The sequence below is a fragment of the Saccoglossus kowalevskii genome, chromosome 3 (genome assembly GCF_978046115.1).
Source record: "Saccoglossus kowalevskii chromosome 3, keSacKowa6.1, whole genome shotgun sequence".
In the NCBI taxonomy this organism is placed as follows: Eukaryota; Metazoa; Hemichordata; class Enteropneusta; family Harrimaniidae; genus Saccoglossus; species Saccoglossus kowalevskii.
In genome coordinates, this window is record NC_140643.1 from 42,850,811 (window position 1) to 42,994,989 (window position 144,179).

At 37.8% G+C, this 144,179-nt stretch overlaps 1 protein-coding gene and 2 long non-coding RNA genes across 4 annotated transcripts; 2 read left to right on the forward strand and 1 right to left on the reverse strand.

The window, feature by feature from the left end:
- The first annotated feature begins 29,622 nt into the window (after positions 1 to 29,622).
- On the forward strand, positions 29,623 to 99,087 carry LOC100371336 (constitutive coactivator of PPAR-gamma-like protein 1 homolog). 2 transcript variants are annotated; one of them, XM_085497242.1, is made up of 16 exons: positions 29,623 to 30,374; positions 52,471 to 52,755; positions 54,452 to 54,534; positions 63,511 to 63,730; positions 64,677 to 64,768; positions 65,013 to 65,359; positions 65,540 to 65,687; positions 66,480 to 66,686; positions 66,845 to 66,995; positions 68,869 to 69,127; positions 69,612 to 69,723; positions 70,749 to 70,955; positions 74,780 to 74,966; positions 75,194 to 75,320; positions 75,740 to 75,890; positions 95,610 to 99,087. In XM_085497242.1, exons 1-16 carry the CDS (start codon positions 29,954 to 29,956, stop codon positions 96,150 to 96,152), a joined length of 3,540 nt encoding a protein of 1,179 aa, XP_085353368.1. In that variant the 5' UTR covers positions 29,623 to 29,953; the 3' UTR covers positions 96,153 to 99,087. The 2 variants fall into 2 exon arrangements, with proteins under 2 accessions (XP_085353368.1, XP_085353369.1); XM_085497243.1 differs by having other exon boundaries at positions 63,514 to 63,730.
- Positions 84,769 to 86,242, forward strand: LOC146747996 (uncharacterized). Its single transcript, XR_014928907.1, has 2 exons — positions 84,769 to 85,539; positions 86,170 to 86,242. It is a non-coding gene; the product is annotated as an uncharacterized LOC146747996 (long non-coding RNA).
- LOC144349268 (uncharacterized) lies at positions 89,642 to 90,423 on the reverse strand. Its single transcript, XR_014928908.1, has 2 exons — positions 90,299 to 90,423; positions 89,642 to 89,820 (listed from the first exon to the last, which is right to left on the reverse strand). It is a non-coding gene; the product is annotated as an uncharacterized LOC144349268 (long non-coding RNA).
- Positions 99,088 to 144,179: the final 45,092 nt, after the last annotated feature.

Consider the following 144,179-nt stretch of genomic DNA (forward strand, 5'->3'; position numbering starts at 1 on the left):
CATTCTTCAATCAACAATAATGTAACATATATAATGGTGACATCACCACATGTCATAGTGTCATGTCAGTATCACCATTCTTCAATCAACAATAATGTAACATATATAATGGTGACATCACCACATGTCATAGTGTCATGTCAGTATTACCATTCTTCAATCAACAATAATGTAACATATATGATGGTGACATCACTACATGTCATAGTGTCATATCAGTATCACCATTCTTCAATCAACAATAATGTAACATATATAATGGTGATATCACCACATGTCATAGTGTCATATCAGTATTACCATTCTTCAATCAACAATAATGTAACAGATATAATGGTGACATCACCACATGTCATAGTGTCATGTCAGTATTACCATTCTTCAATCAACAATAATGTAACATATATGATGGTGACATCACTACATGTCATAGTGTCATATCAGTATCACCATTCTTCAATCAACAATAATGTAACATATATAATGGTGATATCACCACATGTCATAGTGTCATATCAGTATTACCATTCTTCAATCAACAATAATGTAACAGATATAATGGTGACATCACCACATGTCATAGTGTCATGTCAGTATTACCATTCTTCAATCAACAATAATGTAACATATATGATGGTGACATCACCACATGTCATAGTGTCATATCAGTATCACCATTTTTCTAAAAATAAATGTAACAGATATAATGGTGACATCACCACATGTCATAGTGTCATATCAGTATTACCATTCTTCAATCAACAATAATGCAACATATATAATGGTGACATCACCACATGTCATAATGTGATGTCAGTATTACAATTCTTCAATCAACAATAATGTAACTGATATAACGGTGACATCACCACATGTCATAGTGTCATATCAGTATTACCATTCTTCAATCAACAATAATGTAACTGATATAACAGTGACATTACCACATGTCATAGTGTCATATCAGTATCACAATTCTTCAATCAACAATAATGTAACATATATAATGGTGACATCACCACATGTCATAGTGTCATGTCAGTATCACCATTCTTCAATCAACAATAATGTAACATATATAATGGTGACATCACCACATGTCATAGTGTCATGTCAGTATTACCATTCTTCAATCAACAAAAATGTAACAGATATAATGGTGACATCACCACATGTCATAGTGTCATATCAGTATCACCATTCTTCAATCAACAAAAAATGTAACAAATATAATGGTGACATCACCACATGTCACAGTGTCATATCAGTATTACCATTCTTCAAGCAACAATAATATAACGGATATAATGGTGACATCACCACATGTCATAGTGTCATATCAGTATCACCATTCTTCAATCAACAAAAAATGTAACAAATATAATGGTGACATCACCACATGTCATAGTGTCATATCAGTATCACCATTCTTCAATCAACAAAAAATGTAACAGATATAATGGTGACATCACCACATGTCATAGTGTCATGTCAGTATCACCATTCTCCAATTAACAATAATGTAACGGATATAATGGTGACATCACCACATGTCATAGTGTCATGTCAATATCACCATTCTCCAATTAACAATAATGTAACAGATATAATGGTGACATCACCACGTGTCATAGTGTCATATCAGTATTACCATTCTTCAATCAACAATAATGTATCAGATATAATGGTGACATCACCACATGTCATAGTGTCATATCAGTATTACCATTCTTCAATCAACAATTATGTAACAGAGTTAATGGTGACATCACCACATGTCACAGTGTCATGTCAGTATTACCATTCTTCAATCAACAATAATGTAACAGATATAATAGTGACATCACCACATGTCATAGTGTCATGTCAGTATTACAATTCTTCAATCAACAAAAATGCAACAGATATAATGGTGACATCACCACATGTCATAGTGTCATATCAGTATTACCATTCTTCAATCAACAATAATGTAACAGATATAATGGTGACATCACCACATGTCATAGTGTCATATCAGTATCACCATTTTTCTAAAAATAAATGTAACAGATATAATGGTGACATCACCACATGTCATAGTGTCATATCAGTATTACCATTCTTCAATCAACAATAATGCAACATATATAATGGTGACATCACCACATGTCATAATGTGATGTCAGTATTACAATTCTTCAATCAACAATAATGTAACTGATATAACGGTGACATCACCACATGTCATAGTGTCATATCAGTATTACCATTCTTCAATCAACAATAATGTAACTGATATAACAGTGACATCACCACATGTCATAGTGTCATATCAGTATCACCATTCTTCAATCAACAATAATGTAACATATATAATGGTGACATCACCACATGTCATAGTGTCATGTCAGTATCACCATTCTTCAATCAACAATAATGTAACATATATAATGGTGACATCACCACATGTCATAGTGTCATGTCAGTATTACCATTCTTCAATCAACAATAATGTAACATATATGATGGTGACATCACTACATGTCATAGTGTCATATCAGTATCACCATTCTTCAATCAACAATAATGTAACATATATAATGGTGATATCACCACATGTCATAGTGTCATATCAGTATTACCATTCTTCAATCAACAATAATGTAACAGATATAATGGTGACATCACCACATGTCATAGTGTCATGTCAGTATTACCATTCTTCAATCAACAAAAATTGTAACAGTTATAATGGTGACATCACCACATGTCATAGTGTCATATCAGTATTACCATTCTTCAATCAACAAAAATGCAACAGATATAATGGTGACATCACCACATGTCATAGTGTCATATCAGTATTACCATTCTTCAAGCAACAATAATGTAACAGATATAAAAACATGCCATAGTGTCATATCAGTATTACCATTCTTCAAGCAACAATAATGTAACAGATATAATGGTGACATCACCACATGTCATAGTGTCATATCAGTATCACCATTCTTCAATCAACAAATAATGTAACAGATATAATGGTGACATCACAACATGTCATAGTGTCATGTCAGTATCACCATTCTCCAATTAACAATAATGTAACGAATATAATGGTGACATCACCACATGTCATAGTGTCATATCAGTATCACCATTCTACAATCAACAAAAAATGTAACAGATATAATGGTGACATCACCACATGTCATAGTGTCATGTCAGTATCACCATTCTCCAATTAACAATAATGTAACGGATATAATGGTGACATCACCACATGTCATAGTGTCATATCAGTATCACCATTCTTCAATCAACAAAAATGCAACAGATATAATGGTGACATCACCACATGTCATAGTGTCATATCAGTATTACCATTCTTCAAGCAACAATAATGTAACAGATATAACGGTGACATCACCACATGTAATAGTGTCATATCAGTATTACCATTCTTCAAGCAACAATAATGTAACAGATATAATGGTGACATCACCACATGTCATAGTGTCATATCTGTATTACCATTCTTCAATCAACAATAATGTAACATATATAATTGTGACATCACCACATGTCATAGTGTCATGTCAGTATTACCATTCTTCAATCAACAATAATGTAACATATATGATGGTGACATCACCACATGTCATAGTGTCATATCAGTATTACCATTCTTCAATCAACAAAAATGTAACAGATATAATGGTGACATCACCACATGTCATAGTGTCATATCAGTATCACCATTCTTCAATCAACAATAATGTAACATATATAATGCTGACATCACCACATGTCATAGTGTGATGTCAGTATTAGCATTCTTCAATCAACAATAATGTAACAGATATAATGGTGACGTCACCACATGTCATAGTGTCATATCAGTATTACCATTCTTCAGTCAACAATAATGTAACATATATAATGGTGACATCACCACATGTCATAGTGTCATATCAGTATTACCATTCTTCAATCAACAAAAATGTAACAGTTATAATGGTGACATCACCACATGTCATAGTGTCATATCAGTATTACCATTCTTCAATCAACAAAAATGCAACAGATATAATGGTGACATCACCACATGTCATAGTGTCATATCAGTATTACCATTCTTCAAGCAACAATAATGTAACAGATATAATGGTGACATCACCACATGTCATAGTGTCATATCAGTATCACCATTCTTCAATCAAAAAAAAATGTAACGGATATAATGGTGACATCACCACATGTCATAGTGTCATATCAGTATTACCATTCTTCAATCAACAAAAAATGTAACGGATATAATGGTGACATCACCACATGTCATAGTGTCATGTCAGTATCACCATTCTCCAATTAACAATAATGTAACATATATAATGGTGACATCACCACATGTCATAGTGTCATATCAGTATTACCATTCTTCAATCAACAAAAATGTAACAGATATAATGGTGACATCACCACATGTCATAGTGTCATATCAGTATTACCATTCTTCAATCAACAATAATGTAACATATATAATGGTGACATCACCACATGTCATAGTTTCATATCAGTATTACCATTCTTCAATCAACAAAAATGTAACAGATATAATGGTGACATCACCACATGTCATAGTGTCATGTCAGTATCACCATTCTCCAAATAACAATAATGTAACAGATATAATGGTGACATCACCACATATCATAGTGTCATATCAGTATTACCATTCTTTAATCAACAATAATGTAACAGATATAATGGTGACATCACCACATGTCATAGTGTCATATCAGTATTACCTTTCTTCAATCAACAATAATGTAACATATATAATGGTGACATCACCACATGTCATAGTGTCATATCAGTATTACCATTCTTCAATCAACAAAAATGTAACAGATATAATGGTGACATCACCACAAGTAATAGTGTCATTTCAGTATTACCATTCGTCAATCAACAATAATGTAACAGAGTTAATGGTGACATCACCACATGTCATAGTGTCATATCAGTATTACCATTCTTCAATCAACAATAATGTAACAGATATAATAGTGACATCACCACATGCCATAGTGTGATGTCAGTATTACCATTCTTCAATCAACAATAATGTAACAGATATAATGGTGACGTCACCACATGTCATAGTGTCATATCAGTATTACCATTCTTCAGTCAACAATAATGTAACAGAGTTAATGGTGACATCACCACATGTCATAGTGTCATATCAGTATTACCATTCTTCAATCAACAATAATGTAACAGATATAATGGTGACATCACCACATGTCAGTGTCATGTCAGTATTACCATTCTTCAATCAACAAAAATGTAACAGTTATAATAGTGACATCACCACATGTCATAGTGTCATATCAGTATTACCATTCTTCAATCAACAAAAATGCAACAGATATAATGGTGACATCACCACATGTCATAGTGTCATATCAGTATTACCATTCTTCAAGCAACAATAATGTAACAGATATAATGGTGATATCACCACATGTCATAGTGTCATGTCAGTATCACCATTCTCCAATTAACAATAATGTAACACATATAATGGTGACATCACCACATATCATAGTGTCATATCAGTATTACCATTCTTTAATCAACAAAAAATGTAACAGATATAATGGTGACATCACCACATGTCATAGTGTCATGTCAGTATCACCATTCTCCAATTAACAATAATGTAACAGATATAATGGTGACATCACCACATGTCATAGTGTCATATCAGTATCACCATTCTTCAATCAACAAAAAATGTAACAGATATAATGGTGACATCACCACATGTCATAGTGTCATGTCTGTATCACCATTCTCCAATTAACAATAATGTAACGGATATAATGGTGACATCACCACATGTCATAGTGTCATATCAGTATCACCATTCTTCAATCAACAAAAAATGTAACAGATATAATGGTGACATCACCACATGTCATAGTGTCATGTCTGTATCACCATTCTCCAATTAACAATAATGTAACGGATATAATGGTGACATCACCACATGTCATAGTGTCATATCAGTATCACCATTCTTCAATCAACAAAAATGCAACAGATATAATGGTGACTCACCACATGTCATAGTGTCATGTCAGTATTACCATTCTTCAATCAACACAAATGTAACAGATATAATGTTGACTCACCACATGTCAGTGTCATGTCAGTATTACCATTCTTCAATCAACAATAATGTAACATATATAATGGTGACATCACCACATGTCATAATGTCATATCAGTATTACCATTCTTCAATCAACAAAAATGTAACAGATATAATGGTGACATTGCCACATGTCATAGTGTCATATCAGTATTACCATTCTTCAATCAACAATAATGTAACAGATATAATGGTGACATCACCACATGTCATAGTGTCATATCAGTATTACCATTCTTCAATCAACAAAAATGTAACAGATATAATGGTGACATCACCACATGTCATAGTGTCATGTCAGTATTACCATTCTTCAATCAACAACAATGTAACAGATATAATGGTGACATCACCACATGTCATAGTGTCATATCAGTATTACCATTCTTCAATCAACAATAATGTAACAGATATAATGGTGACATCACCACATGTCATAGTGTCATATCAGTATTACCATTCTTCAATCAACAAAAATGTAACAGATATAATGGTGACATCACCACATGTCATAGTGTCATGTCAGTATTACCATTCTTCAATCAACAACAATGTAACAGATATAATGGTGACATCACCACATGTCATAGTGTCATATCAGTATTACCATTCTTCAATCAACAAAAATGTAACAGATATAATGGTGATATCACCACATGTCATAGTGTCATGTCAGTATTATCATTCTTCAATCAACAACAATGTAACAGATATAATGGTGACATCACCACATGTCATAGTGTCATATCAGTATTACCATTCTTCAATCAACAATAATGTAACAGATATAATGGTGCCTCACCACATGTCACAGTGTCATGTCAGTATTACCATTCTTCAATCAACAATAATGTAACAGATATAATAGTGACATCACCACATGTCATAGTGTCATGTCAGTATTAAAATTCTTCAATCAACAAAAATGTAACAGATATAATAGTGACATCACCACATGTCATAGTGTCATATCAGTATTACCATTCTTCAATCAACAATAATGTAACACAGAGTTAATGGTGACATCACCGCATGTCAGTGTCATGTCATTACCATTCTTCAATCAACAATAATGTAACAGAGTTAATGGTGACATCACCACATGTCAGTGTCATATCAGTATTACCATTCTTCAATCAACAATAATGTAACATATATAATGGTGACATCACCACATGTCATAGTGTGATGTCAGTATTACCATTCTTCAATCAACAATAATGTAACAGATATAATGGTGACATCACCACATGTCATAGTGTCATATCAGTATTACCATTCTTCGATCAACAAAAATGTAACAGATATAATGGTGGCATCACCACATGTCATAGTGTTATGTCAGTATTATTACCATACTTGCACAATGTCTATATAATTTAATGGAATAGGATGGAATATTTGCAGTGTAACAAATTTATCTATCCCCTCCCTCCCCCTCCTTCCTACCTTCTTTCATCCACCCCCCTTCCAGTTTTTAAATGGGCATCCATTTAATTGCTAAATTTTGAATGTTAACATTATTTATAATTCCAGGGTGAATCAGGGCAAGGCACCACAGTGTTATCGTATTACTCAATATACACATGTCATTATTGTGTAGAGTATTTAATGATTTATTTGTCTTTTATATAGGTTTGGCTGAGCGGGATGAAGAGGTTATATTATATGCTGAGAGTGATGACACATGTACAAGTGAATAACTGGATCCACACATTGTATTGACCGACACGATATTCATCTTGAAAAACAATAAGTATTTGTATTACAATTAAATGACCCACATGGAACTGAAACATCAGATATGTATAAGATAATAAAAGTTTGTAAACTGAGGGAGAATATAAAGTGAAATGTATGGCCAATTAATAGCCTTATCTTCTTCAAACACTGGGGTCAAACAAGGTTGTAATTTGACTCCAACAGATCAATTTATTTATGAAAGAGTCAATGAGTTTACGACACACTCAGCCAGTGTACAGTGACTTTGGTCTCCCCAATGGATATGTGGCACACTTACCCGGTGTACAGTGAATATGGTATCCCCAATGGATATGCGACACATTCACCCAGTGTACAGTGACTTTGGTCTCCCCAATGGATATGTGGCACACTTACCCGGTGTACAGTGACTTTGGTCTCCCCAATGGATATGTGGCACACTTACCTGGTGAACAGGGACTATGGTCTCCCCAATGAGTCTGTGGCACACTCACCCAGTGTACAGTGAATATGGTCTCCCCAATGGATATGTGGCACACTTACCCGGTGTACAGTGACTTTGGTCTCCCCAATGGATATGTGGCACACTTACCCGGTGTACAGTGACTTTGGACTCCCCAATGGATATGTGGCACATTTACCCAGTGTACAGTGACTTTGGTCTCCCCAATGGATATGTGGCACACTTACCCAGTGTACAGTGACTTTGGTCTCCCCCAATGGATATGTGGCACATTCACCCAGTGTACAGTGACTTTGGTCTCCCCAATGGATCTGTGGCACACTTACCCGGTGTACAGGGACTATGGTCTCCTCGATGTATCTGTGGCACACTCACCCAGTGTACAGTGACTTTGGTCTCCCCAATGAGTCTGTGGTACACTCACCCAGTGTTTAGTAACTTTGGTCTCCCCAATGAGTCTGTGACACATTCACCCATTGTACAGGGAATATCGTCTCCCCAATGGATCTGTGGCACACTTACCCGGTGTACAGGGACTATGGTCTCCCCAATGAGTCTGTGGCACACTCTCCCAGTGTACAGTGAATATGGTCTCCCCAATGGATATGTGGCACACTCACCCAGTGTACAGTGACTTTGGTCTCCCCAATGGATATGTGGCACACACATTCAGTGAACAGTAACTTTGGTCTCTCCAATGAGTCTGTGGCAAACTGACCCAGTGTACAGTGAATATGGTCTCCCCAATGAGTCTGTGGCACACTCACCCAATGTACAGGGACTATGGTCTCCCAAATGAGTCTGTGGCACATGTGTCTACCCATGAGCCTTTGCGTTTTTAGCGTGTGTTGTTATCGTCGCTCGGGACTCGATTCTCGCTCGTGCGTAGGTGACGACCCTCTCGCTTTAATAGATAACATAAGTCTGTATATCACTACATGTACATACAGTGAACTCAGCATTGTAAAATCAGGGCTGCAGTTCCAAATTTAATACATCTACATAATCACCAACACACATCTTGTCAAATACAAGTTAAGTTTCACTTGCATTACAGAAGAGTATTATATCAACCCGAAGAATTACATGCAAGTAGTACATCCCCCCAACACTCAACAATGTCAACTTAAAAGTGGGCAGATTTGTTTTTGCCGCTAAATTGCAATTGCTACTATGGAACATTCTATTTTGAAAATAAGCGGTAATATCCTAGATATATTTAAAAAATAGACAGTGTCTTAAGTCATGTCTATACAAATGTAAATTTTATAAATACGTAAATTAACATAATATGCGCTAAATTGTCAGGAATATTAGTGAGTTGAAAAATAAATGATATCTTCTACAGAGTTTGACCTTTGAGACATGTTTTGTTTAAGTTATCGATACAGAAACATAATACTAGACATTTGTTCTTCTTTGAAAGTGTTTGTTGTTGAAAATTTTAATTTTTGACTTACCGGTGATTATTTGATTATTTTGACACTTAATTGTGTTTTTTATAAAAGAGTTATAATATAAACAGTGTCCTTGTTTTGTAACTTATATTATCACATTTTACAGACCACTGCCTGGCGCCGTGACAACAATTTGATGCCGCTATTGGTTAATACTAGAGAAATGGGAGACCCTGAGAAATGTGGTTCTGTCCCGTGATGTTGTGGTCAATAATGAATTCAGTTGTACATGTATTACCAGGAATGTTCTTTATTTCATTTCATGTAATAAATGTGTGAAACAATACATTAGTTCTACAGTTCGTTGACTAGAAGATCTGTTTGCTGAACATCAACGACAAACCACAGTCCCTCAACTTTTTTATCCGGTTTCACTTCTGAATCATTTTAATTCTAGTGGGCATAACATTACAGATATGTCTATTTCTGAAGTATGTATATCAGCTAAGGCGTTCCGAGGAGGAAACTAAAGAATTACATGGAATTAGCAAACTGTTTAACTCATTCCTACTTGACTCGTTCCTTGAAATTACTACCAAATGCATGGGGATTGGCACGAGAGGGCGCCGTCCGATCTGGACGTTTCGAAGTCCGCCGTCCGCATGGTCGTCCGTATGCCATTGTCACCCTCTGTTCTGGGCTCTCGTTACTCGGCTCATGTTACTATTATGTCGATGATTTATTTGGTAGAACAACTCAGCTTGGAAGTTCGGGTAAAACTAGAGGATTCTCATGCATCTATCACAAGGGATAAGTAACACGTCAGTTATATATAGTTTAAACGTAATTTAGTGATAACAAAGTCACGAGAAAAAGAGATTCGCCTGGAACTAAGAGTTTTAAGATATTTTGATTTGTGTCTGCATAATCTAAATTAGAAAGATCGCATGCGCAGTGATGTTAACACATGGCGCATGCGTGGTAACTTACATATTTTGAGAATGATGACACCGTCGTCGAGGCAACAGCGTCCTTTTTACAAACAGCTGAACAATTTCAGCGTTTTCTTTACAGATTAATCCTCGACAAAATTTAGAAACATCAAACATAGGTTCTAAAATTATGTCTGTTGCAAAATCAATTTAACGCCACAATTTTTTGCTAGAGCCCGAGTGATTTTATTTCGTTAAAAATTGTTCCATTTCAAACTGTGCGTGCACATACACAGTGGTCTCTCGAAACACATACTAATTAGGTACTTGTCACTGATAAAAGTCACTGAAAGATTTTAAGCAATTTTGAGCAATAGTACTAGTCCAGAGTGAAATATCAACGTGCCTCTATTCTTATTTTTTATGTTATTATACATTTAAACATTTTCTTCGACGCTATTGATAAAGAGCCATTCCTTGAATCGTCTATCTATTTTTATGGTAGAAGCCTACTCATAATTTTTCAGAAAGTTAGTCATAAATCGCATGACAATATTCATTGGTTTATTATGTGCAATCATGAAGCAATTGTCCATGGCAACATGAAATAGCATTCGTTTGTGTGTTACAGTTACGTATTTTGAGAAACTTGTCCTAATATTTTTCAAAAATAGCTATTTTTTGAACAATTCCATAAGTATAATGTTAAACTAAAATTGCATTTTGCAACACTTTTTAAAACCCAGATTTTAAAAATAATGTCCCCATCTTTTTTTCAGCCTATGGCACCAGCCTACAATTTGAGATATATCTCATAATATAATGTCTCTGCCATAGGAACCTATGGTAACCCCCCCCCCAATTTAATAGAAAATGGATAAATTCTGTGTATTCAAATTTATAAGTAGACTTCTACCTTAATAGTTACTTAGGAAAACGATCACCCAATATTATCCACTATATATCAACATTATTTCGGCAGTTGGGAGAATTCTAGTACTGGCCACTTGGGGGCGCTGGCACCCTTGGGTTGCTAGTTTTCCATCATTCTCGGTGATTGGTTTCAAAGCTTTTTGGTGAAGCTTTTTGAGTTTCATTCGGTAACTAAATATCGAATGCTGGTAGGGTAGGTAAGGTAGAGTGTAGTAAAATGTTTGCTTGCAATCACAAGAACGTGTTTATATCGTGGTAGTCAACAAAGTAACGTTCTCGTTGTATGTGGGAGGTCACAATCGTCCCTAATGGTTAACACAGTTATGTTCAAGTTGACCTGTTTCTTTAATCATTTTAATATTTTACGTCCCGGCTCTAGATAAAATGTTCGGTTAATTGGATTAAAATATACATGATTTGCGCTAGAAAAGTGCAGTCCTTACAAAGGTGTCAATACAGTAGATTATACAATAAATGACTAACTTTATAAACTGACTACAAGTTTTAAGTTACTCGTATAAGAATCGAATCCGTTCAATCCTGAAATAGTATAGAAATCAAGATGAACCAAGTAGTTATGGAATCTCTTTGAGTGAAATTATTTATAAACGTTTCTTTTTTGATTATATATGGGACCTCAAAATGGAAAGATGTCTGTGGCATAGGTACTATTGTAAAAACGCCCCCAGGATACGCATTTATGCCACTTTTTTACTTTATTAATGATAATTATTGAATGCTTCGTTTTTGTTTGTTTTACCATATTTTCAGTAATGAAAGTTTGTGGCCAAATAATAAATAATTTTAAGAAAATAACGACAAAAAACATGTTTTTAATCAAAATCCTTCTATAGACATAACAGTCTTGTTTAGCCGATCACATATGCCACCGTCTGTATTATTAATCAGGTTTCCCTAAAAATGAAATAACGCCGTTTACACAAATGCCCGATTTAAGTAGCAGGATAATGTTTTGTTTTGTGTGTATGTTAAAAAAATAGTTGCTCTACAGTACTCATTTCGCCGAACCTCCCGCCCGCTTCCGGATTTCGATCGCTTTTTTTTCGCTCGCTTTGTTCAATCCGACCGCGCAATTTCCGCTTTTTTTTCGACCGCGCAAATCTGGAAGTATCCGCTCGCGCAATCGCTCGCTCGCTCGCTCGCCTGACAGCACAACCGCCCGCATTTACAGTTCATTACCTACTGTTTCATGTACAAGTGTATCATTTTTGTTTTTATGATGTTAAAATAAGAATAAATACAATTAGAAATTTATAGAACGACCGTTGAAAAAAATACGGTGGATCACACGGCCATATAAAATTGGTGATAATAATGTACACCATAAACAAGATCGAACCAAACATGTGAAATCAAATACGACACTGACACAGACACAACTAATATGAAATAAAACCATTCTATTTTTGGTGGAGAGCGAAAAATGTCTACTGTAGAGTACGGTATTCGTTGAGTTAAACCGTGTGTAGGGTGACGGTTGTCATGCACGCATGGTTTGGGTTTAACACGGGTCAAGTTGTAGTTATGTTAAAATCCGTGGCACCTATAACAATTGAAGAATATCTGCAGGAATAGTAAGACTGTGAAAAAAACGACTGATCGATTGTTATAGAATGACCGTAGTGTACAATTTGTCAAACAAATACAATACTTGCAAATGTAATGTCGGCCAGCGCCCATCTTACTTGTCCGAAGTTGTCGACACCGACTTCACTGGAGATCGCGTTTTCTAACTAGGCGGCTGGCAAGCGGACTAACACGTTACATAAATCTGTTGAATTACAATTATGGTTTTTATGTTTGCGCCCAATGTCTCGTTATAAAATAAAGGATTCAAATTTTGCAGGGTATTCCGTTTTTTGCGAACTCTGGGCGAAATACTTTCATGAGCTGTACGTAGTTCACTTACAGCCAAAACAAAGTCAGCTTGGACATTAAGTTGTGAGACGCGAAAAAACAAACGCTGTCAGTGATAGATTACGTTCACTGAATAAAAGAACAAAATAAACGCAATCAAAGGCGCCGACCACACGCTTTGAAAATAAATAGAACGCGTTGCTAAGAGGAATCGCATCTGCATCTCGACGACGTCTCCGGTCATGAGCAGGGTTTGCCGCGTCTTAGAAAAATTTAAAGTTAAAAAGGAATCAGTGTTGGGGAACCATTCACAATGTTTGCATGAAAAATCCCATGCGAAAGCGTTTTTTTTTCTTCCTGTTACAAACACTATGATACCTGAATCCCGATTAATTCATAAATATGAATCGGTAAGGGTCAATTTCCTGCAATCCTTCAAGATTAAATTTGCCTCCTAAAATCTTTCTAACGATGAGCTGGAAGATTGCCATAATTGAGTGCCACCATTTCTGTTCTAAGATTTATTCAGTATAATAATACAAATGTTCACCCCAACAGAAGTGGACATACAGTTTTAGCGACCCGAAGAGCTCATTGTCAACCGAGGCGAAGCTCTACGATAAAGACTTTCCGTTCCCAAAAAATAATAAAAAGAAAAAAACTTCTCGTTCCCGACATTACGAAATTCTTTCGTTTTGGGGAAAAAACCTGGAAAAAAAACTGATTTTGACAAAATAATTTAGAAATTGATATTAAGAATATCTCATAACGAAATCTATTTCATGTGTACCCATAATTTTTTTTCATAATTACTGATTACACACGAATATTACAGAAACAAATAATTTGCTATATTATCTATATTTGTGCCTTTTATTTGTTTTGAATCATGACTGAAAGGAGCTAGATGAAATTACAAACTATGTAGTGTGTTCGACAACTCGTGTATGAACAACAATTTTAATAAATATGATTTTACTTGGTAAAATTACTGTATTTTTCTACATAAAAACAAAAGAATTTCACAATGTCTTTGTTATCATAGCGTTGTTGGTAATAGTTGAAAATGATACATCCACGTGAACCTGCTTATATGAGATCGAAGGAGTCTGTTTTCAACAGCCGTATACATCTAACTGCGTCATCGCTAAGTTTCCTTGTGGACCACGAGTTCTGTTCCTTGTTTGCACGTTTTCATGTTCACACAATCGCAGACATTATTTGTAAGGGTGCCCTTTGAAATGGCACATTTTCTCGATGTTTTAGCGAGTACTCCGCGAGTATATGGCTTGTTCTCACATCAGCATAATTTTCCTCGAGTTCACTCATCGCTTTCCCACATGCACTTCTCGTTCTTTGCTGCTAACTTTTTTTGCACTCTAATATGGTGTTGTTTTTGTCTTTCTAAACATCGAGTTTATTTTTGACATTCAACGAGATCGCTTGAATTTTGAATTTGATGACGGTTCGAATTTATCCACTTTTACAGTGATCAACATTGCGTTCGAGTAGTAATTACAAGCCTGATTTACATTTTTCTTGCGGTGTTTTTCGTCAATGTATTAAATATAAGTGCTTTGGGAAATAACATAATTATATTGCGCGAGTGAAAGAGTTTGGTGAGACTGTCACAACACGTTTTATTTATTTCCAACGCGCGTGGTCGGCGCCTCTGATTGCGATTATTTTGTATTTTTGTTTTCAAAATATATCACTGGCTGCGTTTGTTTTGTTTTCCTCAACAAATTAACTGTTCCGAGATCTCTTTCATTTTTCGTCCGGCTGCTGCCAATCCAATAATTCGTCGCCGCATGTACTCAGACAAGCGATTAATCGTCACAATCATTATACTAGTAGTTTAAGTCCAATTGATTTGTAGAAATTCAGCTATGCGATAATTATATGTGCAGTTTTGTTTTGCGCACCCAGACACGAGCAAAAGTTAACCAATAGATTTTCTGAACTACAGCATTCGTATAACTTATGCAAATTGAGTAAGGGTCATAGTGCGAGTTGCGTTCAAAAATAACAAAGTGTCAAATTATTTTGAGCGCCGTTCGGAATAAATTTAGTCAAAATCACACACAGAAACACACACACAACACACAAATACTAGTACTCAATACATATCGCGATTGACCAGTTATATAGCTGCTTGAACTACACACACAAGGACGTAAATATGTAAATACAGGTCACAGTTCGACTTGCGTAGCAAACGTTACAATGTGTCAAGTGATTTGAAGGCGTCTTTGTTCCAAAACAGAGAAGCAATAGGCGTTGTGTTTTGAATCGTCATTAAAACCTAAATTTATTACGAATAAAAACTTAAGTTTATACATACAATGTACGATCATTGTTACTCCAGCGGTCGGCTGGCAAGCGGACGATGTTTCTGAAGCCAGCCATAGCAGGAGTGAGCGAGCGAACAAAAGCGAGCGAGCAAGCGAACGAGCGAACAAAAGCGAGCGAGCGAGCGAACAAAAGCGAACGCGAGCGAGCGGAAAAAAAGCGGTCGGTTTCCGGTCGGAAAGCAGCGAGCGGTCGGAAATTAAGCGATAAGCGGTCGGAAAAAAAGCGATAAAAGCGGGAGGTTGGGCGGAATGAGTACTGTATGTACTGTCATATATTTTGATAAAAAATGTTTGTTTTCCTTATGAAACAAAAGCATGTTTTTCTTCTCATAACAAATGCATATGTTGTTTACTCGTAGCACACTGTAATTACTGTTTCGTTATTATTAATGATTGTCAAAAGTAACTACAACAAGATCAAATGGGGGTCGCTGCTCGTCCCACCTATTAACAGGAAATTATCTGCAATGCGTTTACGCGGTCGGGCCGAATGAGAGCTGAGATCCGGCGAGCTCAACCCAGTTAGTTCAGAGCCGAACGTTATAACTTATAAAAACATTACAATTATGGCGTCGTGCTTGTGTTGTTTCTTCACATGATATGTTTTAGAGTATTATTCTGTTGAGCTGAGAGCAAAAAAAGAAAAGAAACAGTCATGATGACTCCGAGTAAATGCAATGGTGTTATGATTTAGCTCAGACAACTAACCCTGGTTGGTGACCGCTTCTATGATTTTTATCTTTGGTGTCTTTCAAAGTTTCTTCAATTTCCAGTAGATCTGTTCAGTCGTCTTTTCAAGTTTTTGTCTCAAAATTTCGTACGTCATTTTTCTTTTTCCTGTTGAGCTATCAAACTATCGCAGTATTTCTGCACTCTGTCAAATATATTATTATTACTATTATTATATTGTTTCTGCTCAAATCGGTAAATTTTTGGGTTAGTTTACAGCCTTTTTAATATCTCCTGCCTTCGTCTACGGTATTTATGAATACATAACGAGCAAATTTATAGTAGTAATTCTCATTATTTTGACATTTCCCAGAATTAGTCAAACTTTTTCTACAAATGTATAATGGCGGCGATGGCATCGACAATGTTCCCGTGTGTGGACGCTTTGTAGTTTTTGTGGACAATGCATTAGCAAACTTTATATGCTCACACAACTAAGCGATTGAAGTCATTGAATATTCAGTAGGAAGCTGATATTTTAATGGAGCATAAATTTGAATTATCTCTATTCTCATTTTTTTCATAATCACAGAAACATGGAGAATCAACAGTTTAACCAAGAAAATAAAAGAAAATGAACTACGACTCAACTAATACTACTTCCAATGTATATCTCGCATTTGATGAGATAATAAAGGACATTGCGTTATTACGTTATAGTCGCGTTAATAGTTCGACCGGTTGCGGTTGTTTACTTGATTAAACAGTTAAGCCCCAAACAAATGTGGCATCTGACTAATAGAAAAACTGCGTTGCTAGTCTATAGTAGTCTGAGATATGTTTTACTGAAAGTAAGTAAAGATGACACAAACACTGTAATTTTATCAGGTATTTATGTTCAAAGTATTTATCAACTACACTAATATATACTATCATAATCATTAATTTGTCTCCGACGGCAACATCGATTCGGCCATGATTCAGTAAAGAATTTGTATATCATGTGACAAATATAAACATATCTATTTGGCTAATCGACGACCGAGCACCGCACATTTCACGATTCCAGTCGACGACCGCGCACCGCACACTTCACGATTCCAGTCGTCTGAGCACCGCACATTTCACGATTCCAGTCGACGACCGTGCACCGCACACTTCTAGTCGTCATCTGAGCACCGCACATTTCACAATTCCAGTCGACGACCGTGCATGGCACATTTCACGATTCCAGTCGACGGCCGTGCACCACACACTTCACGATTCCAGTCGTCTGTGCACCGCACATTTCACGATTCCAGTCGACAACCATGCACCGCACACTTCCAGTCGTTGTCTGAGCACCGCACATTTCACGATTCCAGTCGATGACCGTGCACGGCACATTTCACGATTCCAGTCGACGGCCGTGCACTGCACATTTCACGATTCCAGTCAACGACCGTGCACCGCACACTTCCAGTCATCGTCTGAGCACCGAACATTTCATGATTCCAGTCGACGACCATGCACCGCACACTTCACGATTCCAGTCGATGAACGTGCACGGCACATTTCACGATTCCAGTCGACGGCCATGCACTGCACACTTCACGATTCCAGTCGACGGCCGCACACCGCACACTTCACGATTCCAGTCGTCTGTGCACCGCACATTTCACGATTCCAGTCAACGACCGTGCACCGCACACTTCCAGTCGTCGGCTGAACACCGAACATTTCACGATTCCAGTTGACGACCATGTACCGCACACTTCACGATTCCAGTCGACGGCCATGCACCGCACACTTCATGATTCCAGTCGTCTGTGCACCGCACATTTCACGATTCCAGTCGACGACCGTGCACCGCACACTTCATGATTCCAGTCGACGGCCATGCACCGCACACTTCACGATTCCAGTCGTCTGTGCACCGCACATTTCACGATTCCAGTTGACGACCGTGCACCGCACACTTCCAGTCGTCGTCTGAGCACGGCACATTTCACGATTCCAGTCGTCTGTGCACCGCACATTTCACGATTCCAGTCGACGACCGTGCACCGCACACTTCCTGTCGTCGTTTGAGCACCGAACATTTCACGATTCCAGTCGACGACCGTGCACCGCACACTTCATGATTCCAGTCGACGAACATGCACCGCACATTTCACGATTCCAGTCGACGCCCATGCACCGCACACTTCCAGTCGTCGTCTGAGCACCGCACATTTCACGATTCCAGTCGTCTGAACACCGCACATTTCACAATTCCAGTCGTCGTCTGAGCACCGCACACTTCACGATTCCAGTCGATGACCATGCACCGCACATTTCACGATTCCAGTTGATGACTGTGCACCACACACTTCATGATTCCAGTCGACGTCTGAGCACCGCACATTTAACGATTCCATCACTGCCCGGCTTGGGCACACAATGAACTGTCACTGGCCAAATGGGGTACACTATAGACCGTCACCGCCTAGCTTGGGTACACAATGAACTGTCACTGGCCAAGTGGGGTACACTATAGACCGTCACCGCCAGGCTTGGGTACACAATGAACTGTCACTGGCCAAGTGGGGTACACTATAGACCGTCACCGCCCGCTTGGGTACACAATGAACTGTCACTGGCCAAATGGGGTACACTATAAACCGTCACCACCCCGCTTGGGTACACAACGAACTGTCACTGGCCAAGTGGAGTACACTATAGACCGTCACCGCCTGGCTTGGGTACACAATGAACTGTCACTGGCCAAGTGGGGTACACTATAGACTGTCACCGCCCTGCTTGGATACACAATGAACTGTCACTGGCCAAGTGGGGTACACTATAGACCGTCACCGCCCCGCTTGGGTACACAATGAACTGTCACTGGCCAAATGGGGTACACTATAGACCATCACCGCCCAGCTTGGGTACACAATGAACTGTCACTGGCCAAGTGGGGTACACTATAGACCGTCACCGCCCGGCTTGGGTACACAATGAACTGTCACTGGCCAAGTGGGGTACACTATAGACCGTCACCGCCCTGCTTTGATACACAATGAACTGTCACTGGCCAAGTGGGGTACACTATAGTCCGTCACCGCCTCGCTTGGGTACACAATGAACTGTCACTGGCCAAGTGGGGTACACTATAGACCGTCACCGCCAGGCTTGGGTACACAATGAACTGTCACTGGCGAAGTGGGGTACACTATAGACCGTCACCGCCCGCTTGGGTACACAATGAACTGTCACTGGCCAAATGGGGTACACTATAGACCATCACCGCCCTGCTTTGGTACACAATGAACTGTCACTGGCCAAGTGGGGTACACTATAGACTGTCACCGCCTCGCTTGGGTACACAATGAACTGTCACTGGCCAAGTGGGGTACACTATAGACCGTCACCACCACGCTTGGGTACACAACGAACTGTCACTGGCCAAGTGCAGTACACTATAGACCGTCACAGCCCGGCTTGGGTACACAATGAACTGTCACTGGCCAAGTGGGGTACACTATAGACTGTTACCGCCCTGCTTGGATACACAATGAACTGTCACTGGCCAAGTGGGGTACACTATAGACCATCACCGCCCCGCTTGGGTACACAATGAACTGTCACTGGCCAAATGGGGTACACTATAGACCGTCACCGCCCAGCTTGGGTCCACAATGAACTGTCACTGGCCAAGTGGGGTACACTATAGACCGTCACCGCCGGGCTTGGGTACACAATGAACTGTCACTGGCCAAGTGGGGTACACTATAGACCGTCACCGCCCGCTTGGGTACACAATGAACTGTCACTGGCCAAATGGGGTACACTATAGACCGTCACCGCCCTGCTTTGGTACACAATGAACTGTCACTGGCCAAGTGGGGTACACTATAGACCGTCACCACCTCGCTTGGGTACACAATGAACTGTCACTGGCCAAGTGGGGTACACTATAGACCGTCACCACCCCGCTTGGGTACACAACAAACTGTCACTGGCCAAGTGGAGTACACTATAGACCGTCACCGCCCCGCTTGGGTACACAATGAACTGTCACTGGCCAAATGGGGTACACTATAGACCGTCACCGCCCCGCTTGGGTACACAATGAACTGTCACTGACCAAGTGGGGTACACTATAGACCATCACCGCCCAGTTTGGGTACACAATGAACTGTCACTGGCCAAGTGGGGTACACTATAGACCGTCACTGCCCCGCTTGGGTACACAATGAACTGTCACTGGCCAAGTGGGGTACACTATAGACCGTCACCGCCCTGCTTGGGTACACAATGAACTGTCACTGGCCAAGTGGGGTACACTATAGACCGTCACCGCCCCGCTTGGGTACACAATGAACTGTCACTGGCCAAGTGGAGTACACTATAGACTGTCACCGCCCGGCTTGGGTTCACAATGAACTGTCACTGGCCAAGTGGAGTACACTATAGACCGTCACCGCTCGGCTTGGGCACACAATAAACTGTCACTGGCCAATTGGGGTACACTATTCACCATCACCGCCCGACTTGGGTACACAATGAACGGTCACTGGCCAAGTGGATACACTATAGATCATCACCGCCCGCCTTGGATACACAATGAACTGTCACTGGCCAAGTGGGGTACACTATAGACCGTCACCGCCCGGCTTGGGTTCACAATGAACTGTAACTGGCCAAGTGGGGTAAACTATTCACCATCACCACCCGACTTGGGTACACAATGAACTGTCACTGGCCAAGTGGGGTACACTATAGACCATCACTGCCCAGCTTGGGTACACAATGAACTGTCACTGGCCAAGTGGGGTACACTATAGACCGTCACCGCCCGGCTTGGGTACACAATGAACTGTCACTGGCCAAGTGGGGTACACTATAGACCGTCACCGCCCTGCTTTGATACACAATGAACTGTCACTGGCCAAGTGGGGTACACTATAGTCCGTCACCGCCTCGCTTGGGTACACAATGAACTGTCACTGGCCAAGTGGGGTACACTATAGACCGTCACCGCCAGGCTTGGGTACACAATGAACTGTCACTGGCGAAGTGGGGTACACTATAGACCGTCACCGCCCGCTTGGGTACACAATGAACTGTCACTGGCCAAATGGGGTACACTATAGACCATCACCGCCCTGCTTTGGTACACAATGAACTGTCACTGGCCAAGTGGGGTACACTATAGACTGTCACCGCCTCGCTTGGGTACACAATGAACTGTCACTGGCCAAGTGGGGTACACTATAGACCGTCACCACCACGCTTGGGTACACAACGAACTGTCACTGGCCAAGTGCAGTACACTATAGACCGTCACAGCCCGGCTTGGGTACACAATGAACTGTCACTGGCCAAGTGGGGTACACTATAGACTGTCACCGCCCTGCTTGGATACACAATGAACTGTCACTGGCCAAGTGGGGTACACTATAGACCATCACCGCCCCGCTTGGGTACACAATGAACTGTCACTGGCTAAATGGGGTACACTATAGACCGTCACCGCCCAGCTTGGGTCCACAATGAACTGTCACTGGCCAAGTGGGGTACACTATAGACCGTCACCGCCGGGCTTGGGTACACAATGAACTGTCACTGGCCAAGTGGGGTACACTATAGACCGTCATCGCCCTGCTTTGGTACACAATGAACTGTCACTGGCCAAGTGGGGTACACTATAGACCGTCACCACCTCGCTTGGGTACACAATGAACTGTCACTGGCCAAGTGGGGTACACTATAGACCGTCACCACCCCGCTTGGGTACACAACAAACTGTCACTGGCCAAGTGGAGTACACTATAGACCGTCACCGCCCCGCTTGGGTACACAATGAACTGTCACTGGCCAAATGGGGTACACTATAGACCGTCACCGCCCTGCTTTGGTACACAATGAACTGTCACTGGCCAAGTGGGGTACACTATAGACCGTCACCACCTCGCTTGGGTACACAATGAACTGTCACTGGCCAAGTGGGGTACACTATAGACCGTCACCGCCCCGCTTGGGTACACAATGAACTGTCACTGGCCAAGTGGGGTACACTATAGACCGTCACCGCCCGCTTGGGTACACAATGAACTGTCACTGGCCAAATGGGGTACACTATAGACCGTCACCGCCCTGCTTTGGTACACAATGAACTGTCACTGGCCAAGTGGGGTACACTATAGACCGTCACCACCTCGCTTGGGTACACAATGAACTGTCACTGGCCAAGTGGGGTACACTATAGACCGTCACCACCCCGCTTGGGTACACAACAAACTGTCACTGGCCAAGTGGAGTACACTATAGACCGTCACCGCCCCGCTTGGGTACACAATGAACTGTCACTGGCCAAATGGGGTACACTATAGACCGTCACCGCCCCGCTTGGGTACACAATGAACTGTCACTGACCAAGTGGGGTACACTATAGACCATCACCGCCCAGTTTGGGTACACAATGAACTGTCACTGGCCAAGTGGGGTACACTATAGACCGTCACTGCCCCGCTTGGGTACACAATGAACTGTCACTGGCCAAGTGGGGTACACTATAGACCGTCACCGCCCTGCTTGGGTACACAATGAACTGTCACTGGCCAAGTGGGGTACACTATAGACCGTCACCGCCCCGCTTGGGTACACAATGAACTGTCACTGGCCAAGTGGAGTACACTATAGACCGTCACCGCTCGGCTTGGGCACACAATAAACTGTCACTGGCCAATTGGGGTACACTATTCACCATCACCGCCCGACTTGGGTACACAATGAACGGTCACTGGCCAAGTGGATACACTATAGATCATCACCGCCCGCCTTGGATTCACAATGAACTGTAACTGGCCAAGTGGGGTAAACTATTCACCATCACCACCCGACTTGGGTACACAATGAACTGTCACTGGCCAAGTGGGGTACACTATAGACTGTCTCCACCCTGCTTGGGTACACAATGAACTGTCACTGGCCAAGTTGGGTACACTATAGGCCGTTACCACCTGGCTTGGATAGACAATGAACTGTCACTGGCCAAGTGGAGTACACTATAGACCGTCACCGCTCGGCTTGGGCACACAATGAACTGTCACTGGCCAAGTGGGGTACACTATTCACCATCACCGCCCGGCTTTGGTACACAATGAACTATCACTGGCCAAGTAGGGTACACTATAGACTGTCACTACCCGGCTTGGGTACACAATGAACTGTCACTGGCCAAGTAGGATACACTATAGACCGCCACTGCCCGGCGTGGGTACACAATGAACTGTCACTGGCCAAGTGGGCTACACTACAGACCATCACCGCCCCGCTTGGGTATACAATGAACTGTCACTGGCCAAGTGAGGTACACTATAGACCGTCACCACCCCACTTGGGTACACAATGAACTGTCACTGGCCAAGTGGGGTACACTATAGACTGTCACCGCCCCGCTTGGGTACACAATGAACTGTCACTGACCAAGTAGGGTACACTATAGACCATCACTGACCCGCTTGGGTACACAATGAACTGTCACTGGCCAAGTGGGGTACACTATAGACCATCACCGCCCTGCTTGGGTACACAATGAACTGTCACTGGCCAAGTGGGGTACACTATAGACCGTCACCGCCCCACTTGGGTACACAATGAACTGTCACTGGACAAATGGGGTACACTATAGACCGTCACCGCCCTGCTTGGGTACACAATGAACTGTCACTGGTCAAGTGGGGTACACTATTCACCATCACCGCCCTGCTTGGGTACACAATGAACTGTCACTGGCCAAGTGGATACACTATAGATCGTCACCGCCCGGCTTGGGTATACAATGAACTATCACTGGCCAAGTGGGGTACACTATAGACCGTCACCGCCCGGCTTGGGTTCACAATGAACTGTCACTGGCCAAGTGGAGTACACTATAGACCGTCACCGCTCGGCTTGGGCACACAATAAACTGTCACTGGCCAATTGGGGTACACTATTCACCATCACCGCCCGACTTGGGTACACAATGAACTGTCACTGGCCAAGTGGGGTACACTATAGGCTGTTACCGGACGACTTGGGTAGACAATGAACTGTCACTGGCCAAGTGGGGTACACTATAGACCGTCACCGCCCTGCTTGGGTACACAATGAACTGTCACTGGTCAAGTGGGGTACTCTATTCACCATCACCGCCCGACTTGGGTACACAATGAACGGTCACTGGCCAAGTGGATACACTATAGACCATCACCGCCCGCCTTGGATACACAATGAACTGTCACTGGCCAAGTGGGGTACACTATAGACCGTCACCGCCCGGCTTGGGTTCACAATGAACTGTAACTGGCCAAGTGGGGTAACCTATTCACCATCACCGCCCGACTTGGGTACACAATGAACTGTCACTGGCCAAGTGGGGTACACTATAGACTGTCTCCACCCTGCTTGGGTACATAATGAACTGTCACTGGCCAAGTTGGGTACACTATAGGCCGTTACCGCCCGGCTTGGGTTCACAATGAACTGTCACTGGCCAAGTGGAGTACACTATAGACCGTCACCGCTCGGCTTGGGCACACAATAAACTGTCACTGGCCAATTGGGGTACACTATTCACCATCACCGCCAGACTTGGGTACACAATGAACTGTCACTGGCCAAGTGGGGTACACTATAGGCTGTTACCGGACGACTTGGGTAGACAATGAACTGTCACTGGCCAAGTGGGGTACACTATAGACCGTCACCGCCCTGCTTGGGTACACAATGAACTGTCACTGGTCAAGTGGGGTACTCTATTCACCATCACCGCCCGACTTGGGTACACAATGAACGGTCACTGGCCAAGTGGATACACTATAGACCATCACCGCCCGCCTTGGATACACAATGAACTGTCACTGGCCAAGTGGGGTACACTATAGACCGTCACCGCCCGGCTTGGGTTCACAATGAACTGTAACTGGCCAAGTGGGGTAAACTATTCACCATGACCGCCCGACTTGGGTACACAATGAACTGTCACTGGCCGAGTGGGGTACACTATAGACTGTCTCCACCCTGCTTGGGTACATAATGAACTGTCACTGGCCAAGTTGGGTACACTATAGGCCGTTACCGCCCGGCTTGGGTAGACAATGAACTGTCACTGGCCAAGTGGAGTACACTATAGACCGTCACCGCTCGGCTTGGGCACACAATGAACTGTCACTGGCCAAGTGGGGTACACTATTCACCATCACCGCCTGGCTTTGGTACACAATGAACTATCACTGGCCAAGTAGGGTACACTATAGACTGTCACTACCCGGCTTGGGTACACAATGAACTGTCACTGGCCAAGTAGGATACACTATAGACCGTCACTGCCCGGCTTGGGTACACATTAAACTGTCACTGGCCAAGTGGGGTACACTATAGACCGTCACCGCCCGGCTTTAGCACTCAATGAACTGTCACTGGCCAAGTTGGGTACACTATAGACTGTCATCGCCCGGCATGGGTACACAATGAACTGTCACTGGCCAAGTTTGGTACACTATAGACCATCACCGCCCAGCTTGGGTGCACAATGAACTGTCACTGGCCAAGTAGGATACACTATATACCGTCACCGCCCGGCTTGGGTACACAATGAACTGTCACTGGCCAAGTAGGATACACTGTATACCGTCATCGCCCGGCATGGGTACACAATGAACTGTCACTGGCCAAGTAGGATACACTATAGACCGTCATCACCCGGCTTGGGTACACAATGAACTATCACTGTTCCTTTGGCACAGGTGTAACTAAGTGCTTAGGTTGTACATTTCAAGTCAATGAATTAATACTGTGAGTGGCGAGTATTAGGTGGTTTTTATCATCACGGAAAGCATACATTCAACATTGAAGAATATTGCTTTATACGGAAATCATTGCTGATTTATACTATTTTTATTTTAACAATGTTTTGATTATTGGGATATTATGGATTGTAACACCGTGACACATTCTGTAAGTGTACAAAGCAGCGCTCCATGGTCTAGACTCGTGGAGTAAATAAAACACCACCAAAACAAGCAAGTATAGGCAATTAGAATTTTGCTCTTTGCGCAAAAGAAGTCAGTTACACCAAGTCAACTTCGTACCAGATTGCATGTTAATGCATTTTGCAATGAATAACTAAATACCGAGCAAAATACCCACATTACTAGAGATCTTACGAACAATTACAGGGGCACCAATATTAAGTGTAGGTCTACTAGTCAATCGTTTACAAATAATATATCTTCACAGTCAGCCACAGTTTCAATTTATTTTATACAGCTTGTACCTAATTATTAATAAGTAAATTGCCTCAACTTGGTCCCTCGTATATACGCGTCTGTACTCTAATGTCGTTATGAAGCTTAATGAGGGTCTTTGGTCTATATATGAAACATGTTACGTGATGGTCTGTTTGTGCAAATCATTTCAGGACTAATATGTTCTGAATGTTCAGATTAGCGGCACATCGGACTATAGATGATGGACTCCATGCTATAACAGATAAAATTAGATTATTTTCAATATTCTATTTATATATATTAGTAAATAGTTTATATTCTATAACCTAAACTAGACCGAACTGATATTCTATAAATTAAACTAAACTAAACCGAACTGATATTCTATAAACTAAACTAAACCAAACTGATATCCTATAAATTAAACTAAACCAAACTGATATTCTATAAACTAAACTAAACTGAAATGATATTCTATAAACTAAACTAAAACGAACTGATATCCTATAAATTAAACCGAACTGATATTCTATAAACTAAACCGAACTCATATTCTATAAACTAAACTGAAATGATATTCTGTAATCTAAACTAAACAGAACTGATATTCTATAAACTAAACCAAACTGATATTCTATAAACTAAACTAAACCGAAATGATATTCTATAAACTAAACTAAAACGAACTGATATCCTATAAATTAAACTAAACCAAACTGATATTCTATAAACTAAACTAAACCGAAATGATATTCTATAAACTAAACTAGAATGAACTGATCTTCTATAAACTAAACCGAACTGATATTCTATAAACTAAACCGAACTAATATTCTATAAACTAAACTGAAATGATATTCTATAATCTAAACTAAACAGAACTGATATTCTATAAACTAAACTGAACTGATATTCTATAAATTAAACTAAATCAAACTGATATTCTATAAACCAAACTAAACTGAACTGATACTCTATAAACCAAACTAAACTGAAATGATATTCTATAAACTAAACTAAACTGATATTCTATAAATTAAACTAAACCAAACTGATATTCTATAAACCAAACTAAACAGAACTGATATTCTATAAACTAAACTGAAATGATATTCTATAAACTAAACTGAAATGATATTCTATAAACTAAACTGAAATGATAATCTATAAACTAAACTAAACTGAACTGATATTCTATAAATTAAACTAAACCAAACTGATATTCTATAAACCAAACTAAACAGAACTGATATTCTATAAATTAAACTAAACTTAACTGATATTTCATAAACTAAACCGAACTGATATTCTAAAACCAAACCAAACTAAACTGATATTCTATAAACTTAAACTAAACTGATATCCTTTCTAAAAGAAGCCACGGTCTTAGAACACAAATTATGCTGTTTTAAAACCATTCAAATCAAATCAGAGGTAGTATTTTAAAAAAAAAAAAAAAATTCTACAGGAGAAAAATACTGAAAAAATGTTTTTAGAAAAAAACATACATAGGCATAGCAATCTAGCTCAAAACAAAAGTGAAGGGAAAACTTAATTTGCTCACACAACCCCCCTCTCCCCCAATGTTTATAAACTACGCATCTTGTTCGATATGGGTACCATAACGACGTATACAATGCACACATAAAATACATTGTTTGTGTACACAAAATTCGAACACACTCTGCGCGACGACCGTGTCACTTTAAGGTAGAAGCCTACTCATAAATAAAATATACACAGAATTTATTCATTTTCCAAAAAAATGTACTTCTGGGCAATATAATTGACTAAAACAGGGTTGTGGGTCACCAGCTTACATGTAATTTTCATGAATATGATGGTTGTATTTTAGTGTAATGCTTTTATAATTTTTCGTTTACATTGTGCCCTATGGAATTGTTTTAAAAATAATGACTAGTTTTTCAAGATACGTAGAATGCTATTTCATGGTGCCATATGAGACCATATAGCTTCATGATGTCAAGTGATTTATGACCAACTTCTTAAAAGTTATGAGTAATTAAGCTTTGGCATTGTTTTGCTTCATATTTTTGGTTGTTATTTCCCTCTATCAAATGCATAGACTGTGGTTTCACTGATATAATATGTGAATATACAGTAGGATAAATACTATGCAAAATCAAAGTCAACATATACTGCATATTATTCTGCATCTACTAAATATTAATACGGTGCACATTACAACTCGGCCGCAAATGAACATGCTTAAAAATGGGCTTTTAGAAACTTTGGGGAGGGACAATGGCAGAATATTGAAAAAAATGTACTGGAAAAGTGCAGAAATCAAAATCTTAGAAAATAAATATTTCACACTGGGTAAAAATTACAGCAAATTGATCATGGAAAAAATAGCACTAAACCAAATCTTAAAAATTTGAAAATTAAGTGATCAGGGAAAAAAAAACTTTCACAATTACTAGGATTGGATTATTAAGTATTTATGCTATTTTCAAGAGTGTACAACAATAAAATTTGTATGCAATTCTATTCACCCAAAATGATCAAAAAACATTGTCACCCCCCCCCTCATTCAATGAATGATGTTGTAGTTCTAAAAAAAGATAGGTACTATATCTACTATATTTGGACCTTTGATCCAAAATGATTAATGATGACTCGAGAGCATTATCGTTCACGAGGTCTGAACTTCTTAATTATCATCTCTCCGAGAAGAATATTTTTTTTTGTTCTTGCTGAGTCATACTGTATTTCGTTGCTAACGCTTAATCATTTCTTTCAGTTATAAAACATTAAAAGTGAGGACTGATGCGTCACACTATGTCCCCGGCTGGTTAACATCACGCGGGAGGAGACTATATTTACCGTCCCGAGCTGTTAATGGCCTACGTCGCTCTACATCCTGTTACAACATTTTGGTCAATTCGGAACCAGGAATTCGGAGTTAATTTCGTGCGACTTCTGCTTCTTTTCCCCCATTACCCATAAACCTTTGCGCAGCACATGCGCAGTGAAGGGCTTTTGTTCATTTTCCAAAGCACATGGCGCGCTGTGAATGTGAGCTTTCCACAACAAATGCAGAAATTCAGTGAAAATTCCGGGTTATAACGACACTATAGTTCTTTTACAAGCCTCCATGGGTTACTGGGCTGTTCATACTGGTGCAAAAAGACAATAATGGGAATACAGGGCCTCATCGAGTTCATTGAACGCAACTGTCCTCAAGCTTGCGTTCCTGTTGATCTACAGAAAATTGGTCGAGGTCGCAAGAGGAGCAAGACAGGCGAAAATCCGTTCTATTTAGTAATCGACGCCGACAGTTGCCTCCACCGACTCTATGGAGGGAGTTTCTCTGACTGGGTATGTGGTGGCCAATGGAATTACATGTTCCAGTTTATCGACAACTTAGCTCGAGCCTGCCGAAGTTCAAACATACATCTCGTGGTGTACTTTAACGGGTGTTTGGAGAAGTCTCGTATGCAGGAATGGATCAAACAACAGAACAACTGCAGGCAAACTGTGCACCAAATTCTCTCACATGTTCACAGTAAAAATACTCCGCCGCCGCGAATGTGGTTTGTTCCGCCAGTAGCATTAGGTGAGGCGTTTATTTTCACTATGATATCGACTTAACGTGTTTTGCATGCATGTCTGTCTGTGTACTATTCGGATGATGTCATAGTTCTCGTGTATCAATCAAAATAGGTTTGGCTGTTTACCGTGGATGTTGTACTGAACAGTTATGTGCTAATGTCGTCGGTATCTCAATAAAAACATTCTTGCCTGTAAACTAAAACAAAGCATTTGGAACAAAGGCTTGAATTGATTTTCGCACCTTTTAAAATCCGAAACTCCATCATAATAAAAACAGACCTTATCCACATGTGTGGTTGTGTTACAGTGCACAAGGGGGTGGGGCTTTGTTTCTCTTACTTGACAAAGCGCCTTACCAGATTGCTCACTATGGTGGTAAAACAAAATCCAATATTATCAAATAAAAAATGTGTTCTTACCATACCTGTGGAGAAATGATGCTGGTATAGCATAGTATGTCATAACAGTACAGACATCTCCATATAAATTGTTTGGCATCAGTGTGCAGTGCAGGCTTCCATTGTTCCATGAAATCCTTTGTCCACTGACTCTGGGATACAGCTATAACAGCAAATTATTGCAAGTAATGTTTTATAAAACTAATAGTTAAGTGTGAATGTTAAATCATCTCAGGAACAAATTTTAAAAAGTTTATCGGCTTTTTTTTATTTGGCTGAAATTGTACTTGTATTTTAGATAACGTTCTTCACCCAGTTGCGTAGTAGTAGCTGAAGTGACGACTATACTGTTATTGCATGATTCACCTTGTCTTTGTCTACTCAAATTTGAATCATCTTTGCTATGACAAATTGCTAATTTTTGGCATGCTGCCAAATAACCCTGATGTGGTTGTGGGAAGCTGCAAGTTATAATGCTATTATAATGTATAATGCTACTATGTTGTGCTACTTGCAAAAAACAAAACAAAAAAAACTTTGATTGATACTGAAATCTGAATCACTGAATGAATCTAATCATTACCAAAAGTTCACCAAACATAGCCTTAAGGTAGCGAGAAGGGAAATTTTCACTTTTTTCTTGATTTTTCACAAATTGATAAAACGGTTACTTTAGACCTTGATACATCACCCCAGGTTTACAAAAGATCGAAATTGCGAAATAACGTTGCTCAAATTAGTGTTTTAAAACACTAGCAGAAAAGACTACAACTGGCGTTTCGTGGATGTTTGCATAATGTTTATCTTTGAAAGGGTTTAAATGATAACATCTTATCTGTATACTCTGTTGTTGACGATTCTGATATAACGGGTGATAAGCTTCCAGTTGCAAACAATGCGTGTTTATCTAACGTCCATTGTCAGCATTATTGTCAGTCGAGACTTCGACCGAGAAACATGGTCATACAGTACTCATTTCACCCAACCTTCCGCTTTTACATCGACCGCTTATCGCTTAATTTCCGACCACGCGGTCTTGTCCGACCGGAAACCGACCGCATTTTAATCGCGTTTTTTTTTTGCTCGCTGGCTCGCTCACTGAAAACATTGACCGCTCGCCCAAACACTGATCACTGGCACATGGGTGATCGAAATGGTGGTTTTGATAGTAAAGTGTGAACATACAACTAGTATTAACTATTATTACATTCTGAACGACACTTCAAATCTAATAGTTGTATTACACTTGTATCGTGAAAGCAACTGAACTGGGACCTCTTGTTACGTGTTTTGGGTGCTTGTTCTAGATGTAATATTTTTTTTAATGAGACAGTTACGTGAAAAAAGCCTAGGTAACTCCTTTTGAGAGAGCAGAGAAACGAGGAAATGTTAGTGAATAATTCCAAAAATAACGATACCGAATCCACATCGGTCCAAGTCTGGTAAAATTTGACATTGAATTTTTAAAATTAAGTCACGATCATTGAACGAGTTCGATCTATACTGTATACGTACCATAAAAGTGTTCCCACAACAAATATTTTCGACTAAAAACGGCCATATGCCCTGAAAGAATCGAACAGAGTTTGACATGTATGAATAATTTATTGGGCTTAAAAGAAAAACGTGTCAAATTTAGTTATAGCCATAACTTTTTAGCGCGGAAGTTGCCAACAACTGTAAACAAAAATCGTGAATTTCATAGATTCGAATAAAATAAAGCAAGCGATTGATAAGGATGACTATTAATATTTTCCCCGATGCTCTTCGAATTTTTATTTTTTTTATTTCAAGGTAAGAAATGGCTAGTTGAAGTTGCATTGTCTTCAATGCGGTTGTTTCACCGCGAACAACTCTAGCTCTGTTTTTGCATGGTTTAGTTTTGCGATGTAAAATAAAATATATATTAAAATAATAATACTTGTTTAATTATTTGGGGTTTCAGCCCACAAATTACGGACATGATCCCCATGAATTACGGTCAATGTTTGTCTTCTCTCGGCTGATTGTCACGGTGTTGATCGACGCTCTTTCTAAACTCAGCCTGAGTATGGAGAAACCAACGGGGATCGACATTCCAAACAAACAATCGAAATTATCAACGAAAGACGAGATTTTTCTAGATATTTACAAACATACTGTCATGACAAACATATGTAAAATTAACAAATACACAAAGAGGTGTAATATTAGGTTTTATTTTAGGCTTAGAAATATTTTCTTTCACTCAGCCCATGCATGTAACTGCCATTTAGATTTACGGTCCTTCAGCATCGGGGGAAACAACAATAGTTATGCAAAACACATTGCGAAGACTCAACAATCGGGAAAGAAACCTCAGACAACCATGTCGTACTTGTGTTGAAATTCATTTTGTATTTCACGTCAGAATATTGTTTAAAATAAAATATTCAGTCCAGGCCAAATCGAGGTCAAAGGGTCAGGTTGCGTGCATATAATTATAGATAGTTAAAACAAAAAGTATTTGAACTTTTGTCAGCTGTTCAACATCTATAAAAAACAGAAAGACAATTATAAGACAATGTGAACCTCGGAAATTATTCTGTTAGTCCGAATTTTAAATGCGCACGAGCGAGCAGGTGGGCGGTGATATTTCAGGGTTTGCGCGGTCGAAAACAAAGCGGAAATTGTCCGGTCGAATTCAACAAGCGGTCGCAAAAGCGAGAGAAAAAGGTGATTGGAAAGCGGAAGCGGGCGGGAGGTTGTGCGAAAGGAGTACTGTAACTTTGCACAACTTTCTTTTAAATCGTTTTATTTTCCAAGTCAATATTCTATTTTACTAATACATTTTTTTTCTAACGCAATGGGGAAGAAAAGAAAGAAAGCGTTGACAGACGAGGCAAAGAAAAATCTGCCACTCAGTGTCGCACTCTGACACAGCAATTTTTTTCAAACATCGGCCATTTTGTTTCACCATGAAAACCGTTTTATTAGATGTCTTATCAGAGACACTTGAAAGATTAGCTTGTTTGTAAACTGTCAGCGTGTATAGTGGGACAGTAATGTTTGTCAGAGGATTATCCTTCGTTGTTCGTTTGCATAACAATGGAAAACCCGAACGTTCCTGAGTACGGACTCAAATGCCAGCAGTTTTCTTCATTTTTCACGCTCGAGCTTGAAATTATTCATTATCTGACACTCTTTATGAGTTCTATGATATCAGTGGTTAATATGTTTGGCCATTTTTAGTGTATATTTATAATAATGCAGCAAATCTACAGTGTTTTATTAACCAAAACTGTTTTTCGCGTTTTTCTCGAGTTGAAGTTTTGATCGAGTACGACTCATTGGGACCGCCGCCAAATCAAGTGCGTTCGGACTAGGACATTCAAACTCGCAGTTATCGTTCAAAAGATAATGATGGTGCGAAATATGTCTGGGTTTTTAAAGAAAATGCTTTGTCACAGAATAATAGTCTGTTAAAGGTGCCAAGTATGAAATAATTTAAGGACAAAAAAACAAACCTGCATAGAAATCGGAATAATAGCTCTTTTGATTATCGGAGACGCATTTCAATGGGCTTGATTACGGACAATGCATGACGTAAATTTCACCAGGAAATTCCGCAGTGTGCTCTCGCAATCGCGTACTTAGTCATTTTTACAAGGTTCGCCATTTTTGATGTCACGTGATAATTATGTAAACAATGACTGTCCAGTTTGTGCGAATTTGTACCTCTATACTTAGTCTTTTGATATATATAACCTAAATTACTGTTCTCAACGAGACAACAGACAGAGAATGTTTTATTTAAAAACGTCACAAAACCCTTCTCGCTACCTTAAGAGCATTAATCTGTTTAAATGAGATTATAGAATAAAAAAAAACTGCCAGGTGCAAAATGTTTTTTCAAATGGCCATACAATTATTTTTGTTGCCAAATTGCAATAATTTGGTAATAAATCAGAAAATGATGCTTACTTTTCATATTAGTATTTCAATTTTACTTACCATAGTAGGTCTTGGTAAATTTGTTTATTTACATCATAACTGATGTGGTTACAGGGTACATACAATGCAAGTTGTGTAGATTCAAATAATTGGTTGGTTATGGCAGGTTAGCTTCAAGAAGGCATGACAATCTTTTGCCTTTGCTTAAGGTACAAGCCAGATTAAATGTCATGTTAATACTATTTTCATTACTGTGTGTTCCTCAGGATTTGTTACTGGTTTCTATGGTGAGATTATATTCAAAATTTTACTCTGGGATATGGGATAAAAGTCTTATTTTATTGATACAAATCCTAAAATTGTAGAATTATGTAAAAAATATGACGTATAATTTAGTAAGTTTAAGTATGAAAATCGTTTTCTATTTACATTGCTCAATCCTGCAAAATTAGAATACAGCACAAACTGCTCATCTCTGACAGGTGTGCATGAGTCAACAAATGTTTTTTGTAATATTCTATCATGATGATGATGCTGCTGTTGTGCATATTGGTCTATACTACTATGAAAGAGCATTTTTCAAAAATAATTTTATATGTAATGGTACCAAAGTGAGCACACTTTAGTGACTATCAACCAGTTTTGTCAAAATGTGTAATTTGTCTTTTAGATGGTATGGAGTCTAGATCAGACTATACTAATCGGTCTGGTAATCTGACATCAAGAAAACATGACAATGGTTAATAGAAATGTTGTAATCCAAAAACTTTGCATTGGTTATTTTATTTTGTATAATTTTGTAAAATGTGCATTTTAAACCTTACCAGTGTTCCTCTAACGAGTAATTTTATGGGCATTTTGAATTAAAACAGAATCCCCAAGTCAGATCAAAATTTGATCAGCTTGTTGATTGTCGGTGAGAGGAGGTATCAATAAAATCAACATTGTATATGCGACTGTAAGTAACTTGCTTAGTACGGTCAGAAATCTTGTGTTCCCGATTTCCTTTGTTCTCACACCTGATTTGTTTATAAAATATTCTGTTACCAAATTACAATTCATCATCTATAATTATCGATAGATATTTTTTCACGGTAGTTTATTCAATTTGCGATTTCCTTTCGAGTTAATGATGCTGCAAGGAATGAGTATAAGTAGTTATCACAGAAAGTCTGTGTGCACAACACTCTAAATAGGTTTAGAGGATGCACTGGTCCTTTCTGTCTGAAAACTAGATCTGGTTGCCAAACAAATAAACGATACATGTATCAAATTAAATTATGAATCTGTTGTACTGTAAACTATTCAATTATCACAAAAGACATGTGACTTGGTAACATTTTTAATGTACACAATTTTGCAATTTTCATTGACTTCTTGAAAATATTGTTTTTTTGTGAAAATAAATTTCCTACTGTGATCATTGTCTACTTGCTGGTTTCATATTGATCAGCATGTGTGAATGGTTGTACCATTCTAAGCTGGCGTTGTTGGGTAAATGCCCTTACACAGCAAACTTTGTAACCCAGTTCACGAGATAAAACTCATTCAAAGCTGGCGTTGTTGGGTATATGCCCTTACACAGCAAACTTTGTAACCCAGTTCACGAGATAAAACTCATTCAAAGCTGGCGTTGATGGGTATATGCCCTTACACAGCAAACTTTGTAACCCAGTTCACGAGATAAAACTCATTCAAAGCTGGCGTTGTTGGGTATATGCCCTTACACAGCAAACTTTGTAACCCAGTTCACGAGATAAAACTCATTCAAAGCTGGCGTTGTTGGGTATATGCCCTTACACAGCAAACTTTGTAACCCAGTTCACGAGATAAAACTCATTCAAAGCTGGCGTTGATGGGTATATGCCCTTACACAGCAAACTTTGTAACCCAGTTCACGAGATAAAACTCATTCAAAGCTGGCGTTGATGGGTATATGCCCTTACACAGCAAACTTTGTAACCCAGTTCACGATATAAAACTCATTCAAAGCTGGCGTTGATGGGTAAATGCCCTTACACAGCAAACTTTGTAACCCAGTTTACGAGATAAAACTCATTCAAAGCTGGCGTTGATGGGTAAATGCCCTTACACAGCAAACTTTGTAACCCAGTTCACAAGATAAAACTCATTCAAAGCTGGCGTTGTTGGGTAAATGCCCTTACACAGCAAACTTTGTAACCCAGTTCACGAGATAAAACTCATTCAAAGCTGGCGTTGTTGGGTAAATGCCCTTACACAGCAAACTTTGTAACCCAGTTCACAAGATAAAACTCATTCAAAGCTGGCGTTGTTGGGTATATGCCCTTACACGGCAAACTTTGTAACCCAGTTCACGAGATAAAACTCATTCAAAGCCGGCGTTGATGGAATAGAGTGATTTGAGTATGTTTATGCGACTGCCATGACTTGTTCACATTTGTTTTTTGTGTTCCTTTATGTAGGTAAACATGTGTGAACATCATAACTTGATGTTAAAGGAATTCAAAATATCCTAAAAATAGTATTGGGGGGGGGGGGGTTACCAGCTCTCGTTGTGACTAGTACTATATACTTATATCTAAACATGATACTTTGCTTGTATGGCATCACTCAGTCACCAGCTGGTTTTATAAGTAAATTAGCGTCTTAAACTGCATTTGAATGCTATGATCAACTGTATTTACATTTAGCTTATTTTAAAATAATATAATACACGTCAGATATTTATGCAGTTTAGGTTATATGTAACTATACCTAGTTGTTAAACTCAAGATTATCTGCTGTGGTTTGAATACTTTTATATTGATGTACAACATTTAACATGGCCAAAAACCGAGATGATATCGTTGAAAACATGGAAAAGTACATACAAGACATCGTATATTGGCACCATATTTATGCCCCTTGTAAGAAACAGTAATCTTAATTACGCTGGTGTAATGTATACGACTTTAAGAATGAGATTATAATAATATAATGTGATACATCACATTTTTTGTCCGTGATGTAATTTTACTTAATTTTAATTCTGCAGTTTTACTTACAGGGCTTTAGTCAACATGACAGGATACTCCCCAGTCTAACTTCAAATGTTGAATGTGTTGCCAAATGTTGCCTTGTGTATAGTAGCATATTGAGTCTCTTAGAGCAGTTGTGGGCAGTGGTGGCAGGCAAGTTTATCTACTTTCTTGCAAAGTACATTAATGGTTCGAAGGATCATTAATAATACCCTTAGAGATGCCAAGTTGAGGTTTCATTTCATGGTCTTGCTAGAGGGTCAGACATGACTAAAAGCTCCTTTAAGTGTATGATAATTATTTGTATTGCTATTTTTTCAAAAGAGCAGTTATTTCTAGTAGTGTATGTAAATTAACGTCAAAAAGAAAATTATTCAATTAGTGCATATTGTGTTGAATCTGTTAAAGTGAACTGTCATTGTGAGACAAAAACTTCTTGAATAACATTTTTTTTTGTCTTGATAATTCACTCAAGAGTTGAACAACTACAAAAAAGAAATGAAATTCGTTTAGATTTGACAAACAGTGCATGGTGTAATGTATGCATCTTATACATAACCTATTAAATCTGTAACTGGGACATTTCTATGTAACTAGCTTGAAATTCAACAATAAGGCTTACCCTGTTTTTGGCTCCTGTTTGAAGCCCATAATTCTGTATTATAACCTTGTACATGTTTGTATGTCTGTTTGGCTGACCTCAAGAACCATTCTTCATATTACAATGAAACTTGATGCTCTGGGAGAATGTGCAGACCTGATCAGTTTTTGGTTAAAATTTGTACATATTAAATACCTATTTTGCATGAACTTAGGCAATTTTCTCAACCATTTCACAAGATGTATGTGAAACTTGTTGCATAGGTCATCTGTAATAATCATAAATGTGCAATCATATTTGTTAGTATTAAAAACATCAATAATGTAAATCATATTGCTTCCATGTTAAGCACTTAAAGCATCAATATTGGTCAACAGCCTTCTTGTTTAAAACTTTAGTCTTAAACTTGTGATTAATTTTAAAGGATAGCTTGCTGCTTCTTGTTCAGATGCCTCCAATATTCTCAGCACACAAGAGTTTTACAGTGTTCTCCCCAGGCCTCTGAAGCGACACGGTACCGTGACGCTTGGACACTCGGTCGTGATGCTTGCCCTTTGTCCGTGACGCTTGGTCACTCAGCCGTGATGCTTATATTTTTGTTTACAAGTGTCAGTCTCGTCTTGCAGGTATTTAAAACAATAACATGTATTGATCGATTTAGGTAATCCCGCTTTTGTTAGCCATACAAAGACAGTGATAAAAACGGAAGTCTGCAATATGTTGCGAAGTCTTTCAAAGGTGCAGAGCCTCCAAATCAAAAAAAAAATAACTAGAATAGCAATAATTTGCCCATTGCACGCAACGGCAACAATGTGACAAAATATGTCACGGCGTACTTCAGGAAGATCAACCCCGATTTGCTGCACTCTGATTTGTTATCACTCAATCGCTAGTGACATTATTTACTCCAAAATTAAAAAAAGAACAAGTGAAATTAAGTCGCATTGGAAAGAAAAGTATGAATAATTCAACAGCAGACGAGACGGGATGAGACAAAACAAACTCTGACCTCTGGAAATACCCCATTCATAGGGTACCTTAGTACAGAAAAACGCCGCCCTAAGGCGACATAATGCACGTTGCAACATTGTGACCGATGCATGCTGGGCTATCAGGGGTTCTGATCGAGGTAACAAAGATGGCGGCGCAGAATGCATGATTTTCCGCGATGTTTAAAAACAACATCTCGTTGGCAATTTAGATGTAATGCTTATGATAATCATCAATGAATCGTTTTAATAAACAATTTGTGTATTTCACACCAAAAAGTCAGATACCGATGATCGCAATAGCAGCGGTGAATACCCGTCCAACGCAATGCCGTCAGCTGACAATGTTACGGTGATCGTAGCGTTGTACTCACAAGGTATATTGCAATGAAAAATCGCCGAACTGCCATTGTAGAATTTTTTTTTAATTATTGATTTATTAATTTCAACATATTTCGATATCTTGCCGACTTTATATATTTAACCAACAAATGTTTTCCCCGACGTTTATATGAACAGACAGTGACATGGGCACTAAAACTTATACACAATGATGAACCAGTTACATCCATGGATAACAGTATATTCACTGACTGGCTAGAACACAAGTTTTTCAATTTTTTTTTCCTTTTTATCATGTTCCATTTCAAACAAAAAATACAATGCAGTAAAATGATATAAAATTTATCAGATATAAAAATATCTCGTCTTTAATTAATTGTAGATTGACAATATTTGTTGGGAAAAACTGATTATTATGCAAATAAAAATTATGCAAATTAGATGCATTGTTATGCAAATTGGCCGTGATGCTTGACATGAAGTCTGGGGAGAACACTGGTTTTAGCTTTGTTTGAATTTTTTTGCTTATCAGTTTAGAATTACTAAATCTGCTTCTTATTCACATTCACAACTGCCTTTGTTTACACCCTCATTTGTGACTGGTTATTTATGTGGCAGATAAATTTATAACTTGTTTACCAATGTGGAATAGGTGCTTGGTGATTGTAGCATCTTGCAGACAACTAACATGACTAAAAATGCATTGCCATTAATCAATAAACATGTGTCTGGTCATTCAATCAAAATGATGTAAGCACTCACAAATTGTATATCTGGTCAAACTGATTCTCAAAAATGAGAGCTTCTTTTCTTTGCTAAAATAACAGTTTTGCAGGCATCATGAATGCACTAACAGAGGGTGCTGTGCAGTGGCTAAAAAAAGTGAAAACAAACAAATTTGCTTGTGCTGTTTTTGGTGGTGTGCACATACCAGTAGGCCTAAAAGTGTGTTTCATATAAAAAGTCTTGTATTGTGAATATGCTCAACAAGAAATGAAACTGAGACGCATGGCTGCTGTCCTTGTTCATAAACTTCTGAGAATCAATGCGTGTTATTTGATGGAAGCCAACACAAATAGATTTACCAATACATGTAGTATATCTACATACTTGTTATTTGATGGAAACCAACACAAATATATTTACCAATACACTTAGTGTATCTACATACTTGTTATTTGATGGAAACCAACACAAATATATTTACCAATACATGTAGTGTATCTACATACTTGTTATTTGATGGAAACCAACACAAATATATTTACCAATACATGTAGTGTATCTACATACTTGTTATTTGATGGAAGCCAACACAAATATATTTACCAATACATGTAGTGTATCTACATACTTGTTATGTGATGGAAACCAACACAAATATATTTACCAATACACGTAGTGTATCTACATACTTGTTATTTGATGGAAACCAACACAAATATATTTACCAATATATGTAGTGTATCTACATACTTGTTATTTGATGGAAACCAACACAAATATATTTACCAATACATGTAGTGTATCTACATACTTGTTATTTGATGGAAACCAACACAAATATATTTACCAATACATGTAGTGTATCTACATACTTGTTATTTGATGGAAACCAACACAAATATATTTACCAATACACGTAGTGTATCTACATACTTGTTATTTGATGGAAACCAACACAAATATATTTATCAATACATGTAGTGTATCTACATACTTGTTATTTGATGGAACCCAACACAAATATATTTACCAATACATGTAGTGTATCTACATACTTGTTATTTGATGGAAACCAACACAAATATATTTACCAATACACGTAGTGTATCTACATACTTGTTATTTGATGGAAACCAACACAAATATATTTACCAATACATGTAGTGTATCTACATACTTGTTATTTGATGGAAACCAACACAAATATATTTACCAATACATGTAGTGTATCTACATACTTGTTATTTGATGGAAACCAACACAAATATATTTACCAATACACTTAGTGTATCTACATACTTGTTATTTGATGGAAACCAACACAAATATATTTACCAATACACTTAGTGTATCTACATACTTATTATTTGATGGAAACCAACACAAATATATTTACCAATACACGTAGTGTATCTACATACTTGTTATTTGATGGAAACCAACACAAATATATTTACCAATACACTTAGTGTATCTACATACTTGTTATTTGATGGAAACCAACACAAATATATTTACCAATACACTTAGTGTATCTACATACTTGTTATTTGATGGAAACCAACACAAATATATTTACCAATACACTTAGTGTATCTACATACTTGTTATTTGATGGAAACCAACACAAATATATTTACCAATACACGTAGTGTATCTACATACTTGTTATTTGATGGAAACCAACACAAATATATTTACCAATACACGTAGTGTATTGGCGATCCGCTTCGCTAGGATTGCCCTTATAATCACTTTTGTCGTTTTGTGTGTGTGTGTGTCTGTGTGTGTACATTTCCAGTGTTCCAGTGTTCACGTATTATTTCTTCTGTGATTTTTTTGGCTTGGCCGATTTCGTTCAAACTTGGCTGGTAGGTCACACCTTAACCTTAGTTATAAGGAAAAATCTGAAAAAATTTTTTGCCCCGCCGTTGCCATAGCAACAGCCAAAAAAATGATTTTTGGATAGCTTCGCGCCAAATGTATCTCCTCCTACAAATTTGGGATAAAACACTTCAAACATAGCTCATTCTACTCAGCTTGAGTGTGGGCACAAAGTTACCATTTGAATTTTTGATATCTGTTTTCATTACCAAGAAATTTGACCCCAAAGTTGGGGTAACTTTTCACCAGCAACGGCTCGGCTGGTTTTGTTCATACTTCACAGGTAGGTCGTGCCGTCACTAATTGGAAAAAAATCCTGGCCCACCACTGCCATTGCAACATCCAAAAACTGATTTTTGAATACTTTCGCCCCAAATGTATTACCTCCTACCAGTTTTGTAAACAGTCAGCTGGCATCGGTGTCGCTGGGTGTATATGATAAAGGGAAGTTGTGCAACCAAATTTGCCGAGTTCGCAGTTTTTCGCCAATAAAAAAATAACTAAGGCAACAACTCACGGTTTTTCAGCATTTTTGTAATAAAGACATTATTCTCTATCAATAATCCGCCCAAAACAGGAACATTTCTACTAATTCTTGTGTTTTTTAGACGTTTTTCGAAAAACCTGCTATTAGGCTGCAAAAGTAGAACATTCCGGAGGGGGCGAAACGGAAGAGCCAAATTTAACGCGTAAAAATAGAACGCGTATTTTGACCTCTATGCGGTCATTGCCAAAGAGCCCTGCGTCCATCGCCTGGCGATGCTCTTCCGTTTCACCAGTTGCGGTTTTTGACTAAAATTTGGGCAGTACTGTCAGTCACGAAAATTGATGAATAAATTAATACACATAAAATATGAATCACGGGCTAATTCAATGGTCACCGAACACTCCACTACTAAACAATCTGTGGCAAGATAGTAGCGTACTGTATATTTGACCCAGATTTGACAAGCGTGGTACAGTTTGTTGTGCGTGTCCGTAATAACGCGCACAAAGGATTGTGGGACAGAGTTCTTTATTTGCTGGCATTCTTGACTTTTGACTGCAGTTCTTTTTTATATTTTAGAGTAAATGCTTTTGATATGCTCTTAGGTTTCTTAATATCCGTCTGAAATTCTGGACTGTTGTCACATTTTTCGATTAGGAGTCGTATATTTAAATTACTCACTGTGACTAGTGTTTTGCATTATGAAGTATATTTTTATGAAGGTCAACACACTGTACTTTAGGTAAATATTTACCATCTCGTTATTTCATTATTTCGCTTTCCAGCATTTACAGGAAACGCTTCATTCTAGAAAATGCTATCGCAAAACTGTTGGAAATAATAAATGTAACAGCAGAATACGTCCTAGCACAGTCACTCGACTAGGAGAGTGATTGTGGTCCTAGTAATAAACTAAGTGACTTCCAAAAACTGAATGGTGTTTGCGAACTTCGTATTGGTTATAAACCGACGTTAGCTTCACGTTTATGTCACACCATGGAAACAGCCAAAAACATGGTGCTTATTTTTGAGCGGAGCGGATCGCCAACCAGCCTACCGGCTTGTCTACATACTTGTTATTTGATGGAAGCCAACATAAATATATTTACCAATACACTTAGTGTATCTACATACTTGTTATTTGATGGAAACCAACACAAATATATTTACCAATACATGTAGTGTATCTACATACTTGTTATTTGATGGAAACCAACACAAATATATTTACCAATACACGTAGTGTATCTACATACTTGTTATTTGATGGAAACCAACACAAATATATTTATCAATACACGTAGTGTATCTACATACTTGTTATTTGATGGAAACCAACACAAATATATTTACCAATACACGTAGTGTATCTACATACTTGTTATTTGATGGAAGCCAACACAAATATATTTACCAATACACATACTATATCTACATACTTGTTATTTGATGGAAACCAACACAAATATATTTACCAATACATGTAGTGTATCTACATACTTGTTATTTGATGGAAACCAACACAAATATATTTACCAATACACTTAGTGTATCTACATACTTGTTATTTGATGGAAACCAACACAAATATATTTACCAATACATGTAGTGTATCTACATACTTGTTATTTGATGGAAACCAACACAAATATATTTACCAATACACTTAGTGTATCTACATACTTGTTATTTGATGGAAACCAACACAAATATATTTACCAATACACGTAGTGTATCTACATACTTGTTATTTGATGGAAACCAACACAAATACATTTACCAATACATGTAGTGTATCTACATACTTGTTATTTGATGGAAACCAACACAAATATATTTACCAATACACGTAGTGTATCTACATACTTGTTATTTGATGGAAACCAACACAAATATATTTATCAATACATGTAGTGTATCTACATACTTGTTATTTGATGGAACCCAACACAAATATATTTACCAATACATGTAGTGTATCTACATACTTGTTATTTGATGGAAACCAACACAAATATATTTACCAATACACGTAGTGTATCTACATACTTGTTATTTGATGGAAACCAACACAAATATATTTACCAATACATGTAGTGTATCTACATACTTGTTATTTGATGGAAACCAACACAAATATATTTACCAATACATGTAGTGTATCTACATACTTGTTATTTGATGGAAACCAACACAAATATATTTACCAATACACTTAGTGTATCTACATACTTGTTATTTGATGGAAACCAACACAAATATATTTACCAATACACTTAGTGTATCTACATACTTATTATTTGATGGAAACCAACACAAATATATTTACCAATACACGTAGTGTATCTACATACTTGTTATTTGATGGAAACCAACACAAATATATTTACCAATACACTTAGTGTATCTACATACTTGTTATTTGATGGAAACCAACACAAATATATTTACCAATACACTTAGTGTATCTACATACTTGTTATTTGATGGAAACCAACACAAATATATTTACCAATACACTTAGTGTATCTACATACTTGTTATTTGATGGAAACCAACACAAATATATTTACCAATACACGTAGTGTATCTACATACTTGTTATTTGATGGAAACCAACACAAATATATTTACCAATACACGTAGTGTATTGGCGATCCGCTTCGCTAGGATTGCCCTTATAATCACTTTTGTCGTTTTGTGTGTGTGTGTGTCTGTGTGTGTACATTTCCAGTGTTCCAGTGTTCACGTATTATTTCTTCTGTGATTTTTTTGGCTTGGCCGATTTCGTTCAAACTTGGCTGGTAGGTCACACCTTAACCTTAGTTATAAGGAAAAATCTGAAAAAATTTTTTGCCCCGCCGTTGCCATAGCAACAGCCAAAAAAATGATTTTTGGATAGCTTCGCGCCAAATGTATCTCCTCCTACAAATTTGGGATAAAACACTTCAAACATAGCTCATTCTACTCAGCTTGAGTGTGGGCACAAAGTTACCATTTGAATTTTTGATATCTGTTTTCATTACCAAGAAATTTGACCCCAAAGTTGGGGTAACTTTTCACCAGCAACGGCTCGGCTGGTTTTGTTCATACTTCACAGGTAGGTCGTGCCGTCACTAATTGGAAAAAAATCCTGGCCCACCACTGCCATTGCAACATCCAAAAACTGATTTTTGAATACTTTCGCCCCAAATGTATTACCTCCTACCAGTTTTGTAAACAGTCAGCTGGCATCGGTGTCGCTGGGTGTATATGATAAAGGGAAGTTGTGCAACCAAATTTGCCGAGTTCGCAGTTTTTCGCCAATAAAAAAATAACTAAGGCAACAACTCACGGTTTTTCAGCATTTTTGTAATAAAGACATTATTCTCTATCAATAATCCGCCCAAAACAGGAACATTTCTACTAATTCTTGTGTTTTTTAGACGTTTTTCGAAAAACCTGCTATTAGGCTGCAAAAGTAGAACATTCCGGAGGGGGCGAAACGGAAGAGCCAAATTTAACGCGTAAAAATAGAACGCGTATTTTGACCTCTATGCGGTCATTGCCAAAGAGCCCTGCGTCCATCGCCTGGCGATGCTCTTCCGTTTCACCAGTTGCGGTTTTTGACTAAAATTTGGGCAGTACTGTCAGTCACGAAAATTGATGAATAAATTAATACACATAAAATATGAATCACGGGCTAATTCAATGGTCACCGAACACTCCACTACTAAACAATCTGTGGCAAGATAGTAGCGTACTGTATATTTGACCCAGATTTGACAAGCGTGGTACAGTTTGTTGTGCGTGTCCGTAATAACGCGCACAAAGGATTGTGGGACAGAGTTCTTTATTTGCTGGCATTCTTGACTTTTGACTGCAGTTCTTTTTTATATTTTAGAGTAAATGCTTTTGATATGCTCTTAGGTTTCTTAATATCCGTCTGAAATTCTGGACTGTTGTCACATTTTTCGATTAGGAGTCGTATATTTAAATTACTCACTGTGACTAGTGTTTTGCATTATGAAGTATATTTTTATGAAGGTCAACACACTGTACTTTAGGTAAATATTTACCATCTCGTTATTTCATTATTTCGCTTTCCAGCATTTACAGGAAACGCTTCATTCTAGAAAATGCTATCGCAAAACTGTTGGAAATAATAAATGTAACAGCAGAATACGTCCTAGCACAGTCACTCGACTAGGAGAGTGATTGTGGTCCTAGTAATAAACTAAGTGACTTCCAAAAACTGAATGGTGTTTGCGAACTTCGTATTGGTTATAAACCGACGTTAGCTTCACGTTTATGTCACACCATGGAAACAGCCAAAAACATGGTGCTTATTTTTGAGCGGAGCGGATCGCCAACCAGCCTACCGGCTTGTCTACATACTTGTTATTTGATGGAAGCCAACATAAATATATTTACCAATACACTTAGTGTATCTACATACTTGTTATTTGATGGAAACCAACACAAATATATTTACCAATACATGTAGTGTATCTACATACTTGTTATTTGATGGAAACCAACACAAATATATTTACCAATACACGTAGTGTATCTACATACTTGTTATTTGATGGAAACCAACACAAATATATTTATCAATACACGTAGTGTATCTACATACTTGTTATTTGATGGAAACCAACACAAATATATTTACCAATACACGTAGTGTATCTACATACTTGTTATTTGATGGAAGCCAACACAAATATATTTACCAATACACATACTATATCTACATACTTGTTATTTGATGGAAACCAACACAAATATATTTACCAATACATGTAGTGTATCTACATACTTGTTATTTGATGGAAACCAACACAAATATATTTACCAATACACTTAGTGTATCTACATACTTGTTATTTGATGGAAACCAACACAAATATATTTACCAATACATGTAGTGTATCTACATACTTGTTATTTGATGGAAACCAACACAAATATATTTACCAATACACTTAGTGTATCTACATACTTGTTATTTGATGGAAACCAACACAAATATATTTACCAATACACGTAGTGTATCTACATACTTGTTATTTGATGGAAACCAACACAAATACATTTACCAATACATGTAGTGTATCTACATACTTGTTATTTGATGGAAACCAACACAAATATATTTACCAATACATGTAGTGTATCTACATACTTGTTATTTGATGGAAGCCAACACAAATATATTTACCAATACACTTAGTGTATCTACATACTTGTTATTTGATGAAAACCAACACAAATATATTTACCAATACATGTAGTGTATCTACATACTTGTTATTTGATGGAAACCAACACAAATATATTTACCAATACATGTAGTGTATCTACATACTTGTTATTTGATGGAAGCCAACACAAATATATTTACCAATACACTTAGTGTATCTACATACTTGTTATTTGATGAAAACCAACACAAATATATTTACCAATACATGTAGTGTATCTACATACTTGTTATTTGATGGAAACCAACACAAATATATTTACCAATACATGTAGTGTATCTACATACTTGTTATTTGATGGAAACCAACACAAATATATTTACCAATACATGTAGTGTATCTACATACTTGTTATTTGATGGAAACCAACACAAATATATTTACCAATACACTTAGTGTATCTACATACTTGTTATTTGATGGAAACCAACACAAATATATTTACCAATACACGTAGTGTATCTACTTACTTGTTATTTGATGGAAACCAACACAAATATATTTACCAATACACGTAGTGTATCTACTTACTTGTTATTTGATGGAAACCAACACAAATATATTTACCAATACATGTAGTGTATCTACATACTTGTTATTTGATGGAAACCAACACAAATATATTTACCAATACATGTAGTGTATCTACATACTTGTTATTTGATGGAAGCCAACACAAATATATTTACCAATACACTTAGTGTATCTACATACTTGTTATTTGATGGAAACCAACACAAATATATTTACCAATACATGTAGTGTATCTACATACTTGTTATTTGATGGAAACCAACACAAATATATTTACCAATACACGTAGTGTATCTACATACTTGTTATTTGATGGAAACGAACACAAATATATTTACCAATACATGTAGTGTATCTACATACTTGTTATTTGATGGAAGCCAACACAAATATATTGACCAATACACGTAGTGTATCTACATACTTGTTATTTGATGGAAACCAACACAAATATATTTACCAATACATGTAGTGTATCTACATACTTGTTATTTGATGGAAACCAGCACAAATATATTTACCAATACATGTAGTGTATCTACATACTTGTTAGTCCCCGTTTGGGCGCAGTCAGAAAACGGGGACTTATGTTTTGACCTCTGTGTGTCTGTGCGTGCGTCTGTGCGTCGTCCGGACCTGTATCTTAAAAATGCCTGGACCAATCACAATCCAACTTCACACATACATCATACATGATATTATACATATGCACGTCAATTTGTTTGCTCGATCTGATTCAAGATGGCCGAATGGCGGCCATGTTTGTGCTAAAAATCATCAAAATCAAGCATTTTTCGGCTGTTTACAGATGGATTTTGTTCAAACTTAGTGTATACATTAAACATTATGGGACGTTGATGCAAATAATTTAGTTTTTCAGATTAGATTCAAAATGTCTGTCTGGCGGCCATTTTGTTTTAATGAATGGGCTTCTAGAGCCATATCTTCGACTTGTTTTGACCGATTATGTTCAAATTTTAAATATTCATTATACATCATGTCATAGGTAGACAGATATATTGGTTTGACGATCCTATTCAAAATGGCTAAATGGTCATTTTTGTGCTAAAAAATCATCAAATATCAAGCATTTCTGGCATTTATGGATGGATTTCATTCAAACTTGGTTACATACATTAGACATTACAGGTTCCTGATGCACATCATTTTATTTGTCAGATCAGATTCAAAATGGCTGTCTGGCGGCCATTTTGTTTTAATGAATGAGTTTCCAGACCCATATGTATGACTTGTTTTGACTGATTCTGTTCAAATTTTTAATATTCATTATACATCATGTCATAGATATACGAATATATTCGTTTGACGATCCTTTTCAAAGTGGCCAAATGGTGGCTATTTTTGTGCTAAAAATATCCTCAAATATCAAGCATTTCTTGCATTTATGGATGGATTTTGTTCATACGTATAACTTACATTAGACATTACAGGTTCCTGATGCATGTCATTTTATTTTTCAGATTGGATTCAAAATGGTTGACTGGTGGCCATTTTGTTTTAATGATTGGGCTTCTAGAGACATATCTCTTAAATGCTTTGACTGATTATATTCAAATTTTATATATTAGTTATACATCATGTTATATATATACATGTATTCAAAATGGCTGATTTTGAATGCTGTTCCAGAGCAATATCTCTCAATATGGACAAGTACTTGTTTGACAATCAGATACAAATGTCAATCATTTTAATGTTGAAAAATCATATTCCTGACATGGTTATATTCCAGCTATATTACTATAAACAAACTATATATCTTAAATTTTATAACTAACGGGGACTGTGCCATGCATGGCTTGTTTAATTGTAAATGAGAATTGTTCAATATCATATAATTTTCATAAAAGTTGGTCTTTATGTACCTAAATGAAAACGCTGGAGTGACCTCAGTAAAGTTAAATAAAATTCTTTCATTGTCAATAAACTCATAACTATTTGTTTTCGAATTTATGAATGATATTAATATTTACATTTTCTGTGTCAGATTGTTGGCCGAGAATTTGGTTAGGCCAAATAGTACAGTGTATTTCTTGTAACATTGAACATCAAACTAGGGTAGGTAACTTATGGTGAATAAAATATTTAGATAATTTTTATTTTGGTACAAATCAAGATTGATATTTAACAACAATGTTTCAGATCAAATTTATTTTCTCAAATATTACTTGTGACAATTCAAGACAATTAGTACATTGCACCTTGCATTGGTAGAACAAATTTATAATCTATAGCAACTTGCCATGGAAAATAAAATAAAATTTTCATAGTTTACCAGAGTTTCACAAATAGTTTTTCCCAACACAAACAATGAATGAAACTGACATTTATTTCCATAATGCAGATTTCCTAAATTTAGTAATCAACATTGCATATTATATTTTTAAAGTTGTATTAATAGTACATAATAACCAAATCATATTTCCTGTATATAAAAAAGCTATTAAAAAGTACACCATCAATCACCTGATAAACAGTAATTTTCTTTTGTTATCTTGTTTAATTTCACTTCCTTAAACTACAGTTCATGTTAGTGCCTATTTTTAGTCCCCGTTCGGACGGAGTTCGAAAACGGGGACTTATGTTTTGCCCTGTGTGCGTCCGTCCGTCCGTCCGTCCGTCCGTCCGTCCGTGATCACCTGTATCTCGAACATGCATGGACCGATTATGTTCAAACTTCACTCATACATCACACATTATATGGGACTTATGCACATGCATAATTCGATTAACGATAGCCGAATAGCGGCCATTTTAAGGCCGAAAATGCATCAAAATCGCACATTTTCACCATTCCGGACCCAGATCTCAGTTATGCATGGACGGATTTCGTTCAAATTTGGTACATACATTAAACATAATAGGACCTTGATGCACGTCATTTTTTTTTCCGGATCAAGTTCGAAATGGCCGACTGGCGGCCATTTTGTTTTAAAGAATTCAGTTCTGGATCCGTATCCGAGACATGTCTGGATTGATCAAGTTCAAACTTCACACACACAAGGTACATCATGTCACAAATATGTATGTGCATTTGTTTCATGATCCCATTAACGATAGCCAAATGGCGGCCGCTTTAAGGCCGAAAATGCATTGAAATCGCACATTTTCACCATTCCGGACCCAGATCTCAGTTATGCATGGACGGATTTCATTCAAATTTGGTACATACATTAAACATAATAGGACCTTGATGCACGTCATTTTTTTTCAGATCAAGTTCGAAATGGCCGACTGGCGGCCATTTTGTTTTAAAGAATTCAGTTCTGGATCCGTATCCGAGACATGTCTGGATTGATCAAGTTCAAACTTCACACACACAAGGTACATCATGTCACAAATATGTATGTGCATTTGTTTCATGATCCCATTAACGACAGCCAAATGGCGGCCGCTTTAAGGCCGAAAATGCATTGAAATCGCACATTTTCACCATTCCGAACCCGGATCTCAGTTATGCATGGACGGATTTCATTCAAATTTGGTACTTACATTAAACATAATAGGACCTTGATGCACGTCATTTTGTTTTCCGGATCAAGTTCGAAATGGCCGACTGGCGGCCATTTTCTTAAAGAATTCAGTTCTGGATCCGTATCCAAGACATGTCTGGATTGATCAAGTTCAAACTTCACACACACATGGTGCATCATGTCACAAATAGATATGTGCATTTGTTTCATGATCCGCTTAACAATAGCTGAATGATGGCCATTTTAAGACCGAAAATGCATTAAAATCACGTATTTTCACAATTCCGGAACCAGATCTCAGTCATGCATGGATGGATTTTGTTCAGATTTAGTACAATGTGTTGTACATATGCAGGTGCATTTCGGTCATGATCTGCTTTGAATGTATATGTCACTCAAATATGAACGGAACGGGGACGTGTCATTGACAATGACTTGTACTATCTGTATTGTAAATAATTATCTTTCATATTGTGTATTTACAGAAACCTTTATTCGACTTGCCTTACTACAGTGTGGTATCTCAGTCACTACAAGTGTCTATGACCACATGCAGGAGGTGATGGGTCATTGCCGTGACTATGGTTACCATGGCATCATTGCACAAAACTCAGAGTACTGCATCTTTGATCCACCAAAAATGTTCTCTTCCCATCAAATGAAGTTGACCAGAAGTGGTAATTTATTGACCACCCAGTATCTGATGGACGAAGTGGCTAAAGAACTTGATTTGAATCCCAATCGGATGGTTGTGTTTGCTGCCCTCATTGGTGAGTAGTAGAGTAGAATGGATTATACAGGTTGTATTGTAATGTTTGTAAGGGAGGTGATAAAAATCAGAGGTTTCCGACCTGGGGAATTCCAAGGAGCTACCTTGTGAGTAGTGTATAATAGCCAAGTTTCCAACCCCTTCTATGACCACATGGCATGTCAAACTTCTATATATGCTTAACTAAAGCTTTAAGTAGCCTGCTAGAAATAGTAAAAATATCTAATAATTATTTATGTCATAATCAGAGAGCAAAACAAATATACAATTTTGTAAAAACTAAATTCCTTTTAATTAGCTTCAAAAAGGTAACATTGTAATCTTTTTATGCTAACATTTCTATATGGGTCCGAAACCAGGGACATGTTTTGACCTCCGTGCGGTGCACCTATATCTCCAACATGCTTAGTCCAATCATATTCAGACTTCAAAAATGCATCACATATTTTGGGTGGCATATGCACTTTCATTCATTTCATGATCCGATTCATTCTTGTACTTAAAATTCAGGAAAATCAAGCATTTCTGCCATTTCAGAGCCAGATCTTGATCATATTGTTTGTTCTAGTTTAGTACGAGTTGAACTTAAGGTAGAGTTGCTTTGGCATAAATTATATTGCAAACCACAGATGTACAATCAAATTTATCTTTATAAACTTCAATACTGTGGATCATTTTCATATTGTGCCTCCCAAACAGTAGACCAGTATTAGTGGCCCCGGCTTCTTCTTTGAAAGGCTATCCTAAATTTTGAATTAATTATGCCTCCAATACTCTCTCAGAACACAGGAGTTCTTTCTAAACTTTTTTTTGATTAGCAGATTTCACTTAGTATCAAAATTAAATCCCAATGAATAATTGAGACACTCAGTTGTATATAATAAAATAGCCATTCTCAATTATAGCTGAAATAATTAATTGACATGAAAATGATAAAAACACTGACTGCTACCTGTTTTTTTTAGTCCATGAAAATATAGCTTGATGGGAAAATTAAATCTGATTATTTCAAGAGCTGAATAACCCATGATATTTAGAACTAAAATAAAATATAATCTGTTTTCAGCAACCTTTTCCTACCCATTTTAAAATGAAATGAGCTGAAAATTATTCATTCCTGTGTAAATTAGTGATAGTCATTCCACCAATGTAATATATTATATAATACCAGAGGTACATTACTTGGGGTTTGCAACTCGCATAGTACTGTATGGTGACATCATGTCAAGATGCCATTCAAGTCTCTTCTCGTAGATAGCGAGACTGAGGCTACGACCTTCTGACATGACGCATATCAATGTTCAAGGTTTGTAATGAAAAAAATAAACTTTTCTTGTCACTATCATAGTGAAAAATGTAATACATCGAAAATGTACAGAAAATATAGTTCTCGTAATCCGTCATATCGTGGGCAGCTATTTTGATCCACCTGGACATCCCAGTATCCTAGTTACCTCGGGCATGCGCATTCGCATTCGCATTTTTTCTGAGTTGGAACGTTTATGCGAGAGCGAGATTGTGACGGGATCTTGGTATCATGTCACCGTAGTTACAAACCCCAAGTAATGTACCTCTGATAATACAAATGACATATTTTGACCATACATAATGTTGTCTATCACATGCTCTACTATAAGAGAAAATATGGTAGGTGTAATCAAGCAAATGTGATAATAGTTTGATGTTTGTTTTTACAGGTAACCATATTGTACCTGATGAAGACTTGGCTCTGTTTCACTGGTTTCTGCTGGGCCCTGGACACCCTCTTGCTGGATTAAAGGTATTGTTTCATTTACACCTTGCAAATATGTAAAACATCACTACCGGAACAAGCTGAAAACATAGTGTTCAAATGATGCGGTTTTAACTTGGTACAATATTGGTTACAAATTAGCTATTTTACAGGATTCTTTATATACGGTAGTCCCCATTGGACATAGATGTCTGTCTGTCTGTCAATTCATCCATATAGCAAGTAACCCACCCTTTCATTCCAACATATGCCTATGGGTACAAGACCCCCAAGCCCTTAATTTTTTTTTTTTTAAACCCACATTCTCAGATTTGCAAATGACCTACGTTTATGAATATGTTAAAATGTTTGGACCATACAAGGTTGTATATGACACATCTCGACTCTGCAAATGTACCCAATGCAATTAGTTGTGTTGTCATGCAAGATATATAACCAAAATATCAAGTCATTAGATAAAATAATGGTTTTATTAGCTCTGCAGTCATTGTAGGTGACAGAGCAGAGCTGTTCATATACATGTAGGTAGTTGTATGTCCTTGTCTGTCCGTCAACAATTGAATTTTGACTTTTTCTTGTAAACTACCAACTCAATTGCTTTGATACATGGTACAGTACTCATTCCGCCCAACCTCCTGCTTATTGCTTAATTTCCGACCGCTATTTTTTTCGCTTGCTTGCGTTCGCTTTTGTTCGCTCGCTAGCTCGCTTTTATTCGCTCGCTCGCTCGCTCCTGCTATGGCTGGCTTCAGAAACATCGTCCGCTTGTATACATTGTATGTATAAACTTGTGTTTTTATTCGTAATAAATTTAGGTTTTAATGACGATTCAAAACACAACGCCTATTGCTTCTCTGTTTTGGGAAGGGGACAAAGACGCCTTCAAATCACTTGGCACATTGTAACGTTTGCTACGCAAGTCGAACTGTGACCTGTATTTACATATTTACGTCCTTGTGTGTGTAGTTCAAGCAGCTATATAACTGGTCAATCGCGATATGTATTGAGTACTAGTATTTGTGTGTTGTGTGTGTGTGTGTGTGTTTTTGTGTGTGATTTTGACTAAATTTATTCCAGACAGCACTCAAAATAATTTGACACTTTGTTATTTGCGAACGCAACTCACACTATGATCCTTACTCAATTTGCATAAGTAATATGAATGCTGTAGTTCAGAAAATTTATCAGTTAACTTTTGCTCGTATCTGGGTGCGCAAAACAAAACTGCACATATAATTATCGCATAGCTGAATTTCTACAAATCAATTGAACTACTAGTATAATGACTGTGACGATTAATCGCTTGTCTGAGTACATGCGGCGACGAATTATTGGATTGGCAGCAGCCGGACGAAAAATGAAAGATCTCGGAACAGTTAATTGTTGAGGAAAACAAAACAAACGCAGCCAGTGATACATTTTAAAAACAAAAATACAAAATAAACGCAATCAGAGGCGCCGACCACGCGCGTTGGAGATAAATAAAACGTGTTGTGACAGTCTCGCCAAACTCTTTCACTCGCGCAATATAATTATGTTATTTCCCAAAGCACTTATATTTAATACATTGACGAAAAACACCGCAAGAAAAATGTAAATCAGGCTTGTAATTACTGGTAACTCTACTCGAACGCAATGTTGATCACTGTAAAAGTGGATAAATTCGAATCGTCATCAAATTCAAAATTCAAGCAATCTCGTTGAATGTCAAAAATGAACTTGATGTGTAGAAAGACAAAAACAACATATTAGAGTGCAAAAAAAGCTAGCAGCAAAGAACGAGAAGTGCATGTGGGAAAGCGATGAGTGAACTTGAGGAAAATTATGCTGATGTGAGAACAAGCCATATACCCGCGGAGTACTCGCTAAAACATCGAGAAAATGTGCCATTTCAAAGGGCACCCTTACAAATAATGTCTGCGATTGTGTGAACATGACGTGCAAACAAGGCACAGAGCTTGTGGTCCACCAAGGAAACTTAGTGATGGCGCAGTTAGATGTATACGGCTGTTGAAAACAGAGACTCCTTCGATCTCATATAATCAGGTTCACGTGGATGTATCATTTTCAACTATTACCAACAACACTATGATACTAAAGACATTGTGAAATTCTTTTGTTTTTATGTAGAAAAATACAGTAATTTTACCAAGTAAAATCATATTTATTAAAATTGTTGTTCATACATGAGTTGTCAAACACACTACATAGTTTGTAATTTCATCTAGCTCCTTTCAGTCACGATTCAAGACAAATAAAAGGCACAAATGTAGATAATATAGCAAATTATATTTTTTCTGTAATATTCGTGTGTAATCAGTAATTATGAAAAAAAAATTACGGGTACATATGGAATACATTTCGTTATGAATTATTCTTAATATCAATTTCTAAATTATCTTGTCAAAATCAGTTTTTTTTCAGGGTTTTTCCCCCAAAACGAAAGAATTTCATAATGTCGGGAACGGGAAGTTTTTTTAGTCCCCGTTCGGACGCAGTCCGAAAACGGGGACTTATGTTTTGCCCTGTGTGCGTCCGTGCGTCCGTGATCACCTGTATCTCGAACATGCATGGACCGATTGAGTTCAAACTTCACTCATACATCACACATTATATGGGACATATGCACATGCATTTTTTTCATGATCCGATTAACGATAGCCGAATAGCGGCCATTTTAAGGCCGAAAATGCATCAAAATCGCACATTTTCACCATTCCGGACCCGGATCTCAGTTATGCATGGACGGATATTGTTCAAATTTGGTACACACATTAAACATAATAGGACCTTGATGCACGTCATTTTTTTTTTTGGATCGGGTTCGAAATGGCCAACTGGCGGCCATTTTGTTTTAAAGAATTCAGTTCTGGATCCGTATCTGAGACATGCTTGGATTGATCGAGTTCAAACTTCACACACACAAGGTACATCATGTCACAAATATGTATGTGCATTTGTTTCATGATCTCATTAACGATAGCCAAATGGCGGCCGCTTTAAGGCCGAAAATGCATTGAAATCGCACATTTTCACCATTCCGGACCCGGATCTCAGTTATGCATGGACGGATTTCATTCAAATTTGGTACATACATTAAACATAATAGGACCTTGATGCACGTCATTTTTTTTTTCGGATCAAGTTCGAAATAGCCGACTGGCGGCCATTTTGTTTTAAAGAATTCAGTTCTGGATCCGTATCCGAGACATGCTTGGATTGATCGAGTTCAAACTTCACACACACAAGGTACATCATGTCACAAATATGTATGTGCATTTGTTTCATGATCTCATTAACGATAGCCAAATGGCGGCCGCTTTAAGGCCGAAAATGCATTGAAATCGCACATTTTCACCATTCCGGACCCGTATCTCAGTTATGCATGGATGGATTTTGTTCAAATTTGGTACATACATTAAACATAATAGGACCTTGATGCACGGATCAAGTTCGAAATGGCCGACTGGCGGCCTTTTTGTTTTAAAGAATTCACTTCTGGATCCGTATCCAAGACATGTCTGGATTGATCAAGTTCAAACTTCACACACACATGGTACATCATGTCACAAATAGATATGTGCCTTTGTTTCATGATCTGCTTAACAATAGCGAAATGATGGCCATTTTAAGGCCGAAAATGCATCAAAATCACGTATTTTCACAATTCCAGAACCGGATCTCAGTCATGCATGGATGGATTTTGTTCAGATTTAGCACAATGTGTTGTACATATGCAGGTGCATTTCGGTCATGATCTGCTTTGAATGTATATGTCACTCAAATATGAACGGAACGGGGACGTGTCATTGACAATGACTTGTTTATTATTATGATTTATTGGGAACGGAAAGTCTTTATTGTAGTGCTTCGCCTCGGTTGACAATGAGCTCTTCGGGTCGCTAAAACTGTATGTCCACCTCTGTTGGGGTGAACATTTGTATTATTATACTGAATAAATCTTAAAACAGAAATTGTGGCACTCAATCATGGCAATCTTCCAGGTCATCGTTAGAAAGATTTTCTGAGGTAAATTTAATCTTGAAGGATTGCAGGAAATTGACCCTTACCGATTCATATTTATGAATTAATCGGAATTCAGGTACCATAGTGTTTGTAACAGAAAAAGAAGAAGAAAAAACTTTCGCGTGGGATTTTTCATGCAAACATTGTGAATGGTTTCCAGACACTGATTCCTTTTTAACTTTCGATTTTTCTAAGACTCATGACCGGAGACGTCGTTGAGATGCAGGTGCGATTCCTCTTAGCAACGCGGTTCTATTTATTTCCAAAGCGTGTGGTCAGCGCCTTTGATTGCGTTTATTTTGTTCTTTTATTCACGTAATCACTGGCAGCGTTTGTTTTGTCGCGTCTCACAACTTAATGTCCAAGCTGACTTTGTTTTGGCTGTAAGTGAACTACGTACAGCTCATGGAAGTATTTTGCCTAGAGTTCGCAAAACGGAATACCCTGCAAAATTTGAATCCTTTATTTTATAACGAGACATTGGGCGCAAAAATAAAAACCATAATTGTAATTCAACAAGTTTATCTAACGTGTTAGTCCGCTTGCCAGCCACCTAGTTAATAAAACGCGATCACCATTGATGTCGGCTTCGACAACTTCGGACAAGTAAGATGGGCGCTGGCTGACATTACATTTGCAAGTATTGTATTTGTTTGACAAATTGTACACTACGGTCATTCTATAACAATCGATACTATACTATTCCTGCAGATATTTTTCAATTGTTATAGGTGCCATGGATTTACATATACTACAACTTGACCCGTGTTAAATCCAAACCATGCATGCATGACAACCGTCCCCCTACACACGGTTACTCAATGAATACCGTACTCTACAGTAGACATTTTTCGCTCTCCACCAAAAATAGAATGGTTTTATTTCATATTAGTTGTGCCTGTGTCAGTGCTGTATTTGATTTCCCATGCTTGGTTCGATCTTGTTTATGGTGGACATTATTACTACGCGTATGTATTATTACCAATTTTATATGGCAGTGTGATCCACCGTATTTTTTCAACGGTCGTTCTATAAATTTCTGATTGTATTTATTTATTTTTTAACATCATAAAAACAAAAATGATACACTTGTACATGAAACAGTAGGTAATGACCTGTAAATGCGGGCGGTTGCGCTGTCAGGCGAGCGAGCGAGTGGATACTTCGGATTTACGCGGTCTAAAAAAAGCGGAAATTGTCTGGTCAAATTGAAAAAAGCGAGCAAAAAAAAGCGAAGCCGGAAGCGGGCGGGCGGGAGGTTGGGCGAAATGAGTACTGTATGTAGGTACCTTGAATGAACTTCTATTATAATAGTTCCTATTGTGACATTAGTGGAACACTCAAGGATGAAACAGCAGAGCTATTTAGATTGTACTGTATATATTGATCATGGAATGGTACCGCACAAATTACACTTGGATTGTACTGTATATATTGATCAGGGAATGGTACCACACAAATTACACTTGGATTGTACTGTATTTATTGATCAGGGAATGGAAATTTGCTGTGGGACCGCTAAGTTTAGTTCTTGACAATTCAAAAATTTATAGTTAATGTGCAGTGATTTGAAAATTGCATTTAAACGTCATCATGTGGTGTTAGTCCACATTCCTTCCATAATAATTGCATTATATTGGCATGGTTAGTGTGCCATACAATTGCCCCTGTATCTTCTGTCCCTCAGCTCTGTGGATTTGTTTTTATATTTTACAGATCAAATCAATAAATGAACTCTTTATATGGTGTGGATCTTACTAAACAGGAATGGTTGTTTCACAGTGTAGTGTCTCCAGTGTCATATCTTGTAGTCTTGCCATTCAATAGATTTGATCTAGTGAACCTGTTCTAGTATGTCATTGTCCTTTGTATGAACTGCAACCTCAGTCAGTTATGCAATCTAATCCCATTTATTGGCATTTTTCAATATGGATTTGAACTGTTCGGTTGTTTTTATCAAGATTTGAAACATACTTAATATTCTTTTGTGTTCTTTGTGTAAATTTTCGTATTTTTGTATTCATTGTGGAGATTAATTTCAGCATGCATGATGTGCACTTTAAAAACCCAACCACGTAATTATTTATTGGCTCTGAATCTTCTGACAGTTAATTGTTTGGTTCTCCAAAATGTCAGTCTTAGATTTCTAGCGTCTGTGTGCAAAAACAAAAATGGAGATGAGTTTGTTGTGTGTGTGTGTGTGTGTAAGCAAATCCTCAAACATAGTACATACATGGAGGTAATGTGCAGATATGAATATGTTTCTTTCTGTGCATATTAAGTAGTTAATTTGTATATAGATTTTCTCATTTCAGCCTGTGTAAATAAAATCTCAAACATTCTCAAAGATTTTGTGCATAGGACAGTTTTAGGGTCATGTTTTTATGCATACTGAATAGCTTAATTCATATCAATTTTTTTATTTCAGCCTAGTATAGTTAAATTTGGGTGATTTTGTAGACTTTATTAGAAAGAGAATAATGATCTAGTTGGATCTAATTATCTTGAACCCACTAGTATACCAATTTTAATAGGCTTACATGTACAGTAATAATCCATGTTATGTTAATTTTTTAGCTTTTTCACTGATATCTCAAGTACTAATCATCACATATCAATGAAACTTGGTACATAGATGCTATATGACAATAGACAGACCTGATTAGTTTTGCGTTAAAATCTGTACTTATTAATTCCCTTATTATCATAATTCATAATTTGTTGCTTCTAATCACATTTCAATGAAACTTTACATAGATGGTCTGTTACATTGCGCAGACCTTATTAGTTTTACACTCAAATCTGTTTATATTAATTTTCTGATTTGCATAATTAGTTTTCATCTATTTCTAAATAATGAAATATCTTTCAAAATAATTGGTAATATTTATTCATGAAACTATTTTTACCTTTGTGTCTTTCTGAATGTCTTTCACTTATTTTTCATTCATACACAATTGCCCGGAAGTCTTGTACCAGCATATTTATTTTAAATGTCATGAATCGTAGCTTTTACCAGTCATAAGAAAGTTATTATTTGAAGAGTACACCTCTTGATAATGGGGGAATTATGTCCACCTGCTCCAAAATTTATCAAGAATTTGTTGAATTAATAAAAATCTTTAATAAAATGGTTAAACATTACATGTATTGTCTTCATTGGCTTGCCTGTAGTGAAGTGAAGGGAAAGTCATAGTTGTAGCAAAATGTCTGCTGTCCAATGTTTTCATTTTAAATTTTTTTTTGACACAGTAAATCCAATAATATTTAGCTACAGAGAATGGAACAAAATATGTTGAAATGTCCAAACTGTCTGATTACTGCAAATAAAAATCTGAAAGTAATACTCAAACGTTTTTAGGTTTGTATAAATATATCAATAGGTTTAGGTTTTAAAAAGGCTTTCATTTTATGTATTAATATATCTGCTGGCTTGTGTATGTTTAATTTGCAATTTCTTGAAAAGAAACTTAAAACAAAATATTTGGGATATTACAAGCAATTGTTCTGCCTCAAGAAAAAGTTCTTCTTTACAGATACTTGTTCTGTCACTAATATCAACTTCTCCGTTCACCACATAAAATAGTTTAGGGATCGAAATACTCTGGTGCACACTGCACTATGCACATAGATTATTAGCTAGTGCAAGTAAACTCAAAATTTAATGTGCACACTGTGCATGTAGAAATTAACACAACAATTTCTCATTATATTCACTAAGGCTAAATTAAGTTCAACCAACATTGTAAGACAACTAAAAAAAGCAAATTCTTTTGTGATCGCATCAATCGAGAACCAGTCAATTTTATTTAAACTTTAAAAAGTGGTGCATTTCACAACAAGTTGGTGCAGGTAAATTTCAAATTTAACATGCACACTGTGCATGCAGGGAAAAAATTCTATTTCAATCCCTGTAGTTGTAAATTATATTCAAATTTCCCTTGCCAGAAGAGACATAGGGAAATATATTATAAGACTGTTTTTAAGTATCTAGTATACCAGCTGGCAAGTTATCCAAATTGACCCCAGACCACTTGTCAGTATCACCTCAGATTATACAGTGGTGGGATTTATAAGCCTTTTCAAGTTTTTTCATATGGAAAATGTACTGATGTTGCACACATTCTGTCTGTTATAAACTAATCAGTTAACTGTTCGTATTGTACAGTGCGAGTCTTTGTTTTTTAGCTCCGCTGTCCTGAGAGGATCGAGTGGACCTCATTGGTTGACAAAACTTGTTGTTGTCCGCCCGTTTTACGTCATCTGTCAACTTTTTTCATTCAAATGACTTCTTCTCTAAAACCTTCAGCTGGATTGCCTTGCTATTGACAGCACACGTCCTTTGTCAGATTTATTCATTTCATGCCATTATATGTAAACAGTGTTGTTGGCCAGTATTGTCGAGAATTGATGTTGTAGGTGAGGCTTCTCTAAGTCTAAAATAAAAAACTTGTAATTAAAACGCAATTGCATTGTAATTCAGTTTAATTAAAATCCAATTAAAACACAACCCTATATAGGAACGTGTTTTAATCAAGTTCATATCACAACTATATAAAAAGTCAATTCAACTACATTAAAAGTTAATCCAATGTGCGTCATCACAAGGATGGTATGAGATGAATGTGCGTGTCCCTAGCATCCTAGTGTGTTCTATTCATTTGCATACAAGTGTCATTCTCTTAACTTGCGTTGCAGTCCCATTATCGGTTGTGATTAAAGGAATAACTTATTTCTGGGCACCAATGTATTTATGGTTATGGACACATTGGCAACATCTTAACTAAATTGTTAGTTAGTAATATCAGTGGTTTTAAGGCATCTTGGCAGTACTTGTCATTGTAGTTCTCTCGTACCACTGGTTATCTGAGGGTGAAAAATAATTCAACTATTCAATATTGTTCTCAAATTTTTTTTTTTTTTTTTTTCCCCTTCAACTCAACATGTTCTTATGAATGAGTTTGTCTTTCTCTATAGCAGGCCCGAACTCATCAACTGGTGATGCCCCCCACTGATACTGTGATACATGCAGTTGCAGCTTATGTGCGGAATCTTCCAAGTGTTGATGATCTAGATGCTATTGCTCGTGACGTTTTCCAGAATTCTCAATTTTCCTTGGAAGATAAAATCACTCGTTTCAAACAATGTGTCCATTATTATTACGCTGGAACAAGACAATTCTGGAAACAGAAGAGAAGTAAGCTTGCATGGATATCTTAGTTTTTACTAGAAAATATAAATGAGATGTTGAAGTATTTTAAGTAAGCAGGAATATGCAAATACTTTACTATACCAGCTTTATCAGCGATATTTTTGTAGGTTTTTTTTTAGCTCCGCTGTGTGGATGAAGTCGAGTGGAGCTTATAGTATTAATGATTGTCAGTAAGTGTCCATCGGCATCGTCAACTTTACGTTTTAGACTTCTTCTTAAAAACTACAAACTGTATAGCTGTGAAACTTTCTAGGAAGGTACCTTGGGTGGTTCTCTCTCAGATTTGTTCATTTCGTGTGGATATGTTCAAGTGTCTTATTTATGGCGAATATTTTTGGTCAAAAATGCTGTTTTCGACTTCTTGAAAACCGCTAGCCCAAATGCTATAATAGTTTGTATGTATGTATTTTGGGTGGACCTCTCTCAGATTTGTTCATTTGGTGATGATGTCTTCAATTTTCCAATTTTGATGAATATTTTTGTCATTTTTGGTAAGAAATTATATTTTCGACTGCTTCTTGGAAACTGCTTGTCCAATTTCTTTGATATTGTATATGTAGGTATATCAGGTGGACCTCTGTCAAGTTTGTTGATTTTGTGACAATATCTTCAATTCTCTACTTTTAGTGAAATATTCTCTGGAACAAAATCAAGAAAGTTGGTGTCTTGCGATATTAAAGCAGCTTGCATTAAGTTTAAATTGCTTCTTAGTCATTGCTTTCAGAGCATGCATCACAAGCAGCTGCTAGTTTTCTCGTTATATGCAGTGAAATTAGACAAAATTTGACTTATAACATTAAGGTATCCAAATATATTTTTGTGAGATATTTCCAAGAGATATGTGAAAAGTCGCAAATGCCCCTCCAACACGCAATCACTCTATTCAGAGTATCAGCCGGGAAACTCTTGATGATTGATAATGTCATTTCAGATGCCAGGCCTCCAATGATGGCATTTACACCAGGGGGTGTATATTACAGGGATCCAGAAGAGACTGGTTACAGAGATCCAGCAGAAACCCAGGTATGGTTATACCTAAAGTCAATATCCCAAGTTTACTCCTTGGAATACTAAATTGTCTGCACAGACTTGACCAACACTCAATGAGGGCTGAACATAAAAATAGCTACAGTACTGATTTCTATTTTATTATTTAACTGAAATGAGTAAATCTAATTTTTGCGATAACATAGTGGATGAAATTGGGATTTAATGTCTCAGGTAAAATGTATGGTTATACAGTTATGATTGTCAATTTGTTTTTTAGGGTTGGCAGCCACCATTCAGTGAAATTACAGGTGCCAATGCTATGGGTATACCACCACAGCCACCAGTACCGCCAAAACAGCAGCTGTCATCGGCACCCCAGATTGTAGTACAACCGCCTGAACAGACTCGGACCAACCTGGAAAGTGCTTTTGAGTCTGAGATGGAAACTCGCATAGAAGAAGACTTAGAGAAACACATGGATGATTTGACACTGAAAAGCATTGATGATGATTGTATGAATGCTAATGATACATCTGATCAAGAAAGAACAGTTAGTGCTTTGGAAAACCAACCACCACAGTCTGTTCCAGCGTATAGTGGTGAAGTAGAGAAAACAATACAAGGGTATGTTTCCTGTCTGGGTGATCTCAATAATATCTATCACCATATTTGCTATATTAGAAGCGCACATACAGTGACAATTCAATTTAGTTTGCTTTCTTGGCAAATAAGGTATTGCCCTTGAAATACAATTTGACATATTTTGTATACGACTTATGACATGTAGTTTGTGTTTACATTTAGTGTGGATCAGCTTTCATCCTCTGACACCAGCAGTACAACCAGCACAAGTAGTAATGGTACATCAGGTAGTGAACGCATCATGCACGCTGGATGGAGTGACCAATCAGTACAACATGTACCCATGCAAACACCACCACACAGTCCTCAGGTTTGAATTCAATAAACATTGTATTTTGAAATTGTGTGTTTATGACTTGTTGTTCATCTCAACTTCTACAGTAACAGCAGTACTGTTAAAATTGTAGATGTGCACATGTTCTTGTACTCTGCTTGATCTGTCTACATCATATGCACTACACCATTCAAAAAATGGTTGTGGTTGCAACTATAGTACTTTGTTACTATGACTAACCATGACACACAATTTTGATAACTTTATGAACTTATTAGCTTGCATGTAAACATTCATTGTTAGCCCCTTGTATGCACATGCACAGTTATGTATGACCTAAAAAGAAGTACAGTATGCGAGTACCAAGATGCAAGTAGCAAGGAGAAAAATGGCATATGCCGGGAGTAAAATGTATAACTTTTGAGTGACGAAAACACCCAGGAAAACAGGCATATGTGAGGGTGAAATGAGTAATTTGCTACAGGTGTTGAAATCAACAGAGTGGGTGGTCAGTGCGAGTAGCACTTGTGCAAAATCTTGTGGTGAAATGGTACTAGATCCACTGCTGAAAGGGCACTGGTACTAGTGAGATTGTACACAATATGAGGGTATCGTTATTGCACCATCAACGACGTATTGTGTTATTGTTGCACTAAGTAATTATTGCCTGGTAAATGTTGCATTACGATGACAGTTACCTTTTAAACTGTGCCATCCTGCACAGGAAAAACTGTGTTGATTGTGCACTGTATTGGATAGTGCTTACTATCATGTGTAATTACAATAAACTCAACAACCACATTGTCACTAATTGTTTTCTTCTGACAGAGTGCCTCATCCACACCAGGAAGTCATTCATCAAGCTCTGGAAGCTCTACGACCAGTATTCCGTCCCTCATGTCACAGCCAATACCACCCTGTATGGTAGTCAGTGTGCCTAAACTGCCAATGGTATCTTCAGATGTCCTTAGGATAGCTCGTCATCGTCATCAAGAAGGACTGATGATGCCTCAGCTCTTCCAAGTACTACAACATGTAAGTGGAAATGTTTTATAAGCAAGGACAAGTTTGTTTCACTATTGCCTTGTATTCGCTAGAAGTTTAAATACTGGCTCTAAGTTGAAGTAAAATGCAAATAAATTTGTTGTGAATATGTAGATATGTGAACAGATAGTTTACATGTTTGTTTCCAGGGTGAGATTAAGATACCCTGCTCACTTGAGGATGAAACCAGTCGAGAGCTTCCTTCATCAGCCTTATTATTCCGACTCATCCGTCAGTATGTGTACGGCATACTGTTTAGTGTACAGCATCTCAATGACAGGAAGAAAAGACAACAAAAACGTAAGTATTATCTCAGCATGACTGTTTGAGTGACTGGTTTCAAACCTTTATGCTTGAGGCTACTCATTTGATATTTGGCCCATCATTTATTCCAGAACCCCTAATTGTATAGCTCCTGTTTGTTCCCTTAGTTTCAATGACCAATACTCATTTACATTGTTGGTGTTCATGTTACCAATCATGACGCATGCTTGAATGTGAGTGGTCTGGACAGAGTTACACCTTGCCAACAAATCTTAGTTCCAAAGGAGTCAAGATTGAAACTTGGCATGTACCAACTGCCTGAATGCTCTTCACAAACCAAAATCTGCTGCCTTACTTGGCACAAACCACATCCTTGTTATTGAACTAAAGAGAACTTGTACTAATTAATATGAATTAGTAGCAGTAGGGGATAGTGTAGCAAGCTTTTGCAAAGATATTACTGTACTTGGCGCCACCCTCCACTTTTTGGTCATTTCGCTAAGTGCCCATCCCATTCAAAATGGTTTGCATCAAAAGTTTTACAATCAAGCACATGTACATTGTCTGTGTTCCCACACACCCTTACAATTTTAACATCGTAAATATTGAAATAAAATGTGCAAATTTTTTTTGACCATTCATTATTCATTGTAAAAGTGTTATGGAAATCAATGACAACACAATTTTATTTTCCACAAAGAGACATACAGTAAAATCTGTATTAGATGTTGCATCCCAAATAGAAGTCACATCCCATTCTTTTTGAAAAATTGAGAAACAAAAAATCACAATTTCTCATATGTGTAGATTCTCTAATAGAAACCCCATCCTCTCTGTTGCATTGTACCATTTTAATAAAATATTTAATAAAATATAGATTTTTCAGTTACTGTAATATTACCTTCAATCTGGCACATTGTCGTTTTCATACACCCCTCTAAAACGCATGGATTTTGGGGCTGAGTAGCGTGGGTGCAGTAGTATATGGAAAGAAGTTCAGCTCAACATTCAGGTGTATCAGATTGCGATTTCGGCACAAGCGTAGGTCATGATGAACGTGATTTCGGCACAAGCGTAGGTCATGATGAACGTGATTGCGGCACAAGCGTAGGTCATGATGAACGTGATTGCGGCACAAGCGTAGGTCATGATGAACGTGATTGCGGCACAAGAGTAGGTCATGATGAACGTGAATGTTAAATGCATTGGTTACCATATATTAACAGGTAATATGTTGTATATGCATTCAAAGTGTTATTTTAAATTTACAAAACAACTTCCGAGTATTAATGAACTCGTCGTTGGCGAGAAGGCTCAACACGCTGCAGTTTCACAACAGTTTTGGGACAAACTAAAAGTTGTTTTTACATTGCTGGTGCATTATGTATCAAATTCAGATTTTATGCCGAGGTGGGAGAGTACGTCAGGGATACACAGACGGAAAACTTGATTATAATGGTTTGATGGACTTTGTCAAATCAAAAGTGCCTTCCTTGATCGAATCCCTTTTTCAACTGCAGTATGAAAATGACAGTGTATATAACGACCAATATTATTAACAGGTACAACTGACTAAAATGAGCGAGGGGTTGACATTTTCCGACAGATTTAAGCAACACCAAACTTGTGATTTTCAAAATTACTGAAAATAATTACAATATAATTAGGAAAAATAAAGAATGGTTGCTGTAAACGCACGCTAGATAATACTTTCAATTCACCAAGCCGACAATTCCTATGATATAGTAATCCCAAACCACGCCCCCATCACTCAAGTGGCGCCGATAAGTCTAGATTAGGCAAAGACCAAAGTGTTTTGCAAAGTTGCGAGTAATTTTGCTAACTGACTGTCCAAATAATTTACAGAACGGCTGTAATGGTCCACAACTAATAATATTGTTTTTTTTAGCTACCAAGTATAGAAGACAGGTGATAGTAAAAGAGTGGTGTGTTCGTAAAGACAGTTCAATCCAGAAACCTGACCTTGTAGAGGCTGTAGCCCTTCCCTGGCCTATCCCGCCATGCAGACAGTTATGGCTTGGTAAATCATTACAAGATAAGAATATCCGTACTCGTGCCTTTCTGTCATGCATGCTTAGTGACACGCCTGGTATGATGAAGAATTCATATGTGCCAAGACATGCAATTATACTTTGTACTGTTCTAAGGTAAGTTGAAGAACTTCTAATTACCATACTCGACCGCGTCAGCACCCAGGGGCCTCAACTCAGAAACTCGTGATTTTTTTTAGGGGTGAGCGCTTAGCCGAGCACCCCCTTCGAAAAAGAGTGCAAATGAAAATTTTGATTCATCAAGTGACAGGTTACGTCTTTGAGGGAAAATCAAATTACGAAATTAGTTGAGTCGTCATTGATTTTCACAATGAAGAAACGGAAATGATCACAAAAAATATGCACATTTTATTACAATTATATTAATTCGTACCACCAGAATTTACGAAATTAAAAAATTGCGCAAAAGTGGGGGGGTGGGCGCTTGCCTGGCAGGGGTGCTAACGCGGTTGAGTACAGAACTGTACTGGCCTTTGTCAACCTCGCCTTTCTGAGACATGTCCACCTGGCCATTTCCAACACTGTCTACTTGTCTTTCTTGGCATGTTTTCTCTGACCCATGAAACCATTTTTCTTGCAGGTACATGTTACAGTCTAAATATCCTGTTTTAAGACGTCATGAACTTGATGCTTTCCTAGCACAGAGTGTTTCACCCATGTTGAACGATCCAAATGCACTACAAGATTTACAGGTAAACTATTTCTTCTGATGTACATACCAACCTTATCATTGTTGAATTCACGTCTTATAAACAATATTATTACCCCCATGGAGACTTGTGGATTGACCTCCATATCCAGCAAATGCACACATGCTTGGATCAATCAAGTTTGGATCAAGTTCAAAATAGGCAGATTAATGGCCATTTTGTTTCAAAAAAATGCAGATTTTGATTTAAATATTTGACATGCCTGGATTGATCATGTTCTACCTTCACACAATATTAGACAAATGCTTTTTTGTTGCCATTCATTCTGACTCTTGGTTGTCTTTAAACAAATATCAAAGGTTTTGATATGTTATAGGTGTTCCCAATAAAACTCCACCATTAAATGCCCAACTTGCCATAAAACCTGATGATAAATTTCTCCACACCATCACCATATACCAGTATCGATGAAAACTGCTACTACTGTCAGGAAGTATCCAACTGATGCAACAGAAATGTCGCATAATCCCTTGAACCGTTGCCCTCGCTAGTCCAACTTCTTCGGCGATCGTTCACAAGAGGCGAATAATCTCCATCTGAGTGTCTTCGCCAGGGACTGTCATTGACAATGACTTGTTTCTGACCATACATTACTATTTTAGAAGTGTCATTTAATACATTTAATTTCAGTTGATACTAAACCAGCCTATTATTGACTCTAAATTATTAACTATGCTTTTGGTTGCATATTACTTTTATTTTTGGCATAAATAACATTTCCACTAATTCCAATGGGGATCATGTCATTAACAATAACTTGTTAATTTTTAATATGTCTCCCATACTCTAAGCACATAGACGTTCTTTCTAAACAGAAATCCCATTTGTCAGTGCCAAGTTTGCTTAGAAGTTGCCCACTTTCTGGATCATTACTAATTTATGTGTCCATACATGGATATTATGCAGTGGAATGATATTAGAAACATTTAATGTTATGTGCAATTGAGGTAAACATTCTAAAAAGTTAATTATATAAATACTAATACCATTCTATCGTATGATTTCAGATTCCACAAATACCACCTCGTGGTATACAGTTAGCAGCCATGTTCATGCGAGGTGTTGAGGCAGCGTTGACGGCTAATGATGCCTGTGGGGCACCTGTTCCATGGAGTAATTGCTGTCCTTGGCTTTACTTTGATGGCAAATTATTTCAGTATAAATTATATAGAGGCAGTCAGTGTAAGAATCTGAAGGAGGTCTGTGACAACCAGGTGAGTATACTGACACTATTTGTAAACATGAGGGCTGTATACATAGCAACCAGGTGAGTGTACTGGCACTGTGTGTAAACATGAGGGCTGTATACATAGCAACCAGGTGAGTGTACTGGCGCTGTGTGTAAATATGAGGGCTGTATACATAGCAACCAGGTGAGCATATTGACACTGTAAATATGAGGGCTGTATACATAGAAACCAGGTGAGTATACTGGCACTGTTTGTAAACATGAGGGCTGTATACATAGCAACCAGGTGAGTATACTGGCACTGTTTGTAAACATGAGGGCTGTATACATAGCAACCAGGTGAGTATACTGGCACTGTTTGTAAACATGAGGGGCTGTATACATAACAACCAGGTGAGTATGCTGACACTGTGTGTAAACATGAGGGCTGTATACATAGCAACCAGGTGAGTGTACTGGCGCTGTGTGTAAATATGAGGGCTGTATACATAGCAACCAGGTGAGCATATTGACACTGTAAATATGAGGGCTGTATACATAACAACCAGGTGAGTATACTGGCACTGTTTGTAAACATGAGGGCTGTATACATAGCAACCAGGTGAGTATACTGGCACTGTTTGTAAACATGAGGGCTGTATACATAGCAACCAGGTGAGCATATTGGCACTGTTTGTAAATATGAGGGCTGTATACATAGCAACCAGGTGAGTATACTGGCACTGTTTGTAAACATGAGGGGCTGTATACATAACAACCAGGTGAGTATGCTGACACTGTGTAAACATGAGGGCTGTATACACAACAACCAGGTGAGTATGCTGGCACTGTGTGTAAACATGAGGGCTGTATACATAACAACCAGGTGAGTATGCTGGCACTGTGTAAACATGAGGGCTGTATACATAACAACCAGGTGAGTATGCTGACACTGTGTGTAAACATGAGGGCTGTATACACAACAACCAGGTGAGTATGCTGGCACTGTGTGTAAACATGAGGGCTGTATACATAACAACCAGGTGAGTATGCTGGCACTGTGTGTAAACATGAGGGCTGTATACATAACAACCAGGTGAGTATGCTGGCACTGTGTGTAAACATGAGGACTGTATATATAACAACCAGGTGAATATACTGACACTGTGTGTAAACGTGAGGGCTGTATACATAACAACCAGGTGAGTATGCTGGCACTGTGTGTAAACGTGAGGGCTGTATACATAACAACCAGGTGAGTATGCTGGCACTGTGTGTAAACATGAGGACTGTATACATAACAACCAGGTGAGTATGCTGACACTGTGTAAACATGAGGGCTGTATACATAACAACCAGGTGAGTATACTGACACTGTGTGTAAACATGAGGGCAGTATACATGTACATAACAACCAGGTGAGTATACTGACACTGTGTGTAAACATGAGGACTGTATACATAACAACCAGGTATGTATGCTGGTACTCTGTAAACATGAGGGCTGTATACATAACAATCAGGTGAGTATGCTTGACACTGTGTGTAAACATGAGGGCTGTATACATAACAACCAGGTGAGTATGGTGGCACTGTTTGTAAACATGAGGGCTGTATACTTAACAACCAGGTGAGTATACTGGCACTGTGTGTAAACATGAGGGCAGTATACATAACAACCAGGTGAGTATACTGACACTGTGTGTAAACATGAGGGCAGTATACATAACAACCAGGTGAGTATGCTGGTACTGTGTCCAAACATGTGGGCTGTATACATAACAACCAGGTGAGTATGGTGGCACTGTTTGTAAACATGAGGGCTGTATACTTAACAACCAGGTGAGTATGGTGGCACTGTTTATAAACATGAGGGCTGTATACATAACAACCAGGCGAGTATGGTGGCACTGTTTATAAACATGAGGGCTGTAAACATGAGGGCTGTATACTTAACAACCAGGTGAGTATGCTGGCACTGTGTGTAAACATGAGGGCTGTATACATAACAACCAGGTGAGTATGCTGGCACTGTGTGTAAACATGAGGACTGTATACATAACAACCAGGTGAGTATGGTGGCACTGTTTGTAAACATGAGGGCTGTATACATAGCAACCAGGTGAGTATACTGGCACTGTGTGTAAACATGAGGGCAGTATACATAACAACCAGGTGAGTATACTGACACTGTGTGTAAACATGAGGGCAGTATACATAACAACCAGTTGAGTATGCTGGTACTGTGTCCAAACATGTGGGCTGTATACATAACAACCAGGTGAGTATGGTGGCACTGTTTGTAAACATGAGGGCTGTATACTTAACAACCAGGTGAGTATGGTGGCACTGTTTATAAACATGAGGGCTGTATACATAACCAGGCGAGTATGGTGGCACTGTTTATAAACATGAGGGCTGTATACTTAACAACCAGGTGAGTATGCTGGCACTGTGTGTAAACATGAGGGCTGTATACATAACAACCAGTTGAGTATGCTGGCACTGTGTGTAAACATGAGGACTGTATACATAACAACCAGGTGAGTATACTGACACTGTGTGTAAACATGAGGGCTGTATACATAACAACCAGGTGAGTATACTGACACTGTGTGTAAACATGAGGACTGTATACATAACAACCAGGTGAGTATGGTGGCACTGTGTGTAAACATGAGGGCTGTATACATAACCAGGTGAGTATGGTGGCACTGTTTATAAACATGAGGGCTGTATACATAACCAGGCGAGTATGGTGGCACTGTTTATAAACATGAGGGCTGTATACTTAACAACCAGGTGAGTATGCTGGCACTGTGTGTAAACATGAGGACTGTATACATACAAACCAGGTGAGTATGCTGGCACTGTGTAAACATGAGGACTGTATACTTAACAACCAGGTGAGTATACTGACACTGTGTGTAAACATGAGGACTGTATACATAACAACCAGTTGAGTATACTGACACTGTGTGTAAACATGAGGGCTGTATACATAACCAGGTGAGTATGGTGGCACTGTTTATAAACATGAGGGCTGTATACATAACCAGGCGAGTATGGTGGCACTGTTTATAAACATGAGGGCTGTATACTTAACAATCAGGTGAGTATGCTGGCACTGTGTGTAAACATGAGGACTGTATACTTAACAACCAGGTGAGTATGCTGGCACTGTGTAAACATGAGGACTGTATACTTAACAACCAGGTGAGTATACTGACACTGTGTGTAAACATGAGGGCTGTATACATAACAACCAGGTGAGTATGCTGGCACTGTGTAAACATGAGGACTGTATACTTAACAACCAGGTGAGTATGCTGGCACTGTGTGTAAACATGAGGACTGTATACATAACAACCAGGTGAGTATGGTGGCACTGTTTGTAAACATGAGGGCTGTATACTTAACAACCAGGTGAGTATGGTGGCACTGTTTATAAACATGAGGGCTGTATACTTAACAACCAGGTGAGTATACTGGCACTGTTTATAAACATGAGGGCTGTATACATAACAACCAGGCGAGTATGGTGGCACTGTTTATAAACATGAGGGCTGTATACATAACAACCAGGTGAGTATATTGACACTGTTTATAAACATGAGGGCTGTATACTTAACAACCAGGTGAGTATACTGACACTGTGTGTAACCATGAGGGCTGTATACATAACAACCAGGTATGTATGCTGGTACTCTGTAAACATGTATTTGCAATCTGTCTGCAATTTTCAGCTCTTACAATCAGTTCAAGAAGCTAGAAAAGTCTACTTCTGCACAGAATTGAAACTTACTTCCCTCTATGCAATTTAAGTAAGTCCCAATTATAAATAAATAAAATAATAAAATCTTGTTTATAGATGGATCAAGTTGGTAAAGTGGAGCGTATGCGTCAGGTGATAATGGAGGGAATATCTGATAATTTAATATTTGCAAAGCCATCATTGCCAAAGATGATGAACAGTTCTCCCTATGGTTATCCAATATATCCACCTAGTTACAGACCAGCTGGTTCAATGCCTCAGCCTAGACCTCGTAGTATGCCAGGTAGGGAATCAAATACCTTGTGTCATTTCATCATGTTCATCTGAGTGGGGTCAAGTGAATAGTTTTATTGATGCTGAACTTTGTTATATACATATTTTGTTCGTAATATACCCTGGCATGTTGGTCAATGCTATTTCAAATGATATACTAAAAATGGGAAATTCTTGCTGCTTGTGTATGTATTAATTATCTAAGAATTGCATCTTTGAATTAATTTTGTTTTGAAGGTAAACCTGTAAATAATCGTGGGGGGAAATTGGAGATAGCCGGTGTGGTGGTTAGTGAGTGGGCTGGTAGCAGGTCCAATATGGGAAGAGGTCATGTGGCACCTGGCTATGTGACTGGACATCAAAGGTAAGTATATGCAATTTACACTGGCCTGTATGGGAATCAGAATTGGTTCTAATCTAAAACAGGGACTTGTTTTTGGATTTGGCTGTTTGTGTTGTCATTCTTGGACATACCTTAACAAGCCGTTATGGGAGATATAACAGGGGATTTGAGAAAAATTGACTGGCAGACATTTTAGTTAAAAAAAAAAAAAAAAATGAAAACATTATGTGTCAACATTTGCACTTCTCAGACATGCCAAGACCAATTTCATTCAAAGTGTTGGTGGGATTCAAAAGGCCTCTGTCATTTAGGACAACATATATTATTAATTTTAACTATTTTTACCTGCCTTTGCATACAAGTTCAGTCCCTAGCTAAAGACCCTAATTCTTTTGATGTTATAATTGAAAATTCACAAATGCATTTAAATTTTATTTCAGGGGAGGATATGGAATTGTATCGAGTGGTGCTGTGAGAGGTCGTACACGAGGTGGTCAAGCTGGAGCAGTTGGTAGAGGGAGAGGTAATAACTATTCCAGACATGGTGCTAAAACTGTCACTCTTTTGGGTAACCAAGATGCTGCTAATAAAGTAAGTATTCAAACATTATCTCTGCTCTGGATGCAATTATCTTGTCCAATTCAAAATCGCTATTTTAATGATAAAACATAGTTAAACTACATGTGGCTTGCCCTGTATATTTAAGGATGGGTAGATCATATCATAGGGGTAGGGATTTCATTACATTGTAAGGCAGATCATAGTATAAGGTGGGAAAGATCATCTATACATGTCTCACCCATGGCTTTGCCATGTCTTGCCCATGGCAAGACGGTGGCGTGCCACTCAAAAGAGCGAGTCCAAGTTAAATACCAATATTTCTTGGCACAACAAAACAGAAAACATCACTTCAACGTGGTTACATGAGTTTTGATTAAATAATAAGTTCAAAATTGTCAGATTGAATTATATTCTCGGGTGATCTCAATCTCCCCAGACCCGATCGTTTTGTGGGTTAAAATCTGTACATATTAATTACCTAATTTGCATAATTAATCAATTTTAAGCTTTCACACTGGTATCTGAAGTACTAATTATTCCAATTCACTACGTTCAATTACCCACCATAGACTCCGGTCAGTCAAAATGACTATTTTGACCTGTAGGCATTAATCAGCGATTCTGCCGGTGACTGAGAGATAGAATCTAGGTCAGGGGAAGCCCCATGACCTCAAGATTCTTTTACCCCTTACGTCACGAACCCACGTGACTGAGGCCACATGGCAGCGCCATAGGTAGCCTTCAATCACTCTGATTTTTTTCTTCGCCTGGAGTGGAGATGAAATCTAGCGAGTTCTGCTGGATCGCCTGCTTTTTTTTCTCTGTCCGGGTTTCTAGCTTTGGTTGTTGCCGCTGCACGGCATCCAACATTGTAGCTGGTAGGATAGGTTTTCCTTGTCATTTTTACCCTCGTTTTCCCCTTTGTGTGTAGTATTTTTCACAACAAAGAAATTAAAACCAGGTGCCTCTACGTAACCACTTGTTGGTTTCGCAGCGGAACCTTTTACAACTGTATTTCGTTTTTTTCCCTCATGCATGTCATCTTTTATTTTCAATGTATTTAGCAATGTATAGATGTAATAACAGCACCAGGGCTCGCTGCCGTTTTTGGTCTCCTCGTGTTTCGAGTCGACTGTGCAGTGGTTATATTCAGAATTTACCAGCATAGAACCCGTATCCGAGATACTTGTCGTAGCTGCTTGCAGGGTTCGGGGTTTCTGCGTGAAGGTGTGTGTTTTTCACTGGAGTTCTTGGGCCTGAGATTTTCTTTCAGAACCATCAAAATCGCTGAAACTGACCGCGTCTCAGCAAGGTCGCGCGTCCAGTAAACAAATGGGTTAAAGTGAGTTGCGTGTTTGGCATGAATGGAAAGTCCTCCTACTCAAGTTCCCGGAACACGAAGCACCGGTTACTTCTAAGATTGCAACAATTTTTACACGGTGATCACGATCAACACAGAACTGCCATTGAATGTATTTTTCCACTCTAAAGTTATTTGGTGTCATCGCACATGCGTAGTTTAGTCGGCATGCATTTCAAGATACCCCGCGACATTACTCTCAGTATGGGACGGTTTCATGTTGCCCTGATCAAACGCGTGATTTTTGACTCCCATGTGCGAAGCACATAATGGGAGTCTTTGCAGTTAGTGTGTGTGTGTATGTGTGTCCGACTGTTCCACTGCTATCTCAAGAACCATACATCGGTTTTTGATGAAACTTGGTGCATAGATGCTCTGGGCCAATGCCCAGATTTGATTAGGTTTTGGTAAAAATCCATGCTCGTTAATTATCTAATTTGCATGATAATTAGCTAATTTTTAGCTGTTCTATGACTGTTCCACTGATATCTAAAGAACAACTCATTGGATTTTGATGACTATTTTGACCTGTAGGCATTAATCAGCGATTCTGCCGGTGACTGAGAGATAGAATCTAGGTCAGGGGAAGCCCCATGACCTCAAGATTCTTTTACCCCTTACGTCACGAACCCACGTGACTGAGGCCACATGGCAGCGCCATAGGTAGCCTTCAATCACTCTGATTTTTTTCTTCGCCTGGAGTGGAGATGAAATCTAGCGAGCTCTGCTGGATCGCCTGCTTTTTTTTCTCTGTCCGGGTTTCTAGCTTTGGTTGTTGCCGCTGCACGGCATCCAACATTGTAGCTGGTAGGATAGGTTTTCCTTGTCATTTTTACCCTCGTTTTCCCCTTTGTGTGTAGTATTTTTCACAACAAAGAAATTAAAACCAGGTGCCTCTACGTAACCACTTGTTGGTTTCGCAGCGGAACCTTTTACAACTGTATTTCGTTTTTTTCCCTCATGCATGTCATCTTTTATTTTCAATGTATTTAGCAATGTATAGATGTAATAACAGCACCAGGGCTCGCTGCCGTTTTTGGTCTCCTCGTGTTTCGAGTCGACTGTGCAGTGGTTATATTCAGAATTTACCAGCATAGAACCCGTATCCGAGATACTTGTCGTAGCTGCTTGCAGGGTTCGGGGTTTCTGCGTGAAGGTGTGTGTTTTTCACTGGAGTTCTTGGGCCTGAGATTTTCTTTCAGAACCATCAAAATCGCTGAAACTGACCGCGTCTCAGCAAGGTCGCGCGTCCAGTAAACAAATGGGTTAAAGTGAGTTGCGTGTTTGGCATGAATGGAAAGTCCTCCTACTCAAGTTCCCGGAACACGAAGCACCGGTTACTTCTAAGATTGCAACAATTTTTACACGGTGATCACGATCAACACAGAACTGCCATTGAATGTATTTTTCCACTCTAAAGTTATTTGGTGTCATCGCACATGCGTAGTTTAGTCGGCATGCATTTCAAGATACCCCGCGACATTACTCTCAGTATGGGACGGTTTCATGTTGCCCTGATCAAACGCGTGATTTTTGACTCCCATGTGCGAAGCACATAATGGGAGTCTTTGCAGTTAGTGTGTGTGTGTATGTGTGTCCGACTGTTCCACTGCTATCTCAAGAACCATACATCGGTTTTTGATGAAACTTGGTGCATAGATGCTCTGGGCCAATGCCCAGATTTGATTAGGTTTTGGTAAAAATCCATGCTCGTTAATTATCTAATTTGCATGATAATTAGCTAATTTTTAGCTGTTCTATGACTGTTCCACTGATATCTAAAGAACAACTCATTGGATTTTGATGACTATTTTGACCTGTAGGCATTAATCAGCGATTCTGCCGGTGACTGAGAGATAGAATCTAGGTCAGGGGAAGCCCCATGACCTCAAGATTCTTTTACCCCTTACGTCACGAACCCACGTGACTGAGGCCACATGGCAGCGCCATAGGTAGCCTTCAATCACTCTGATTTTTTTCTTCGCCTGGAGTGGAGATGAAATCTAGCGAGCTCTGCTGGATCGCCTGCTTTTTTTTCTCTGTCCGGGTTTCTAGCTTTGGTTGTTGCCGCTGCACGGCATCCAACATTGTAGCTGGTAGGATAGGTTTTCCTTGTCATTTTTACCCTCGTTTTCCCCTTTGTGTGTAGTATTTTTCACAACAAAGAAATTAAAACCAGGTGCCTCTACGTAACCACTTGTTGGTTTCGCAGCGGAACCTTTTACAACTGTATTTCGTTTTTTTCCCTCATGCATGTCATCTTTTATTTTCAATGTATTTAGCAATGTATAGATGTAATAACAGCACCAGGGCTCGCTGCCGTTTTTGGTCTCCTCGTGTTTCGAGTCGACTGTGCAGTGGTTATATTCAGAATTTACCAGCATAGAACCCGTATCCGAGATACTTGTCGTAGCTGCTTGCAGGGTTCGGGGTTTCTGCGTGAAGGTGTGTGTTTTTCACTGGAGTTCTTGGGCCTGAGATTTTCTTTCAGAACCATCAAAATCGCTGAAACTGACCGCGTCTCAGCAAGGTCGCGCGTCCAGTAAACAAATGGGTTAAAGTGAGTTGCGTGTTTGGCATGAATGGAAAGTCCTCCTACTCAAGTTCCCGGAACACGAAGCACCGGTTACTTCTAAGATTGCAACAATTTTTACACGGTGATCACGATCAACACAGAACTGCCATTGAATGTATTTTTCCACTCTAAAGTTATTTGGTGTCATCGCACATGCGTAGTTTAGTCGGCATGCATTTCAAGATACCCCGCGACATTACTCTCAGTATGGGACGGTTTCATGTTGCCCTGATCAAACGCGTGATTTTTGACTCCCATGTGCGAAGCACATAATGGGAGTCTTTGCAGTTAGTGTGTGTGTGTATGTGTGTCCGACTGTTCCACTGCTATCTCAAGAACCATACATCGGTTTTTGATGAAACTTGGTGCATAGATGCTCTGGGCCAATGCCCAGATTTGATTAGGTTTTGGTAAAAATCCATGCTCGTTAATTATCTAATTTGCATGATAATTAGCTAATTTTTAGCTGTTCTATGACTGTTCCACTGATATCTAAAGAACAACTCATTGGATTTTGATGAAACTTGGTACATAGATGCTCTGAACATATGCGCAGATTTGATTAGTTTTTGGTAAAAATCGGTGCATATTAATTATCTAATTTGCATGTTAATTAGCTGATTTTTAGCTGTTCCATGATTGTTCCACTGATATCTAAACAACCATGCATTGGATTTTGATGAAACTTTGTACATACATGCTCTGAACTAATGCTAGGTTTTGATTAGTTTTTGGTAAAAATCGGTGCATATTAATTATCTAATTTGCATGTTAATTAGCTGATTTTTAGCTGTTCCATGATTGTTCCACTGATATCTAAACAACCATGCATTGGATTTTGATGAAACTTTGTACATACATGCTCTGAACTAATGCTAGGTTTTGATTAGTTTTTGGTAATAATCCGTGGATACTAATTACCTAATTTGCATAATGATTAGTCAATTTTCGTTTTTTCTACTGATATCTCAAGTACTAATTATCACATTTCAATGAAACTTGGTACATAGATGTCATATGACACTGCACAGACCTGATACTTTTTATGGTAATATCAGTTCATATTAATTACCTAATTTGCATAATTAATTAATTTTCAGCATTTGATATAAGTACTAATCATCACATTTCAATGAAACTTGGTACATAGATGTCATATGACACTGCACAGACCTGATAGTTTTTATGGTAATATCAGTACATATTAATTACCTAATTTGCATAATTAATTAATTTTCAGCATTTGATATAAATAGTTAGCATTACATTTCAATGAAACTTGGTACTTACATACTCAAGGACTATGCAGAGATTGATTGTTTTCGATAAATATTTGTGCATATTAATCACCTAATTTGCATAATTAGTTAATTTTCAGCTTTTCCACGGGTATCTCAAGTACTAATCATCGCATTTCAATGAAACTTGGTACATAGATCCTTTAGGACTATGCAGAGACCTGATTAGTTTTAGGGTAAATAATTGTGCATATTAATTACCTAATTTGCATAATTAATTTTCAGCTTTTCTACTGATATCTAAAGTACTAATCATCACATTTCAATGAATCTAGAATTATGCAGACCCAATTAGTTTCCGGTAAATATTTGTGCATATTAATCACCTAATTTGCATAATTAACCAACTTTCACACTGATATCTCTGGTACTATACATCGCATATCAATGAATGTACATGGATGCTGTAGGACAATAGACAGACCTGAATAATTGTGGTAATAATCAACAATTCAGAAACGCAGCATGCCGAGATTTTTGTGTTCGTTTTTATTTGAAACTTCGTTTATTTAGAAATATATTTTCGTTACCAATAAAATAAAAATCTCTGTCAATCAGAAACCCGGATTCATGCCTTCGAGGAAGGTCCCGTTTGAACGCTCACATCGTTGTTTTTTTTCGTTTGGGGGAAAACTAAAACTGGTCGCAATTTTCGAATAAGAATGAGTCGGCAATTTTCAGTGGAGTCGAAAATTTGGAGGAAAATGAAACACCGAAACCCGGCAAATAATTAGGTAGTCGAATTTTTAGAGGGATCGAAATTTTGGAGTTTTTACGGTACTAATTATTCCATTTCAATGAAACTTAGTACAAAGATGCTCTAGGACAATGTACAAACCTAATTAGTTTGGGGTAAAAATCTGTTCATATTAATTCCCTAATAAGCATAATAATTCATAATTTTTTGGTTCTAATCACATTTCAATTAAACTTGGAGACATAGATTTTCTGTTACATTGCGCAGACCTCATTAGTTTTACACTCAAATCTGGTCATATTAATTTTCTGATTTGCATAATTAGTTTTCAGCTAAGTAATTTCGAATTATATTTAATGTGTCTCCAATACTCTCAGCACATGGGAGTTCTTTCTAAGCTTTCTTTGATTTTATTTATTGGAAATGGAGACTACATCAAAAAAGAGCAGACAACAGCTCGACGAGTATTTTTTACGACGAGATGGAGAAATCGTGTTCAGAACCAGAAACCCATGGGTGTCCTAACCCTGACAGCACCAAGAAACGGAAAGTTGATCGTTTTTAGAAATAATGGAAGGTGAGACAATGTTAGCGAATCGATCGAAACATACTATAATTTGTGTAACATTCTTACCGGGCATTCTTAGCATTGAGATCGAGTTACAAGACCGACAGTTACTTTTTCCCTTTAATTCAGAAATTTTGATGAAAATAGTTATTTTTTGTCATCATAAACGTCAATATGCGGGTTTGCATGATGAGCACGGGAGATTACTTCATAATAATATACAGCTTTTTGATTGGTATAGAGTTTTTTTCTGTGGGCGTCAGAATAATTCCCCGTGAAAGTTTATTCACAGGATTTAACGGCCCAAATATGTCCAGTGCAGTAATCTACTATTTTAAGTCCACTATTTGCAGGATAAATGAAATGAAATGAAAATAAACACAATTAGAGCTTACAGTACTCATTTCGATCGCTTTTTTTTCGCTCGCTTTGTTCAATTCGACCGTGCAATTTCCGCTTTTTTCTCGACCGCGCAAATCCGGAAGTATTTGCTCGCGCAATCGCTCGCTCGCTCGCCTGACAGCGCAACCGCCCGCATTTACAGTTCATTACCTACTGTTTCATGTACAAGTGTATCATTTTTGTTTTTATGATGTTAAAATAAGAATAAATACAATCAGAAATTTATAAACGACCGTTGAAAAAATGCGGTGGATCACACGGCCATATAAAATTGGTAATAATAAATACACGTAGTAATAATGTCCACCATAAACAAGATCGAACCAAACATGTGAAATCAAATACGACACAGACAACAACTAATATGAAATAAAACCATTCTATTTTTGGTGGAGAGCGAAAAATGTCTACTGTAGAGTACGGTATTCGTTGAGTAACCGTGTGTCGGGTGACGGTTGTCATGCACGCATGATTTGGGTTTAACACGGGTCAAGTTGTAGTTATGTTAAAATCCGTGGCACCTATAACAATTGAAGAATATCTGCAGGAATAGTAAGACTGTGAAAAGAACGACCATTCGATTGTTATAGAATGACCGTAGTGTGCATTTGTCAAACAAATACAATACTTGCAAATGTAATGTCGACCAGCGCCCATCTTACTTGTCCGAAGTTGTGGAAGCTGACATCAATGTAGCCCTGCGTACAGTGCTGTGTGTACGCGTTCGGTTGATAGATGTCCCCACCACAGCCCTGCGAACTTCCATAGACAAAGTCCGGGACTTTGAAAAATATAACTTTTTTAATGAAATAATATCCCCAGGTACCAAAAATAATGATCGATTACCAGATATATCCAGAACTCCAATTGTGGATGAAATCGGCTACTTTGCCCTAAAAACAAACACATTCTCTCGCGTGAATGAAATTAAAAATGGCAGCGTTTGGTGGATAATTCCTCCGGTACCAACGCGTTTACAATTTGTCCGTCTTTACTAGTCGTTTTTTCAAAGACATTTCAGTTTCAGATAACTTTATAATGGTTGTTACGGATAACTATCGTCATTTCAATCGATTTCGGCTGGGAAACTACTTATTTTTAACTTGCGCACCAATTACGGAGCGCTCCCGGACTTTGTCTATGGAGGTACGCAGGGCTGTGGTGGGGACATCTATCAACCGAACGCGTCCCCGTACACACAGCACTGTACGCAGGGCTAACATCAATGGAGATCGCGTTTTTGACTCCCATGTGCGAAGCACAAAATGGGAGTCTTTGCAGTTAGTGTGTCTGTATGTGTGTGTGTATGTGTGTATGTGTGTATGTGTGTATGTGTGTGTGTGTGTATGTGTGTCCGACTGTTCCACTGCTATCTCAAGAACCATACATCGGTTTTTGATGAAACTTGGTGCATAGATGCTCTGGGCCAATGCGCAGATTTGATTAGGTTTTGGTAAAAATCCATGCTCGTTAATTACCTAATTTGCATGATAATTAGCTAATTTTTAGCTGTTCTATGACTGTTCCACTGATATCTAAAGAACCACTCATTGGATTTTGATGAAACTTGGTACATAGATGCTCTGAACATATGCGCAGATTTGATTAATTTTTGGTAAAAATCCGTGCATATTAATTACCTAATTTGCATGATAATTAGCTATTTTTTAGTGGTTCCATGACTGTTCCACTGATATCTAAACAACCACTCATTGGATTTTGATGAAACTTGGTACATAGATGCTCTGAACTAATGCTAGGTTTTGATTAGTTTTTGGTAATAATCCGTGGATACTAATTACCTAATTTGCATAATGATTAGTCAATCTTCGGTTTTTCCACTGATATCTCAAGTACTAATCATCACATTTCAATGAAACTTGGTACATAGATGTCATACGACACTGCACAGACCTGATAGTTTTTAAGGTAATATCAGTACATATTAATTACCTAATTTGCATAATTAATTAATTTTCAGCATTTGATATAAGTAGTTAGCATTACATTTCAATGAAACTTGGTACTTACATACTCAAGGACTATGCAGAGATTGATTGTTTTCGATAAATATTTGTGCATATTAATCACCTAATTTGCATAATTAGTTAATTTTCAGCTTTTCCACAGGTATCTCAAGTACTAATCATCGCATTTCAATGAAACTTGGTACATAGATCCTTTAGGACTATGCAGAGACCTGATTTGTTTTAGGGTAAATAATTGTGCATATTAATTACCTAATTTGCATAATTAATTTTCAGCTTTTCTACTGATATCTAAAGTACTAATCATCACATTTCAATGAATCTAGAATTATGCAGACCCAATTAGTTTCCGGTAAATATTTGTGCATATTAATCACCTAATTTGCATAATTAACCAACTTTCACACTGATATCTCAGGTACTATACATCACATATCAATGAATGTACATGGATGCTGTAGGACAATAGACAGACCTGAATAATTGTGGGTTAAAATCTGTACATATTAATTACCTAATTTGCATAATTAACCAATTTTAAGCTTTCACACTGATATCTAAAGTACCGTAAAAACTCCAAAATTTCGACCGGTTTTAAATAATTGGTGTTCGATATGTGACGTGTTTTTATAGTCAAAATTAAGGTGCATTTTCGGACGGTCGAATTTTTCAGAATAGAAATCAGCAAATGAAAAAATGGGGATGATAGACAGTGTGCTTCATTAGTTTTTAAAAAATGCAATGTCCGTCAATTGACGTAAACTTCCTCATGTTTCACGGTAAAAGCAAAGGTCGTGGTTGCTGCAGTTCTGTAGCTCGCTCGGTTTCGCTGTCGGTTATTTTGTTCGTCGTGGTGTTAACGCGAAACCATGGAGCTACAGTTCCATCCTATGCGAGTTACCATATTTTACCGAACTGGATTCAGGTCGGGCCGTAAACAGCCGTTTTTTTTATTAATTTCGCCCCAAGTTTCTACCTTTCTACTGTCGATGGGTCCCGAAACTATTTTACCAATTATTTTGCGGGCGATTGTCCGAAATTGGTCGTTTTCACGACGAAAACTGCGTGAAATGGGAAAACTGTGACGCCTTGTGACGTCACGATAACTTATTCAAGATGGCGACAAACGAGGGGATTTCGCTGAAGTTTTCCGCGGTTTTCGTCGTGAAATCGACCAATTTCGGACCATCGCCCTCAAAATAATTGATGAAATAGTTTGGGGACCCATCGACAGTAGAAAAGTAGAAACTTGAGGCGAAAATAATGAAAAAAAACGGCTGTTACGGCCCGACCTGATTTCAGTTCGGTAAAATATGGTAACTCGCATAGGATGGAACTGTAGCTCCCTGGTTTCGCGTTAACACCACGACCAACAAAATATCCGACAGCGAAACCAAGCGAGCTACAGAACTGCAGCTAAGGTCGTGGCCGAGTTGTAACTCAAAATCTAAACAAAGTCATCAATCAGTGAGTATTATGACAAGCAAAACAAAACATCAAGACGCGGAGAAGAGGTCAGCACAAAACTAATAGGTCAAAAGACAAAGCTGTCTCGCACTACCTAGAAAAACTTGCGAATGTTCGAAGTACAGGTACCCATTGGACAAAAGATGCATGGAAGTTTAGCAAACTATCTCCCCGACCCAGTGCAATGTATCCGGTTAGAATCAAAGCTCACGTGTCCCTTATTTGAGGGACCAAATTCTGCCGTAAATTCGCCCTTGGATTAAAAAATAAAATGGGATTTAAGAAAATAAAATGGGACTTTTAAGGTGTATTTTGGCGTCATTTTTCGGACATTTCAATCAATCCTGCCGGCTAAAATAGAGTCTAAGTTTTACCGTAGTCATTGACGTTTGTCTATTCAAGAGTACACGTGTATGATTTTTATCGTGACTAGCGTGAGCGGGTAAGCTTCCTTTCGAGAATGAGCTGTTATCACTGTGAACAATGTTAAATTATTCTTCAGATGACCAGTTTATTTTTTAAAAACAACTAATTTTTTTATTTAAAAAAAATCATGCCGTTTTCGCATCAAAATCCAAGCCAAAATATCGTACTACAACACCAATTTCTTCCGCATTGCGTTCAATAACATTAACATATTTAAATAAGCTATGGTAATTTGAACACGTTGGCATCATCCAGCTTTTTGATTGGTTAATTAGCGATTTGACCTATTTGACCTAAGAGAACATGGCGGATATCCTACAGCATCAAACGTTTATACGAGACCGGAATCATTCGCTTACGATGAAACTAAGTTGACTTTTATTTGTATTTCATAACCATTCAACAAATTTATTTTGTGTACATTATTATAATCACTACTGAGTACAGTAATAATCAACAATTCAGAAACGCAGCATGCCGAGATTTTTGTGTTCGTTTTTATTTGAAACTTCGTTTATTTAGAATATATTTTCGTTACCAATAAAATAAAAATCTCTCAGTCAATCAGAAACCCGGATTCATGCCTTCGAGGAAGGTCCCGTTTGAACGCTCACATCGTTTTTTTTTTTCGTTTGGGGGAAAACTAAAACTGGTCGCAATTTTCGAATAAGAATGAGTCGGCAATTTTTAGTGGAGTCGAAAATTTGTAGGTAAATAAAACACAGAAACCGGCAAATAAATAGGCGATCGAATTTTTAGAGGGGTCGAAATTTTGGAGTTTTCACGGTACTAATTATTCCATTTCAATGAAACTTAGTATAAAGATGCTCTAGGACAATGTACAAACCTAATTAGTTTTGGGTAAAAATCTGTTCATATTAATTCCCTAATAAGCATAATAATTCATAATTTTTTGGTTCTAATCACATTTCAATTAAACTTGGAGACATAGATTTTCTGTTACATTGCGCAGAACTCATTAGTTTTACACTCAAATCTGGTCATATTAATTTTCTGATTTGCATAATTAGTTTTCAGCTAAATAATTTCGAATTATATTTAATGTGTCTCCAATACTCTCAGCACATGGGAGTTCTTTCTAAGCTTTCTTTGATTTAACTAGGCGGCTGGCAAGCGGACTAACACGTTACATAAACTTGTTGAATTACAATTATGGTTTTTATTTTTGCGCCCAATGTCTCGTTATAAAATAAAGGATTCAAATTTTGCAGGGTATTCCATTTTTTGCGAACTCTGGGTGAAATACTTTCATGAGCTGTACGTAGTTCACTTACAGCCAAAACAAAGTCAGCTTGGACATTAAGTTGTGAGACGCGACAAAACAAACGCTGCCAGTGGTAGATTACGTGAATAAAAGAACAAAATAAACACAATCAAAGGCGCCGACCACACGCTTTGGAAATAAATAGAATGCGTTGCTAAGAGGGAATCGCACCTGCATCTCGACGACGTCTCCGGTCATGAGCAGGGTTTGCCGCGTCTTAGAAAAATTGAAAGTTAAAAAGGAATCAGTGTCGGGGAACCATTCACAATGTTTTCATGAAAAATCCCACGCGAAAGCGTTTTTTTTTTCTGTTACAAACACTATGGTACCTGAATCCCGATTAATTCATAAATATGAATCGGTAAAAGTCAATTTCCTGCAATCCTTCAAGATTAAATTTGCCTCCGAAAATCTTTCTAACGATGACCTGGAAGATTGCCATGATTGAGTGCCACCATTTCTGTTCTAAGATTTATTCAGTATAATAATACAAATGTTCACCTCAACAGAGGTGGACATACAGTTTTAGCGACCCGAAGAGCTCATTGTCAACCGAGGCGAAGCACTACGATAAAGACTTTCCGTTCCCAATAAATAATAATAAAAAAAAACTTCTCGTTCCCGACATTATGAAATTCATTCGTTTTGAGGGAAAACCCTGGGAAAAAAATGATTTTGACAAGATAATTTAGAAATTGATATTAAGAATAATTCATAACGAAATGTATTCCATATGTACCCATAATTTTTTTTTCATAATTACTGATTACACACGAATATTACAGAAAAAATATAATTTGCTATATTATCTACATTTGTGCCTTTTATTTGTCGAATCGTGACTGAAAGGAACTGGATGAAATTACAAACTATGTAGTGTGTTTGACAACTCATGTATGAACCACAATTTTAATAAATATGATTTTACTTGGTAAAATTACTGTATTTTTCTACATAAAAACAAAAGAATTTCACAATGTCTTTATTATCATAGCGTTGTTGGTAATAGTTGAGAATGATACATCCACGTGAACCTGCTTATATGAGATCGTAGGAGTCTGTTTTCAACAGCCTTATACATTTAACTGCGTCATCGCTAAGTTTTTTTGGTGGTCCACGAGCTCTATTCCTTGTTTGCACGTTATCATGTTCACACAATCGCAGACATTATTTGTAAGGGTGCCCTTTGAAATGGCACATTTTCTCGATGTTTTAGCGAGTACTCCGCGGGTATATGGCTTGTTCTCACATCAGCATAATTTTCCTCGAGTTCACTCATCGCTTTCCTACATGCACTTCTCGTTCTTTGCTGCTAACTTTTTTGCACTCAAATATGTTGTTGTTTTTGTCTTTCTAAACATCGAGTTTATTTTTGACATTCAACGAGATCGCCAATCTGATTAAAATCTGATGTAGTGTACGGGCTTTAATTATTGTGGCTATAAACTTATTTTAATTTTATTTTTTATTACTTTTGTTATTAATGCCCTTTTATTTTATTATTTTACTTTGATTTTGTGATTTTTTTTTTAATTCTGCCCTACCTACATCTGAACCGACGCCTATGTAAGTCCCGTTCAAATCTCGCATAAGTAACAGCCAATCATAGCCCCCCTTTTATACAGGCTGTCGGTTGCTTACTTTTCAGTGTAGCGATACTCTACGGGCAATCTTTCTGTACATTATATTTTGCCCACTTGAATAAACCATTAATAGAAAATTGCTAGTATATTTTTATTTGCAAAAGAAATTCCACAGCATTTTACAATTTTTGTCATTACATTGAATATTTTTTTCACTTCCAACAAATGTGTACACTTCCAGATACATCTTAGCCAACCAAGGTTCGTTCATTCAGTCATCGCTTCAATTTTACATCACTGAGCATAATTATCTAGAATGGAAGCACAAAAATAAGTAAATCGTATTGATTAGAACACTGTAAACAGCTATAGTAAACAATGCAAACTGATTTTAAATTGTACAACGGTCACCGGCCCACGGCATCGACGCAGAAAATTGGAGCAAACAAATATTTCCTGATCGATGTGTTCCAATAAAAAATATTTTATTCCAGTCCAAATCAGCTCAATTACTTTAATAAAGAGTTATTGTATAATGTACAAAATGATGATGAATATTTACAGCTACGGTTTCAATACCGTAGACGATGTTGGCCCGATCTTCAACAAAACATCACCCGTCTCCAGGGCAGGCGACTGGAAAAAGACACTGGTGTTCGGTCGAAACGGCGGAAACAAAATCGTCACTCCCAGAATAACTATGCAAAATAACGATCTAAAGTCTAACCATTCGAGCCACAATATTAACATAAAAATGACTTTCGTTGCATTTGACAATGATAAACTTACCGAAAAGCCGTGTTATTCTCGGTCGCTAACGTCGGTATAATCCGCCATTTTATTTGAGTGTGTTTGCCACCCGACTCCGCCCGGTGACGTCATCATGTGCGCTATAGAAGGAGGTATGTGATTCGTTGACTAAAATCGGCGATAGTGGGTTTTGTTGAAATCTCGTTACATAGGCATCAGCTCAGATGTAGGTAGGGCGGAATTAAAAAAATCACAAAATCAAAGTAAAATAATAAAATAAAAGGGCATTAATAACAAAAGTAATAAAAAATAAAATTAAAACAAGTTTATAGCCAAAATAATTAAAGCCCGTACACTACATCAGATTTTAATCAGATTGCGAGATCGCTTGAATTTTGAATTTGATGACGGTTCGAATTTATCCACTTTTACAGTGATCAACATTGCGTTCGAGTAGAGTTACTAGTAATTACAAGCCTGATTTACATTCTTGCGGTGTTTTTCGTCAATGTATTAAATATAAGTGCTTTGGGAAATAACATAATTATATTGCGCGAGTGAAAGAGTTTGGTGAGACTGTCACAACACGTTTTATTTATTTCCAACGCGCGTGGTCGGCGCCTCTGATTGCGTTTATTTTGTATTTTTGTTTTCAAAATCTATCATTGGCTGCGTTTGTTTTGTTTTCCTCAACAAATTAACTGTTCCGAGATCTCTTTCATTTTTTGTCCGGCTGCTGCCAATCCAATAATTCGTCGCCGCATGTACTCAGACAAGCGATTAATCGTCACAGTCATTATACTAGTAGTTTAAGTCCAATTGATTTGTAGAAATTCAGCTATGCGATAATTATATGTGCAGTTTTGTTTTGCGCACCTAGACACGAGCAAAAGTTAACCAATAGATTTGAGTACTAGTATTTGTGAGTTGCGTTCGCAAATAACAAAGTGTCAAATTATTTTGAACGCCGTTCGGAGTAAATTTAGTCAAAATCACACACAGAAACACACACACAACACACAAATACTAGTACTCAATACATATCGCGATTGACCTGTTATATAGCTGCTTGAACTACACACACAAGGACGTAAATATGTAAATACAGGTCACAGTTCGACTTGCGTAGCAAACGTTACAATTTGTCAAGTGATTTGAAGGCGTCTTTGTTCCAAAACAGAGAAGCAATAGGCGTTGTGTTTTGAATCCTCATTAAAACTTAAATTTATTACAAATAAAAACTTAAGTTTATACATACAATGTACGATCATTGTTACTCCAGCGATCGGCTGGCAAGCGGACGATGTTTCTGAAGCCAGCCACAGTAGGAGCGAGCGAGCGAACAAAAGCGAACGCGAGCGAGCAGAAAAAAAGCGGTCGGTTTCCGGTCGGAAAGCAGCGAGCGGTCGGAAATTAAGCGATAAGCGGTCGGAAAAAATAGCTGATACCCCAGTGGGTCGCCTCCAGGCTGTTTCGGCTGTGGAGGGTCCAAGGTTAGACCGGTTTGCCGCACCCCGGAACACCAAGCTCCCGACGTGCGTAACACTCCTGACTCCAGGAGCCTGGACCCACTTAGTTGTGTACGCCTTTCCTCCCTTCCCGCTAGTTCACCGGGCACCGGAGAAAACTTGGACAGGTGCACACCTGCATATTATCATTGGTCGCACCCAATTGGCAAAGCAGGGCCTAGTTTCCACTTCTGTCGAAAACGATAGTCGAAATACCAGCAGTGCTTCCGACGGCGCACTACCAACGAGCCCAGCACGTATCACTTACACGCATAGAGGCTCTCAGTAGACCCGCACATACAAAAGCCTTATCTGAGCGGGCTGCCAACGTCCTGGCCAGGGCGAACAGGGATTCCACCAACGCGGCCTACATTTCTAGGCTGCGAGCATACACTGGTTAGTGTAGCGGAAGGGAGATTGATTGATACCATCCCTTTATTGGCCAGGTAGCAGGGTCCTTCGTCCACCTGTTTGACGAAGTGGGTTTTTCCTACACAGCGATCGTTGACTACAGGTAGGCCTTGTCCCCCACCATTCAAGCGTACCGGAACAAGACTAACAGATTGTCCTATTATTAGGAGACTATTTACTGCTTTCCAGACGCTGAGACCCCATACAAGGGAACTGCCCAACTGGGACTTGTCGGCTGTGTTGTCCGCTCTAAGCAGACAGCCTTTTGGGCCTCTTCGATCAGCACCACTCAAATTTTTGACGTGGAAAATAGTCTTCCTACTGGCCCTCGCCTCAGATAGGCGTCGACCAGAGCTGGGGGCATTGTCCTTCTTGGATGATGTACCGCCGTTATAGACAATCAAGTTGTGCTAAAGACATGAATCAGGTTTCTCGTCTAGAACCAAATCCCAGGACACGATCCTCACCCGATCGTCATCCCCCGGCTGTCAAATTTTGTCTGCCCGGAGGGTCAGGAGGAATTGCTTCTCTACCCGGTTCGAGCACTGAGTTGCCACCAAACCGTACTAGGATTTGGAACGGGGTGCCAGGCACACATCTTTGCGTTATGGCCCAGGCAGGCAGGCAGGATAGGCCGGCCTCCCCAACTTCCATAACCAGGTGGTTTACTGCGACTGTATTAGAGACACCAAGTATTAGCTCGCAGAGACACCAAGTACGAGCGCATGAGGTCTGTGCGATGGCTAACTCGCTAGAGCCCCCACCCCCATCCCCCGAGCACACATGGAGGGCAGGCTTCTGGAGAACGCAGAACGTCTTTATCAACTACCATCTAAGAGACACCGAATCCATTGATAAGGGTCTCTCTAGGTTGGGTCCCGTCGTAGCGGGTCAGTCTTGGTTTGCTGCCCCAGCTCGAACGACCGATAGGGTCCCTGCGCATAGGCAATAAGTCAGTCCGGCATTTTATGTGAACAGATTTCTCTACCATCAGCACTCCCCTGGGAGCTCCCAGGTCCCGCTTTGCGGCCTATGCCCTCATGCAGAACTGTTTCGGTCTTTACTTCGAAAGCTTACTAACCCCCCAGAATTTGGTTGGGGTCTAGCTTTCTCGGGCACACTGAACGCAGTCACCGTAGCAGCATTTTGGCTCCTTGCTCCGGGGACAGCACAGGCAAGGTAAGACACCACCCTTTTTTGGGTCTTAATTAGGGTGTTGAATTTGTTTTCACCCCCGACGGGGAAAAGACTTGGAAAAACCCGCCACCTATTGGTGTCTGACTTTGCCTACAGTTCAAAATAGTCATTTTGACTGACCGGAGTCTATGGTGGGTAATTGAACGTAGTGAATTTAGGTGAGGCTTCTCCGAACCCGCCTATTCACATAGTCCCTACCCACCATAGACTCCGGGTCCCCCCAACCTCCCCAACCTTTTCGTTGCGTTGGTCTAAGTCCTCGAGGCGGAGAGAAAGGAACCAGAGTGATTGACAGCTACCTGTGGCGCTGCCATGTGGCCTCAGTCATGTGGGTTGTGACGTAAGGGGTAAAAGAATCTTGGGGTCATGGGGCTTCCCCTGACCTAGATTATATCTCTGTCACCGGCGGAATCGCTGATTAATACCTACAGTTCAAAATAGTCATTTTGACTGACCGGAGTCTATGGTGGGTATGAACTATGTGAACCCTCGCCTAATTTCAATGAAACTTAGTACAAAGATGCTCTAGGACAATGTACAAACCTAAATAGTTTGGGATAAAAATCTGTTCATATTAATTCCCTAATTAGCATAATAATTTATAATCTTTTGGTTCTAATCACCTTTCAATAAAACTTGGTACATAGATGGTCTGTTACATTGCGCAGGTCTCATTAGTTTTACACTCAAATCTGTTAATACTAATTTTCTGATTTGCTTTATTAGTTTTCAGTTTTTCCATCACTATCTCAATCAAGTACAAGTAATTTTGAATTATATTTATTGTCTCCAATACTCTCAGCACATGGGAGTTCTTTCTCAGCTTTCTTTGATTTTGTTGAATATGACTAACTGCGTAAGATTGCAAGTTCATTGATGATTCTAATACATGGTCATTGATTTATATTGACTGTAAGGGGCAATCTTGTATTCAAACACTTGGGTCAAACCTGGGTTAACCTAAACTGCCCAAATAAAACCTTATTTTGCATTTTCAAAGTTTAGACAAGTGCGCTTTAAAACTACTGCATGAATTTGCATAAAAAAAGCGGTTCAAACCGCTCTCATTCATACCCTCCAAGCTGATTGGCAGTTGTCTTGCTCACAGTTCATCTTGCCTGAATAAATTGTTTTGTTTTGATACATTATTAAACTTGAGTCGCCAATTAAGTAGATCCTCCAAAGATGTGAATCCAGACTTTTCATTAGGCTGGATAATTGATGCGTGTCACTGACAGCTAGTATTGGAAGATGAAAATTTGGTGATACAACATACACTACTGTGTCCAACCAATTTCTACTGTTGTGTGTTCAATTTTTAAACACAATTCTATAAATGCAGGGTACACCATGAAGATTCATTCCCATTTGCTGCACATCGGTTATTTGCAATTGTTATTATTCAATTGCTGGTGACACAAAGTATCAAAACAAAAAACAAATTAAATGAACTACTCTGAATGTTTATACAAAGCAAAATTTATTGAGCTGCAGAGGAGACTGCCTACAAAAAACGAACCCTGACCTCTGGAAATATCTTATTCATATTCAATCGGATTGAAGTAACCAAGATGGTGATGCGGAATGCATGATCTTCCACGGCCTTTAAAAACAATATTCTGTTGCCTACTTTGATGCATGTTATGGTGATTGTAGCATTACTGCTGACTTTAGTTTTGACACAGTGATAACAAGACTGTGGTTTCGCAGAAAACAATGTTGTCATTATCTATTTATCATATTTCATCATAGACTTTACAAATGTAACCGAAAAATGTGTTCTCTGACTTTATGAACTGACTTGTACTTGTTGTGGCCAAATGTACCAGTTAGCTCCATAGATAAACATGTTTTACTGACCATATAGAAGGTCTATGGTATTACTTGATACATATTTAATAATGATATCAAATATATCAGACTATCTCGTCTGTGATTAATTACAGATAGATTGACTAATCATTCACAATGACAATTGTAGTGCAATGTAAGTTAAAAACTGATCATTATTACCAATCACAGAAATAAATGAATATAATTTACATCACACTTATAAATGACATGATGTAAAGTTTGTTTTTTCATTAGCATGTATACAACTGAAAGCTCTCTGAATCTTCCTCTTTGAAACTGTATTGTAAGAAAAACCCAGGTTCCCCTAATCTAAAAGCAGCTCTTTCTTTGGGCAGATTTTATCCTTTATGTAAACATAAATATTCTTCTTTTCTTGTTAGATTGATGGTGCAAATAAACAAGGTAAAAAGAAGAAATCCACTAAAAGTGGAAGAAACGGTAATCAGAAAAATGATGTAAGTGGTGTTGGAAGGGGTTGTACAATTGAATCAGGAGATTGTAGTATTCAAATGAGTGAGTTGGTCAAACAAGGAAACATGGATACTACCAAACATAATGGTGATGCAGTCGATGGCAGTTCAGATGAAAGCAGCTCTGAAACTAGCAATACTAGCAGTACCATTGAAGAACAAAAAGTGAAAGAAATTGAACATTCAGATTTACTTGAACGAGTAACCAATGACGATGACAATACAGCTGGTGACGATATAGTCACGGCCGTTGTGAGCTCGGTTGTTGAGAGTATTGCATCATCGGTGCACGAGGAAGATGTTTATACTTTACCAACTGGCAATGGTAAGGACTTTGTGAACCCATTTGCCAGCCCGGATGGTCGGCCTCACTTACAGACGTGTGTTTGTACAGACAGTCCTGACAGTGGAGTGAATGTAGATCTCGGGAGAACACCAGAACACACCTTGTAAAACAACTAAACTAACATTTCAAGAGTTTATAAAAACAGCCGGTTACAGTAACATTCACTGCCATTGTCAATAACTGTATAGCAGATGCATAGACTAGAACCAACAAAGAAATGTTTTATACCATCATTTTGTAACTATGCCTCTAGTTATCTTCACAAAACACAATGTAACTGTCATGTTTTGAATGCCTTTCTGAACAAGACAATGAGTTACTGTCAAAATATAATGCCACAACAAATCTGTTTAACATAGCTAGTTTCAACTCAAATTAACCAAATATTTTCTTTGTAAGTTGACTTGTTTTGGTTTATGGAAAATTATCAGTGGTCAAATCCCCTTGTTTACCTTAAATTGTTGACATAAACGTACGTAATTGGTGACTCAAACGTTGATTATGTAATCAATTTGAGTGTCTCCTTTCTGATTTGTCTTCTGAATATTGTTACAGGTATGTGGATGGCTAATTTATACACTGCCAAATACGTATTGGTGTGTCAGATCATTCTCTACATATCTGTGACCTACACACCTCTATGAAAGTGCCAGTAAAAATTATTACAAATTAAAAAAAGTTTGAAAGAATTACCACTGCCCTCAGTGTTTTGTGATGGAAATGTTTTTTTAATTTCCATCTCAAGTTTTCTTTATCTTGTATAGACAGTGTATTTCATTGTTTACTCTTAAAATAGAGGAAAACAAAACATAATTATGGTAGCTGAATACTTTAAATATTAAGTATGGAATTATGGTACTAAAAGAACATAATATTTGATTTCACATTTGATGAAATAATACAAATTAATGCAGGTAGTTTTCTACTGAAACCTACTTCTGTCCAGTGATACCATATATGGTATTACATTAAGTTTCTTGGAAGATGATTCAGATAACTTCTTGGCAAGAAGCCAAAATATTTGAATAATTTGCGTTCAATTCAAGTGATCCAAAAAAAAAAAACCATCACTCAAACGGCCCCTTGAGAGATGCAAAGTTGAGTCACTGTCTGGATGGGTGCTTTACAGACCATGACTCGCTTCCAATGATAACAAAATTTATTTAAATTCATATGCTTGAAAAATTCAAGTATTTTCCTCTATCTAATATTCTTTCATTTATAACTCATTTGTATTATCCCATATTGCTTAGAATTTATTATTTCTTCATAGAAGGATTTTGTGTGTTTACTGTTAATTGAGAATTACAAATTCTATTTAATTTTGCAGTTCAGGTGAATTGACAAGTTTTGGAGATTGTCTTTGGGGAGGCACAACTAAAAACAAATGTGGGGAAATAATGTGACTTGTCTGAACAAGTCGATTTAATTGGTTGAAGAAAGTAGTGCCATGTTTTCATAACGTGCATTTTGTTTCTGTTGTAAAATGACTTGGTAACAAATTTAAAAATGGGATTGTTTGACTTATTTTTCAGTAAACACAAATGGTTTATTTATCATCACATGGAATAAAAAAAAACTGAAGACTGAAGTCTGATACTATTTCGGGCAAAAACACAACAAATTAAGACTTTTGAAATCAAAGGCTATTTCTGTTTAAGAATACTTGTAATTCTGATTGCAGATAAAAACAAAGATTATAGTTTCTTTTTACTAAATTTTTGGCTGAGAAAATCTTTTAATTCGCAGAACAACTTAATTTCAATACATGTATTTTTTTTTTTGACTAGAATATAAAACTCGTAATATAACAATGTTGAGCTTAACTAGTTTCTTTATTGTTGAATACAATACTCGTAACTCCCTAAGATTACAAAAAATTCCAGTGGAAATTGAATGGGGGAAGGAAAATGTCATGAAGTTTGTAGCGGGGTTGAGGTACTTTGTTTAGCATTTTGAATTAATTTATTCACACCAATTCATTCCAGATATTATTCTTGATCAAGTATATTTTTGGCACTCACTGACTGCACACATACACACATATACAAAAAAAAGAGAACCAATTAGCATTAATAACTAATATTCATCATATAATCAGCTTGTAGACTAGATTCTCATATCAAAAAAATGTATTTAACAAATTTCAATTTAAATAAAGCAGCTGCTGTTAATGGTAGTGAGAGAGATCCGTTAGTTCCTCGGTTCACTTGTGACAAGTGACATTTATAGTCTGTGCTTGATGTTTGGCCGCTGTACTAAGAACATAATGTAACTTTGTTTGTTGAGTGTCTTTAGATGTTTGCCGGTGGTTTAATTGGTGAATGCCAGTTTTGCTGATGTCTGATTGGTCAGTAAGTCTGGGAGAAACCATTTATTACTTTGAAGACTTGTTTTGTATGTACGCTTGTCAAATTTACATATGATCGGTGCTCTGTCAAATATTAAAGAAAAGTATTATTCTGGAAATTTTGAAAACTATCTTAACAGCTGTGATGGATACTAAATTTTGTTTTTATGTCAAAGATCGTCTCCTGAAATTTCAATCCATCATGGCTGCTACAATTCATCCATCTGTGCACAACCTTGGATATACAAAATCTGACAAGGTTCTTCCTGTCATCATGGTGATTTTTTAAATCTGTCAGCCAATCAGACGATGCTAGTTAAAAAGATGCAGCTGAAAAACTTCTCAATCCATGGAATAAACTGCATTTACCATGGGAGGCATAGCATTGGAGGGGAAACTGGTTGCATCCAGTATGGGACAGCTAAATTAGTGCACGTACATGTAATGTAACCTTTTAGTCTGCTATTTTTGAGCTTGTTTAAATGCAGTACAGCCTTCTGTTAAAACAGTGCATTATGCATGTTTAGAACTTAAATAATGAAATTACATTGGCAGATGATATATGCATTACCTGACTCGGCCTTATATAACATTTGATCAATGGAATCCCTTTGATATTATAGCTTCTTCATCTTTGTACAATGCTTTGTACTTATAAGGAAGAATATATTATTGTTTGTTATGAAAGCAAATGCAATGAGTCGTTTCATTTTGTGTGTGTGTGTGTGTGTGTGTGAATGTTTCTGATTTGGGTGTACATTGTCTTATTTGCATCATGTTGATTAACCAAATTTTATTGATCTTTCAGTTCAACAGTAGTGCATGTACATTTATTTGTTGCCACCTGACTGGGTTGCACTATCCGCCATCAATGTACTTTTATCAAAGAGAACTTGTGAACATAATTGAAAGATTCAGTTTATTCTTGTGGTCACTGGCAGGGTCCGTCCAATGGGAACATCCTTTAAAGTCTGGAAATGTCTTAGGAAAAAAGCAAGAAAGTTTGGGAAATCTAAGAAAGTCTTGGAAATCATTTAGTTCTTGGTGCTATGGACCCTGACTGGTACCAAGGTCTGCAGACATTTCTATCCCGCAGGGAAACATTATGTTCAGTTTAAGTTGGCAATAGTGACACTGTTTAAATGAGCAACACTAAAGTAGTGTCTAAATGTAATGTACATAGACTCAGACAATGTAGATGTTTCCTGTAAAACGTGCAACAAAATGTTGAACCGATTTCCGCTATAGTCAAGATTTGACTAATGGTGACATGAAAACACTTGTTTACAACTGATGAAACCTTGATGGCAAGCATTGTCCACACATCCATTAAGTGTTATTGTTGGATATCACTCTAAATCTTATGCCTGTGAACAATGAGGACTTTCCTACTTTAATATTTGTGCAGCCAAATGTCTTCACTTTTACCAAGGTAATTAAACTGTGGCTCTGGGTGTATAAAAGGAACGATAGCCCCCAGTTTTCAGTATGCAAATGACACTCGAGCGTGAAACATTGCTTTGAGGTGCTCCACAAAATCACTCATTCTTTTTTAGCTCCGCTGTCAACTTTGTCGAGCGGAGCTTATCATATGAGTGATTGTCGTCCGTCGCAGTCATCCGTGTCAATGTTTTACTTTTTCGACTTTTTCTTGAAAACTACAAGCCTGAATGCTTTGGTACTTGGTGTATATGTACCTCGGGTAGGCCTCTCTTAGATTTGTTCATTTCATGATGATATCTTTATTTCTCAAATTTTGGGAAATATTTTTGGTAAAAAGTGATATTTTCGACTTCTTGTTAAAAACCAAAAGTTCAATTGCTTTCATATTACATATATAGGTACTACATGTGGACCTCTCTCAGATTTGTTCATTTTGTGATGATATCTTCAATTCTTTAATTTTGGTGAATATTTTTGGTAGAAAGTGATATTTTCGACTGATTGCTTTGATACTATACATATTGTTCATTTTCTAATGTCTTCAGTTCTTTAATTGAAATGTGCATTGCTAACAGCGGAGCTATCTCAGCCGATAGGCTGCTTGTTGTTATTTTCATGTCACTCGCCAACATGAATATATCCGCGATACATTTTGATGTTAATTTAAGTTCAGTGTGATTTATGCGTAAAAGTGACAGGAAAGCATGATTCAAATAGTCGTTTTGACTGCTCAAAATGGCTCAGTCGTGGGTTTATGTAAATCCTTGGTTGTTGGTCCAATCTCTAGGTATGTTTATGTAATTACAGAGCTGATGATGTAAGTGATATCATGGAGCTAATGAGAAATGATATGCTGTGAGCTGTTTTTCCGGCTACCTCAAGGGTGTTGGCACTCTACAAAGAGGTCCAGCCTGAGCATGTACAGATGCCACAAGTTTGGGTGTGCACGAAAGGAGAGGGACTGTGCGTAAGCATTCCAATAACTTCCTTAGTGTATGTGCCCGAAGAAAGACATTCGCAGTTACAGGGCTTGTAAACTTGTTCAATTGTTATTTTCTACATTGGGTTTCAACCTCAGTTCTGCAACCAGTCATTTCAGTAATCGTTTGGGCAGCTGCTTCATTTGGATCCTAAACTTCAAGGCTTGTACATTCTGCTGTGTGTACGAGTCATACATTTTAATTCATGTAATAATCAATACAGTTTACAGGCATTCATTACTAAGTATAAAATACAATAAATAAGGATTGATCATGCAACAGTCAGTTCAATTCATGTGCACTATGCAAATAATTCTAGACAAATATTCCCAGGAATATAAAGGGACAACGGTCAAAATATGCAGTTTTAATATTGTATTGATTTGGTCCCAGCTAACAGCCTACAGTAATTAAGGTTAATGAATGGCTAAAATTTAAGACTATTTTTAAGGAGAAAATGTACAAATCCAAGATGTATGGATGGTAAAGCTTGATCTTTGAACAGTCTGGTGAAAGTGTATAAGGAAATTGCTCCACTATAAAATTTGTTTCAAATTTAAACATTAGAATCTCAATATTAAAGACAATAAAACCACAGCAAAAGAGCACGTAAAGTCCAAAAAATCGTCACAAGATGGTGCTGTTTAATTTCAAGTCTTACATAAGAACTAGCTTTTTCAAGATATATGTCAAAAATACAGAAATCAATGTCGTATCTTATTCCATGCTCTCATTTCAACATTACAAGTATTTACAAATTGATATAAGACCATATTAATAACATTGAAACAGTATCAAGAAACCTTTGTTATGCTTTGCATGTCACGAGAACACTCGTGCTATTAGTCAGATGATCATGCGACCTCATTGATATGCATAACTGTAAAATCACACATATATGTGTAACCAGTCATATAATGATATCCGAAGAGAAATATCACCAATATATCAGATGGTCATGTGACCTCTTATTAATATGCATGACTGCAATACAACAACCACTGATGCTGACATGTGACTAGCATATCGGTGAAAAAATGATGGCATATTGGACAAGAGATACGACTAGTATACCAGTGACATAATGATGGCATATTGGACAAAAGGTGTGACTAGTATACCAGTGACAAAATGATGGCATATTGGACAAGAGATGTGACTAGGATACCAGTGACATAATGATGGCATATAGAACAAGAGATGAGACTAGTATATCAGTGACACAATGATGGCATATTGGACAAGAGGTGTGACTAGTATATCAGTGACACAATGATTGCATATTGGACAAGAGATGTGACTAGTATATCAGTGACACAATGGTGGCATATTGAACAAGAGATGTGACAAGTATACCGGTGACACAATGATGGCATATAGAACAAGAGATGAGACTAGTATATCAGTGACACAATGATGACATATTGAACAAGAGATGTGACGAGTATATCAGTGACTCAATGATTGCATATAGAACATCAGATGTGACTGGTATATCAGTGACACAATGATGGCATATTGGACAATAGATGTGACTAGTATACCAGTGACACAATAATGGCATATTGGACAAGAGATGTGACTAGTATATCAGTGACACAATGATGGCACATTGGACAAGGCATATGACTAGTATATCAGTGATACAATGATGGCATATTGGACAAGAGATGTGACTAGTATATCAGTGACACAATGATGGCATATTGGACAAGAGATGTGACTAGTATATCAGTGACACAATGATGGCATATAGAACAAGAGATGTAACTATTATATCAGGGACAAGAGGTGTGACTAGTATACCAGTGACATAATGATGGCATATTGGACAAGAGGTGTGACTAGTATATCAGTGATACAACGATGGCACATTGGACAAGAGATGTGTCTAGTATATCAGTGACACAACAATGGCATATAGAACAAGAGATGTGACTAGTATATCAGTGACACAATGATGGCATATAGAACAAGAGATGTGACTAGTATATCAGTGACACGATGGCATATAGAACAAGAGATGTGACTAGTATATCAGTGACACTATGATGGCATATAGAACAAGAGATGTGACTAGTATATCAGTGACAATGACGGCATATAGAACAAAAGATGAGACTAGTATATCAGTGACACAATGATGGCATATAGAACAAGAGATGAGACTAGTATATCAGTGACACAATGACGGCATATAGAACAAGAGATGTGACTAGTATATCAGTGACACAATGATGGCATATAGAACAAGAGATGAGACTAGTATATCAGTGACACAATGATGGCATATAGAACAAGAGATGAGACTAGTATATCAGTGACACAATGACGACATATAGAACAAGAGATGAGACTTGTATATCAGTGACACAAAGATGGCATATAGAACAAGAGATGTGACTAGTATATCAGTGACACAATGACGGCATATAGAACAAGAGATGTGACTAGTATATCAGTGACACAACGATGGCATATAGAACAAGAGATGAGACTAGTATATCAGTGACTCAATGATTGCATATTGGACAAGAGCTGTGACGAGTATGTCAGTGACATAATGATGGCATATTGGACAAGAGGTGTGACGAGTATATCAGTGACACAATGATTGCATATAGAACAAGAGATGTGACTGGTATATCAGTGACACGGTGATGGCATATAGAACAAGAGATGTGACTAGTATATCAGTGACACAATGGTGGCATATTGAACAAGAGATGTGACTAGTATATTAGTGACATAATGATGGCATATTGAACAAGACATGTGGCGAGTATATCAGTGACACAACGATGGCATATTGAACAAGAGATCTGACTAGTATATCAGTGACACAATGATGGCACATTGGACAAGAGATGTGACTAGTATATCAGTGACACAAAGATGGCATATTGGACAAGGGGTGTGACTAGTATATCAGTGATACAACGATGGCACATTGGACAAGAGATGTGTCTAGTATATCAGTGACACAACAATGGCATATAGAACAAGAGATGTGACTAGTATATCAGTGACACAATGATGGCATATAGAACAAGAGATGTGACTAGTATATCAGTGACAATGACGGCATATAGAACAAAAGATGAGACTAGTATATCAGTGACACAATGATGGCACATTGGACAAGGCATATGACTAGTATATCAGTGATACAATGATGGCATATTGGACAAGAGATGTGACTAGTATATCAGTGACACAATGATGGCATATTGGACAAGAGATGTGACTAGTATATCAGTGACACAATGATGGCATATAGAACAAGAGATGTAACTATTATATCAGGGACAAGAGGTGTGACTAGTATACCAGTGACATAATGATGGCATATTGGACAAGAGGTGTGACTAGTATATCAGTGATACAACGATGGCACATTGGACAAGAGATGTGTCTAGTATATCAGTGACACAACAATGGCATATAGAACAAGAGATGTGACTAGGATACCAGTGACATAATGATGGCATATAGAACAAGAGATGAGACTAGTATATCAGTGACACAATGATGGCATATTGGACAAGAGGTGTGACTAGTATATCAGTGACACAATGATTGCATATTGGACAAGAGATGTGACTAGTATATCAGTGACACAATGGTGGCATATTGAACAAGAGATGTGACAAGTATACCGGTGACACAATGATGGCATATAGAACAAGAGATGAGACTAGTATATCAGTGACACAATGATGACATATTGAACAAGAGATGTGACGAGTATATCAGTGACTCAATGATTGCATATAGAACATCAGATGTGACTGGTATATCAGTGACACAATGATGGCATATTGGACAATAGATGTGACTAGTATACCAGTGACACAATAATGGCATATTGGACAAGAGATGTGACTAGTATATCAGTGACACAACGATGGCATATTGGACTAGAGATGTGACTAGTATATCAGTGACACAATGATGGCATATAGAACAAGAGATGTGGCTAGTATATCAGTGACACAATGATGGCACATTGGACAAGGCATATGACTAGTATATCAGTGATACAATGATGGCATATTGGACAAGAGATGTGACTAGTATATCAGTGACACAATGATGGCATATTGGACAAGAGATGTGACTAGTATATCAGTGACACAATGATGGCATATAGAACAAGAGATGTAACTATTATATCAGGGACAAGAGGTGTGACTAGTATACCAGTGACATAATGATGGCATATTGGACAAGAGGTGTGACTAGTATATCAGTGATACAACGATGGCACATTGGACAAGAGATGTGTCTAGTATATCAGTGACACAACAATGGCATATAGAACAAGAGATGTGACTAGTATATCAGTGACACAATGACGGCATATAGAACAAGAGATGTGACTAGTATATCAGTGACACAACGATGGCATATAGAACAAGAGATGAGACTAGTATATCAGTGACTCAATGATTGCATATTGGACAAGAGCTGTGACGAGTATGTCAGTGACATAATGATGGCATATTGGACAAGAGGTGTGACGAGTATATCAGTGACACAATGATTGCATATAGAACAAGAGATGTGACTGGTATATCAGTGACACGGTGATGGCATATAGAACAAGAGATGTGACTAGTATATCAGTGACACAATGGTGGCATATTGAACAAGAGATGTGACTAGTATATTAGTGACATAATGATGGCATATTGAACAAGACATGTGGCGAGTATATCAGTGACACAACGATGGCATATTGAACAAGAGATCTGACTAGTATATCAGTGACACAATGATGGCACATTGGACAAGAGATGTGACTAGTATATCAGTGACACAAAGATGGCATATTGGACAAGGGGTGTGACTAGTATATCAGTGATACAACGATGGCACATTGGACAAGAGTTGTGTCTAGTATATCAGTGACACAACAATGGCATATAGAACAAGAGATGTGACTAGTATATCAGTGACACAATGATGGCATATAGAACAAGAGATGTGACTAGTATATCAGTGACAATGACGGCATATAGAACAAAAGATGAGACTAGTATATCAGTGACACAATGATGGCACATTGGACAAGGCATATGACTAGTATATCAGTGATACAATGATGGCATATTGGACAAGAGATGTGACTAGTATATCAGTGACACAATGATGGCATATTGGACAAGAGATGTGACTAGTATATCAGTGACACAATGATGGCATATAGAACAAGAGATGTAACTATTATATCAGGGACAAGAGGTGTGACTAGTATACCAGTGACATAATGATGGCATATTGGACAAGAGGTGTGACTAGTATATCAGTGATACAACGATGGCACATTGGACAAGAGATGTGTCTAGTATATCAGTGACACAACAATGGCATATAGAACAAGAGATGTGACTAGGATACCAGTGACATAATGATGGCATATAGAACAAGAGATGAGACTAGTATATCAGTGACACAATGATGGCATATTGGACAAGAGGTGTGACTAGTATATCAGTGACACAATGATTGCATATTGGACAAGAGATGTGACTAGTATATCAGTGACACAATGGTGGCATATTGAACAAGAGATGTGACAAGTATACCGGTGACACAATGATGGCATATAGAACAAGAGATGAGACTAGTATATCAGTGACACAATGATGACATATTGAACAAGAGATGTGACGAGTATATCAGTGACTCAATGATTGCATATAGAACATCAGATGTGACTGGTATATCAGTGACACAATGATGGCATATTGGACAATAGATGTGACTAGTATACCAGTGACACAATAATGGCATATTGGACAAGAGATGTGACTAGTATATCAGTGACACAACGATGGCATATTGGACTAGAGATGTGACTAGTATATCAGTGACACAATGATGGCATATAGAACAAGAGATGTGGCTAGTATATCAGTGACACAATGATGGCACATTGGACAAGGCATATGACTAGTATATCAGTGATACAATGATGGCATATTGGACAAGAGATGTGACTAGTATATCAGTGACACAATGATGGCATATTGGACAAGAGATGTGACTAGTATATCAGTGACACAATGATGGCATATAGAACAAGAGATGTAACTATTATATCAGGGACAAGAGGTGTGACTAGTATACCAGTGACATAATGATGGCATATTGGACAAGAGGTGTGACTAGTATATCAGTGATACAACGATGGCACATTGGACAAGAGATGTGTCTAGTATATCAGTGACACAACAATGGCATATAGAACAAGAGATGTGACTAGTATATCAGTGACACAATGATGGCATATAGAACAAGAGATGTGACTAGTATATCAGTGACACGATGGCATATAGAACAAGAGATGTGACTAGTATATCAGTGACACTATGTTGGCATATAGAACAAGAGATGTGACTAGTATATCAGTGACAATGACGGCATATAGAACAAAAGATGAGACTAGTATATCAGTGACACAATGATGGCATATAGAACAAGAGATGAGACTAGTATATCAGTGACACAATGACGGCATATAGAACAAGAGATGTGACTAGTATATCAGTGACACAATGATGGCATATAGAACAAGAGATGAGACTAGTATATCAGTGACACAATGATGGCATATAGAACAAGAGATGAGACTAGTATATCAGTGACACAATGACGACATATAGAACAAGAGATGAGACTTGTATATCAGTGACACAATGATGGCATATAGAACAAGAGATGTGACTAGTATATCAGTGACACAATGACGGCATATAGAACAAGAGATGTGACTAGTATATCAGTGACACAACGATGGCATATAGAACAAGAGATGAGACTAGTATATCAGTGACTCAATGATTGCATATTGGACAAGAGCTGTGACGAGTATGTCAGTGACATAATGATGGCATATTGGACAAGAGGTGTGACGAGTATATCAGTGACACAATGATTGCATATAGAACAAGAGATGTGACTGGTATATCAGTGACACGGTGATGGCATATAGAACAAGAGATGTGACTAGTATATCAGTGACACAATGGTGGCATATTGAACAAGAGATGTGACTAGTATATTAGTGACATAATGATGGCATATTGAACAAGACATGTGGCGAGTATATCAGTGACACAACGATGGCATATTGAACAAGAGATCTGACTAGTATATCAGTGACACAATGATGGCACATTGGACAAGAGATGTGACTAGTATATCAGTGACACAAAGATGGCATATTGGACAAGGGGTGTGACTAGTATATCAGTGATACAACGATGGCACATTGGACAAGAGATGTGTCTAGTATATCAGTGACACAACAATGGCATATAGAACAAGAGATGTGACTAGTATATCAGTGACACAATGATGGCATATAGAACAAGAGATGTGACTAGTATATCAGTGACAATGACGGCATATAGAACAAAAGATGAGACTAGTATATCAGTGACACAATGATGGCACATTGGACAAGGCATATGACTAGTATATCAGTGATACAATGATGGCATATTGGACAAGAGATGTGACTAGTATATCAGTGACACAATGATGGCATATTGGACAAGAGATGTGACTAGTATATCAGTGACACAATGATGGCATATAGAACAAGAGATGTAACTATTATATCAGGGACAAGAGGTGTGACTAGTATACCAGTGACATAATGATGGCATATTGGACAAGAGGTGTGACTAGTATATCAGTGATACAACGATGGCACATTGGACAAGAGATGTGTCTAGTATATCAGTGACACAACAATGGCATATAGAACAAGAGATGTGACTAGTATATCAGTGACACAATGATGGCATATAGAACAAGAGATGTGACTAGTATATCAGTGACACGATGGCATATAGAACAAGAGATGTGACTAGTATATCAGTGACACTATGATGGCATATAGAACAAGAGATGTGACTAGTATATCAGTGACAATGACGGCATATAGAACAAAAGATGAGACTAGTATATCAGTGACACAATGATGGCATATAGAACAAGAGATGAGACTAGTATATCAGTGACACAATGACGGCATATAGAACAAGAGATGTGACTAGTATATCAGTGACACAATGATGGCATATGGAACAAGAGATGAGACTAGTATATCAGTGACACAATGATGGCATATAGAACAAGAGATGAGACTAGTATATCAGTGACACAATGACGACATATAGAACAAGAGATGAGACTAGTATATCAGTGACACAATGATGGCATATAGAACAAGAGATGTGACTAGTATATCAGTGACACAACGATGGCATACAGAACAAGAGATGAGACTAGTATATCAGTGACTCAATGATTGCATATTAAACAAGAGGTGTGACGAGTATATCAGTGACATAATGATGGCATATTGGACAAGAGGTGTGACGAGTATATCAGTGACACAATGATTGCATATAGAACAAGAGATGTGACTGGTATATCAGTGACACGGTGATGGCATATAGAACAAGAGATGTGACTAGTATATCAGTGACACAATGGTGGCATATTGAACAAGAGATGTGACTAGTATATTAGTGACATAATGATGGCACATTGGACAAGAGATGTGACTAGTATATCAGTGACACAAAGATGGCATATTGGACAAGAGGTGTGACTAGTATATCAGTGATACAACGATGGCACATTGGACAAGAGATGTGTCTAGTATATCAGTGACACAACAATGGCATATAGAACAAGAGATGTAACTAGTATATCAGTGACACAACGATGGCATATAGAACAAGAGATGTGACTAGTATATCAGTGACACGATGGCATATAGAACAAGAGATGTGACTAGTATATCAGTGACACAATGATGGCATATAGAACAAGAGATGTGACTAGTATATCAGTGACAATGACGGCATATAGAACAAAAGATGAGACTAGTATATCAGTGACACAATGATGGCATATAGAACAAGAGATGAGACTAGTATATCAGTGACACAATGACGGCATATAGAACAAGAGATGTGACTAGTATATCAGTGACACAATGATGGCATATAGAACAAGAGATGAGACTAGTATATCAGTGACACAATGACGACATATAGAACAAGAGATGAGACTAGTATATCAGTGACACAATGATGGCATATAGAACAAGAGATGTGACTAGTATATCAGTGACACAATGACGGCATATAGAACAAGAGATGTGACTAGTATATCAGTGACACAACGATGGCATGTAGAACAAGAGATGAGACTAGTATATCAGTGACTCAATGATTGCATATTGGACAAGAGGTGTGACGAGTATATCAGTGACATAATGATGGCATATTGGACAAGAGGTGTGACTAGTATATCAGTGACAAAATGATGGCATATTGGACAAGAGTTGTGACTAGTATATCAGTGACAAAATGATGGCATATTGGACAAGAGGTGTGACGAGTATATCAGTGACATAATGATGGCATATTGGACAAGAGGTGTGACTGGTATATCAGTGACATAATGATGGCATATTGGACAAGAGGTGTGACTAGTATATCAGTGACACAACGATGGCATATAGAACAAGAGATGAGACTAGTATATCAGTGACACAATGATGGCATATAGAACAAGAGATGTGACTAGTATATCAGTGACACAATGACGGCATATAGAACAAGAGATGTGACTAGTATATCAGTGACACAACGATGGCATATAGAACAAGAGATGAGACTAGTATATCAGTGACACAATGATTGCATATAGAACAAGAGATGTGACTGGTATATCAGTGACACAATGATGGCATATAGAACAAGAGATGTGACTGGTATATCAGTGACAGGGTGATGGCATATAGAACAAGAGATATGACTAGTATATCAGGGACAAGAGGTGTGACTAGTATATCAGTGATAAAATGATGGCATATTGGACAAGAGGTGTGACGAGTATATCAGTGACATAATGATGGCATATTGGACAATTGGTGTGACTGGTATATCAGTGACATAATGATGGCATATTGGACAAGAGGTGTGACTAGTATATCAGTGACAAAATGATGGCATATTGGACAAGAGGTGTGACTAGTATATCAGTGACAAAATGATGGCATATTGGACAAGAGGTGTGACGAGTATATCAGTGACATAATGATGGCATATTGGACAAGAGGTGTGACTGGTATATCAGTGACATAATGATGGCATATTCGACAAGAGGTGTGACTAGTATATCAGTGACAAAATGATGGCATATTGGACAAGAGATGTGACTAGTATATCAGTGACACAATGATTGCATATAGAACAAGAGATGTGACTGGTATATTAGTGACACGGTGATGGCATATAGAACAAAAGATGTGTCTAGTATATCAGTGACACAATGGTGGCATATTGAACAAGAGATGTGACTAGTATATTAGTGACATAATGATGGCATATTGAACAAGACATGTGGCGAGTATATCAGTGACACAACGATGGCATATTGAACAAGAGATCTGACTAGTATATCAGTGACACAACGATGGCACATTGGACAAGAGATGTGACTAGTATATCAGTGACACAATGGTGGCATATTGAACAAGAGATGTGACTAGTGTACCGGTGACACAATGATGGCATATAGAACAAGAGATGAGACTAGTATATCAGTGACACAATGATGACATATTGAACAAGATATGTGACTGGTATATCAGTGACACGGTGATGGCATATAGAACAAAAGATGTGACTAGTATATCAGTGACACAATGGTGGCATATTGGACAAGAGATGTGACTAGTATATTAGTGACATAATGATGGCATATTGAACAAGACATGTGGCGAGTATATCAGTGACACAACGATGGCATATTGAACAAGAGATCTGACTAGTATATCAGTGACACAACGATGGCACATTGGACAAGAGATGTGACTAGTATATCAGTGACACAATGGTGGCATATTGAACAAGAGATGTGACTAGTATACCGGTGACACAATGATGGCATATAGAACAAGAGATGTGACTGGTATATCAGTGACACGGTAATGGCATATAGAACAAAAGATGTGACTAGTATATCAGTGACACAATGGTGGCATATTGGACAAGAGATGTGACTAGTATATCAGTGACACAACGATGGCATATTGGACTAGAGATGTGACTAGTATATCAGTGACACAATGATGGCATATAGAACAAGAGATGTGGCTAGTATATCAGTGACACAACGATGGCACATTGGACAAGGTATATGACTAGTATATCAGTGATACAATGATGGCATATTGGACAAGAGATGTGACTAGTATATCAGTGACACAATGATGGCATATTGGACAAGAGATGTGACTAGTATATCAGTGAGATGTGACGAGTATATCAGTGACACAATGATGGCATATAGAACAAGATATGTAACTATTATATCAGGGACAAGAGGTGTGACTAGTATACCAGTGACATAATGATGGCATATTGGGCAAGAGGTGTGACTAGTATATCAGTGATACAACGATGGCACATTGGACAAGAGATGTGTCTAGTATATCAGTGACACAACAATGGCATATAGAACAAGAGATGTGATTAGTATATCAGTGACACAATGATGGCATATAGAACAAGAGATGTGACTAGTATATCAGTGACACGATGGCATATAGAACAAGAGATGTGACTAGTATATCAGTGACACAATGATGGCATATAGAACAAGAGATGTGACTAGTATATCAGTGACAATGACGGCATATAGAACAAAAGATGAGACTAGTATATCAGTGACACAATGATGGCATATAGAACAAGAGATGAGACTAGTATATCAGTGACACAATGACGGCATATAGAACAAGAGATGTGACTAGTATATCAGTGACACAATGATGGCATATAGAACAAGAGATGAGACTAGTATATCAGTGACACAATGACGACATATAGAACAAGAGATGAGACTAGTATATCAGTGACATAATGATGGCATATTGGACAAGAGGTTTGACTAGTATATCAGTGACAAAATGATGGCATATTGGACAAGAGTTGTGACGAGTATATCAGTGACATAATGATGGCATATTGGACAAGAGGTGTGACTGGTATATCAGTGACATAATGATGGCATATTCGACAAGAGGTGTGACTAGTATATCAGTGACAAAATGATGGCATATTGGACAAGAGATGTGACTAGTATATCAGTGACACGATGGCATATAGAACAAGAGATGTGACTGGTATATCAGTGACACGGTGATGGCATATAGAACAAGAGATGTGACTAGTATATCAGTGACACAATGGTGGCATATTGAACAAGACATGTGGCGAGTATATCAGTGACACAACAATGGCATATTGAACAAGAGATGTGACTAGTATATCAGTGACACAACGATGGCACATTGGACAAGAGATGTGACGAGTATATCAGTGAAACAAAGATGGCATATTGAACAAGAGATGTGACTAGTATATCAGTGACACAACGATGGCACATTTGACAAGAGATGTGACTAGTATATCAGTGACACAATGGTGGCATATTGAACAAGAGATGTGACTAGTATACCGGTGACACAATGATGGCATATAGAACAAGAGATGAGACTAGTATATCAGTGACACAATGATGACATATTGAACAAGAGATGTGACGAGGATATCAGTGACTCAATGATTGCATATAGAACAAGAGATGTGACTGGTATATCAGTGACACAATGATGGCATATTGGACAATAGATGTGACTAGTATAACAGTGACACAATAATGGCATATTGGACAAGAGATGTGACTAGTATATCAGTGACACAAGGATGGCATATTGGACTAGAGATGTGACTAGTATATCAGTGACACAATGATGGCATATAGAACAAGAGATGTGGCTAGTATATCAGTGACACAACGATGGCACATTGGACAAGGGATATGACTAGTATATCAGTGATACAATGATGGCATATTGGACAGGAGATGTGATTAGTATATCAGTGACACAATGATGGCATATTGGACAAGAGATGTGACTAGTATATCAGTGACACAATGATGGCATATAGAACAAGAGATGTGACTAGTATATCAGTGAGATGTGACGTGTATATCAGTGACACAATGATGGCATATAGAACAAGATATGTAACTATTATATCAGGGACAAGAGGTGTGACTAGTATACCAGTGACATAATGATGGCATATTGGACAAGAAGTGTGACTAGTATATCAGTGATACAACGATGGCACATTGGACAAGAGATGTGTCTAGTATATCAGTGACACAACAATGGCATATAGAAGAAGAGATGTGACTAGTATATCAGTGACACAATGATGGCATATAGAACAAGAGATGTGACTAGTATATCAGTGACACGATGGCATATAGAACAAGAGATGTGACTAGTATATCAGTGACACAATGATGGCATATAGAAAAAGAGATGTGACTAGTATATCAGTGACAATGACGGCATATAGAACAAAAGATGAGACTAGTATATCAGTGACACAATGATGGCATATAGAACAAGAGATGAGACTAGTATATCAGTGACACAATGACGGCATATAGAACAAGAGATGTGACTAGTATATCAGTGACACAATGATGGCATATAGAACAAGAGATGAGACTAGTATATCAGTGACACAATGATGGCATATAGAACAAGAGATGTGACTAGTATATCAGTGACACAATGATGGCATATTGGACAAGAGATGTGACTAGTAAATCAGTGACACAATGATGGCATATAGAACAAGAGATGTGACTGGTATATCAGTGACACGGTGATGGCATATAGAACAAGAGATGTGACTAGTATATCAGTGACACAATGGTGGCATATTGAACAAGACATGTGGCGAGTATATCAGTGACACAATAATGGCATATTGGACAAGAGATGTGACTAGTATATCAGTGACATAATGATGGCATATTGGACAAGAGGTGTGACTAGTATATCAGTGACACAACAATGGCATATAGAACAAGCAGCCTGTCGGCTGAGATAGCTCCGCTGTTAGCAATGCACATGGGAATTAAAGAACAGAAGATATCATTAGAAAATGAACAAATCTGAGAGAGGTCCACATGTAGTACCTATATGTATAATATATCAAAGCAATTGGACTTGCGGTTTTCAACAAGAAGTCGAAAATATCACTTTTTACCAAAAATTACAAAAATATTCATCAAAATTAGAGAATTAAAGATATCATTATGAAATGAACAAATCTGAGAGAGGTCCACATGTAGTACCTATATATGTAATATCAAAGCAATTGGACTTGCGGTTTTCAACAAGAAGTCGAAAATATCACTTTTTACCAAAAATTACAAAAATATTCACCGAAATTAAAGAATTAAAGATATCATTACAAAATGAACAAATCTGAGAGAGGTCCACATGTAGTACCTATATATGTAGTATCAAAGCAATTGCACTTGCGGTTTTTAACAAGAAGTTGAAAATATCAGTTTTTACCAAAAATTACAAAAATATTCACCAAAATTAGAGAATTGAAGATATGATCATGAAATGAACAAATCTGAGAAAGGTCCACATGTAGTATCTATATATGTAATATCAAAGCAATTGGACTTGCGGTTTTCAACAAGAAGTCGAAAATATCAGTTTTTACCAAAAATTACAAAAATATTCACCAAAATTAGAGAATTAAAGATATCATTACAAAATGAACAAATCTGAGAGAGGTCCACATGTAGTACCTATATATGTAATATCAAAGCAATTGCACTTGCGGTTTTCAACAAGAAGTCAAAAATATCACTTTTTACTAAAAATGACAAAAATATTCACCAAAATTAGAGAATTGAAGATATCATCATGAAATGAATAAATCTGAGAGAGGTCTACCCAAGGTACATATACACCAAGTATCAAAGCATTCAGGCTTGTAGTTTTCAAGAAGAAGTCGAAAAAGTAAAACATTGACACGGACGATGACGACGACGGACAATCACTCATATGATAAGCTCCGCTCGACAAAGTCGACAGCGGAGCTAACAAGAGATGAGACTAGTATATCAGTGACACAATGATGGCACATAGAACAAGAGATGTGACTAGTATATCAGTGACCCAATGACGGCATATAGAACAAGAGATGTGACTAGTATATCAGTGACACAACGATGGCATATAGAACAAGAGATGAGACTAGTATATCAGTGACACAATGATTGCATATAGAACAAGAGATGTGACTGGTATATCAGTGACACAATGATGGCATATAGAACAAGAGATGTGACTGGTATATCAGTGACACGGTGATGGCATATAGAACAAGAGATGTGACTAGTATATCAGGGACAAGAGGTGTGACTAGTATATCAGTGATAAAATGATGGCATATTGGACAAGAGGTGTGACGAGTATATCAGTGACATAATGATGGCATATTGGACAATTGGTGTGACTGGTATATCAGTGACATAATGATGGCATATTGGACAAGAGGTGTGACTAGTATATCAGTGACAAAATGATGGCATATTAGACAAGAGGTGTGACTAGTATATCAGTGACAAAATGATGGCATATTGGACAAGAGGTGTGACGAGTATATCAGTGACATAATGATGGCATATTGGACAAGAGGTGTGACTGGTATATCAGTGACATAATGATGGCATATTCGACAAGAGGTGTGACTAGTATATCAGTGACAAAATGATGGCATATTGGACAAGAGATGTGACTAGTATATCAGTGACACAATGATTGCATATAGAACAAGAGATGTGACTGGTATATCAGTGACACGGTGATGGCATATAGAACAAGAGATGTGACTAGTATATCAGTGACACAATGGTGGCATATTGAACAAGAGATGTGACTAGTATATTAGTGACATAATGATGGCATATTGAACAAGACATGTGGCGAGTATATCAGTGACACAACGATGGCACATTGGACAAGAGATGTGACTAGTATATCAGTGACACAAAGATGGCATATTGAACAAGAGATGTGACTAGTATATCAGTGACACAACGATGGCATATTGGACAAGAGATGTGACTAGTATATCAGTGACACAATGGTGGCATATTGAACAAGAGATGTGACTAGTATACCGGTGACGCAATGATGGCATATAGAACAAGAGATGAGACTAGTATATCAGTGACACAATGATGACATATTGAACAAGAGATGTGACGAGTATATCAGTGACTCAATGATTGCATATAGAACAAGAGATGTGACTGGTATATCAGTGACACAATGATGGCATATTGGACAATAGATGTGACTAGTATACCAGTGACACAATAATGGCATATTGGACAAGAGATGTGACTAGTATATCAGTGACACAACGATGGCATATTGGACTAGAGATGTGACTAGTATATCAGTGACACAATGATGGCATATAGAACAAGAGATGTGGCTAGTATATCAGTGACACAACGATGGCACAGTGGACAAGGTATATGACTAGTATATCAGTGATACAATGATGGCATATTGGACAAGAGATGTGACTAGTATATCAGTGACACAATGATGGCATATTGGACAAGAGATGTGACTAGTATTTCAGTGAGATGTGACGAGTATATCAGTGACACAATGATGGCATATAGAACAAGATATGTAACTATTATATCAGGGACAAGAGGTGTGACTAGTATACCAGTGACATAATGATGGCATATTGGGCAAGAGGTGTGACTAGTATATCAGTGATACAACGATGGCACATTGGACAAGAGATGTGTCTAGTATATCAGTGACACAACAATGGCATATAGAACAAGAGATGTGACTAGTATATCAGTGACACAATGATGGCATATAGAACAAGAGATGTGACTAGTATATCAGTGACACGATGGCATATAGAACAAGAGATGTGACTAGTATATCAGTGACACAATGATGGCATATAGAACAAGAGATGTGACTAGTATATCAGTGACAATGACGGCATATAGAACAAAAGATGAGACTAGTGTATCAGTGACACAATGATGGCATATAGAACAAGAGATGAGACTAGTATATCAGTGACACAATGACGGCATATAGAACAAGAGATGTGACTAGTATATCAGTGACACAATGATGGCATATAGAACAAGAGATGAGACTAGTATATCAGTGATACAATGACGACATATAGAACAAGAGATGAGACTAGTATATCAGTGACATAATGATGGCATATTGGACAAGAGGTGTGACTAGTATATCAGTGACAAAATGATGGCATATTGGACAAGAGGTGTGACTAGTATATCAATGACAAAATGATGGCATATTGGACAAGAGTTGTGACGAGTATATCAGTGACATAATGATGGCATATTGGACAAGAGGTGTGACTGGTATATCAGTGACATAATGATGGCATATTCGACAAGAGGTGTGACTAGTATATCAGTGACAAAATGATGGCATATTGGACAAGAGATGTGACTAGTATATCAGTGACACAATGATTGCATATAGAACAAGAGATGTGACTGGTATATCAGTGACACGGTGATGGCATATAGAACAAGAGATGTGACTAGTATATCAGTGACACAATGGTGGCATATTGAACAAGAGATGTGACTAGTATATTAGTGACATAATGATGGCATATTGAACAAGACATGTGGCGAGTATATCAGTGACACAACGATGGCATATTGAACAAGAGATCTGACTAGTATATCAGTGACACAACGATGGCACATTGGACAAGAGATGTGACTAGTATATCAGTGACACAAAGATGGCATATTGGACAAGAGGTGTGACTAGTATATCAGTGATACAACGATGGCACATTGGACAAGAGATGTGTCTAGTATATCAGTGACACAAGAATGGCATATAGAACAAGAGATGTGACTAGTATATCAGTGACACAATGATGGCATATAGAACAAGAGATGTGACTAGTATATCAGTGACACGATGGCATATAGAACAAGAGATGTGACTAGTATATCAGTGACACAATGATGGCATATAGAACAAGAGATGTGACTATTATATCAGTGACAATGACGGCATATAGAACAAAAGATGAGACTAGTATATCAGTGACACAATGATGGCATATAGAACAAGAGATGAGACTAGTATATCAGTGACACAATGACGGCATATAGAACAAGAGATGTGACTAGTATATCAGTGACACAATGATGGCATATAGAACAAGAGATGAGACTAGTATATCAGTGACACAATGACGACATATAGAACAAGAGATGAGACTAGTATATCAGTGACACAATGATGGCATATAGAACAAGAGATGTGACTAGTATATCAGTGACACAATGACGGAATATAGAACAAGAGATGTGACTAGTATATCAGTGACACAACGATGGCATATAGAACAAGAGATGAGACTAGTATATCAGTGACTCAATGATTGCATATTGGACAAGAGGTGTGACGAGTATATCAGTGACATAATGATGGCATATTGGACAAGAGGTGTGACTAGTATATCAGTGACAAAATGATGGCATATTAGACAAGAGGTGTGACTAGTATATCAGTGACAAAATGATGGCATATTGGACAAGAGGTGTGACGAGTATATCAGTGACATAATGATGGCATATTGGACAAGAGGTGTGACTGGTATATCAGTGACATAATGATGGCATATTCGACAAGAGGTGTGACTAGTATATCAGTGACAAAATGATGGCATATTGGACAAGAGATGTGACTAGTATATCAGTGACACAATGATTGCATATAGAACAAGAGATGTGACTGGTATATCAGTGACACGGTGATGGCATATAGAACAAGAGATGTGACTAGTATATCAGTGACACAATGGTGGCATATTGAACAAGAGATGTGACTAGTATATTAGTGACATAATGATGGCATATTGAACAAGACATGTGGCGAGTATATCAGTGACACAACGATGGCACATTGGACAAGAGATGTGACTAGTATATCAGTGACACAAAGATGGCATATTGAACAAGAGATGTGACTAGTATATCAGTGACACAACGATGGCATATTGGACAAGAGATGTGACTAGTATATCAGTGACACAATGGTGGCATATTGAACAAGAGATGTGACTAGTATACCGGTGACGCAATGATGGCATATAGAACAAGAGATGAGACTAGTATATCAGTGACACAATGATGACATATTGAACAAGAGATGTGACGAGTATATCAGTGACTCAATGATTGCATATAGAACAAGAGATGTGACTGGTATATCAGTGACACAATGATGGCATATTGGACAATAGATGTGACTAGTATACCAGTGACACAATAATGGCATATTGGACAAGAGATGTGACTAGTATATCAGTGACACAACGATGGCATATTGGACTAGAGATGTGACTAGTATATCAGTGACACAATGATGGCATATAGAACAAGAGATGTGGCTAGTATATCAGTGACACAACGATTGCACATTGGACAAGGTATATGACTAGTATATCAGTGATACAATGATGGCATATTGGACAAGAGATGTGACTAGTATATCAGTGACACAATGATGGCATATTGGACAAGAGATGTGACTAGTATTTCAGTGAGATGTGACGAGTATATCAGTGACACAATGATGGCATATAGAACAAGATATGTAACTATTATATCAGGGACAAGAGGTGTGACTAGTATACCAGTGACATAATGATGGCATATTGGGCAAGAGGTGTGACTAGTATATCAGTGATACAACGATGGCACATTGGACAAGAGATGTGTCTAGTATATCAGTGACACAACAATGGCATATAGAACAAGAGATGTGACTAGTATATCAGTGACACAATGATGGCATATAGAACAAGAGATGTGACTAGTATATCAGTGACACGATGGCATATAGAACAAGAGATGTGACTAGTATATCAGTGACACAATGATGGCATATAGAACAAGAGATGTGACTAGTATATCAGTGACAATGACGGCATATAGAACAAAAGATGAGACTAGTGTATCAGTGACACAATGATGGCATATAGAACAAGAGATGAGACTAGTATATCAGTGACACAATGACGGCATATAGAACAAGAGATGTGACTAGTATATCAGTGACACAATGATGGCATATAGAACAAGAGATGAGACTAGTATATCAGTGATACAATGACGACATATAGAACAAGAGGTGAGACTAGTATATCAGTGACATAATGATGGCATATTGGACAAGAGGTGTGACTAGTATATCAGTGACAAAATGATGGCATATTGGACAAGAGGTGTGACTAGTATATCAATGACAAAATGATGGCATATTGGACAAGAGTTGTGACGAGTATATCAGTGACATAATGATGGCATATTGGACAAGAGGTGTGACTGGTATATCAGTGACATAATGATGGCATATTCGACAAGAGGTGTGACTAGTATATCAGTGACAAAATGATGGCATATTGGACAAGAGATGTGACTAGTATATCAGTGACACAATGATTGCATATAGAACAAGAGATGTGACTGGTATATCAGTGACACGGTGATGGCATATAGAACAAGAGATGTGACTAGTATATCAGTGACACAATGGTGACATATTGAACAAGAGATGTGACTAGTATATTAGTGACATAATGATGGCATATTGAACAAGACATGTGGCGAGTATATCAGTGACACAACGATGGCATATTGAACAAGAGATCTGACTAGTATATCAGTGACACAACGATGGCACATTGGACAAGAGATGTGACTAGTATATCAGTGACACAAAGATGGCATATTGGACAAGAGGTGTGACTAGTATATCAGTGATACAACGATGGCACATTGGACAAGAGATGTGTCTAGTATATCAGTGACACAACAATGGCATATAGAACAAGAGATGTGACTAGTATATCAGTGACACAATGATGGCATATAGAACAAGAGATGTGACTAGTATATCAGTGACACGATGGCATATAGAACAAGAGATGTGACTAGTATATCAGTGACACAATGATGGCATATAGAACAAGAGATGTGACTATTATATCAGTGACAATGACGGCATATAGAACAAAAGATGAGACTAGTATATCAGTGACACAATGATGGCATATAGAACAAGAGATGAGACTAGTATATCAGTGACACAATGACGGCATATAGAACAAGAGATGTGACTAGTATATCAGTGACACAATGATGGCATATAGAACAAGAGATGAGACTAGTATATCAGTGACACAATGACGACATATAGAACAAGAGATGAGACTAGTATATCAGTGACACAATGATGGCATATAGAACAAGAGATGTGACTAGTATATCAGTGACACAATGACGGAATATAGAACAAGAGATGTGACTAGTATATCAGTGACACAACGATGGCATATAGAACAAGAGATGAGACTAGTATATCAGTGACTCAATGATTGCATATTGGACAAGAGGTGTGACGAGTATATCAGTGACATAATGATGGCATATTGGACAAGAGGTGTGACTAGTATATCAGTGACAAAATGATGGCATATTGGACAAGAGTTGTGACTAGTATATCAGTGACAAAATGATGGCATATTGGACAAGAGGTGTGACGAGTATATCAGTGACATAATGATGGCATATTGGACAAGAGGTGTGACAGGCATATCAGTGACATAATGATGGCATATTGGACAAGAGGTGTGACTAGTATATCAGTGACACAACGATGGCATATAGAACAAGAGATGAGACTAGTATATCAGTGACACAATGATGGCATATAGAACAAGAGATGTGACTAGTATATCAGTGACACAATGAGGGCATATAGAACAAGAGATGTGACTAGTATATCAGTGACACAACGATGGCATATAGAACAAGAGATGAGACTAGTATATCAGTGACACAATGATTGCATATAGAACAAGAGATGTGACTGGTATATCAGTGACACAATGATGGCATATAGAACAAGAGATGTGACTGGTATACCAGTGACACGGTGATGGCATATAGAACAAGAGATATGACTAGTATATCAGGGACAAGAGGTGTGACTAGTATATCAGTGATAAAATGATGGCATATTGGACAAGAGGTGTGACGAGTATATCAGTGACATAATGATGGCATATTGGACAATTGGTGTGACTGGTATATCAGTGACATAATGATGGCATATTGGACAAGAGGTGTGACTAGTATATCAGTGACAAAATGATGGCATATTGGACAAGAGGTGTGACTAGTATATCAGTGACAAAATGATGGCATATTGGACAAGAGGTGTGACGAGTATATCAGTGACATAATGATGGCATATTGGACAAGAGGTGTGACTGGTATATCAGTGACATAATGATGGCATATTCGACAAGAGGTGTGACTAGTATATCAGTGACAAAATGATGGCATATTGGACAAGAGATGTGACTAGTATATCAGTGACACAATGATTGCATATAGAACAAGAGATGTGACTGGTATATTAGTGACACGGTGATGGCATATAGAACAAAAGATGTGACTAGCATATCAGTGACACAATGGTGGCATATTGAACAAGAGATGTGACTAGTATATTAGTGACATAATGGTGGCATATTGAACAAGACATGTGGCGAGTATATCAGTGACACAACGATGGCATATTGAACAAGAGATCTGACTAGTATATCAGTGACACAACGATGGCACATTGGACAAGAGATGTGACTAGTATATCAGTGACACAATGGTGGCATATTGAACAAGAGATGTGACTAGTATACCGGTGACACAATGATGGCATATAGAACAAGAGATGAGACTAGTATATCAGTGACACAATGATGACATATTGAACAAGAGATGTGACTGGTATATCAGTGACACGGTGATGGCATATAGAACAAAAGATGTGACTAGTATATCAGTGACACAATGGTGGCATATTGGACAAGAGATGTGACTAGTATATTAGTGACATAATGATGGCATATTGAACAAGACATGTGGCGAGTATATCAGTGACAGAACGATGGCATATTGAACAAGAGATCTGACTAGTATATCAGTGACACAACGATGGCACATTGGACAAGAGATGTGACTAGTATATCAGTGACACAATGGTGGCATATTGAACAAGAGATGTGACTAGTATACCGGTGACACAATGATGGCATATAGAACAAGAGATGAGACTAGTATATCAGTGACACAATGATGACATATTGAACAAGAGATGTGACTGGTATATCAGTGACACGGTGATGGCATATAGAACAAAAGATGTGACTAGTATATCAGTGACACAATGGTGGCATATTGGACTAGAGATGTGACTAGTATATCAGTGACACAATGATGGCATATAGAACAAGAAATGTGGCTAGCATATCAGTGACACAACGATGGCACATTGGACAAGGTATATGACTAGTATATCAGTGATACAATGATGGCATATTGGACAAGAGATGTGACTAGTATATCAGTGACACAATGATGGCATATTGGACAAGAGATGTGACTAGTATATCAGTGAGATGTGACGAGTATATCAGTGACACAATGATGGCATATAGAACAAGATATGTAACTATTATATCAGGGACAAGAGGTGTGACTAGTATACCAGTGACATAATGATGGCATATTGGGCAAGAGGTGTGACTAGTATATCAGTGATACAACGATGGCACATTGGACAAGAGATGTGTCTAGTATATCAGTGACACAACAATGGCATATAGAACAAGAGATGTGACTAGTATATCAGTGACACAATGATGGCATATAGAACAAGAGATGTGACTAGTATATCAGTGACACGATGGCATATAGAACAAGAGATGTGACTAGTATATCAGTGACACAATGATGGCATATAGAACAAGAGATGTGACTAGTATATCAGTGACAATGACGGCATATAGAACAAAAGATGAGACTAGTATATCAGTGACACAATGATGGCATATAGAACAAGAGATGAGACTAGTATATCAGTGACACAATGACGGCATATAGAACAAGAGATGTGACTAGTATATCAGTGACACAATGATGGCATATAGAACAAGAGATGAGACTAGTATATCAGTGACACAATGACGACATATAGAACAAGAGATGAGACTAGTATATCAGTGACATAATGATGGCATATTGGACAAGAGGTTTGACTAGTATATCAGTGACAAAATGATGGCATATTGGACAAGAGGTGTGACTAGTATATCAATGACAAAATGATGGCATATTGGACAAGAGTTGTGACGAGTATATCAGTGACATAATGATGGCATATTGGACAAGAGGTGTGACTGGTATATCAGTGACATAATGATGGCATATTCTCCAAGAGGTGTGACTAGTATATCAGTGACAAAATGATGGCATATTGGACAAGAGATGTGACTAGTATATCAGTGACACAAAGATGGCACATTGGACAAGAGATGTGACTAGTATATCAGTGACACAAAGATGGCATATTGAACAAGAGATGTGACTAGTATATCAGTGACACAACGATGGCACATTTGACAAGAGATGTGACTTGTATATCAGTGACACAATGGTGGCATATTGAACAAGAGATGTGACTAGTATACCGGTGACACAATGATGGCATATAGAACAAGAGATGAGACTAGTATATCAGTGACACAATGATGACATATTGAACAAGAGATGTGACGAGTATATCAGTGACTCAATGATTGCATATAGAACAAGAGATGTGACTGGTATATCAGTGACACAATGATGGCATATTGGACAATAGATGTGACTAGTATACCAGTGACACAATAATGGCATATTGGACAAGAGATGTGACTAGTATATCAGTGACACAACGATGGCATATTGGACTAGAGATGTGACTAGTATATCAGTGACACAATGATGGCATATAGAACAAGAGATGTGGCTAGTATATCAGTGACACAACGATGGCACATTGGACAAGGGATATGACTAGTATATCAGTGATACAATGATGGCATATTGGACAAGAGATGTGATTAGTATATCAGTGACACAATGATGGCATATTGGACAAGAGATGTGACTAGTATATCAGTGACACAATGATGGCATATAGAACAAGAGATGTGACTAGTATATCAATGAGATGTGACGTGTATATCAGTGACACAATGATGGCATATAGAACAAGATATGTAACTATTATATCAGGGACAAGAGGTGTGACTAGTATACCAGTGACATAATGATGGCATATTGGACAAGAGGTGTGACTAGTATATCAGTGATACAACGATGGCACATTGGACAAGAGATGTGTCTAGTATATCAGTGACACAACAATGGCATATAGAACAAGAGATGTGACTAGTATATCAGTGACACAATGATGGCATATAGAACAAGAGATGTGACTAGTATATCAGTGACACGATGGCATATAGAACAAGAGATGTGACTAGTATATCAGTGACACAATGATGGCATATAGAACAAGAGATGTGACTAGTATATCAGTGACAATGACGGCATATAGAACAAAAGATGAGACTAGTATATCAGTGACACAATGATGGCATATAGAACAAGAGATGAGACTAGTATATCAGTGACACAATGACGGCATATAGAACAAGAGATGTGACTAGTATATCAGTGACACAATGATGGCATATAGAACAAGAGATGAGACTAGTATATCAGTGACACAATGACGACATATAGAACAAGAGATGAGACTAGTATATCAGTGACACAATGATGGCATATAGAACAAGAGATGTGACTAGTATATCAGTGACACAATGACGGCATATAGAACAAGAGATGAGACTAGTATATCAGTGACACAACGATGGCATATAGAACAAGAGATGAGACTAGTATATCAGTGACTCAATGATTGCATATTGGACAAGAGGTGTGACGAGTATATCAGTGACATAATGATGGCATATTGGACAAGAGGTGTGACTAGTATATCAGTGACAAAATGATGGTATATTGGACAAGAGGTGTGACTAGTATATCAGTGACAAAATGATGGCATATTGGACAAGAGGTGTGACGAGTATATCAGTGACATAATGATGGCATATTGGACAAGAGGTGTGACTGGCATATCAGTGACATAATGATGGCATATTGGACAAGAGGTGTGACTAGTATATCAGTGACACAACGATGGCATATAGAACAAGAGATGAGACTAGTATATCAGTGACACAATGATGGCATATAGAACAAGAGATGTGACTAGTATATCAGTGACACAATGACGGCATATAGAACAAGAGATGTGACTAGTATATCAGTGACACAACGATGGCATATAGAACAAGAGATGAGACTAGTATATCAGTGACACAATGATTGCATATAGAACAAGAGATGTGACTGGTATATCAGTGACACAATGATGGCATATAGAACAAGAGATGTGACTGGTATATCAGTGACACGGTGATGGCATATAGAACAAGAGATATGACTAGTATATCAGGGACAAGAGGTGTGACTAGTATATCAGTGATAAAATGATGGCATATTGGACAAGAGGTGTGACGAGTATATCAGTTACATAATGTGGCATATTGGACAAGAGGTGTGACTAGTATATCAGTGACAAAATGACGGCATATTGGACAAGAGGTGTGACTAGTATATCAGTGACAAAATGATGGCATATTGGACAAGAGGTGTGACGAGTATATCAGTGACATAATGATGGCATATTGGACAAGAGGTGTGACTGGTATATCAGTGACATAATGATGGCATATTGGACAAGAGGTGTGACTAGTATATCATTGACAAAATGATGGCATATTGGACAAGAGATGTGACTAGTATATCAGTGACACAATGATTGCATATAGAACAAGAGATGTGACTGGTATATCAGTGACACAATGGTGGCATATTGAACAAGAGATGTGACTAGTATATTAGTGACATAATGATGGCATATTGAACAAGACATGTGGCGAGTATATCAGTGACACAACGATGGCATATTGAACAAAAGATCTGACTAGTATATCAGTGACACAACGATGGCACATTGGACAAGAGATGTGACTAGTATATCAGTGACACAAAGATGGCATATTGAACAAGAGATGTGACTAGTATATCAGTGACACAACGATGGCACATTGGACAAGAGATGTGACTAGTATATCAGTGACACAATGGTGGCATATTGAACAAGAGATGTGACTAGTATACCGGTGACACAATGATGGCATATAGAACAAGAGATGAGACTAGTATATCAGTGACACAATGATGACATATTGAACAAGAGATGTGACGTGTATATCAGTGACTCAATGATTGCATATAGAACAAGAGATGTGACTGGTATATCAGTGACACAATGATGGCATATTGGACAATAGATGTGACTAGTATACCAGTGACACAATAAAGGCATATTGGACAAGAGATGTGACTAGTATATAAGTGACACAACGATGGCATATTGGACTAGAGATGTGACTAGTATATCAGTGACACAATGATGGCATATAGAACAAGAGATGTGGCTAGTATATCAGTGACACAACGATGGCACATTGGACACGGGATGTGACTAGTATATCAGTGATACAATGATGGCATATTGGACAAGAGATGTGACTAGTATATCAGTGACACAATGATGGCATATTGGACAAGAGATGTGACTAGTATATCAGTGACACAATGATGGCATATAGAACAAGAGATGTGACTAGTATATCAGTGAGATGTGACGAGTATATCAGTGACACAATGATGGCATATAGAACAAGATATGTAACTATTATATCAGGGACAAGAGGTGTGACTAGTATACCAGTGACATAATGATGGCATATTGGACAAGAGGTGTGACTAGTATATCAGTGATACAACGATGGCACATTGGACAAGAGATGTGTCTAGTATATCAGTGACACAATGATGGCATATAGAACAAGAGATGTGACTAGTATATCAGTGACACGATGGCATATAGAACAAGAGATGTGACTAGTATATCAGTGACACAATAATGGCATATAGAACAAGAGATGTGACTAGTATATCAGTGACAATGACGGCATATAGAACAAAAGATGAGACTAGTATATTAGTGACACAATGATGGCATATAGAACAAGAGATGAGACTAGTATATCAGTGACACAATGACGGCATATAGAACAAGAGATGTGACTAGTATATCAGTGACACAATGATGGCATATAGAACAAGAGATGAGACTAGTATATCAGTGACACAATGACGACATATAGAACAAGAGATGAGACTAGTATATCAGTGACATAATGATGGCATATTGGACAAGAGGTGTGTCTAGTATATCAGTGACAAAATGATGGCATATTGGACAAGAGGTGTGACGAGTATATCAGTGACATAATGATGGCATATTGGACAAGAGGTGTGACTGGTATATCAGTGACATAATGATGGCATATTCGACAAGAGGTGTGACGAGTATATCAGTGACATAATGATGGCATATTGGACAAGAGGTGTGACTGGTATATCAGTGACATAATGATGGCATATTGGACAAGAGGTGTGACTAGTATATCAGTGACAAAATGATGGCATATTGGACAAGAGATGTGACTAGTATATCAGTGACACAATGATTGCATATAGAACAAGAGATGTGACTGGTATATCAGTGACACAATGGTGGCATATTGAACAAGAGATGTGACTAGTATATTAGTGACATAATGATGGCATATTGAACAAGACATGTGGCGAGTATATCAGTGACACAACGATGACATATTGAACAAGAGATCTGACTAGTATATCAGTGACACAACGATGGCACATTGGACAACAAATGTGACTAGTATATCAGTGACACAAAGATGGCATATTGAACAAGAGATGTGACTAGTATATCAGTGACACAACGATGGCACATTGGACAAGAGATGTGACTAGTATATCAGTGACACAATGGTGGCATATTGAACAAGAGATGTGACTAGTATACCGGTGACACAATGATGGCATATAGAACAAGAGATGAGACTAGTATATCAGTGACACAATAATGGCATATTGGACAAGAGGTGTGACGAGTATATCAGTGACATAATGATGGCATATTGGACAAGAGGTGTGACTGGTATATCAGTGACATAATGATGGCATATTGGACAAGAGGTGTGACTAGTATATCAGTGACAAAATGATGGCATATTGGACAAGAGATGTGACTAGTATATCAGTGACACAATGATTGCATATAGAACAAGAGATGTGACTGGTATATCAGTGACACAATGGTGGCATATTGAACAAGAGATGTGACTAGTATATTAGTGACATAATGATGGCATATTGAACAAGACATGTGGCGAGTATATCAGTGACACAACGATGACATATTGAACAAGAGATCTGACTAGTATATCAGTGACACAACGATGGCACATTGGACAACAAATGTGACTAGTATATCAGTGACACAAAGATGGCATATTGAACAAGAGATGTGACTAGTATATCAGTGACACAACGATGGCACATTGGACAAGAGATGTGACTAGTATATCAGTGACACAATGGTGGCATATTGAACAAGAGATGTGACTAGTATACCGGTGACACAATGATGGCATATAGAACAAGAGATGAGACTAGTATATCAGTGACACAATGATGACATATTGAACAAGAGATGTGACGAGTATATCAGTGACTCAATGATTGCATATAGAACAAGAGATGTGACTGGTATATCAGTGACACAATGATGGCATATTGGACAATAGATGTGACTAGTATACCAGTGACACAATAATGGCATATTGGACAAGAGATGTGACTAGTATATCAGTGACACAACGATGGCATATTGGACTAGAGATGTGACTAGTATATCAGTGACACAATGATGGCATATAGAACAAGAGATGTGGCTAGTATATCAGTGACACAACGATGGCACATTGGACAAGGGATATGACTAGTATATCAGTGATACAATGATGGCATATTGGACAAGAGATGTGACTAGTATATCAGTGACACAATGATGGCATATTGGACAAGAGATGCGACTAGTATATCAGTGACACAATGATGGCATATAGAACAAGAGATGTGACTAGTATATCAGTGAGATGTGACGAGTATATCAGTGACACAATGATGGCATATAGAACAAGATATGTAACTATTATATCAGGGACAAGAGGTGTGACTAGTATACCAGTGACATAATGATGGCATATTGGACAAGAGGTGTGACTAGTATATCAGTGATACAACGATGGCACATTGGACAAGAGATGTGTCTAGTATATCAGTGACACAACAATGGCATATAGAACAAGAGATGTGACTAGTATATCAGTGACACAATGATGGCATATAGAACAAGAGATGTGACTAGTATATCAGTGACACGATGGCATATAGAACAAGAGATGTGACTAGTATATCAGTGACACAATGATGGCATATAGAACAAGAGATGTGACTAGTATATCAGTGACAATGACGGCATATAGAACAAAAGATGAGACTAGTATATCAGTGACACAATGATGGCATATAGAACAAGAGATGAGACTAGTATATCAGTGACACAATGACGGCATATAGAACAAGAGATGTGACTAGTATATCAGTGACACAATGATGGCATATAGAACAAGAGATGAGACTAGTATATCAGTGACACAATGACGACATATAGAACAAGAGATGAGACTAGTATATCAGTGACACAATGATGGCATATAGAACAAGAGATGTGACTAGTATATCAGTGACACAATGACGGCATATAGAACAAGAGATGTGACTAGTATATCAGTGACACAACGATGGCATATAGAACAAGAGATGAGACTAGTATATCAGTGACTCAATGATTGCATATTGGACAAGAGGTGTGACGAGTATATCAGTGACATAATGATGGCATATTGGACAAGAGGTGTGACTAGTATATCAGTGACAAAATGATGGTATATTGGACAAGAGGTGTGACTAGTATATCAGTGACAAAATGATGGCATATTGGACAAGAGGTGTGACGAGTATATCAGTGACATAATGATGGCATATTGGACAAGAGGTGTGACTGGCATATCAGTGACATAATGATGGCATATTGGACAAGAGGTGTGACTAGTATATCAGTGACACAACGATGGCATATAGAACAAGAGATGAGACTAGTATATCAGTGACACAATGATGGCATATAGAACAAGAGATGAGACTAGTATATCAGTGACACAATGATTGCATATAGAACAAGAGATGTGACTGGTATATCAGTGACACAATGATGGCATATATAACAAGAGATGTGACTGGTATATCAGTGACACGGTGATGGCATATAGAACAAGAGATATGACTAGTATATCAGGGACAAGAGGTGTGACTAGTATATCAGTGATAAAATAATGGCATATTGGACAAGAGGTGTGACGAGTATATCAGTGACATAATGATGGCATATTGGACAAGAGGTGTGACTAGTATATCAGTGACAAAATGATGGCATATTGGACAAGAGGTGTGACGAGTATATCAGTGACATAATGATGGCATATTGGACAAGAGGTGTGACTAGTATATCAGTGACAAAATGATGGCATATTGGACAAGAGATGTGACTAGTATATCAGTGACACAATGATTGCATATAGAACAAGAGATGTGACTGGTATATCAGTGACACAATGGTGGCATATTGAACAAGAGATGTGACTAGTATATTAGTGACATAATGATGGCATATTGAACAAGACATGTGGCGAGTATATCAGTGACACAACGATGGCATATTGTACAAGAGATCTGACTAGTATATCAGTGACACAACGATGGCACATTGGACAAGAGATGTGACTAGTATATCAGTGACACAAAGATGGCATATTGAACAAGAGATGTGACTAGTGTATCAGTGACACAACGATGGCACATTGGACAAGAGATGTGACTAGTATATCAGTGACACAATGGTGGCATATTGAACAAGAGATGTGACTGGTATATCAGTGACACGGTGATGGCATATAGAACAAAAGATGTGACTAGTATATCAGTGACACAATGGTGGCATATTGAACAAGAGATGTGACTAGTATATTAGTGACATAATGATGGCATATTGAACAAGACATGTGGCGAGTATATCAGTGACACAACGATGGCATGTTGAACAAGAGATCTGACTAGTATATCAGTGACACAACGATGGCACATTGGACAAGAGATGTGACTAGTGTATCAGTGACACAATGGTGGCATATTGAACAAGAGATGTGACTAGTATATCAGTGACACAACGATGGCATATTGGACTAGAGATGTGACTAGTATATCAGTGACACAAAGATGGCATATTGAACAAGAGATGTGACTAGTATATCAGTGACACAACGATGGCACATTGGACAAGAGATGTGACTAGTATATCAGTGACACAATGGTGGCATATTGAACAAGAGATGTGACTAGTATACCGGTGACACAATGATGGCATATAGAACAAGAGATGAGACTAGTATATCAGTGACACAATGATGACATATTGAACAAGAGATGTGACGAGTATATCAGTGACTCAATGATTGCATATAGAACAAGAGATGTGACTGGTATATCAGTGACACAATGATGGCATATTGGACAATAGATGTGACTAGTATACCAGTGACACAATAATGGCATATTGGACAAGAGATGTGACTAGTATATCAGTTACACAACGATGGCATATTGGACTAGAGATGTGACTAGTATATCAGTGACACAATGATGGCATATTGAACAAGAGATGTGGCTAGTATATCAGTGACACAACGATGGAACATTGGACAAGGGATGTGACTAGTATATCAGTGATACAATGATGGCATATTGGACAAGAGATGTGACTAGTATATCAGTGACACAATGATGGCATATTGGACAAGAGATGTGACTAGTATATCAGTGACACAATGATGGCATATAGAACAAGAGATGTGACTAGTATATCAGTGAGATGTGACGAGTATATCAGTGACACAATGATGGCATATAGAACAAGACATGTAACTATTATATCAGGGACAAGAGGTGTGACTAGTATACCAGTGACATAATGATGGCATATTGGACAAGAGGTGTGACTAGTATATCAGTGATACAACGATGGCACATTGGACAAGAGATGTGTCTAGTATATCAGTGACACAACAATGGCATATAGAACAAGAGATGTGACTAGTATATCAGTGACACAATGATGGCATATAGAACAAGAGATGTGACTAGTATATCAGTGAGACGATGGCATATAGAACAAGAGATGTGACTAGTATATCAGTGACACAATGATGGCATATAGAACAAGAGATGTGACTAGTATATCAGTGACAATGACGGCATATAGAACAAAAGATGAGACTAGTATATTAGTGACACAATGATGGCATATAGAACAAGAGATGAGACTAGTATATCAGTGACACAATGACGGCATATAGAACAAGAGATGTGACTAGTATATCAGTGACACAATGATGGCATATAGAACAAGAGATGAGACTAGTATATCAGTGACACAATGACGACATATAGAACAAGAGATGAGACTAGTATATCAGTGACATAATGATGGCATATTGGACAAGAGGTGTGACTAGTATATCAGTGACAAAATGATGGCATATTGGACAAGAGGTGTGACTAGTATATCAGTGACAAAATGATAGCATATTGGACAAGAGGTGTGACGAGTATATCAGTGACATAATGATGGCATATTGGACAAGAGGTGTGACTGGTATATTAGTGACATAATGACGGCATATTCGACAAGAGGTGTGACTAGTATATCAGTGACAAAATGATGGCATATTGGACAAGAGATGTGACTAGTATATCAGTGACACAATGATTGCATATAGAACAAGAGATGTGACTGGTATATCAGTGACACGGTGATGGCATATAGAACAAAAGATGTGACTAGTATATCAGTGACACAATGGTGGCATATTGAACAAGAGATGTGACTAGTATATTAGTGACATAATGATGGCATATTGAACAAGACATGTGGCGAGTATATCAGTGACACAACGATGGCATGTTGAACAAGAGATCTGACTAGTATATCAGTGACACAACGATGGCACATTGGACAAGAGATGTGACTAGTGTATCAGTGACACAATGGTGGCATATTGAACAAGAGATGTGACTAGTATATCAGTGACACAACGATGGCATATTGGACTAGAGATGTGACTAGTATATCAGTGACACAATGATGGCATATAGAACAAGAGATGTGGCTAGTATATCAGTGACACAACGATGGCACATTGGACAAGGGATATGACTAGTATATCAGTGATACAATGATGGCATATTGGACAAGAGATGTGACTAGTATATCAGTGACACAATGATGGCATATTGGACAAGAGATGTGACTAGTATATCAGTGACACAATGATGGCATATAGAACAAGAGATGAGACTAGTATATCAGTGACACAATGATGACATATTGAACAAGAGATGTGACGAGTATATCAGTGACTCAATGATTGCATATAGAACAAGAGATGTGACTGGTATATCAGTGACACAATGATGGCATATTGGACAATAGATGTGACTAGTATACCAGTGACACAATAATGGCATATTGGACAAGAGATGTGACTAGTATATCAGTGACACAACGATGGCATATTGGACTAGAGATGTGACTAGTATATCAGTGACACAATGATGGCATATAGAACAAGAGATGTGGCTAGTATATCAGTGACACAACGATGGCACATTGGACAAGGGATATGACTAGTATATCAGTGATACAATGATGGCATATTGGACAAGAGATGTGACTAGTATATCAGTGACACAATGATGGCATATTGGACAAGAGATGTGACTAGTATATCAGTGACACAATGATGGCATATAGAACAAGAGATGTGACTAGTATATCAGTGAGATGTGACGAGTATATCAGTGACACAATGATGGCATATAGAACAAGATATGTAACTATTATATCAGGGACAAGAGGTGTGACTAGTATACCAGTGACATAATGATGGCATATTGGACAAGAGGTGTGACTAGTATATCAGTGATACAACGATGGCACATTGGACAAGAGATGTGTCTAGTATATCAGTGACACAACAATGGCATATAGAACAAGAGATGTGACTAGTATATCAGTGACACAATGATGGCATATAGAACAAGAGATGTGACTAGTATATCAGTGACACGATGGCATATAGAACAAGAGATGTGACTAGTATATCAGTGACACAATGATGGCATATAGAACAAGAGATGTGACTAGTATATCAGTGACAATGACGGCATATAGAACAAAAGATGAGACTAGTATATCAGTGACACAATGATGGCATATAGAACAAGAGATGTGACTAGTATATCAGTGACACAATGACGGCATATAGAACAAGAGATGTGACTAGTATATCAGTGACACAACGATGGCATATAGAACAAGAGATGAGACTAGTATATCAGTGACTCAATGATTGCATATTGGACAAGAGGTGTGACGAGTATATCAGTGACATAATGATGGCATATTGGACAAGAGGTGTGACTAGTATATCAGTGACAAAATGATGGTATATTGGACAAGAGGTGTGACTAGTATATCAGTGACAAAATGATGGCATATTGGACAAGAGGTGTGACGAGTATATCAGTGACATAATGATGGCATATTGGACAAGAGGTGTGACTGGCATATCAGTGACATAATGATGGCATATTGGACAAGAGGTGTGACTAGTATATCAGTGACACAACGATGGCATATAGAACAAGAGATGAGACTAGTATATCAGTGACACAATGATGGCATATAGAACAAGAGATGAGACTAGTATATCAGTGACACAATGATTGCATATAGAACAAGAGATGTGACTGGTATATCAGTGACACAATGATGGCATATATAACAAGAGATGTGACTGGTATATCAGTGACACGGTGATGGCATATAGAACAAGAGATATGACTAGTATATCAGGGACAAGAGGTGTGACTAGTATATCAGTGATAAAATAATGGCATATTGGACAAGAGGTGTGACGAGTATATCAGTGACATAATGATGGCATATTGGACAAGAGGTGTGACTAGTATATCAGTGACAAAATGATGGCATATTGGACAAGAGGTGTGACGAGTATATCAGTGACATAATGATGGCATATTGGACAAGAGGTGTGACTAGTATATCAGTGACAAAATGATGGCATATTGGACAAGAGATGTGACTAGTATATCAGTGACACAATGATTGCATATAGAACAAGAGATGTGACTGGTATATCAGTGACACAATGGTGGCATATTGAACAAGAGATGTGACTAGTATATTAGTGACATAATGATGGCATATTGAACAAGACATGTGGCGAGTATATCAGTGACACAACGATGGCATATTGAACAAGAGATGTGACTAGTATATCAGTGACACAACGATGGCACATTGGACAAGAGATGTGACTAGTATATCAGTGACACAAAGATGGCATATTGAACAAGAGATGTGACTAGTGTATCAGTGACACAACGATGGCACATTGGACAAGAGATGTGACTAGTATATCAGTGACACAATGGTGGCATATTGAACAAGAGATGTGACTAGTATACCGGTGACACAATGATGGCATATTGAACAAGAGATGTGACGAGTATATCAGTGACTCAATGATTGCATATAGAACAAGAGATGTGACTGGTATATCAGTGACACAATGGTGGCATATTGGACAAGAGGTGAGACTAGTATATCAGTGACAAAATGATAGCATATTGGACAAGAGGTGTGACGAGTATATCAGTGACATAATGATGGCATATTGGACAAGAGGTGTGACTGGTATATTAGTGACATAATGACGGCATATTCGACAAGAGGTGTGACTAGTATATCAGTGACAAAATGATGGCATATTGGACAAGAGATGTGACTAGTATATCAGTGACACAATGATTGCATATAGAACAAGAGATGTGACTGGTATATCAGTGACACGGTGATGGCATATAGAACAAAAGATGTGACTAGTATATCAGTGACACAATGGTGGCATATTGAACAAGAGATGTGACTAGTATATTAGTGACATAATGATGGCATATTGAACAAGACATGTGGCGAGTATATCAGTGACACAACGATGGCATATTGAACAAGAGATCTGACTAGTATATCAGTGACACAACGATGGCACATTGGACAAGAGATGTGACTAGTGTATCAGTGACACAATGGTGGCATATTGAACAAGAGATGTGACTAGTATATCAGTGACACAACGATGGCATATTGGACTAGAGATGTGACTAGTATATCAGTGACACAATGATGGCATATAGAACAAGAGATGTGGCTAGTATATCAGTGACACAACGATGGCACATTGGACAAGGGATATGACTAGTATATCAGTGATACAATGATGGCATATTGGACAAGAGATGTGACTAGTATATCAGTGACACAATGATGGCATATTGGACAAGAGATGTGACTAGTATATCAGTGACACAATGATGGCATATAGAACAAGAGATGTGACTAGTATATCAGTGAGATGTGACGAGTATATCAGTGACACAATGATGGCATATAGAACAAGATATGTAACTATTATATCAGGGACAAGAGGTGTGACTAGTATACCAGTGACATAATGATGGCATATTGGACAAGAGGTGTGACTAGTATATCAGTGATACAACGATGGCACATTGGACAAGAGATGTGTCTAGTATATCAGTGACACAACAATGGCATATAGAACAAGAGATGTGACAAGTATATCAGTGACACAATGATGGCATATAGAACAAGAGATGAGACTAGTATATCAGTGACACAATGATGGCATATAGAACAAGAGATGAGACTAGTATATCAGTGACACAATGACGGCATATAGAACAAGAGATGTGACTAGTATATCAGTGACACAATGATGGCATATAGAACAAGAGATGATACTAGTATATCAGTGACACAATGACGACATATAGAACAAGAGATGAGACTAGTATATCAGTGACACAATGATGACATATAGAACAAGAGATGTGACTAGTATATCAGTGACACAATGACGGCATATAGAACAAGAGATGTGACTAGTATATCAGTGACACAACGATGGCATATAGAACAAGAGATGAGACTAGTATATCAGTGACTCAATGATTGCATATTGGACAAGAGGTGTGACGAGTATATCAGTGACATAATGATGGCATATTGGACAAGAGGTGTGACTAGTATATCAGTGACAAAATGATGGCATATTGGACAAGAGGTGTGACTAGTATATCAGTGACAAAATGATGGCATATTGGACAAGAGGTGTGACGAGTATATCAGTGACATAATGATGGCATATTGGACAAGAGGTGTGACTGGTATATCAGTGACATAATGATGGCATATTGACAAGAGGTGTGACTAGTATATCAGTGACACAACGATGGCATATAGAACAAGAGATGAGACTAGTATATCAGTGACACAATGATGGCATATATAACAAGAGATGTGACTAGTATATCAGTGACACAATGACGGCATATAGAACAAGAGATGTGAGTAGTATATCAGTGACACAACGATGGCATATAGAACAAGAGATGAGACTAGTATATCAGTGACACAATGATTGCATATAGAACAAGAGATGTGACTGGTATATCAGTGACACAATGATGGCATATAGAACAAGAGATGTGACTGGTATATCAGTGACACGGTGATGGCATATAGAACAAGAGATGTGACTAGTATATCAGGGACAAGAGGTGTGACTAGTATATCAGTGATAAAATGATGGCATATTGGACAAGAGGTGTGACGAGTATATCAGTGACAAAATGATGGCATATTGGACAATTGGTGTGACTGGTATATCAGTGACATAATGATGGCATATTGGACAAGAGGTGTGACTAGTATATCAGTGACAAAATGATGGCATATTGGACAAGAGGTGTGACTAGTATATCAGTGACAAAATGATGGCATATTGGACAAGAGGTGTGACGAGTATATCAGTGACATAATGATGGCATTTTCGACCAAGAGGTGTGACTAGTATATCAGTGACAAAATGATGGCATATTGGACAAGAGATGTGACTAGTATATCAGTGACACAATGATTGCATATAGAACAAGAGATGTGACTGGTATGTCAGTGACACGGTGATGGCATATAGAACAAGAGATGTGACTAGTATATCAGTGACACAATGGTGGCATATTGAACAAGAGATGTGACTAGTATATTAGTGACATAATGATGGCATATTGAACAAGACATGTGGCGAGTATATCAGTGACACAACGATGGCATATTGAACAAGAGATCTGAGTAGTATATCAGTGACACAACGATGGCACATTGGACAAGAGATGTGACTAGTATATCAGTGACACAACGATGGCACATTGGACAAGAGATGTGACTAGTATATCAGTGACACAACGATGGCATATTGAACAAGAGATGTGACTAGTATATCAGTGACACAATGACGGCATATAGAACAAGAGATGAGACTAGTATATCAGTGACACAATGATGGCATATAGAACAAAAGATGTGACTAGTATATCAGTGACACAACGATGGCACATTGGACAAGAGATGTGACTAGTATACCAGTGACACAAAGATGGCATATAGAACAAAAGATGAAACTAGTATATCAGTGATACAATGATGGCATATTGAACAAGAGATGTGACTAGTATATCAGTGACACAACGATGGCACATTGGACAAGAGATGTGACTAGTATATCAGTGACACAAAGATGGCATATAGAACAAAAGATGAGACTAGAATATCGTGATACAATGATGGCACATTGGACAAGAGATGTGACTAGTATATCAGTGACACAAAGATGGCATATTGAACAAGAGATGTGACTAGTATATCAGTGACACAACGATGGCACATTGGACAAGAGATGTGACTAGTATATCAGTGACACAACGATGGCATATTGAACAAGAGATGTGACTAGTATATCAATGACACAATGACGGCATATAGAACAAGAGATGAGACTAGTATATCAGTGACACAATGATGGCATATAGAACAAGAGATGTGACTAATATATCAGTGACACAATGACGGCATATAGAACAAAAGATGTGACTAGTATGTCAGTGACACAACGATGGCACATTGGACAAGAGATGTGACTAGTACATTGGTGACACAAAGATGGCATATTGAACGAGAGATGTGACTAGTATATCAGTGACACAACGATGGCACATTGGACAAGAGATGTGACTAGTATATCAGTGACACAATGATGGCATATAGAACAAGAGATGAGACTAGTATATCAGTGACACAATGATGGCATATGGAACAAGAGATGTGACTAGTATATCAGTGACACAATGACGGCATATAGAACAAGAGATGTGACTAGTGTATCATCAGTGACACAATGATGGCATATAGAACAAGAGATGAGACTAGTATATCAGTGACACAATGACGGCATATAGAACAAGAGATGAGACTAGTATATCAGTGACACAATGACGGCATATAGAATAAGAGATGTGACTAGTATATCAGTGACACAATGATGGCATATTGGACAAGAGATGTGACTAGTATATCAGTGAAACAATGATGGCATATAGAACAAGAGATGTGACTCGTATATCAGTGACACAATGATTGCATATTGGACAAGAGGTGTGACGAGTATATCAGTGACATAATGATGGCATATTGGACAAGAGGTGTGACTAGTATATCAGTGACAAAATGATGGCATATTGGACAAGAGGTGTGACTAGTATATCTGTGACAAAATGATGGCATATTGGACAAGAGGTGTGACGAGTATATCAGTGACATAATGATGGCATATTGGACAAGAGGTGTGACTGGTATATCAGTGACATAATGATGGCATATTGGACAAGAGGTGTGACTAGTATATCAGTGACACAACGATGGCATATAGAACAAGAGATGAGACTAGTATATCAGTGACACAATGATGGCATATAGAACAAGAGATGTGACTAGTATATCAGTGACACAATGACGGCATATAGAACAAGAGATGTGACTAGTATATCAGTGACACAACGATGGCATATAGAACAAGAGATTAGACTAGTATATCAGTGACACAATGATTGCATATAGAACAAGAGATGTGACTGGTATATCAGTGACACAATGATGGCATATAGAACAAGAGATGTGACTGGTATATCAGTGACACGGTGATGGCATATAGAACAAGAGATGTGACTAGTATATCAGGGACAAGAGGTGTGACTAGTATATCAGTGATAAAATGATGGCATATTGGACAAGAGGTGTGACGAGTATATCAGTGACATAATGATGGCATATTGGACAATTGGTGTGACTGGTATATCAGTGACATAATGATGGCATGTTGGACAAGAGGTGTGACTAGTATATCAGTGACAAAATGATGGCATATTGGACAAGAGGTGTGACTAGAATATCAGTGACAAAATGATGGCATATTGGACAAGAGGTGTGACTAGTATATCAGTGACACAATGATGGCATATAGAACAAAAGATGTGACTAGTATATCAGTGACACAACGATGGCACATTGGACAAGAGATGTGACTAGTATATCAGTGACACAAAGATGGCATATAGAACAAAAGATGAAACTAGTATATCAGTGATACAATGATGGCATATTAAACAAGAGATGTGACTAGTATATCAGTGACACAACGATGGCACATTGGACAAGAGATGAGACTAGTATATCAGTGATACAATGATGGCATATTGAACAAGAGATGTGACGAGTATATCAGTGACACAATGATGGCATACTGGACAAGAGATCTGACTAGTATATCAGTGACACAACGATGGCACATTGAACAAGAGATGTGACTAGTATATCAGTGACACAAAGATGGCATATTGAACAAGAGATGTGACTAGTATATCAGTGACACAACGATGGCACATTGGACAAGAGATGTGACTAGTATATCAGTGACACAACAATGGCATATTGAACAAGAGATGTGACTAGTATATCAGTGACACAATGACGGCATATAGAACAAGAGATGAGACTAGTATATCAGTGACACAATGATGGCATATAGAACAAGAGATGTGACTAATATATCAGTGACACAATGACGGCATATAGAACAAAAGATGTGACTAGTATATCAGTGACACAACGATGGCACATTGGACAAGAGATGTGACTAGTACATCGAGGACACAAAGATGGCATATTGAACAAGAGATGTGACTAGTATATCAGTGACACAACGATGGCACATTGGACAAGAGATGTGACTAGTATATCAGTGACACAACGATGGCATATAGAACAAGAGATGAGACTAGTATATCAGTGACACAATGATGGCATATAGAACAAGAGATGTGACTAGTATATCAGTGACACAATGACGGCATATAGAACAAGAGATGTGACTAGTATATCAGTGACACAACGATGGCATATAGAACAAGAGATTAGACTAGTATATCAGTGACACAATGATTGCATATAGAACAAGAGATGTGACTGGTATATCAGTGACACAATGATGGCATATAGAACAAGAGATGTGACTGGTATATCAGTGACACGGTGATGGCATATAGAACAAGAGATGTGACTAGTATATCAGGGACAAGAGGTGTGACTAGTATATCAGTGATAAAATGATGGCATATTGGACAAGAGGTGTGACGAGTATATCAGTGACATAATGATGGCATATTGGACAATTGGTGTGACTGGTATATCAGTGACATAATGATGGCATGTTGGACAGGAGGTGTGACTAGTATATCAGTGACAAAATGATGGCATATTGGACAAGAGGTGTGACTAGTATATCAGTGACAAAATGATGGCATATTGGACAAGAGGTGTGACTAGTATATCAGTGACACAATGATGGCATATAGAACAAAAGATGTGACTAGTATATCAGTGACACAACGATGGCACATTGGACAAGAGATGTGACTAGTATATCAGTGACACAAAGATGGCATATAGAACAAAAGATGAAACTAGTATATCAGTGATACAATGATGGCATATTAAACAAGAGATGTGACTAGTATATCAGTGACACAACGATGGCACATTGGACAAGAGATGTGACTAGTATATCAGTGACACAAAGATGGCATATAGAACAAAAGATGAGACTAGTATATCAGTGATACTATGATGGCATATTGAACAAGAGATGTGACGAGTATATCAGTGACACAATGATGGC

Coding starts and splice junctions, on each gene's coding strand:
- LOC100371336 (XM_085497242.1), top strand. CDS start 29,954: ATGGGAATACAGGGCCTCATCGAGTTCATTGAACGCAACTGTCCTCAA. Junction 65,688..66,479: donor CACCACCACACAGTCCTCAG/GTTTGAATTCAA, acceptor TTCTTCTGACAG/AGTGCCTCATCCACACCAGG. Junction 69,724..70,748: donor ATGCACTACAAGATTTACAG/GTAAACTATTTC, acceptor GTATGATTTCAG/ATTCCACAAATACCACCTCG.